The sequence below is a fragment of the Alligator mississippiensis genome, chromosome 3, assembly GCF_030867095.1.
Source record: "Alligator mississippiensis isolate rAllMis1 chromosome 3, rAllMis1, whole genome shotgun sequence".
Lineage (NCBI taxonomy): Eukaryota > Metazoa > Chordata > Crocodylia > Alligatoridae > Alligator > Alligator mississippiensis.
Window position 1 is genome coordinate 225,118,012 of NC_081826.1, and position 116,862 is coordinate 225,234,873.

The following is a 116,862-nucleotide window of genomic DNA, read 5'->3' on the forward strand; positions in this document are numbered from 1 at the left end:
GGACAACCTCTGTCCTTGGGCTCCACATAGTTCCCTCTCAAGGCTACATGGAAGGTAACCCAGATTAATCAGCATGTTGTTCACCACACTTTGAATTACAGCAGATGGATTCTTCATGTTGAAAGATGGCTTCAAGAACTGGAGCAAGGAGAGTGTCACTAAGCTGATTTGGTAGTGGTGCTCCCATGCTATAGTCTTTTTAACTCAGTCATGGACATACTGTTCACTGGACAAATTGGCCTCACCCTTTGCTGCCCTCTGCTCCCTCTTTGGCATGCTGAACTTGGACTTCTCCAAGACTGTATACATTTTCTCTATCCCATACTGAAAGCCGAGGACAGTGTGATCTGCCTGGCCAATTTCCTGCAGGAAAAAGCCACAGACTTTAAAAAGCCACAGAAACTGGCCCACAACGGCTGGCTGAAACCGTGGCCTGCAGCATTTCCATTTCTTGGTCCAGGTATGAGTCAAAGTTTGTGTCATACTGAGGGGCACTCTGCAAAGTGAAAGATGGACAGCTAATCCTTAATGAAGCTAATGAAGCTAATGACAGCTAATCCTCCATGAAGGGTATTATTGCAGGGAAGGGGGATTCAGTCTCTTGTGACATGTTTTTGTTGCTGACAAGTGTTTCATGCTCAGCTTCTGGAAGGACTACACATTTTTGCATTTTTACCTTTTTGTTTTTAATCTTTTTATAATAATAATAAAAAAAATCAGAAGTCATCGGTCTCTGGCTGTATTTGGGCACTACCATAAAACAACTTTAGTATGCCTACAAACCGGAGACCACTTTGTTTTCATAATTAAGACTGGCGAAGTCTATGGTCTTTCTTGCAACCGGTCACAAGCTGGCAGAGGGTAGATTTAGACTAGATATCAGGAGGCGTTACTTCACAGTCAGGGCGGCTAAGATCTGGAACCAACTTCCAAGAGACGTGGTGCTGGCTCCTGCCCTGGGGATCTTTAAGAGGAGGCTGGATGAACACCTTGGTGGGTTTGTTTGACCCCAGTACTCTTTCCTGCCATGGCAGGGGGTCAGACTTGATGATCTCTCAAGGTCCCTTCTGACCCTACTGTCAGGACCCAGGGCAGCCGGCCAGCAGCTCTCCCTGACTCCCACCCGGGCAGATAAGGGTCCGGGGCCTTAGAAGGCCGTCAGGCGGGTACTTGTGATGCTTGGAGTGGAATTAATTAGGTGGACGCTTATCGGTTGTAAAGCAAGATTATTTATTCACGCCATCAAGGTGGTGAATAGTGGAGGTCAGAGATATTTGGTTAGTTACAGCTTAAGGTTTATAGGTCGTATGTCGGTTTGTATAAGAGTTTGTTGATCGGGCAGATAAACGGAGAAAAAATCGGGCCAGCAGGCCGTTGATTTACGTCTGATAAGGTCGAGACGGGGGAGACTGACAAGCGATCAATTTGTCAGTTATTCTCACGCATACGTTCAGAGGTTTTTTAGGTGTGTGTGCGGAGGTCTCCCGTTCTTCACGGAAATGAAGACGGGTTTTATTTGTGTAATAGCCAATTGTTTTTTGCCACGTTATAAATTTAATTAGAATCGCCAATTATCTAGCGGTTTTTGCTAGGGTGTTATCATAGGGTTACTCCCTGTTTTTTCTGACCAGTTATAATGATTTAGGTACAGCACAGAAGGCTAAGGTTATCTCTGTTAGTGGCGCAGCAATAAATTTCTTTTTGACATGCGCAGCAAAAAAGCGGTTATTATCATTATTGTTAACCCTTAGTTAACCTAGTGCAGAAAAAAACTGTTTTGAATGGTTTTATTTGTTTGTGACATAGGCACTATTTAATTTGGTTGTGACATGCACCCTTGCCCATGGTACAGCAAGTCACATCATGTTTACAAATAGACCATTTTGTTTATCATTGTTAGTGTTTGGTAAGCAGGTATATATATAAAAGCAAAAAGCGTGGTTAACTTCGTTTTGAGATACTGTAAAATCCAACAACTAAAACACACAAATATAACAATGGCTATTATGATCCATGGTAAACACAAGATAATCAAAGACGCCGACACTTGAATTAACTTAAACGCAGTAAACTGTAACCCTTGATTTTATATAATCTTTTTTAATTCGATTTTTTAAGGTAACTGAGAGTGTGGTATCAGATTAATGCCCCCTATATGGAGGGTTTTTTAAATTGTGGCTTATTATACTTGAGTTAAATCGTAGCTCTGAAAACACTAATTTTTCGTGTCATCATTAGCGGCCTTTTTTATTTATTTTTTATTGTCACCTCTCTTTTTAAACCATTCCTTTTTCTCTTTTTTGAATGTATAGGTTCCTTTAGAACCTTGACTATTTGCCCCTTCCATCATCATCTCTCTCATCTCTTTTTTATATCCCCTCAATTAATGTTTCTGTCCACACCCGACCTTTCTGTGACATCCCCCAAACCTTCAGACTATTAATGCTGTTTTTTTTTAATAATTTAGAGCTTTTCACTCAAAACATTATGACTTGGCTTCACTGCGTAAAGTCTCAAACAGGCTTTAAACAAAACAAAACAAGTATGTATAAGTTCATTAATAGGAAAAAAGAAAAACCATAAAATGAGTTGTTAGTTATGTCTTTGGCCTAAAATGACGATCGAGTTTACGATCGAGTTGGAGGTTTCGAAGTCAGCTCCGTTCGCCGAGGAACCTGTTGGTAACAGCAGGAATAGAGCAACGACCCTGCTTGCGACATATGAGCAGGCGGTCATTGTGTCGTCGACTCAGGTGTGCTGCAGGTTGGTGTTCAGTGATTCTTGTGATCGGGCAGTCACAGATTGCTTCTTTGTTACCGCTGGGCCTGTAAGGGGACAAAACAAACAAACTGACAAACAAACAAAGAAAAGGGTGGCCATACTCGGTGAACAGCATGGCGGCGAGTTAGCCAGTTGTGATGAGCTATGATGAGCGACCAGGTTTGATCGCCTTCTAGGAGCACAGAGTAGGAGCCAGGATACTGCTCGGGTTCGCAAATGACTTTCTTGTGCACTCGTGGATGTGGTTGACGATGGTGTGGTGTCTATGGGTGAGCTTCAGCTTTTATGGTTGGGGCTTTTGAAGCGCTAGTTTATAGATGCCCCCTTCAAGTAGTTGTTTGTTGGGGCAGGCTGCGGTATTATCCGGAGTGCACTGTTAGGCGTGGGTGCCTCCGGGGCCCGGACCAGTTGGCGGGATCAGTCGAGATTGGTAGTCTAGTATATGTGCCAGTTGTCGTTGTTCCGCATCTCCTAGGACGTGTAGCCATTGTTTGGTAAGCGTGAAGTAGTTTAGGAGGAACCCAAACATGGCTCTTTCCTCCGGTGTCCTCTGGGGTGGCAGTCTTGATTCCTTTCGTGAGTTGAATTGGGAATGTCTTGGCCCTTGGTATTCGACTGGATATGCAGTAAGGTAGCTTGATATGTCGGCTGGGTTTGCAGCTACTGACTTCACAAGGGCTTGCAGTCGTGGAAGTTGACTTAAAAGATTTTCTGCTGGCTGAGTAACGAGCAGGTTGAGGAGAAGGCGAAGGTTGATGGTATCCTCTTTTCCATAAATCTTTATGCATGCTTCGATGACATCAAGGGTGGTGGTGGTGGTTGCACCCTCTGGGTTGGTTATTTGCTTGGTTATTGTTATAGGATGAGCGGCAGCTGTAGTTGTTATTGTGTCTGGTGGGAGGATCGGATTCTCGCTCGTTGCCCCCTCCCTGTGGTACGGAGGTGGGGCCGTTGGGAGCGACGTTATCTCAGGGGGTGGGCTTGCTGGGTGGAGTTCCACCTGTTCTTCTGTGGCTCTGCCCTTCTTTTTCAGGTCCTCCGGGCAGCTCATATTTTTCTCGGTGCCATTTTTTGGTGGCAACAGAGGATTTTGGCACGCTGCCATCTCCGCAGCAGCTTTGCTGACTGTAGCTAGCTGGGTTTTTAAGTTTGCATTTTCACGCAGTAAGAGTGACACTGCGCAGATCGGCACGTTAATTATCTTTTCTTTGTCCCACTCGGAGCCTCCCCACTCCTTTCCAACTCCCTCCTCTCCTCTCAGTGAGAAGTAGCCGCTGACACACCCTGTCTCCGCTCCGCTCGCTTGGTGATAAGCGATGTGGGTCCATAATTTATCTGCATTATCTACGTGGCACCCCCCACTACACCAGGAGCAGTTCTTAATTAATTCCCACTCCATCACATTTCCTCTTAATCCTGTTCGTGACGCCATGTCAGGACCCAGGGCAGCCGGCCAGCAGCTCTCCCTGACTCCCACCCAGGCAGATAAGGGTCTGGGGCCTTAGAAGGCCGTCAGGCAGGTACTTGTGATGCTTGGAGTGGAATTAATTAGGCGGACGCTTATCGGTTGTAAAGCGAGATTATTTACTCACGCCGTCAAGGTGGTGAATAGCGGAGGTCAGAGATATTTGGTTAGTTACAGCTTAAGGTTCATAGGTCGTATGTCGGTCTGCATAAGAGTTTGTTGATCGGGCAGATAAACGGAGAAAAAATCGGGCCGGCAGGCCATTGATTTACGTCTGATAAGGTCGAGACGGGGGAGACTGACAAGCGATCAATTTGTCAGTTATTCTCAAGCATACGTTCAGAGGTTTTTTAGGTGTGTGTGCGGAGGTCTCCCATTCTTCACAGAAGTGAAGATGGGTTTTATTTGTGTAATAGCCAATTGTTTTTCGCCACGTCATAAATTTAATTAGAATCGCCAATTATCTAGCGGTTTTCGCTAGGGTGTTATCATAGGGTTACTCCCTGTTTTTTCTGACCAGTTATAATGATTTATGTACAGCACAGAAGGCTAAGTTTTATCTCTGTTAGTGGCGCAGCAATAAATTTCTTTTTGACATGCGCAGCAAAAAAGCGGTTATTATCATTACTGTTAACCCTTAGTTAACCTAGTGCAGAAAAAAACTGTTTTGAATGGTTTTGTTTGTGACATGGGCACTACTTAATTTGGTTGTGACACCTACAAACTATGAAACTATGAAACCTTAAAATGCTTAGCTACTTAAAATCAGCTGTTTTACTGCTGGTCACTGCCATGTTCAAAAGGCATTATGGTGCCCTTTTATAAATGAAAGATTAAATCAAGCTAGTATAGTTTCCTGAGGAAGAACCATGAAGACATGTATTACAGGAAGAGCAGAAAAGCTTGTCTAAATCAGGGGTGCTCAACCTCCAGTCCCCAAGCCAAATCGGCCTCCAGAGCCTGTGGGGCTCTCCATGAAGCAGGAAATTTGCCAGCAGGGGAGTGGTGACCATTTAAAATGGTCACCCTTCCCCCACCAAATTCCCAAACCCCAAACCTCACACTGCCATTCGCAGCTGGCCATACCCCCTTCCCTACATCTGGACTGGGACTGGGCCATGACCCTGCCAGGCTGGCTTGGGTTGGGGTCAGATCATGCCCCCTTCCCTCTCCCGTGGGGCTGATTTGGGGGTGGACCATGCCCCCTTCCCCACCTGTGGGGCCAAATCACACTCCCTTTCCCTGCCGAGTCAGGGCCAGAGACCACGTTCCCTTCCCTCCGCCTTCCCTAGGCCAAGCCATGTCCTCTTTTCTCCATGAGGCCAAGCCACAGCCCCTTTCCCCACCAAGGCTGAGTGCAGCTGGGCTGTCTTTCCCCTCCTGCCCACCTCCATGTGGCTGGATGGTGCTAGCCCTGGTGTCGGATTGGGACCACCTCAGGATCTGGCCAGAGGAACAAAGAGGGCATTTCCCATCAGGCCCACTGCAGAACAAGGTTGAGCACCACTGGTCTAAGAGAAAGCTGGACTCCGAATCTAGGACTGCGTGCTTGATTGGGAGCACTCTATGGAGGAACATCTTTGTTATATATTTGATATTCATTAACTATTCTGAGTGAGAAACAAAATTCTCTCTGAAGGAAAAAATGACTGACTGAGCCCCCTCCCTCCCTCTATTTAGGGGGATTTCTTGTGTCACTTTACTACAGTCACCTGTTGGATATCCTTAGCTATTCTAATTCATTTGTTTTTAGAATAGGACTTACATTTCTGTTTTTAACATGTCCATTAGAGTATACTGGGACCTGGCTATGAACACAGCGATTATTGGTTGTAATGTCATGTTTTGCACCTGTTGTTTCTATAGTTCTGTCCAAGTGGTAGTATCTCACAGCTGTATCATTCAAATAAAGTGACTCCTGAAGGCACAGGTACAAGGCCGCTTTTGTCTCCATGCCTGACATGCCTGAGAAAACTTTACCAGTGAGACAGATCATTGAAAAGGACTGGCACTTAAAAAAACCTGCATTTTGTTACTTTTAACTTCAGAAGTCCAGGCAGTGACATGGGTGATTTGCAATGCCAGGTGTAAGGCTTCTACACTGCAACCTGTGAACTAGGTCAGCAGCACTCAACTCACTAAGCCCGGCCAGCGGAGCCCTAGCCCCTTCCCCCAATTGATTCTGAGGCCTGTAGGACCCGGGCCCTGCTATGCAGTGTACTGTGACTTCTCTGGTTTCTGCCCTGGTACCCCTGACTGTGTTCCCAGCCCTTTGGACTTTGGTTTGCCCTTGGCTGACTTCCTGATCTCAGATTCTGGTAAGCCCTCTGGCTTGTGTTTGAATTCCGGTTTGAGCTTTGCTTGCTCCTTGACCACTGACTTCAGTAAGCCCCCTGGCTCTGTGTTTGAACTCTGGCTTGACCTTGGTTTGCTTCCTGAACCCTGATCCTGCTCAGTCCCTTGGCTTGGTGCTCGGATTCTGACTTCTAGCTTCTGACCCCCTGGCTTGTAACTCAGAGCTGCCTTCTGTTGCCCCAAACCACAGCTTACCTCTGCAACCCCTGGGCCATACCTGGCTATACCCACTAGGTATGATGCCCCTGTAGGACCATGACACAGGTGGAATTAACTTCTTCTAATCCTTCCATTTGTTCACCTTCGTGATATCCATTTTCAGCAAAGCCATTGTTTCACCTGGGTACTCATGCTGCATCAGATCTTCACTACCTGTCTACTAACTAGGGTACTCCCTGAGATGCTAATGAAAGACTGATCTAGAACCTTCTTAAATGCTTCCTTTGACCTGATGATCACTGGTGCTCTTCCTCAATCTTTACATTTATCCCAGTCAGACTAAAAGCATTCTCCCTTGATTCACCTCTTTTAAAAAAATACTCTTTTCTGGACACATTGATAGATCCTGAAAATTCTTAAGACCACAAATTTAACTATTTGCTTTGGTCCTAGATGTCCTAGATGCTTTGGTCCTATAATCAAGACAATCTGTCTATTATTTTATTTAATAGTTTTATTGTCCAAAGGCTCCAGACAGGGTCAGGTCCTCATTTTGCTATATGCTTTGTAAATACATATCAAGCCATACCCTCCCCCAAAAACTGCAATCTAAGAGCTCCTATACACATGCAGGGAGCCTGCTCCAGTGTTGCTAGTCTCACAGTGTCAAAAATCATGAGACATATTCTTAAAAATCAAGAGATTTGGAATGTAAATTATGAGATGCTATTTTAGAAGTGTGGGTGTGGGAGAGTAGTTATTTGTTAAGGTGTGAGGAGCTATGGGTATGTGTGCTGGGTTTGGAGCCTGGGGATGGAGGGGGTCCCTGCACACCCTGGCAGGAATAGGGGTACTGTGGGTCAGGAGTGAGGGGCAGAAACAGGGCTGCCGGGGGGGGGGGGGAGGCTGTGGCTTTGGAGTGAGGGACACCCCCCTCCTTCTGTTGTATGACTTGCCGTGGCCCCGGGGCCCCATTCACCCCAGCCCCTGCCCCACTCCTTCGCTCACCATGGGAGCCTCAATCCACCCCCCTTTCCCCCTACCCCTTCCCCTCCACAGACTTCCAAGCTTGGTGCTCTCTACACATGCCAAAAGAAAAAATCCTGAGATTTGATCTCTTTATCAGGAGACCATGAGTCAGAGTTAATTTGACATGGAAATCAGGAGTCTCATGATTTTTTTCATGAGAGCTGGCATCACTGCTGCTCCAATGTGCTGGAAATTCAGTGCGTTGGAGCAGACTCAAATTGAGTCTGCTCAAGCACAGACGTGATCTGGCAGCCTCGCAAATCACGTGCATTAGTGTCACTGCGCATTTCCATGCTGACAAAATGGTGACAGGGCTCTTTGAAATAAAACATGTCTGAGCTTTAGTTCAATGTGGCTCACCACCATTTTTTCACCACAGGGATGTGTGGTGATGCTGGGCACTTTTAATTAGCGCGGCTTGCTAACTGAAGTGCCCAGCAGCACATGTAAAAATGCCCTAAGAATATATCCCTTTCTAGTTTTTCTTGTCCATGTTTCTAGCTCAGCAATACTTACTTGGGACTTTTGCAAGCTCTGGAATTTTTGTTAATCCCTTAATTGTTTGGCCTGAATGCAGTTACTGTATACCTGTGTCCAGCATTCCTGTGTAACACCCGTATATCAGAGCATGTTTGTCTACTTCTGCTGGACCATAAGTAGACACTTAAAGAATTTAAAATTCCTTGGCTAAGGACATATTCCCTTAGCTCAAATATTACTTCTCCTTGACTCTCCCTGTAGACTAGCTATTATGAAGGGCCAGAGGGACCGACTGTGTTAGCTGTTGAATTTGTACATGCCGCAAAATTGGCCTTTAAAGCGGCTTAATGCCCTTTTGTGCTGCTTTAATGGTGCAGCTGTTTCCACGTGTTGGTGGCATAATGCACATTAAATGACTTTGGAACGCAACAAAATAAAACATCTCTAAGGTGGTTTAATTTGCCATGGGGGGAACCACCGGGCCTTGTGCATCTCAGGGGATGTGCAGGCAGCCCATGCAGGCAGGCTCCACTGAAGGAAAAAAACCAAAAGCGGCAAGCCTGATGCTTTTGGGGGGTTTTTTCTTCCTGCAGCCTGCCTGCCTGAGCTGCGCGGGGGCCCAGTGCTTCCCTCCACAGCTGTGGTGCCCTCTGGGACTGCTCAGGCCGGGTATTTGCAGGTGGGTGCCACCGGGGGGGCACCGCCACTGCCATGAAGGGAAGCACCCCTCCCCACACACAGCTCAGGGACCACTCGGCCTGCTGGCATCCCCTCTCCACAGCCGGAGAGGCAGGTAAGGGTTGGGCCCAACCCTTGTGTACACACCATGGGGGTTTACTTTGCCCTAAACTGAAGTGGTGTTTTTAAAGACTCACTGCTTCAATTTAGGGAGAATTAAACCGAAGTAAACCCTCGTGGCACGTACAAATGCCCCTAGTTTCCACTGATAGTGGGAGTGGCTTAAAAGGTTTCTTGTGGGTGATCTCCATTTACCCATGTTCCCGTTTCATACTTCGCTTGTTCCTTTGCTTTCTGAAGGGGGAAAGTAAACGATCACATGAGCCTTCTTTTGATATAGCCATAATTCTTTATAATCTCTTTTGCTATTTTGTGTGAAGCCTGAAATTTATTTGGTTTGTAACCTCACTGGCATGTTGCTTATTTATTGCAGGCCTAAATCTGCCTTTGTGATTCTGTGGTGTTCTCAAATCCCCTCCTCTCAAGCACCAAAAGCTTATGCCCAGGTGTGAGATTGATAGTGCAGGTACTTCTCAGGGCTAGGGGTTTCAAGCAGCTAACACTAACCAACTGAAAGCCTTTATGACCTGCTTTTTGTCACTTTTTGGAAGTGGCATTCATCTTTCAGTGACACTGTTTATTACAATTAGTCGCTATCTGTAGCCAACTACAGAGTGATTTTTATCAGGCCTTTCTTTAACCTGCCTGGACTGTTTGTTGTAGGATTGAGTGATTGGTTTAATTCTTTTTAAAAGATTGTCTTTCATTTCAGCATGTAGTTTCAAGGTTTGGGGAAGAAACATACTTCTAGCACTCTTAGAAGAATGGACAGCGTTTCTTCTTTTAATTTGCTGCTTTATTATTTACTAATGCACATCAGTGTCCCTATGTCACACTTTCTAGAGTGGTGGGATAACGTCGCCTGTTTACAATCTCTGGCTTAGCCCCGTTGGTCTCAACTTCAGTGTCTCCCAAGTTCTACCTTTCCTGTTCTGCTAATTTTCTCCACTTAAAACCACACAGTTCCCTTGTTTCATTCACCGCTCCATACATTTCTTTTCCAGTGCCATTCAATGGCTCCAATATCTACCAATCTACTTAATCTATTATACTTCAACACTCTCAAAGGTCTTAAAAGTAGGGCTCTAAATAGCAACTTCAGCAACCCAACCCGCCACCTGCAGGAGACCAGCAGCAGCATCTGTGAAGGGAGCAGACATATATACTTCTAGCACGCAGGCAGGCAGGCTTTATATGTATATAAAGGTTCTCATTCTTTGCTTTCTGAACTTATTACATATATAACTCAAAGTATTCTAAGTCCTTTTCTTGCATATAAGAACACCAGATCCCTTCACCAAAAAAAATGAAAATTAGGTAAATAACACAAATGAACTATTTGGGGATCTCCAACAAAAAATTACCTTTTTTTTTTTTTTTTTTTAATTCCATCACGTGGTGTAACAGGATCTTATGAGACTTGGACCCCATCCTGAAAGAAGTAGCAGGGCATTTTACAACTAGGATCAGGGAAATCTTGTACTGACTTGAATCATGTATGAACTCCATGAATGAACTCCTGGCTATATTACAACTCTGTTTACCTTATTACTCACATTTACTTCAGTGTAACCAGGATTTCATCCCATATCTTTTTCCAAGTTTGTTCAGGCCTTGTCAGCTCTTTCTAAGCACCTTCTCTTGCACCCAGCAAGCTAGAGCACCATTTCTCAGTCTCAGTGGATGCAACTGCACAGCTTAATGTCCAACTCTAAACTTTATATATACCTGCCTGTTTGAGGCCTGTGGCTCAACTGAATGCCTGAATGGGCTTGTTTACCTTAGAGAAGAGATAAATAAGAGAGCATATGATAAGGGTATTAAACAATGATGAGTAGGATACAGAAAGTAAATTGGGAAATTCCTGTTGCTCTTTTCATTGTCCACAAACAAGAGAGAATTCAATGAAAATGAAAAGGTAGCAAATTCAATTGATTAAAAACAAATATTGTTTCCAAGTGCACAATTAACAGACAGAACTCATTGCCATGGACTGTCACTGAGATTAAGAGCTATGTGGAGTTCAAAAGGTTAAACATCATATATGGATAGCAAGAATGTTCAGCATAATTTTAATGAATAGAGGAAAAATAGCAAGAGCTCCCGGATTAGGAAATGGCAGTTTATAACAACCTGAGACAGAGTTTCTTCCACAACTTCTAGAAACAGCTAGTATGGGCCACTGTAAGTGGACTGGAGGGACAACTAATCTGATCCAATATGGCATTTTCTATGAGCCAATTACATGGAAAAGAAAAGGATACTGAACTCCTACTTGCTTCCTTTGAGGTGTTTCCTTTTAAGGTTGTATAGCACCCATGTGGACCTCTTCTACGTCATGGAACAGCTACTTCTGTATCAACTCATAGTTCCTTGGAAGCCTGCAAGCTCAGGCCCCACTGGGAACTTTAGGAAGTTCATACTAGATACACAAAAGGACCTAGATGGATAAATCCTTGCTCAAAGCATTGGTCATTTCAATGCCTTAATTCAAAACCTAAATCCTCAGAACCTTAGCTGCTGCCTAAATTTTGTAGGAATATACATTTTACTTAAGTGTTTTGTGCAGGCTCTCAGAAGAAGCAGACTTTCATATACTTATGGTACGTTACCTAATCAGAGGAAGAGAGAACACCCGTTTATTTAATAGCTCAGTAGTTAGAGCACTCATCTAGGCTCACCTGTGAGATCAAGTTCATTTTCATCTTCTGTCTCAGGGAACAGGACCTGCAGTCTCAAACTTTTAGGTGAATGCTTTAACAGGCTATTGAGTATTCTGGGGTGGGAGGCAGGTGTCTCAATTCCTCCTGTTCGGTTGTGTCTACACATGCTGATTTAAGGTGCTTTCGCCTGATTTAAGGTGCGTTAAGGTCATGCGTCTACACATGCATGCCCTTAATGTGCCTTAAAATGGAAATTTTAGGCTGCTTGCACCTTAATTTAATATCTGCAAAAACAGGTATCAAATTTAGGCACAAATAGCTAAAGTCTCTTAATGCATGTGTAGACACACTAAGGTGCACTAACACTGTGTGTGTCGAATGACTTGGGACTAACTTTAGTCCCAAATTGGTCTGCACACCATGTTAATCTGGTAGCTCCTATCTTGATAGGGTGACTCTTGTAGATCCCATTTTTAGACACATAACTCTTTCCAAGAGCCTAAGTTGGCATCTGGATTCCAATAAGTAGATAAGCCTAAAGGTTTGGCATTATATGAGTGGAAACAGATGTCATCTGACAACTCAGCTGTAATGCTGTGTGTGGACCAGCTTGGGAGTAAAGTTAATCCCAAGTGAGTCCACATACACAGTGCTACTGTGCAGTAATGGGTCTACACGTGCGTTACTGCTCAGTAACTACTCAGGCATAAATTTGCTACCTGCATCATGCAGATAACAAACTTATGCCTAAATCAATTTAAGTTGCCACAGATATTGCATGTAGATGAATGGCTGTACTGCACAGTAATTTTTGGTTACTGCGCAGTAACCTAAATGACTGTGCAGTAAGTGTTCACATGTAGACATGCCCAGCCAGATCCATGCCGTACCATCAAGGGCTGGACAAATGTTAATGTGTATGGTCCAGTGAAGCACACATAGCAGCACAGCTCATCCACATCATTCAGCAACGTCTATTCTTAGCCTAACATCCCATCCCTTTTATGAAGCCTGTGCTTGTATATATTATCTAAGACTGGGACTGGGAGTGTTCTCGGTATCATTTTTCATATTGTAATGTTCAGCTAGAATTCAACTGAAAGGGTAACTAAAAACAGTTTGAGTAATTTGAATAAAGATAGTAAAAGGACCTTGGAAAACTTTTCTGATTAAATAGCTCCCTCTAGTGTGTTAAAGGAGTTTTAGTAGGTAGCCAAAAAATAAAAACCAAAACAAAACACAATGGTTTCTGACTGGGTATAATAAACATGTGTACAGTTGGAGCTGTGTAAGCTGAGAGATCTATAGAGTTAGCTGTGTTGTGTGAATCTGTCAGGGCTTGCAAAGCCCTTAGTACACTGAACCCTGCAACTCAGTTTGGGGTGGACTGGGAAAAAAACAAATCCTGCAGGTTCAAGTATCAAGTTTACAACATTGCTTTGTGCTACTATGTAGGTATTGGGTCCTCCCCTTCTCACATTAAATGTTGTCAGGCTGAGGAAAAGCCTGGCTTTTGTAGAGGCAGGGTGGGTATAAGAGTTGGATTACATTTTTCAACTAATTTTTTTTTTCAGCAGAAAAAAATGGATGTTTAACAACTACAAAATGTTTTTTCTGCATTCATTATGACTGAATCAAGTTGTAAAATAAAATATTTTCCCTTTTTAACATGTTTAAACAAAGTTTCTTTTTTAACTGAAATTACTTGTAATTTACAACTAGGCTTTAATTTCATTGTAAAACATTTTACAGTGTTAAAGCATGCTTAAAATTGAAATGGATTGTTTCATTTTGGGATAAAATAGATGTTTTGTTTGATCAAAAAACCTGGGTTTGATCTAGGTGTTTTTGAAATTGCCAGTAAATGGAAAATGGTGTTATCCACCCCATTCTCCTGTTAATGGACAGGGTAGTGTCATGAGTTCCTAGACACCTGAATAAGGTCATTCCATTTTCTATAAACCTTTGAAGTCAGCAGAGCTGAGTTTACTAAAGGCACAGGACCTTAATGGTCAGTTCAGCTGCTTTTAAGATCTGGTGATCTTTCCCTTACAGCAGAGGTGAGCAATTATTTCGGCTGGAGGGGCACTTAATGAATTTTCGTGAGCTATCAAGGGTAGCCCCACCCCATGACAGGTGCTGGCAGGTAAAAGGGGGATGTTTGTGGCTGCTTATGGCCTCTTCTTGAGGAGCATAGGGCCCTCCCCCAGGGCACTGAAGTTTGTGTGTGGGGTTTTTTTTAGGGTTGTCGTGGCAGTATGCATATATATGTATGTGTGTGTGTTGCTGGTCTGCGCCCTAACGATGATAGGGGACAGGTCCTGGTCTTTTTGTGTGGTTCAGGCATTTGCATGCCAAGCTACAAGTGGGAAGGCTGTGAAATCAAGGCTCAGACCCAGAGACTCAGCCAGGAAGTGTGGGCATGAGAAAATTTGTCACCCCGCCACACGACAAACTGTAATGGGCTCCAGAACCCATTGGACTAGTGCCATGACTCTAGGGCTGAAAGCTGCAGGTCTCGGCATGGCATGCCAAAACCATTTGGGTTTTGGCATGCCATGCCGAGGCCCAGATATTAGGCCTGTGCTTCAATTGGAGTGTCTTTGAGGAAGGGAAACTCTGTGAGGCCAAAATGTTTATTTATTTTTTTCTTTTTCAATTTGAGGGCAGCCCAGACAACTGATGCCTAAGCAGTGAGGAAGCCCACAGCCCTGGAGGCTTGCATTGTATCTCTGGGGCTGAGCATCATGCTGGCAGGGAAAAGGGGGATGTTTGTGCCTGCCCGTGGCCTCTTCTTGCAGGGCACAGGGTCCTCCCACAGGGCACTTAATTTTTTTTTTCTTTTCCAATTTGGGGGCAGCCAAGACCATTGAGGCCTGAGCAATGAGGAAGCCAGCAGCCCTTGAGGTTTGTGTTGTATCTGTGGGGCTGAGAATCATGCTGGCATGGAAAAGGGGAATGCTTGTGGCTGCCTGTGGCTCTGATTTTATTTTTTAATTTTTATTTAAGGCTAGGGACAGAAGTGACATGTAAATGGGTTGAAGTGATCAGAAACTGGTTTAAACCTGTAACAGAACAGAAGTTCAATGCACATTAAACCAGTTTCAAAATGGCCAAAACTTGTTTAAGATAAACCTGGTTGAATGTAGTATTAGATTTAACTGATTTGGGTCAAACTGTTTTATGCTACTTCTGTCCCAGACCCCTTCCTGGTTTAAGTTAAATCAGAGCCCACCAGCATCCCAGCTTGCTTTGCAGCTCTGGGTGGGGCTGTGCTGTCTGCTCCAGAGCGCTGGGCTGGCCCTGCCCCTCTGCTCCCTAGCCTGAGCAGGGGCATGGCTAGAGACATGACCCCCTAAAGCAAAGGGAGCAGGGAGTGGGGGTTTATTTCCCTGCCCCTCCCCAGGGATTGTGGCCCCTGTCCCCCACTTTCCCCACTCCCCAATCCAAAGGCAGGGGAGGGAGCATGACCAGAGCCAGCTGGCATGCAGCTCGGGCTGCAGGGCTGAGCCCAGCCGACCTACTAGTGCTGCTGAGGGTGGAGGCAAGGGAGTCAGCACCAGGCTGGGCCACTGGATCTGGGTCCTTCCCAGTGGGCTGCAGCTGGAGCTGGGGCTATGGGGGCTGTGTGGCTCCCTGTGCCCAAGCTAGGTGGGGCTGTCATGGAGCCCCAGCTGGCTGGGTAGGGCCCCACAGGGTGGCCCATAGGGGCAGAGGCCTTCCCAGCTTGCTGCGGCTGTGTGACAGCCTGGCCTGGCAGCACAGGCAGAGGCTGGCTGGAGAGCAGGCTTTCCGGGCCAGCTCAGAAGTACCAGCAGGCCATGAGCCTGGCAACTGCCACCACCATGCCCCCTGCCCTTTGCAGCCCCTGAGCTGGGCTGAAGCAGCCAGGCTGAAGAAAGCTCCCCCAGCCCCAAGCAGTGCTGCATGGTGCAGCAGGAACCACTGCTGGAGGTAAGGGGAAAAAAAGCAGCCCTGCCAGGCCAAGCCAGCTTCCCCTTGCCTCCAGTGGCTGCTCCTCTTCCCATTCCTGCCGCTGCTATACCGCTCCAGGAGGTGGCAGGGGCAGGGGATGGCTTCAGCCCAGGGACTTCTGCTCCCCACATGGAACTCCAGCTGCAGCCCCTGGATGCCTTCCACCCAGACACCTTCCAAGCTGAAGCTCCACGCATGGGGCAGAAGCCATGGGGCTGAAAATTTCTGGCCTCCCACCCAAAGTGGTGTAGCTTGCCCATGGCAGCAGCAGCTGGAGGCAAGGACAGCAGAATAGCCCCCAGCTCTGGCCAGCCTATTGTTGCTTGTGAGGCTACACAGGGCAAGGGGTGTGGCAGTAGTGGCTGCCAGGCTTGGGGCCCACCAACACCTCTGAACTGGCCTAGGAAGCCTGCTCCGCAGCCAGCCCCCACCTGTGTTTCTGGGCCGGGCTATCTTGCAGCCACAGCAGACTAGGAAGGGCCCTGCCCCTGTGGACTGCCCTGTGGGACCCTACCCAGCTGACTGGGGCTCCATGACAGCCCCACCCAGTTTGGGCACAGGGAGCCGGGAACACCTGGCCACGCAGCCCCTGTGGCCCCAGAATGGGCTTCCTCAATGCTTCTGCCCTCGGCAACACCCAGAGGCTGGCTGTGCTCAGCTCCACAGCCCCAGCTGCAGCTGCAGCCTCAGCTCTCGGCAGGGTCATGTTGGCCAGTTCTAGCCAGGCCCTCCACCGCCTGAGCAAGAGCATGAGGGAAAGCCTGGCAAGGGCTGCTTTCCCCCTACCCCTCCAGGCACAGTCTGGCTTGGGTTCCTACAGGTCAGGGTGGGGGTTTAAACCCATGAATGATGGGTGCCCTCAGGGGCTGGTGGGGGCATGGTGACCGCTCATAGGCGGTGGCGGCAGTGGCAGTGGTGTGGTGGCAGCAAGCAGGGAGCTCCCGCAGGCAGCCACGGTGATGTCAGCATGTGGGGGGGGAGGAGGGTGTGCAGGGTGTGATGAGCATCAACCAGCTGCAGGTGCCACCGGGAGCGTCAGCAGTGCTTTTCTCAGGGGGTGCACCGCCAATCTCAGGGGGTGCATGTGCATGCCCCCCAAGTCAGCTTCCCTCCAGCCTTGCAGCTGCTGCAAACAAAAGGCAGGACTTCTCTAGCATCCCCTGGCTTCTAGCTTAAGCCACTGCAAGCATGCATCTGCATTTCCAAAATGAAACATGAAGCTCTGTGCACTTGTAAATCAGTTCAATCTTTGCAGGTTAGACTTTGCTGAGGAACTCCCTTCTCATCAGCACAGAGGCAGAAAGGGATCTTGGAATCATTATGGATTCCAAGATGAACATGGGCTGCCAATGTGAGGACACGGTCAGTAAGGCTAACTGCACCTTGCCACGCATCCACAGATGCATCACAAGCAGGTCCAAGGAGGTGATCTTCCCCCTCTATGTGACACTGGTCAGGCCGCAGTTGGAGTACTGTATCCAGTTCTGGGCGCTGCGCTTCAGGAGGGATGTGGACAGCATTGAGAGGGTCCAGAGGAGGGCCACTTGCATGGTCATGGGGCAGCAGGGCAGGCTCTGTGAGGAGAGGCTATGGGACCTGAACCTGTTCAGCCTCCACAAGAGAAGGCTGAGAGAGGATGTGCTGGCCATCTATAAAATTACTGGGGGGGGGGGACCAGTGGGGAATGGGAGAGGCCCTGTTCCCCTGAGCACTACCTGAAATAACTAGGAATAATGGCTACAAGTTGATCAAGAGTAATGTAACCCGGGCAGTACTCCAAAAAGGTACCCCCTCTCCAACTGAAGGGATCAAAGCAGGTACACAAGTGCTGTGGGAGGTGTAGGGACTCTCCTCCCCCTATAGAGCAGAGCCAAACCACCACTGGGGACTTAACCCTATACTTTTTAATGAGGGAACAATACTGGGAACATAACAGGCATAATCAGGGGGTACAGTGGACACCACAATGCCCCAAGGGGGCAGGATTCAACAAAGGTTAGACACTTACAATCATTGGCAAAAGACAGGGTTAACAAAATATAAAACACAAACAGCAGAATACTGGTTGGGGAAATATAAAAAAAGGCACAAAATACAAAATGTCAAAGGACAAAGAAATATAGGGCCTGGGTACCTGGAGGGGGAGAAAGGTGGAAAACACAATGGCTCCTTTCTACTGCAAGATGAATTTCTCCTTATTAGCTCACTCACCCCAAATCACCAAAGCTGGGACCTGAACTCAGATCTCCCACATGGTAGGCAGAACACTGCCACACAGCCACCAGTGCTGGTACTGCTCCAAGCTGCTAGGGGTCTTGACCTTCCTGGAGCCCCCGCCTCACATGGAGCTGCCTGGTCTCCTATTGGAGGAGCTGGAAGCTGAGCTGGGAACCCCTCAAGTCACTGCTCAGATCCTCCTGCTGGCCACAGACTCTCCTAGGGGATCCTAGAGCCCAGTAGGAAGCCTCCCCTGCTGGCCACACACCATGCTGCTGAGGGTCTAACTACTGCCTGCAGATCCTGCTCCTTCAGGCTCTTCTGGAGCAACTGCTTCTACCTGCTGGCTCAACTCTTTGAAGCTCCTTCCTCATAGTCCCTCACTAGTCTCTCCCCTGAGTCAGCTGTGCTGCCCCTTTTATCCCCCTCCAGGTGACCCCAGGGGCCAATCGGGGGACATGAGGGGTGAATCTCTGGGGCCTGATTGGTGAGGAAAGGGAATTCCAAGTCCTCCAATCATCTTTTACCCCTTCAAAACCCCTGGGCCAAATCATTACCAGATTGGTGAGGAAAGGGAATCCCAAGTCCTCCAATCATCTTTTGCCCTTTCAAAATCCCTGGGCTAGGTCACTGCCCGCTAGCCCGGCACAGTAGGTTCAGGCTAGACATCAGGAGGCACTACTTCACAGTCAGGGCGGCTAGGATCTGGAACCAACTTCCAAGTGAAGTGGTGCTTGTTCCTACCTTGGGGGTCTTCAGAAAGAGGCCAGACAGTCACCTTGCCAGGGTCATTTGATCCTAGCATTCTTTCCTGCCCGTGGCAGGGGGTTGGACTTGATGTTCTGTTCAGGTCCCTTCTGACCTTATCAACTATGAAACTGTGAAAGATTGAATCAATTTGGGCCCTGGCTTTTTGAAAGTCTGTCCCTAGCCTAAGGATGGTACTGGTAGTGTGTCTATATATATGTTTGTCCGGTGCTCATCTGGGTACTGAGAGTGGGAAGAAACAGTTACTGGTCTTCTTGTTTGGCTCAGGGGTGGGCATGCTGAGCAATTGGTGGGGAAGTTGTGAATTCAAGGCTGGGTGGGTGCTGTGTATGAAAACTGTGAAAGCTTGAGCAATGTCTCTAGCACAAAAATGCAAGACAATGGCTGGGGTAAGACTGGGTTGTGGTAACAAGACTTCCACAAGAAAATCAAACTCTGCTAATAGCTTGCAACCCATTAGGCATCGAGACAGTGGAGCCTGAGGTACCCAATACCAGACCCATGCCATAAAATAAAAGTGGTCATGTCTCATTTTTATCTCACTGATTCTTGTACAAACTGTGAGTAACTTTATGAACGTCAAAAAAAATTGTACTGTTGTAAATCTGAATTTGTAGTGAGATCCAGGTCCACAGACTCCAAGTAAGAGTAACAGGTTGTTTCTGCTAACTCTTGGAGGAACAGATTTGAAACTTGAGTCAAGTAGTCTAACACATTCTAAGAGCAGAAGAAAAAGGATGTTGCTTCTGCTTTCTAGCTTTCCACTCCCTTGTCTCTCCAGTTTCATAAAATTAAGTAAACAAATAGAGGCTCATCTATTTTAGACCTCTACGTGTTGTTTTGGCGCTCTGGTTAATACTGAGGAGTCAGTTAGCCAACAACATATACTGCCTTAGGTAGACTGTGGCAAACACATTCTGAGTGAACAGAAGAGAAGGTGTGCTGCAATATGGCAGCACAAAAGATGTGCAATACAAAAAAAAATCTTGGATAACCATTTCTGTGAAGAGCCATAGTTGATAAGCTTGGAAGCCATGGTCGGAATGCAGTAAATTCCAGCTGTCTGCACACAAGGTTCTTTGGGTAAATCTGATATCTGTTATTAAACCAAGTAAAGCTTTTATCCAACAAAATTATGTAAATCAGCAGACTATGCTAATAACCAGAATGGGACAAAAAACCCCAACAACAACTCGCCAAGAGCACAGGAACAGGTACTATGATTATGACAAACATCCCAGGTGTAACAATGCAATTTTTAAAAGCTTTATTTGAAACAATGCAAATATAGTAAATGCAGCAATAAAACTAAAGAAACAGCATAGCAGGTGAGATAAGCCGTCACGTGGAAAGAAATGCTAATTTTGGGTTATCTTCTTTTGTCTGAGGACAAACTAGCTTTTTCCTCTACAAAATCTATTTTTGCTGACTCCTCCTTCCCAGCTCTGCCTCGTCCAGCGCAGAGGCTGCCTGTGCCACACATCCTGCAGGGTGGCAGTGTTGCCAGGTCTTAAATATGAAATGATCATATTGGAAACTCAATGTTTTCATATTTGCTGAAAAACTAGTGTACACTAAAAAATTATACAAACGAGTATGCTAATATGCCTGCAAATAAGTCTTCTTTATTGTATATTGCTCACTGAAATTTGCCATTGAGAGCGAGAACTGGGTCAAAGTTAAAGCATTTCTTGTTTTTTGAAGCAGCCTGACACCAAACCCAGACGTCAGTTAAGCCTGTCTAAGAGTGACTCAATGAAATGCCTCAAAAATGATTGGCAGACAAGGTTCCTTGGGTGATTTTGGTATCTTTTATTAGACCATCCCAAATACTTGGAGAATAGTTATTAAGCAGGCTTGTAGGTTCAAAAACCCTTTGTCAGGCTAAGGAAGTTTCAGCAGTTGGTGTGTGCTCTTCCTGGATGGAATGAAAATGATTGTACATTTTGAACTATTCATTACATCTAGTGTGTGTGTGTGCATCGATGTATCTATAAAGATCGAGATATACAAAAATGTACTCGTACACACACACACACACATACATATCTGTGTGTGTATTAGTACAGTTTTGTACTACTATTGATCGTATATCGCACAGGGGTTGAAATTACCCTACGACGCCAATCATGACGATGCACCTGGCAGCAGCCGGGGGTGAATGGCTGCGCGTGGGTCACGTGGGGGCGGGGGCAGACGCGGGGGGGGGTGCAGCCAACCCATGGCCGTTAAACGGCTCAGCGACCCCGCCTTGCTCCCACTCGCGCCCACTCACGTGACAGACATCACATCAAAGCGAGGCTCTCCGCAGCATTAGCTGAACCCTGTGCGGGAAGTGATGTGTTGAAGCCGGGCGAAGAGGCGCAGCGCGGCCAAACTGGCACAAAGACCCCGCCCTCCCTTCCGCCTTCCTGCGCCTGAGCCGCTCCAGCCCCGATAAAGGGGAGGGCGCGTCCTGCCCCGAGACAAACAGGGTCGAGAACTGCAGCGAGGCTGACGTCACGGGCCCTGTGACGGGTTACACGCGCGCGCGCGCGCGCGACCCCCGCCCCCTCTCACTGCGGCGCGCGCAGCTCCTTCTCGTTCCGTCCTTTTCGCCGAGGACCACGTAGGCAAAGCCGCTGGGGTTCACCCGGAAGCACTTCTGCGGCCTAGCCAGGCACTTCCGGGCTCCCGGCAGGCTTCCCCCCTCTGTCCCCCTTGCTCCGCCACGCCGCACCGACCGGCCGTCGCTGCTGCCGACACCCCGCGGCCTCCCGCCGGGCTTCGCTCCCCACGCACCCGCCCCGGCCCCTTGCGGACATGCCGCTGAGGGGCTCGCCCGGCGCCGCGGACTGGGGGCGGCGGCTGGCGGCGCATCTGCTGCTGCTGCTGCCGCTGTTGAGCTGCGCGGTCCGGGCCTCCGAGATCACGTTCGAGCTGCCGGATAACGCGAAGCAGTGCTTCTACGAGGAGATCGCGCAGGGCACCAAGTGCACCCTCGAGTTCCAGGTATCGCGCGGGCCTCCCCCCACGTGTCCGGGCCAGGGCCGGCAAGCTAGGCACATACCGAGGGCCCTAAGTGAAGAAGGGGCCCAGTTGTGCTTATTTTACACATTACAATTACAGTGCAGAGTGGAAACGAAGGAATATAAACATTTTCTTTTCAGTCGGGGGGGGGTCCCCGAGTTTGTTTGCCATGGGCCAACTAAAGGGTTGTTAATCCAGCCCCGGCTCTGGGTATGCTTGCAGGCCACACCCTGTCTGCATCAGTCAGCGGCTGAGCCAAGCCTTAAATATAAAATAATCACATTGTTCGCTCAGAGTTCTCGTATTTGCTGAAAAACCATCTACGCTGAAACAGTACGCAAATAAGCCTCCTTTACTGTGTGTTGTTCACTGTAAGTCGCCAGGGAGTAAGAACTGGGTCATCAAAGTTGAAACATTTCCTTATTTTGTGGCAAGCGGTTGTAAGGAAGTGCTGAGGGGAAACTCAAAAGTCGGTTAAGACTTTGAGAATGGTTTAGGGATTGCATAGGTTGCATCACTTAGCTGCCTCAAAAATGATACGGATCGTATATTGTACAAGGGTTGAAACGATAGTAGGAATACAATAATTATCATGCACCTGGCAACGCTGCACAGCACCCCCTGCTGTGCTGGATGTAGGCCCCCCCATGAGTCAAATGGGGCAGGCTGGTGCAGGGGGTGTCTGACTTGGCAACTGCGCTGGATCTGGCCCCTGGAGCTGTGCCCTCCCTCCTCCAACTGTGCTGGGAAAATTGGGTACCAATAGTGAAGCCTAGTCCGGAGGCAAAAAGCCAGTGCTGTCTGAAGAGAGTAGGCCCTCTACATCCAAGGGGTGTCCCTTTCCTGCTGTAGCAGACTACACATGCAGGTGGCCAGTTTGTTCTGCTGTTCGGTGTTACCTGCTTTGCTGCAGGAGGATGCAAAGCCTGTTTCCTTGTCTTCGTGTGCTCTGGTGGAGAAAGTGCATTAAGGTAAATGCCATAAGCACTCACAAGTTGGGTAATAGGAGAATAAAGGCTACCAAACTCCCTTGAATTTACTCCTCTTTGTATGTGGATGTTATGCTGCAGTCTTTAATTACCTCATGCATACTGTATTTCCACCGGGCCTCTGCCTCGCTTCAGTGCACAGGATGTATGGTGCTTACTGAATGAGCACGTGCCTTAGTGACCAGCTAGTCCATGCTTTGTTTTTTTCATTGCTGGGTGACATATAGCCACATGCCAAATACAATGTCTGTAATTCAAATCCTGCCCTGATGTCACAGTTACTGACTGCTATATAGGCTTTTCTGGGGCTCCTCATTATCACTGTTGAATTAAATGTTTTGTAAACATTAAATTACTTTCTCAACAGTGTTCTTGTTACCCCTATTTCACAGGCAGAGGTCCATTAGGAAAACTAGTGGGATCCAGTGGATTGATTGTGTCCTAGTGGATGCATACTTGGGTAGAGGCTGAACAGGAAAAACCTAATTCTCTTATCTAGTAACCCTTCAGTACTTGATTTTGAAACCTGAATGATCTTCTAATGTCATTTGTATCTACTTTTCTGTGTTTCTGTAAACAACAGGAAAAATATTTTTATCATCTGTTGTCATATGGGTACTTGCTTGGTTCATCTCCAGGCTTGAAACCTCTTCCAGATTCGGGGGGGGATCTGGTTTTCCAACGGGGGGAAAAAAGTCATTTTGTCCCTCTATTGTTTAAATCATTTTTGTCATTCAGGTTGCCAAAAAACAGCTCCTATTAACTTGATACTTAAGGGAATAGCTCTGCAAGCTAAAGTTTTATCTTGGAAATCTAATGTAAAATTTCTGAGGGTACTTGCATCTTAAGAAACAGTCGTTTGAAACATTGTGTCACCATAGGTTTCAGCTGATGTTATCAGTTCAGGGAAGTGACACCACCATACCTTTTATGCAACATAACTGGTGTTGCAGTTGTGTTTAAGAGGTGAACATGTAGTTGTCCACAGTATTTGCTGAAATATTAAATTGTCAAACATAACAGAAGTTCTAAAAACTAGGTTTCCCTTGAGGACTTATGTACAAAGCCTTTTTTTAGAGGTCTACAGTGCATTCATTACCTGTACACCATGATGCTTCAGGTTTTTTTTAAAAGAACAACAATAAGCTGTTTTACTTGTATTTCCTTTTGTTTTCTTTTTTGTGTGAAAATGAGACTTCTCAGTCCCAGTTTTTACCTGTTTTACACCACTCCTGAGTACAAATCAGACAAAACCTGATGTAACAGGTTGGGTGTGTGCCATACCCTTCCAGTCATGCAGAAAGGTGGTGTGACTAACACTACTACCTGCTAGTAATCCTGACCTGCTAGAAGAGCCACAGTCCTGTTCCAAAATCATTTGGGTTGTGCCTGAGGATTGGGCAAAGGAACAATGAAGAATTCACTACATCTAACGTTCTGTTGTCTTAACTTTATTTGTGGCCTGAATTCAGTTTCTTGTGCCATGTCTATTGTGGTCTTGTGAATGGCAAAAGTAAATTTAAACTTTCTAAAGTATATAAATAAACTGCTTGAAACTTACAACTATTACAATATTTTTGTTCTGAGGTTTTCTTCTCTTGGTGTGAGACACAAATATATAAAACTGCTCATTTCCATAGACCAATATATAAATCAGTTGATCATCTCTCATTCTACAGGTGATCACTGGAGGTCATTATGATGTTGACTGTCGGTTGGAAGATCCTGACGGCATTGTGTTATACAAAGAGATGAAGAAACAATATGATAGCTTTACCTTTACTGCATCCAGGAATGGAACCTATAAATTCTGCTTCAGCAATGAATTTTCTACTTTCACACACAAAACTGTGTACTTTGACTTCCAAGTTGGAGAAGATCCACCTCTGTTTCCTAGTGAGAACAGAGTCACTGCCCTTACTCAGGTAAACTGCTGATTTAGTTATGACAGCCAAAGGGCAGATAGCAAAACTCCTCATCCGTATTTGCTCTAGCTTGCCTGAGAGTTAAGTATCCGTATCCTTTGAAAGTTGGTGGGACTAGGTAGTTAACCTAACCATGTGGTTTTTGGATGGGTTTTTTTGGTTTGCTTTTTTCTTTTTAAAGAAGCCCGAGAACTCGACAGTTTTTTTTTTTTTTTTTTTTATGTTAAACTTGGGATTTATAATTGACCTTGCAGAAAACTGAGTGGCAATAATTAATCATCTGAAGAAAATATAATATCTAGGAACTTAAACTCCTAGTTAGCAATAGGAAAATAATTATCAATACATTATTTAATAAAGTTAAGGTAAGTTTTATGGTGGAAAAGCACTACTTCGTAGGACACCAATGTTTAACAGCACATGTACCAATCAGTTCCTAGATGCTGTTCTGGAAGGAGGTGGCAGATAAATGTGGGATTGCTGGGAAACAGTTTCCTCTATTAAGGGGCTCTTGTGGTCTAGCTGGGTGTTAGTTTAACTGGACTCTAATCACATTTTGTATGCTTATTCATTTTGCAGCAAAGTATAACAGATGTGTACATCTGCTGACAGCCATGTGAGCTCCCGTTCCAGAATGGCAGGTGGTGAATGGGTCAGCTGAAAAAAGCATAGTGCAGATGAATGAAATGTACTTAAGGCTTACAGACTAATATCTCTATGCCCCATATTTTTACTAATGGAGTTCATCCTTAGAGTAAAATATTTGTTCTTTTTAATCTAATACTAAATGTTTAACTATAAATAGCTACATTGAGGAAGATGCTAATCCTCTGAATTATTCAGATCACAGGCTGGCATCTTTTTCCTCAGAGAGCTGCATTTCAGCACCTTGACTCTATATGTGTGTGAAAGGAGATCTGTTGCAGTTTCATTTTTTCAAACTAGACTTCTTAAGTTGCCCTTTTGCAGGAATATTCGATACAAATTAAATTGAAAATATAATGCATTTCACCACTGTAGGATTTCTTGAGGGAAATTTAAATATTCAGGTTAACAATCTGTCTTATTTTGACTTGGACACTTAAAGAAAAGACTAGTAGTAGAGCTCAACTGGACTGGAACCAAACTTGTTTTGTATCTAATTTGCTTATATTATAAACAGCGATAAAATTCACTCCAAAATAGCCATTTAAAAAGTATGAGCATGCTCCCCCAAATATCCTCAATGTCCTCTTTCCATTGGATTGAGAAGATCCAATATTCTCTCACAAATAGGTTTTACTACAATGATACAAAGAACACCTGGCTTCAATTCCAGTTTTTTGTAGTGAAGTGTATGGTATAGTAATTAAAGGACCTTCTGCAATGCGTGTGCCCTATGTCTTCTTTTTTCCTGATCTGCTTCTGTCTGCTTCACCTCCATTCAGTTACTGTCATCTACACTTGCATGCCCTCTGGATCCTGTACATCTCATCCACCCTATATTTCATTTCTCCTCCTTTTCGCATCTTCATTCCAGTGTGACTACTTTCAGCTTCTCCTCCTCACTGATGGGACACCCCCCAAGCGGGAGCATCGAGAACACAGGAGAGGCACAATCTTTTTGTGCTCTGTTCCTGTGTTAGACACCTTGGTAGCTCCTGGTTTGTGGAAGGAATCTTTCTCATTTCTGGGTTGAAGCATGCTTAGTTCAGCCAGAATCTTCAGGGATTTATGATGATATATCATTTTATATTGTATTAATATATAATTATACAGCTAGTTATGTGGCTGTTATAACTGAGTAAAATAAGAAAATATGATGTCTGTACTTTTTTTCTGAGGTTTTATAGATTGGTCTAACTTGAGAATTTTCTGTAGGATGACCCCATGACGGACTTTTAAGTCCTTGTTCCAAGGCTCTAGAGTTTCTCAACAAATCTGCTTTTGGAATTTAATGTGAGCAAAGCAGTATTATCTCCAGAGCATGTTCTCTGGATATCTGAAACAATTTACTGGCTGGGCAGTTAGTTTAAAAAAAATCAGTTTGGACAGTTAGTTTGACAGCAATATGAGCAATTAGAATGTGATCTCATGGGAACTGTCAGGCAGCCTTGATTCCAGGTGACTTTTTTTTTTTTCCACCTTTTCCTAACATTTGCACCGTTCATCCTTTAACAATGTACAAGATTACTGTATTTTATCTGAGTGAAGTTCAGAGAGCTTTAAATACGTGGCTACAGTAATTTCTGAATAGAGATAAATATGGCCAAGATGACACATCTTTTGCAGAGTCACATTTCAAGCTCTCTCATTTCTGTAGTAAGCGACAAATGATTGGAAATAGTGTTGCATCCAAAAAGTTTGTGGGGGGAGGCAGATTAGGACTCCCTAGAGAGGGGTTGCAATAGTTTATAAGCAATGGTACAGAGGACCAGTTGTGCATCCCTGTATTTTGTCCTTTTCAGAATATAGAACAGATGCATCCAATGATACTGAAGAGCAACAAATAAAAATTCCCTTTTTTCATTTTTAAATCTTGTGTGATCTGGAGAATGCTCTGCCCAAGATCGTACTAATTGAGATGTTTTCAGGATTTTAAAATATTACATACATGGCTTAGAACAACCACAATTTTTAAAATATTAGTGTATATAGCTGTTAATAGTTGACTTTTTTTTTCTTTATTAGTGCTATGATGCATTAACTTCCTGGAATTGAATCGGGGTATCTTGCATCTCTGCTGCTACTAGATGCACAGAGGAGATGGTAATACTGGACTAAACCAAACAGTGGTGTTCTTCAGTATGACATTCTTATATTCTCTTATGAATTGAGAATCATGTGGTGTTTGAGTCTTGTTTTGTGACTACTTAAGATCAATATCTTTTGTATTAAACCTGAATGTTTGGAGAAAGGTGTAAAGTGTGTCCAGTTTGACAGTTTAAAAACAAATAGATTGAAACACTAAGTCATAAAATTATGGTAAGGGCAACTGTATACACTCAAATAAACCATCTTCTTTTTTTTCTTTTTTCTCTTTTACTATAAAAAATTTTTTTTTCTTCCTTTTTTGGTCTAGATGGAGTCTGCTTGTGTTTCAATTCATGAAGCTTTGAAGTCTGTCATCGATTATCAGACTCACTTCCGCTTGAGAGAAGCACAAGGCCGCAGCAGGGCAGAAGACCTGAACACGAGAGTGGCATATTGGTCAATAGGGGAAGCAATCATTCTTCTTGTAGTTAGTGTTGGGCAGGTGTTTCTTCTCAAAAGCTTCTTTTCAGATAAAAGAACCACCACAACCCGTGTTGGATCATAACTACTAGTGAGATGATGTCTCTGATCCAATGCACACTTCATTTGTAAAATTGCTGTTCTCCAATTAATTGTAGGTACAAAAGAACAAAATATGAGCAACATCTTAAATATTTTTGCCCATCCCTGTTCAGTAAAAATTACAAAAAATGCCCAGAAATTGTGGAAGGGATGCCTTATTTGAAATATTTGGAAGACTTTGGAATGTACTATTTTTGGATGTTTTGTATTAAACATCCAGCAGTGACCTGTGGGATTTTTTTTCATTTGTTCTGTTTCTACTGATTAATCTAATTTGTTTGATATTACCAATAAGATTACCCATGTGCGGTATAATGCTTTAAAAAAATGTTGAAAAGTGTACATGTGAAAAATTGATGGCATTTTAGTATTTTAGGCTGAAAGTGTTGGATTAGAAACGAAAGCAAACGTGAGGAGCTGTAGTCACAAAACATTGTACTACATTGTTTTGATTTGCTGTGAAAATCCAGTTATCTTTCTTTGCTTACTTGTAAAGTGTTACAAGCTAACACTACATTGTGGGACAGATTCTCCAGTTGCCTGATACCTTTCCATCTTTGACACTTTCTGAGTTTTATACTTGGAAATATTTATGGGAAAAATTGCATTATATGCTAAAATGTAATGGAATTTCTGTTTTACTGAAGAAAATGTAGACTGAGACTACTCAGGAAACAAACTTTCAATGCTCTGTTGATTTCCAAGGTTTTTATTTTTAAAAAAAATGCAATAAAATAGGGAGAATCTTGTAATTTTGTCACTGAAATTGTACAGTCTTTGTATGCTGCTGGTGGTTTCCAGAATATGACACCAGAGGTAAACTGTCTCCTTAAGCAACACAGCACCAACACTGGATGAGGTTGTATGACATCTCTGCAAGGCACATATAAAGCTTTTATTATCCTAGTGAGAGTCCAATTAGATAATTGCATCACACAGGTTCTGAAAATTTTATCTCCGTGGGCATGGTGCACTTATACATAATGGCCTTGGGCATCTAACTACCACCTCTTTGCTAATGGTCATGTGATATTTTAAATGTTTCAAGGTGTCTTTTTGGTAGGTTTGTAGACTAAATTGTTTCCATTCCTCATGTCTTGAATAGTTGTGGTAGAGTTCATACTCTGCAAAATCTTGCTTTATTTGGACATGGGAGATAGCAAATATCTGTACATAAATTTCTTAAATTGAGCTATTCGGAGTAAGGTTTAACAGCTCCAGATTATTCTGGAAGGAAAAAGGGACTCTTGCCAATTCTCAAGTGTACAGGAGAAATTACAACTAAAGACATGAAAATGCAGGGCTTTCATATATTTCAATTCACAATTTTACTAAAACTGGTACTGCATACTTAATCCTAGGTTAAAAAGGATAGAGATTGATTTACTGCTGGTGTTGACCATTTATTGCCCACTCTGGAAAAAATGTAAAAAGTATATATACACATTGCACTTGGACATGCAGTGTAAACTATGCCCATTTGAAATTAAAATGCTCAGACTAAGAAAAGGATGAACTAGATTTATCCTTGTGAATTGACCAGTTATTGTACTCTGAAATATTAAAGAAAAACTAAAGTTAACTTGATACTGTTGAAAAGTCGCAGGGGTTGGTAAGTGAAAAACATCTCTCTTAGTTTCAGAAATCCATTTGATGTCCTCATAAATGGGGCAGGAGTCTTTTTGTTCAAGTACAGCAATTCTGTTTTCTTGGTGGTGGGGGAGGGGGAACAATGGCAACACTGACTACGAAGTTGCAAAAAATACTGATGTGCAGACTTTTGTCACAAACACCATAGGCTTGCGCCTGCATGTGATGCTCTTTCCTGATTGTGCCTGTCTGCTTTACTCTTGTGTGTTGTGGCAAACCAGTCTCACGCAGGATTCATTTAGGCTTCGTTACACACACTAATGAGACAAACAGCACAGTTAGTGCAAGTGTTGCATGTTTGCTATGGAAAATGAAAATACCCAGTTTTGACAGTGTCCCATTGTAATCTTCTGAAGCTTGAACTATCACTTGTTAAGTAGCCGATCAGTTAATGAGTAGCTTAATTGCAATGGAAACCATTTGTTTTAAAGAAGTGAAATCAGTTGCTTTGTGTTGCTGTCAAAATGGGTAAATAATGGTGTAGGCCAAATATTGGCTTATCTTCACATATAATACACTTAGTCTGTCTTTCCTGTCTCTTTCTTATTTCTTAATGTTTGAATGTGTGAAATGGGACTGTTTGGTTCAATATGCCTCCCACCGCAAGAGGTTTAGCGGAATTCACTTTCAAGTTGAAGTTGGGTATTCAAACCCATCCTCTGGTATATTGCTGAGTAATATGCAGCGTTAGTTTAAAAATGCCTTTATTTTTATGTTCTAAAAACATGGCACAAATACACGTTTAAACATAGTTGTATATATTTTTTAGAGTAAGTGGTTGAATAAATAGGGCATAACAGATGTGTTTAATATTTCAACAGTGGGTGAAGAAACTTTCTAAGATGTTGGCTGAAGCTGCATCTTCCTTTTATATTAAGAAAATGGTTCAAGTATGAGGTGTGGTATACAAATCACCCCAAATTGATTAAATAATAAAACTCTCTGAACTGCAAAAGACACCAGGCTTTTGAGTATTCCTTGGATGTTTTATGTTTACGGAATCTTTTGTCCTGAAATGTCACTTCCTGTTTTAGTTTGAAAACCTTTGTTAGTTTGAATAAAACAAAAAACGGACCCTGTGAATACTGTATGGGAAAATAAAAATTAATATATGAACGTAGTCTTACTGGATTTTTATTTGGTGTGGGTGGGGGAAGCAACATTCTGGGAAGAATTGTTCTGAAGTGTAAACTTGAACCAGTTAACTTTTATTTTAAGATAAGTATCTTTAACTATTTTATAAACCCAAGCAATCAAGTTGCATCTGATAAATTATTTTCCCTTCCATATGAACTTGAAATTGCAACAATCACTGTACTCCATATTGGGCTACAGTCTAAATGACTATAGCATGCTATCAGTTATGCTACAGAGCCATTAAACAAATGGAATCCTGTATGGCTGATTTATTGTTACTTAGGCTTTCATACTGAATGTCTTGCACTAATATTTGGTACTCTGAACTATTAATTTGAGTGGAGTTTAAGGTGTCTTGGCCTTTGAAATTGCAAGCAACTTGGGATCTCTCTTCTGTGATGGGACCACAGGTATGAGGCATAGCTAACAATTTATATGATATATTACATTAGTATAAAATAATAATGTCAGTATATGGCTAATATAATTGAGTAAAATATTATTTTTTTACAATCTATTGGTTCACCCATTTATGGCCTTTAACAGACACTTTTTCTCTTCGTAAGAGCTGCCTTGTCTCCCCCAAAATTCCCAACAGGTGGTACAAGTTAACCTGAATCAGACTGACTCTACCCTGCTCCCAAAGTGACTTAAATAGGAAAAGTGAATTGCAAAGCATGAAGGTCCTTTTTGCATAAAATACCCTCTAACTAGAATTCAGACTCAAAACATGACAAACCCATGCTTTTCCTCTACAGTAGGATAGTAGAGTGGGCACATTCTAATAAGATGTACTGGATAAACTTGTTTACTAATAACTTTTTTAATAGTTATTAAAATAACTTTTTAAAATAGTTGATGAACATATAAGTCCTTTGGCTTTCAATAAAGGTACTTTTATTTTTTTTTCTGGATCTTTATGGCCCTTTGTTTTGCTCACACGTGAGTACATTCTGCTAGCTGTCTTGGTATTATGCATAGCGTGACCTTATGTTTCTATGGTGCAGTTAACTCCTAAAAAGCACTTCTACAAGAATCTGTTTTCTCTTTTCACCTGCTACATATACTCTGACTTGGATTTTTACCAGGAGAATGTGGTACAAAATCTTGATGGCAGTGAACATACGAATTGCCATTCCAAGCTGGGGCAGAATTTTTCCACTGTTCTTTCTCTGCCAGTGCCTGACAACAGATGCTTCAGAGGTGGATGCAAAAACCTGTCAAGTGAGACATAAGTAATACCACACCATAAAAAAGCTGCAAAGTGCCTCTAGAGGTGGCTTTCTGAATTTAGCTGTGCATGTTTATGTCTTTCCAGATATTTACACTTAACAGTAGCTGTTGTCATTTGTCTTTCAGTTTGGTTGAGCTTGCCCTCAGTAACACTGGTAAGGATGAGCTCCACAGACTAATGGTGCTATGTATTTTACCAATTGTTAATAGAGTAGCATCTTGCAGTGAGAGAGAGAAGAGTAAAAATCTTCTTTCTACCTTCCTTTATGCTTCTTTTATCCTATACCCCCTTCCTGGTTTTCTCTTCAGTTATCACTGGATGATTTCTACTACAGCTCATTGATGGGTCTTGGGATGACTTAAAAGTCCAATCCCTAAGCCACAAACCCATCTGAACAAGTTGCAGGTCTTCCTGTAGCAGAGAGTAGGCTGTGGGCTAGAATCTCTCTCCTTTTCTTTCCTCCGTTCTCTCTGCTCTGACGGCAAGACACTTGACCCTGGAATGGGCTGCTGTTTGGTTGAGGCTGCAGCACCACCAGAGTCAGTGGGCAGCCAGCTCTTCAGTCCCTCCCTGGGCTAGCAGCTCCCACCTCTCCCTCAGTACCTTAAATGTGATTCATACAAGTTTCCCTTGCTTTATGCGGGTTCTGTATGTGCGAATTTGCTGTTATGCGATGACCCTTTTTATACCAAAAATTAATTATCTGCGAGGTAAATTCACTCTTATGCGATTGGTGTGGTAGAAGCCGTCAGCTGCTTTGTGCGGTGCGTTGTGGGAGTGATGTGCACCAAAATATAGTCTGTGTGGATCTGTGCTCCTTGCTCATCTGCGACGTGTTTCTGTAGTTGCCATCCCCATGCTGGCTTCTAAGCATCCTGCTAGCTTATCTCCTACCCTGCTCCATCAATGAAGTGCAAGAGAACTTCACTAACACTGGAGACCCTTCACCACCCTCTCTTCATGCCAACTAAACATTCATCCCCACCATCAGGTGCTGCTGTTTGTAAGTACTAAAATTGTCTTGCAAAAGTGATAGAAATAGGTCTGGGGGTCAGTACAGTTGAGGTCTTGGATCGTATCCCTATTTGTTACATTGTCAAGTGGGTTCCCCGGATACGAATTTGAGTCATGCGCCGTTTTCCAGGAACACATGTACAGCAGGGGTTCCCAACCTTTTTATGCTGCAGACCAGCAAACTGTGGACCAGCAGTGAATAGCATACTGTGGGCAGGTAGCCAACCCTTTTTTATACTTAGTAAAAAAAAAAGGTTGGCTCCAGTCTGCAGTATGCTGGTTGCTTCCAGTCCGCAGTTTGCTGGTCCACGGTCACTTCCAGTCGGGCACTCAACCCTTCACAGCTGGGCACCAGGCCGCAACCTGGGAGTCGGGAACCCCTGATGTACAGCATAAAGTGAGGGAAACCTGTAGTGATGCTATAGCTGGAATGGTCCAGAATTTTTTTTAAATATAATTTGTATCTGAGGCCAAATTAGCCTAAACTAATTCCAAATCCAAGAGTTCAGAACCATAAGTGGCCCTACTACCGGCAAACATCCTCCACCTGCACCTGGGGCTTCAAATCTTTCCAAAACCTTTGGCAGGCATCCTACTTGCAGGCCCAAGCCTGGAGGCTTGGGGTTTGGATGCCCCTGCATTTTGCTTGCCTAAGCCATAAGGACCTCGGAGCAAGCAAGGCAGGAGACTCCCATTTCCATAAACTGGGCTTAAAGCTACTGCACCTTGGTGGGTACTGAACCATGCCAGAAGAGCAGTTCTCCTGTGCAGCAGTTCAGGAAAACTGCCTTCTTGGGAGATAACCTGCCAGGTTAAGAAGCCACGACGCTTGATCTGAGAAATGACACGAGGGGCAAGGATTTCTTGAGGCTATACCATTTGTGGGACCAAGTGCATAACTGGAGCCCAGTCAGACAAGCTTCTAAAGGCAAGACAGTCTTCCTCATGTATGTGAGCACAGTGCTTTGAGTCTGGACAGGGTGGGAGGCTGGCTAAGACAGCTTATGCCTCTCTGGGCTAGTTGGTCCTTAAGGTGCAGCTTTGACCTGCTTGATGCCTGACTTCAGGCTGCCCTCCTCTCTTCCTCCTGGCTGCAATCTTACAGGAGCAGAAATCACCCCCTGTGGCTCTCCAGTGTCAGGCACATGCGAGCCAGGGTCAGGAATTAATTGTGCTACAAGTATTCTTTTCCAGAGTAAAACAATGCAAGGCTTCCTCCAACATCTCTGTCCCCCACCACTCAGTGTAATCGCTGTATTCCCATGGTTTTCCTGTCAGATCGGAAGAGCCTGCGTATGTCAGCAGCCCTGTTCAAATGGTGCAGAGTCGCGTCTGGAGTTTAAGTTATGCTGAGTTTTAGGGGGTTTTTTTTTAATCATTTAAGAAGTTTTGAGTTGTCTATAGGCACCCCTGGGCACAGAACGGGGCTCTAGGCTTCACCCACTGCCTCCCGCTTAGAGCTGGTCGCAGCCCGCAGCAGCGCCGCGCAGCCGGGACCCTGCCCCAGGGGTGGCAGCAGCCTCCCCGCGCTGCCCCCCAGCCTCAGGCCCAGCCCCGCAGGCACTTCCGCTTCCGCCTGCTGCCGCGGGGCTGGGATCTGCCTCCGTGTGCGCCTGCGCCGCCGGGGCGCCTGCAGCCGCTGTCCCCGGTCTGGTACGGATCTGGTGGGGGGATTTGCCTCCTGCCTGGCACAAGGCAGCTCAGAGGCACGGGCGAGCTGCTCTGCGAGGGGTGCTGGCAGGCATGGCCAGCAAGGCGGAGAGTCCACAGGGGCATCTGGGGTGCTGGAGCCCTCGGGGGTGGGGCCGCCTTGGCAGCTCTCAGCACGAGGGAGAAATCTCCGTGCCCCGCTCTGCGCAGGCCCTGCGCCGGGTGCCAGCGCTTGTTGTTGGGATGCCACAGGGTGCTACGCCCCTTTGGACCTGCCACCGCCTTGGGAGCTCTTGCCAGGGGGGCAAAACCCACCGTGGAGTTTTTGCAAAATGCAAGTGAAAGCGAAGAGCCGGCCTCTTCCTCGGGGCGTCTTGGGTCCAGGGAAATGGGGAGCCGCTGCCTGGCCAGGGCAGCGCCTGCCAATTCTGAGCCTGTTAGTCTCTAAGGCCTCTAGAGGGTGCATGTTCCCTCCGCTATGCAGGTCTGGGTGAGTGGTGTGATCAATTTAGGCCAGCTGCATTCCCAGGCCATAAAAATGCCTGTCCAGCATAAAGAACCAACCAGCTGTAAAGTTAGCGTTTGAAAGGTCTTAGTAGCTGGTTTCTGGCTGGCTTTCATTTGAATGTGTAGCAGGGCCTGAAGCTGCTTCCAGAGCCAGTCTAGGGGGGTGCGGGGCCTAGAGCAAATCAGCCTGCATGGGGCTTCCTTAAGAATGTGTGGGGCCGTGTTACCCCCATAAGGTGGGGTGTCTCCGTGCTTCCTCCATGGCGCAGGGCTGAGCCATCAGGTCCTGACGGGCCCTGCAGGAGGGGCCACGGCTGCTCTGCCTGGCTCCGCGGGACTCCACCAAAGCACGGGGCCCAGGGCGGTCGCCCTGATTTGCCGTACCCTTTGGGATGGCTCTGGGTGTGCTGCCCTGCCCTGTCTTTTGCCTGAGACTAACAGGCCTATTTGTTACTGCTTTCCTGAGACTAATGGGCTACCCTCCTCTCTTCCTATTCACTGAAATTTTATAGGAGCAGATTTATACTGGGGTCTCCAAAAGCTTCTGTCTCCCTTGTCCCTGCCTTGGTGGACCCCCAGGAGTAGCCTTTCCCTTCCACTGTGGGTGCCAGGAGCATGTCAAAGACCAGAAGTGTGCAATAGGTAGACCAGCCAAGGACTGCGCTGACAATGCTCCAAACCCCTCTAGAGCAGCATTTCTCAACCCATGAGTCTCGAGCCAAAAGTGGGTTGCAAGAATATATTAAAGGGTCATGAACAAACTTTAAAATTGGATCAGCAAAATTTAAAAATGGACTCTCCTTTAAAGGAGAGAAACATGGGAAACCATGGCTTTTGCCGTGCAGGCTGGCAGAGTTCCATACTGTGGGGCCGGGGGCAGTGGATCAGGAGTGAAGGGCACTGGGTCGGGACTGGTCATCAATATTTAGAAATGGGTCTTGGTACCAAAGTGGTTGAGAACCTCTGCTCTAGGGTACTGCAAGGTGACACTGTTTCCCCTACCTCAGCCCTGGCACAGGGCAGGAGGTAACAGTACTGCCCTACCCTTCTTCTGTGAAATTCACCCCCCACCCCCAGGGTGAGGGGAGGTGTTACACACACCTCCCTGTAGCAGCTTGCATAAATCTCGGACAGGGAGTTTAACCTAAAATGGCTTAAACAATCAGCCCCATCTTGCTGGAGTCAGTCTAACTGCCTGGGGTCAAAGCTGAGGAAGACATTTGCTTTTTGTCAGTGGGAGCCTGCAATGTGGCTGTCTACTTATGCTGTGGGAATGAGGCTTAGAAACTGAATATTAAAACATTATTTATGATCAAATATTCTGAAATAATTGATTAAAAACATGTTTGAGTCTTTCCAGCTCCATAGTCTGTCGTGAACTTTTGAATAAATAGGGACATGTTGCCATACTTTTAAAATGAAATGCAGATTTCAAATCTTGAAGGGACGTTATTGACTTGAAATCCCAAAGATTCTAATGTCAAAAGTCCATAAAAGTAATTTCATGCAGGACCCCTGCCATTGAATCCTGTCTCAATTTAGGTGCCTTCTTATAACATATTTTTGTCAGTGCCTCTTCTTTTTTTATCACTATGTGAGAAATCCAAGGAACAAAACAGGGAAATTGATTGTCTACAGTGAAAACAGTGGGCCATGCTGTTTACTTGGTATATTTCACTGTGTTTTGTCCCTAAGCTATTTTTTCCTCTCAAATTATTGCCATTTTAGATGGTACTCAAATTAATAGTAGTTAAAAGTTTTCATATGGAAATGCAGTTGAGTTGACCATAAGAGATGTCTTGACTTTAGAGATTTTAATGTGATACTGCAGCTGTTGCACTGCTGAATTGGGCACAAAAACTTTATAGGGCTTTATAAATTCCCTGCAGTTTAGATTATAGAATATTCAGGACTACATCCTCAGTGGGAGATGAAACAATATGCCAGTCAGTAGCCCAATAGATTTTAAACTAACTTTAATTCAGAGGGCCAGATGCAACTAGGGATGAGTTGGACATTCCTGTTTAATGACTTTCAGTTTCAGCTGATGCAAATATTGTCCATCCCTTTGACACATAAAAATGTATTGAATAAATTAGTAGTTGAGAGACAGTTATGGTGAATACTGAGGCCCAGCGCCATTGCTCCCCTGAGTGTCTACTTTAGTATGACAATATGAAAGAGGAAGATTAACTGAGCTGTGGCTATCTGAGAACTCACAGTGCAACTATATAAATTGCTTTTTTTCTCTTCCCTTTTTCCCTCTTATGTAGACAATAGCAGGGAGGGCATAATAACATACATTTTATAACTTAGTAAATAAAATGTACTCTCTCTGCTTGAACTATTTTTGTCTCATTTTAGCTGTTTTTATTTCATACCTGATGATGGTGAAAGGCAAGTCTGTTATTTATTACAAGAATGCACTCCAAATGCCAGACACAAGAGTCTTTGGCAGCTGTTATTTCATCTTTGGTTGTCTTGTGACTTCCTGCCAAATGCTAATAATAATTAGCTAAAATGGGAAGAAGTAAAATTTGTAGTTCTGAAATTACGGAAGTTGGGTTTTGTGATTTCTCTTTTACTCTTAATTTTTAACTCTTAACCAGTTTATATAAAGAAATCATTATCACAAGAGCATATTCTGTATTAATATGATAGTACTATTTTATCAAGTAACATCAAAAGCAAACTTGGGATACAAAAAATGCTTTTTTGTAAAGATGACGTGGAGAACTTTTCTTAAAAAATTATTTTCTTCCAAAACTGAAGGGCACAGGTTTCGATAAAATCACAACTGTAATAAAGTTAACATAATATCATATAGTTTTAGCAGTGTTAAGACTTGCATTGGGCTGAAGCAACTGCTGCATAGTTGGGTTTGATATCAGAAGAGAAAAGAGGAGACTACTGTGGGAGTAATACATTGATAAATATTGCAAAGCCAGATTTTAAAATCGAGGCAAGTGATTAATGATAAACAGAGAGACAAAGTTTTGTTTGTTTGTTTTTTAAATGGAGCAGAATCAGCCTTGAGGCTATTGAGAGACATCTTATTAAGGAGACAGATGGCTTGCAGATCTTTTAAGTAGAAAAAATGTGGGCAAAAGAGAAGAATGACCTTGCATATAGAATCTGCAAAGTCAATGCTTTCTAAAAAAAACCCCCAGCATAACTTAAAATACAGAAATGGTACCTGCACAACATAAACAGCAAGATAATACCGCATACACATGACTCTTCAGATCTAACAGTAAATCCATGGGAACACTGAGGGGTGAGGATAGATTAAAATGAATGGGAAGTAGCAGAGATGCTAGAGCAGGGGTGTCCAACCTTTTTGAATGTGGGGCCGGATCACGAACTTTTTATCAACCAGTGGGCCAGCGAGCCATATTCAAAGACATCGCAGGAAGTGGTATCATATCAGGAAGTGATGTCACGTGACCTTTGACACTAATGAAGTTGCAGGGGTTGACATGGTGCTGGTTGATATGGCATGCATGCCTGGGTTGACATGGTGCTGTAGGAGCCACTTGGCTACAACCAGGTTGACCTGGTGCTGGAGAAGCCGCGGGGCCAGGTCAGGGTTAACCTGGGGCCCGGCCAGCCTGCCGGTGCCATGCCCAGGTTGACATGGTGCTGCAGGACCCGCCTGGGCAGAACCGGGTCGGCACCGGCCAGGAAAAGCAGCATGCAGCTGCACCGGCCAGCAGAAGTGGCGGCAGAGCCATGTGCCGCTCGGGACTGACCGGTGCAGGCTCATCCCATCCCGAGTGGTACATGGCTCCTCCACCGCTTCTGCTGGCTGGTGCAGACCAGGCTGGGCTCTTCCTGTTCCCAGCAGCACATGAGAAGCAGCCCGCTTGGGGCCTCAGGCTTGGGCAGCCGGGCCCAGAGAGCCGCAGTGCCCGGGGGGAGACTGGCTAGTGGAGCAGGCGCCGCCTTGCTGTGGGGCAGGGCAGTGGGGCTGGCTTGAAGCGGGAAGGGGGTGAGGAGGCAGGCGCGGTCCGGCACTGCCAGTGGCTGCTGCTTGGCCTCCATCGCTGCCAGCTGGGGCCCGCGGGCTGGCCCTGCTTGCCTCGCTACGGCCCTGCGCTCCACAGCGCTCTCTGCCCGCCTCGCCGTGTATCCTTCACGCTCTGCCCGCCTCACCTCCGCACTCCGCAGCGCTCCCTGCCCGCCTCGCTGCGCTCCCTCCATGCTCTCTGCCTGCCTCGCCGCTGTGGCTCCGTGCTGCCTTCACTCTGCAGTGCTCCCTGCCCGCCTCGCCGCGGCTCTGTGCCACCGCCAGCTTCGCACTCCAGGCCACGGCGCCGCCAGCTCCGCACCACTGCCGCCAGCTCTACACTCCGTGGCGGTGCCACCACTGCAGGCCGGATAAAATGGCTTGGTGGGCCACATGGCAGCCTGCGGGCTGTATGTTGGACAAGCCTGTGCTAGAGAAAACCTTGCATTGTTTTACTCTTTAAAATGATTGTGGCGCTCTAATCCCAAGGAAACATTCCTTGTAAACCTAATGCGACCGTACATCTTTTAAAAAAAGAATGATTCTAGCACAATAATTCCTAGGCAGAGATGCTGAGTACGTGGGGGCCTGAGGGCCCTGTCCCCCCTCAAGAAGAGGGCTATCACCTGAAATGCATAACATTTTCTGCATGTCCATCTTCTTAGGCCCCCTCTCCCTGGCAAAAATTAAAGTCGGCACCTATGATCCTGGGTAGTATATGTTTGCATGTTCTGAAGCATATGGCTTAAGGCTCCTAGAGGGGCCAGGAATTCAGGTGTGGGGTGGTTGGGAACATGGCTCATCAGTGAAATTCTTGGTATAGAGCTCTGTCAGGACTATGTGTTGGTGGCCGGGGTGCAAGTGATAGTTTCATTAACCCCTGCAGCTGCTACAGCTCACCAGGTTCAGATCTAGATCCAGCCTGTGAAGAGCTTGATGGTCCAGGGTGAGTTTGACATCTCTGATACAGATCAGAAAAACTTGAAAAACTGAAGAGGATCTGTGAAAAAGTAAAGAGATTCTGAACATGAAATGCTTTGGTAGGTTGGCAACCTAGTCTACCCAAGCTGCTGTTTGGAAGTGAAGTCAAGTATTTCTTAGTGTGAAGCAGTGGTTTACGACCTTTTTAGGCCACGGACCAGCAAACCGCAGACCGGAAGTGACCGTGGACTGGGAGTGACCACAGACCAGCAAACCGCTGACTGGCAAACTGCAGACCAGCATACTGCTGGTCCACAGTAAGCCAGTCACTTCCAGACTTTCGGATTGGCAGCCAACCCTCTTGAGGACTGGCAGCCAATCCTTTGTGGTCTGGTACCGGCCCGTGACCCAAGGGTTGGGAACCTCTGGTGTAGAGTGTACTTTATTGTGGATAGGGCCCCATTGAATTTGGATAGTACTGGCATCTTTGGGGACCAGTCCATTTCCAGGTGACACATACCGTGCTTTGGTTGGGCTTCAAATGTGAGCTAGATCTTTGTGTTTCTTGAACTTCAAAGCAGGAGGAATTGCTTGGCAGTGCCTTACAGCTATGAACATCTATGCAATGAATGGGAGTTATGCCTGACCTCAACACGTTAGCAATTAATTCTGATGAGCTCACCATAGTATTGTCTTAAAAAACTTACCCCAAAATGAAGGATTAAGTCATGGTGGAGTAACTACGGCATTATATGAATTCTTCAAATATCTTTTGTCCTTACTGGTATGGATTTTACTTGGATATGGCTTGGCGGCTGCAAGAATTTTGTTGGGTGGTGATCATTCATTCATATTTAGCAGCCTCCAAGTCTTACCAGATATATCTCCCTTTCTGAATTACCCAACAGAGCTGCTTGAAACTTGGAATTTCATTTTTTTAGGCAATTTTAGCACATTAAAATTTATTTTTTTTCTAATTTGAAATTATTTTTAGAATTTCCCGTTTAACAATGTCTGAAAATCTTGTTTTCAGAAACATTTTGTGCATTAGAATTTTTTTTTAATGTTTTCTGGATTTTTATCTTCATAAAGAAGTAATTTTTAATAGAAATGCAGCGACATGTCAGTAGCAATGCAATATATTGTATTTACCCAAATCCAAGATGACTTTGAATTTAAGATTCCAATAATTAGATTATATACATGGGAAATAATACATTTGTTATAATTTTCCACGTGCAGAATCTAATTATTGGAGGATCATCTTAAATGTATTCCTCACTGCTGCTGTGGCAGGGAAAGCAGGGCCAGGGAGCGAGTGGCTGTGCCCCTGCCTCTTGCCCCCCTATGCCTGTTCCTGTCTCCCCATTGCCACTTGCCCCCCATTCCCTTGCCTCCTCACTGCATGCCCCCTCTGCTGCCTTCCCCCACCCTTTGCCCTGTGGCCTCCTACAATGTGGTCCCCTTTTACCTACCATCATGCCTATGCCAGCTCCCTTGCTGCTTGCTCTCCCCACTGTTTACCTTCTGGATGGCTTTGGCTCAGCTCCAGTACTAGGGCAGTCAGCAGCAGTGGTCCTAGCCCAGCCTGGCCAGGCAGAAGCAGTAGCACTGAACCAAGCTGGATCTGAGCTAGAAGGGCCGAAGCAGGAGCTTGAGTCAAAGGTGACGGGTGGGAGTGGGTAGAGGGAACAGCAGGTGACAAGGGGGTGGGCTGCACAGTCTCCTATGTGCTCCCCACAAAGTTCACACCATTGGCCTCCCCTGTGCACCTCCTTTCTTCCACAGCATTATCTCCCCTCTTCCACAGCATTATCTCCCCTCTGCATCCCCAACCGCCACTGTGTAGTTTCCCCTGCGCTCCCCACACCATGAACCCTCTCCACCATTTCATGAGCCACCCTGGCCCAGGGCAGGTCTGGATTCAGCCTGCCCTGAGGATACTGGAATCTAAGACAAAACTTCCCCCCCACACATGGATTAGGGAAAAACCATCATCTTGGATTTGAGTAAATCCAGTAATTCGTATTTCTGTTGATATTTTAAAATACACACTAGCTGAAAAAGAAATCTATTGCATTTTATTTTAAATATCATTAAAGGTAGCCTACTCCTCACCATTGAAATAGTTTATTTTCAGCATCTCTTTTGTGTAGTAACAAAAAGTTGTTTTAAACAGTTTCAGTACAGCACAAGCAAGGGAAAGCTTGACACATGAATCAAAGAGTCTTTTCTTGTGTTTCATGGAACAGTTTGACATTTTAACACAGCTCTTTAACTCATCTCTTTTCCCCTCTTATAATTAATCTAGAAAAGAAATGTTTCAGTCAGTACTAAAAGGCAATCACTCTTTATGGTTTTAAAAATAGAAAGAATAGAAAATGTCAACTAACCTACTCATGTAGGTTAGTAGTAATGTTTCATTGGTCCTGGAACCACTACCAAAGCCTCATGAGCATTAGGAAGGAGGTGCTAGTGTTAAATGTGCAACTCTATGTAGGAGGAAAATGGGAAGGGAATGGCTCTATAGCTAAGGGGCAACCCTTGCTGAAATGGAAACAGATTTACTTACAGCTTGATGGAGTCAAAGTTACAGTCTTGTTCATCCTGATACAGTGAGCCCAAAGCATGACTACTACACCCATTACATGGTTATTGTGCATAAAGAATACACATAATATAGAAACGGAGAAAAGGAAATTCAAAATAAAATTTAATTTTCCAAAATGCAGCATTCTGAAACAAATTCACTTCAAAATATTTTCTTCATGGAAAATTTTGTCTAAATTGACACTTTTTAAAAAGAACATTTCAGTTTCAAATAAAATAGCATTTTTTTGTAACAGCAATATCACCAAGTAACAGCTCAAGATCAGAGATGCAGCACTTGGTGCTTGTTAATGGAAGGTGTAATTTAATGTAGTGAGTACTACATTCTTAATTACAGTAGTCCTAAGTACAATTCATGGAGTTAAAACTAGTGTCTCTCTTTTGTTTACCTCATTTCCTAAGAAATATTTAAGGCAGTTAACACAATTTGCAAAGTAGTAGAAAGCACACACATCCATAATAAAAAAAATATTTTTTTCTCTGCCAGTGGTATTAGACAGAAGAGCATATTTTCATTAATTGGATTTTATGTATTTACCTGTAAGGGCAGGAATTGTGGGGAAAAGTTTATCAAATAAGTGTGCCTTACACTGTCATCTGAATGCCATCAAGGTTTGGGTTCCAGTGTTTCAAGAAAGGTTTCTTCCTTCTCTTACATTCTTATCCTTGTCCCCCAAAACCCAATTGAACAAAATCATACCATAACAAGAAAAAAACCTTGATCAAGAATATGAACTCCAGAAAGACATGTCAATGTCTTGTAAACCTTCTCATATTGCTTCCCCTTTCTGTACTTAACACAGTTAAATGCAATGTTGGGAAATACTGCATATGGGAAAGGACAGCCAAACTGGCATTGTGGGAAACTGAGGCAGGCATGTTTTGTAAAGAAATATTACAGTTTTCCACATTCTTTACAGGTTCTCATAGCAGATGGTCAGCTCCACTTCTTCATACTGCTATTGTCAAGCCTTGTGAAGCACTGACCCCAGCCAGAATTCCAGTAGAGGATCTTCCCAGAGTTCGCAGGGACAGAGGAAAAACATCCTCTGTTGTTCATAACCACATCAGTCAAGAGGTCAGCATCAATCCTTGGAGTCAGTGGAATTACTTAAGTGTAAAATCAAAGTAAATGATAACAGTATGACGCACTCTGTGTCCTAGGAACAGGATCTACTGATTTCACTCCCCTCTATTCATGGAAGCAGAATGGATCATCTTGGCCATGAATTAATTCTGTAAGGCATTTAAAAATATTATTATATTATAAATGGGATGTTGTATAAAATGTGTGTCAGAAGGTGGTGCTGTTCCATCAAAAATCAAAACTGTCTAGAGCTGCCGAAAAAGAGAAACGAGTATTATTACTTACTCAGGGATGAATGTTTCACCCAGCACTGAACTACAGTAACAAGGCCATGTGTGTGCTGTGGAAATCAGACCCAAAACAAGGAAACCAAAGCTAGCTTTACATTACTAGGGTATATTAATCAACGGAGAATAATTAAAAGATATGGATATATTCTATGTCAATTTATAAATATTATTTTTCATTAATATTACTGTGAAGCCACTGGAGCTATTCACTGTAGTAAGTGTTTACAGGAATGGAGCCATAATTATATTACTTGGTCAGGTGTTCCATTTCACAATATTACTTTCCAGAAGCAAACCTACCAGATGGTAATGTCTAATCTTTGGAATATGAGAAAATGTTCTCTGATGTTATTACCCTATGATGCCTTTCTAAATAAGAATTTCTGTGTACGAAAATAAACAAACAGGGAACCATTCATAAAAGTAGGCTCACAAAACATTAACACTACCACCCATAAACTAGCAGTCTGTATTGGATTAATCTGATTAAAGTCCTAGAAAAGGCAGTTTAAGCAGTTGGACAATCATCTACATATACATATAAATTTATACGATGGAAGAATTTAGCAACTGGCATACTCTTTAATTGTTATTCCCTTATGAATAGTAATTGCCTAAAAGAAGAAGCAAGTGTATGGTTTATGGCAGTGATGTAATTACAGGCAGCTGAATTTTTGTTATGTGATGATAAAGCAGATGAAAGCATTAGTGGGAATGTACTGCTATTGTGGGTCAGCATTTTTAATGGGAAATAAATATGGAGGTGTTGTGCTGAAACAGAAATTCAGCAGCATTCTCTTTAGAATAACTACATGGGAAAATTCCCCTTAAAAGAAAAGAGTACTTTTCATACACTAAAAGCCCACTGTCGGTCCTCCAGTGTTGTTATGCCCAGGCTCTATCAGATCACTCTCTTGTTAGCAGGGCAACATGATGTACAAGTGTCAGTATGTTACCATATTTATTCAAATATAAGATAAGGGTTTTTCCCCCAATCAAAGCTCCTCATCTTATATTTACATACAAGGAAATCTCATTAAATATATTATCTATCTTTAAACTGCTGCCAAAAGCAGCTAGTGCTCAGTAATGGAAACCAACTATGAAGGTGATTAAATACAGCCAACACTAAGCATAACTGTATAACACATGGCCCACATTGGGAAATCAAGTTGATGGGAACCTTTTTTGGTATGTGGCCCTTGGACAAAAAAAACAGGTGGGTGTTCCCTTTGTAGGAGCTAGGCACCAAGTCTGGAGGTCCTGCAGTACCAGGCTGGTACTGGGAGGGCCAGCCCTGACACCCTCTCCTTTGTGCCAAAAAGCTTGATTTTAGTCAAAAGGCTGAGATGCTGATGGGAGCCTACCACAAGGATAGATTAGTAGAGCCTATCCGAGTAAGATATATGGTAGGGCCTGTTGCACTCGGTCACCCTTAGTGCTGACTCTTTTTTAAAGTCATGGTGACCCACTACATTGAATACATTTCAACTTCCTCTTCACTCCAACAGTTGAACTGTGCCTTTTTTTCCTATTTCCAATGATTCCTATTTCTTCACCAGCCTTAAATGTTTGGCAAACATCATCAAACAGGGCCCCAGACAGTTCACTCAGAATCCACCGGTGCCCTCCCCCCTCTCAACCTGTTGCAAATTATTAGTGTGGCCCTGCCTCCCATGAAGTAGAGGTGGACCAGGTTGCTATGCATCTCATCTGCATATACATTTTTGAAGCATTCCAGTACTAAATGACAAGAACCCCCAGTTCTAGTCATGAGTGCAGAGGGGGCAGAGGGCAAGGGGGGCACCTGACCCACCCTGAGATCTATTTTTTCCTGCTGTAGCAGTGGTAGAGGGGGACACAGTCAAGGAAACCTCCGATAATTTGATTACATACCAGGGAAATATAACAAATTTATACATTTTGCATATATAGAATCTAATTATTGGGGGTGGGCATTTTATATTCAGGGTCATCTTTTATTTGAGTAACTATTGTAATAGGGCTGCTTGAGCAGAGTGCCCAGTAACTGTTCCCTTTTTTACGTTCTAAATGAATAATTAGTCCCTTCTGTAATACCTAACTAAAACAGTTATGGATATTGTGATGCAATTTATCATTTACTCACTTGGTCTGATTATTATCATCATCATCATTAGATTATAAAATTATGATCAGTTTGCCTTTGCTTTCATTATGTCATTTCAAGTAAGTTCTAGATGGGACAGATTTTTAAAATTAAATAGTAAATATTATCTCTGCTGGATTGATCTCAAAGAATTTGTCATCATTGTTAGCAATAATCTTTCAATACAAGGATGACAGCCTTTCGGTAAATAGGAAAGTCACTGGGGACTCCACAGATGACTGAGGAGGTTGATTTAAGATCCATACGTTCGACTGTAGATGTGGCAAATAGTTTCAGGAAGAACAGCCTACAGTAGTGGAAGAACAGATTTGGAATTACTTAGAAAAGCTAGCTGCTTTCAAGTCAGCAGGGCCAGATGGGATACACCACAGTGTACTGAAGGAATTGGCTGAGGTAATTTCAGACCAATTGGCTATCCTATTTCAGAAGTTGTGAAGGTCAGAGGAGGCCCTGGATGATTGGAGAAGGGCAAATATATTGTTAATCTTTAAGGAAGGATAGGAGGAGGATACAAGGAATTACAGATCTGATCTTGATACTTGGAAAGATCATGAAGCAGATGCTCAAGGAGTCTTACATTGAAGCTCCTATTGGAAAACAAGGAGATCAGAAAGAGGCACCATAGATTCTCCAAGAACCAACTCCCCATGTCTGACCAACTTGATATAAGGTCATAAGCCCTGTGGATGATTCTGTACCTTGACTTTACCAATGCTTTCAACACCATCTCCCACAACAAACTAAGAAAATGCAGACTACGTGAAAGTACTGTAAGGTGGATACACAGCAGGTTGGATCATCATACTCAATCCATGCCTTAGTGTTTAGTTGGGAGGAAGTATCAAGTGATATTTCCCAGAGGTCTGTCCTGGGTCCTGTATTGTATAACTATAGCAGGGCACCTTCTCCAGAGGTGGCTATAAGCCCCTGGAAACCAAAACAATTCTTTTTCTACCCTGCTCACTCTCTGGGGACAGTCATCCCTTCATTGTCCTGCCATGCCTTGGTGTATTTTATAGTTATAAAAGGGAGTCTGCCCCAGGGCTTTCCAGACATGATTTCCTGCTAATGACTACCAGGTGTTTGTGGTCCTTGCCTTAAGGGCTAATTTCATGGCTCCATTCATCCCTACACCATGCCCCATGCCTCTCAGGTGGCATCCTTCTCTGATCTTCTTTCTTTACACTCTCTTTGCCCCTTCTCTGGGCCCTCAGAACCCTTGGTCTCATGTTTGTCCACTTTTTAGGTCTTTGGACCCTTTGATACCATTCTGCTTTTCTCTAGGTTCTTTGCCCCTCGACCCTGTATGCCCTCTTGGGCTACAAGTCACCGATTCTGCCTCATGCCCCCTTTGGGCTACAAGTCTCTGGCCTCCCATGCTCACACGACCCTTTGGCTGGGACCTGCTCTTTGGCCCTTGGATCCTCTGACCCCACTCCCACTTCCTTTCTGGACTCTGGGCTCATGGGTCCTTCGATCCCTTTCTTTCTCTCTGCATGCCCTTGGATCCTCTGATCCAAGCCCTGGGCTTGTAGATCCTCTGGGCCCCTTCTCTCTCTCTAGGACCTTGGATCTTCTGAGCCCACTCTCAGTCCCTTTCTAGACTCTGGACTTGTGCAGCCTCTGATCCTTTTCTTACTCTGTGAATCTCCAATTGCTTTTCTGTCAGGGTGTGCTCCTTTAGCATTTCCCCTTCCACTGGGTAACTCACAAGGCAGCGGGAACTGGGGTTTTTAGACACCCCATACTCATCTTTCCCTGGGGTTTGTCACCAGTGGCACTTTACAGGGACTGCCCCACCAAAAGCAGCCCTACCACTGTGACCCTGAACCCCAGTAGGGTGCAATTTTCTGTTTTGCCCAGGACCATCTCCTCGGTTATCTGCCCTGGGTATCCTTGCCCCTCTTGGGTTACGGATGCTTTGACCTTTCTCTCCCACTGATGTCACACCTCCCTTCTGGGCTCCCAAGCCCACTGGTCTCATTCTTAGCCTCTGATCTCTTTAGGCTCACACTCTACCCTCCGGGCTATGGGCTTCCTGCCCCCGCCCTCTCCCCACTGGGCTACAAGCCTCCAGACCCCCTGGCCCAGCTCTCACACACTCCTCTAGGACTAGCATGTTCAGCTACAGCCCCTCCTGGCCCCACCTCTGGCCAGTTGAGACCTTGGGCTGCCCTGGCCTGACTTGCCCCCCTTGGGGTCTATCTCCAGCGGTCGTCCTTCCTGGCGGTGAAGCCCTCTCTGGGTCCGGTCTTAAACCCATAGTCACTTGCCTGCATACACAACTCTGTCTCCACCCAGCTACTACTCCCCTGTTCCCTAGGCTGGTAGGGTTGCTAACCCCAGCATTTCAAGAGCTCAGCTGCTGCCTGGAGCTCCTGCCTTTGTTACTCAAGGCCAGACTGCCAGAGGCTGAACTCTCCACACTGGCAGTCAAGAGCTGGAGCCATCTTGCTGAGGAGATGTTCCCTCCACAACCTCCCTGGCCTACTGCTGGCTCAACTCAGGGGCCTGGGCTTATACCCTGTTTAAGGCCAGCCCCTTCCCTGGTCATGGGGCCCCGATTGCCTCCTGCCCCACCTGGAGCCTGCCTCAGCTACAGCCTGTCTGCCCAATGATGTTCCCTCTCAGCAGCCTCCAAAAACTTGAGTCTTGGTCCAATCAGGTCTGGGCTTATCTCCTAGCTAAGCCCACCTTTTTGTAGTCTCTAAAATCCTATTGCCTGCTCCTGTGCAGGGGCTGGGCTTATCACCCCAGGTAAGCCCAGCCCTTTCCCTGTCAAGTGGGGCCCTCTTTAGCACCCCCCACCACTTGCAGGCTGCTGGTCCCCTTAAAACACACTGCCACAATAACATCATTCACGATGTGGACAATGGGATTGAATGCATGCTTAGCAAATTTGCGGACAACACCAAGCTGGGTAGAGTTGCAGATAATTGAGGGTAGGGCTAGGATCAAGAATGACTTGGATAAACTAGATAAATGGTCCACAGTCAATCAGATGAAATTCAACAAGCACAAGTGCAAAGTCCTGCACTTAGGACAGAATAATTGTATTTACAAATACAGACTAGGACATGGTTAGCAGACCCCACTTGTCTCTGTCCCTAGGCTGATATACTGCTACAAAGGACTTGGGGTTACAGAGAGTCATAAGATCTCTTGCAAGTTAAGGGAACTGATTCTATTCTGTTTGGAACTGGTAAACTGGAGTACAGCAATTTTGCTCCATTCAGTTGTGGGCCCCTTCAGGAAAGATGTGAACAGATTGGAAAGAGTTCAGCAGAGAATGACAGAAATGATTAGAGGCCTGGGAAGCATGCCTTTTGAGGAAAGACTGAAAAAACTAAGGTTATTTAGGTTGAAGAAAAAGAAGACTGAGGGGGATTTGCTAATAGTCTTCAAATATCTAAAGGGCAATTATAAAGAGGATGGATATACATTTTTCTCTGTAGGGGACAGGACTGGGGACCTCTAACTGCAGCAAAGGAAGTTTAATTTAGAGATTAGGAGGAACTTTCCAGTTTGAGGATGGTCAAGTAGTGGAATAGACTACCTAGGACGCATCTACACAAGATGTTTACTGCGCAGTAGACTAATTAGCTGTGCTGTAATCGGCTCGGTGTCTACACATGCACCCTTATTTAGACTACAGTAAACTAATTTACTCCACAGCAGGGTAGTACTTGCATTTGCAGTACAAGGATATTACGTGTATTTACAAGCACTATGCTGCTGCAGAATAAAACACTTCACAGCAATACATTTGTAGACGCTAGAGGGGCTGCCTGAGGCAAGGATGCTTCAGTGCCGGGGCTGCATGCCAGCTAGCCCTGCATGCCGGCTAGCCCCAGCCAGCCCCTCTACAGCACATTGAACCAGGGGGAGCATCCCAAGGTTGGCAGGCTGATGCCTGGGGTCCCCTGCCAGGCAGGGCTGCTCTGCCCTGGCTCAATGTGCTGCAATCCTGGGGACACATACAGATGCACACCTGGGAGAAATAAGCTCTAGGGCAAGCTATTAATTGCTGCACATTAATAGGCACATGTAGATGCCCCACCCTAGATGTGGAATCTCCATCCTTGGAAATTTTCAGTAGAAGATTAGACAGCCACTTGACTGGGATGGTTTAGTCAGGGCTGATCCTGCCTTGAGCAGAGGGCTGAACTAGATGGCCTTATGAGGTCCCTTCCAGCTCTTACTACAGCCTTCCAGATTAGAATCTTTACATTGACTTCAGTAGAAATGGAATTGGACCTCAAATATGTATTTATGTTACAGAGGTCCAAAAAATCAGAACTCTGAAATATTGTTTGGAATTCATTAAATCTGGGAGGTCATCAAGTGGCTCTCTAATTAGTCCTTGTGTATAAGTTATGCATTTTCCTGCAGCATTTTGTGCACGCATGTCTCACTTTGGGGAAAGCTTCCTATGTAATGTAGGTATTTTATATAGTATGTTAGACCTAGGCTCTGATTTTTCTCTGATACAATCAGAAAGAGGTCAGCAAATTAGAATATGAGGTACTTGCATACAGGATATTTTAAGTGTAATTTTGCCAGAGGGCCTTAAAATTGTTATTTACTGGTATCTTACATGGTGGCTGAGTCTTTAGCTTAGAATTGCTTGTTTTCTTGCCTGCCGTGGTAGTCCACACGTAATTTAATGCCCACTATTGCTGCAAGGTCCTTTTCAGCATTTCTGCTTTTCTTTCATTAGGATGAATTATAGCCTGCCTTAGTTAGACAAGCAGTTCACATTATTACAGGATTGTGACAAGTATCTTTCTGGTACTTATTTCCCCTATACAAGTATAGGTTGTTATAAAGATTCAACAGCTTTTCCATTTTTTTATTTTTAGAATGGGAAGAATAGATGCCAGTCATATGAATGCACCCTCTTCGGACATTTCCATTTATCATAATGGGCAGCACTAACTCCAGACAAAATCCTCCACCCCCATCAAATAACACCTGTGAGGGTAACAATGTGGATACATGTCAGAGAGACTTGAAACAAAACTATGAATTGTATGACCTGTCTGTTGAAATAGAAGAGCCCTCCACAACTGCTTCAGAAATCCCCAACAGTGATGAAGATCCTGAGGATGTTTTTTACAAGTTTGTGATTCTGCATGCTGAGAATGATATAGATGAAGCCATCCGAGTCCAGCACCTGCTACAAAATAAATTTTGTGTTAAACCTGGAATAATCTTTGCAGAAATGCCTTGTGGGAGACATGTCTTAGAAAACTTAAATGATGCTGTGAATGGGTCAGCATGGACTATTATATTGTTGACAGAAAACTTCCTAAGTGAGGCTTGGGTTGAGTTTCAGTCTTATACTTCCCTGATCAATGCTCTTAACAAACAGCATAAATACAACTCTGTCATACCAGTAAGGCCACTGAATAATCCACTTCCAAGGGAGAAGACTCCTTTGGTCCTGCAGACCATTAATGCACTGGAAGAAGACAGTCCTGGCTTTGCTAAACAAGTAGAGAAACTTTTCCAGGAGTCTAAATATAGACAACAGCAAGCAATATGGAAGACAGAAAAAATGAAAGAGAGGAACTAGCTGTTGTTATGGTAGAAGACACATGCAAAGACAGATACTTAGACAATCATTGTGGAACAGAAGGAATAGAATTTACTTTTATTCTTATCAGATGAGAGAAACTTTTTTTTTTTTTTTTTTATACACACACATATTAGCCTACATGAGACAGGCCACTTTCCTGTCCTGACGTACTACTTCTCCCTACCCCTGTCTATTTTGTCTTTATACTGTAAGGTCTGCCTCCCTTTAAGACTGTACAGTTCCTCGCACATTGCAGTTACTACTGGAAGCAGTATAGTACTAACGGCTGCCACTGACAGCCAAGAGAAATAGTACAGGATCACATCCCATAAAGAGGCTTCTACTGTAACTGACCCAGAAATATACATAAATTAGCTGTACTAGCCACTATGATGGAACCAGAGAGCTACATTCTGCATTCTACAAAATATATGCTGCCAAGTTAAAAAATGGACATCTCAAAGTGTGCAGACATTCAGTGTTTATCATATTTGCAGTTGTTAAATAGCAGTTATTTTTAGGTGCCTTTAGAACTCATGTTAAAATGGATGTAAAATTTAATATAACCATTTTTTTAAATTACTCTGGAAGGGTTTTTTTGGTTTCTAAAGAAAATGCAGAAAACTGGCAAACTGGTACATAAAGAACTTGACTGATGACTACCTAACAAGCGTGTGTGCCTGGGAGTTATGGTGGTACAGATTTAAAAAAATTAGACTTTTTTGTTTGTCATAGGCTCATAGTCTGTATTGACTCTTGTCCTACTTTTGTATTAAGCACATTCCAGTGCTAGTATAATGTGCTGTACAACAAAGTATTCAGAAACTCAGATGACTAGTGTGTAATTAAAGCTAGAAACTGAAATGTTGCCGGGGTGGGGTGTTAAAGTAGTATTCTGTATGGAAACAAGTCTGGCAAAGACCCCACTATTACACTACTGTGGCCTGTCCTGTTTACTTGCATTTGCATCCTAAGGGCTTGTGTTCAACCTATTGTTCTATATCCCACTCTCAGTGAGTGAAGGTAAAGCAGTTAAAAGAATTATGGCTCTACTGCTAAGCAATACAGAAGCACAAGTTGAATATGTGGGATTATGTTTAAAGTTGACTACATATTCCTGATCCACGAGAGCTGAGGAGTTGTTGCCATGACTATTGCAATTGTGCAGGAGAATCTATTTTGCTTGCATGGATCTTAAAACACTCGGTAACCATCATCTGTGCCTTTTCTTCTTTCCACAGGTCCTGAATGTCATGTTGTAATACTGCCTGTCTTGTTTTAAAAGAGGTGATGGTATGATCTGTACTAGCAGGAATGAAAGAAGGGCAAAAGAGGAGGAAAAAATCTCAGGAACTTTTAGAATAAGATTGGTGTGTATAAAAAGCCGTCTTCTTCCCTACAACAAACAATGCTCAAAATCTATGTTTAGAGATAAGCTGGTACAGATTGAAACATAGAGAACAAATGCAATGATAATATTTAAAACAGCTGACATTAACATTTGAAAAATCAATTCTGGATATGCCTGTGTAAGAGTGGAAGGATGATCTTGTGGTTAAAGAATGGGACTGAGAGTCAATTCCTGGCTCTGCCATATCTGCCTGTATGACCTTGGTCATAGGAGCAGATTTTAAAAGGTATCTAAGCACCTAAAAGAGTGCTCAGTGAAATTTTCAAAAGCACCTAAGTACCAAACTCCCATTGAAATAAATAGTAGGTTTGGAGTGTTGTTGCAGTCATGATGGTCCATTGAAATGCATGCAGTTTCCCCATTAGACACCTATCTCCATGTTCAGGCACTTAGATACCTTTAAAAATCTGTTTGTTGGCTCCTGTGACTCAGGTTTTCATCTCTTAGGTAGGAATAGTACTTCCTACTTCAGAGGCTTTGTAATGCTATGTGCACTAGTATGCATAAAGTTCTTCTCTGATGGATGATACACAAAGGGAATTTGGCACTCAAGTATTTAGTGTGTATAATTATATATTTTAACTGTCTCTTGCATAGATTCCAACTGATAGATTTTAATTTTCCTATGCAGTGCCTGTAAATACTGACATCATAATACTAAAACTCTAATTATCACAAACAGGCTATGGCTTGTGTATTCCTTTCCTATAAGAATGTGCAGCACAAAAGTGGGCACATGTACTAAATACCCATCAATCAAACTGACAAATGATAAGATATGAATTCCACTGTCCTACCTTTGGCCATGTTTTTCAGTCATACTAGGGGCTAAGTAAATATGTGAACTTTCATCGTTCCTTGAAAACCAACATGCTCTTGCTGTGAGACCAGTTGGGGAATCATACTCTAGGGGGTCCTCTAAGGGTATGTTGTCAGCAGTTGTCAACACCAGGAAATAAATGAATGGAATGTATTAAAAATAAGTGTAAAGAGCTCTGTACAAATAGTACTACAAAGAAACAGCTTCACTTTGCTTTATTTCAAGTGTCAGAAGAGTTTCTGAAAACTACCCTAGGTGGAGTGTATTTTAGTAATCCCATTTGTGAAGTGCTGAGTAGATGATCACATTCTACAGAAATGGGAACACTAACCTAGATAAGAGAGAAATGTATTAGAGAGATAAGTACAGCAAGTCCTGCATGTAAGTTGTGACCCCTTAGTCAAATTTAGATTAAAAAGGCATTTATGGACTGCACTGCCACTTAAGAAGGCAAGAGATACAGAATATATTCTGGTTACAGCCCTTGTTGACAAACAGTAGGCTCAGTCACTCAATAGGGAGGGTAACTGAAATGAAAATGAAATCAGCTCCTTTAACAACAGCCACTACTACAAGAAGAAACTGGGTCGGCCTGTCCCAGATGTCCTAGTAGGTGACACAGAGGGGTGGAGAGGAGAGTCGGGCAGGGAGGAATGATGTCTTTTGTCTCCTTATAAACAAAGATGTTATTGTGAGTTCTCTCTCTCTCTATGTTCCTTCAGCCATCTGAGCCAACATGTTGGGCAATCTGATTCTGGCTCATTGACTTTTCTGGGGATGAGTGCTGATTCTTATTCCCTTTGCTCAAGAGCAGCATTCTTGTTCTCAGTAGCACCTGGGCTATGTATCACCAAAACACATTAGGGTTGCTCATATCATAAGACAGTGGTCAACTTGGCCTCTGAAATTAGCTACCCGACATGCCCCTACTCCCAATTCCAGAATGGAGAGACATCAAGTAATAGGAGGCAGATTAATAGAAAAAAGTACCACAGATCCATGAGCAAGCTGGGCACACAGATGGTTAAAAAAAATGTGAGAACACAACACTGTAACACCCCGGGGGTGGGGCAGGGTGGAGGGAGAATGACACAAGAACTAATTGCTAGCAATTCTTATTCTTTGCTACAAATTTGTGCAACTAGTAAATATGACAACTTGGGAGGGCCTGACTAGTGTAAATTACTTAGCACTTGTGCTTTTGCAAACATCCAATGACAAGCTGCAGCTGCAGGTGACTAAAATATAAAGACACTTCTAGCAATCTGAAGCCAAGGACTGAAATACTATCACAATGTTCTTAGTCACTTACTAGTTCTAGAAATGGCAGCGTGTGCAGTGTTGCAGTCCAGACTGTTGCCTAGCAGTTGTATTCTGTTTTGTTTGATCACTCTTCTATTCCTTCTCAGTGATGCTTCTGCTAAATGAAACATTTTTGTGATTCCTTTTTTCTCCTCCACTGATTCTTATTTCAGAAAAACTAATAACTTTGCATAGGTGGTAGCCTTCAATTACACTGAACCTATTAATGTATTTAAAGTTCTTTGTTAGTTTACTGTATTCCCTGACTCATCGGCTATGTAGTGAGTCTCTGCTGTGAAACTAATTCAGGGGTCTGTACCAGTGCCTGCCGTGTTAAATATGTCTATTCACAAGTATCACGACTACCCTGGTAGATTCTATTGTAGGTGAAATGTCTGTTCTATATTTAGAAAGCAGGAGGTGTTATGTGTAGTTCTTTACCCACTAGGAAAGTCTTACATTGTACTTGATTTAATGCTTAGAGCTTTGTTTATCCAAATCCTCACTATGGGGTAAATTCCTTCCTGGCAAGCAAGGAGGGAAAAAGGTGTAGGTGGATTTTGCATCCTCGGTAAGGAGTAGGAGGCTGATAGAATCTGTGCAAGACTGTTCATACAGCTACACTTCTGACATGCACCAGGGATCATGCACTGGCCAGCGGGAGAGTCTTTGGTAGCAAAAGTACCTAGCTAGGATGCAAACAAAGCAGATGATCAGTCAAACAAGTGGTCTTTATTCAGAGAAGTTGCAATACAAATCTAACATGCCATTTTCAGTAGACTACCAAGACCACTCCTGTCTTGCTAGAGCAGAAGACCCCTTGTCCCTAATGTGACCAGCTTTGTGGAATATCACCATGTACTGGCTGCTACTAAAAAGGCAGGATTTAGGCCTTTAGGACTTATACTTTCCATCTGATATAGTTGGAAGGGGAGAGCATATCAAACAACTTAGGATTTAGCTGTTTTAAAATATATCTATTAAATAAAATAAAAATATTTATTTCTGTAGGCTACTGATGTAAAACTGCTTAGATGAATCAGAGAAGTTTCACGAATGGCAAACACTGTCTTGAGACCAATTTTATTTTAGTAACCTAGGATGGGAAGGATCAACCTGTATGGTCAAGTCTAATTTGCTGCTATCACAAGTAACTATGTAATAGATGTTAAAACCAGAAGGGTCCACAGGAATATCCACTCGGATACTCTCTGCACTCCGAAAGCTAAGCAGTTGTTCCTCTCCTTAGGGCAAGGAGGTTTTTAGTACAAAAACCCCTATAGGCCTTAAAAATTAGTAAGTTACAGGAAGAAAGGAGAGGCAAGAGGTACTGCCCCTGCCTTCAGCCACCACAATAGCAGTTTTTAAATTAATTTTAAGAATTGTGTGAAAGGGGGCTACCTCAGGGCAAAGTCTCAAGTCAGCCCACCCACCTGTCCAAGCAGGGCAGTCCACCCAGTCTCACCTGTCACTACTTGCTGTTTCTTAAATTGGTGTAAAATGCAGGAGACTGCCCATTTTAATGCCCCAATGCCTGGGGGTGCTATACATGGCTCTGTACCATCCCTACACTATGTCCCATACCTGGCAGATGGCACCCCAGCTTCAGGGCAGGCCAAACTTGGTCCACTGTTGGACTTCTCACACACTGCCCCCTCCAGGGCCACATTCATACTGTCCCTCTCTCACTGGGGCCTCTTTCACTCTGCCCTCTCAGGGGGCCTCTTGTACGCTGCCCCTCACTGGGCCACTTACAACCTGCCCTGCTCCCTCGAGCAACCCCCTTGGGCCATCAGGTTTAACTACTATCGTGTTGGCACTGCACACGCAGCCCTTCAGATTGCTCATGCTCTCTTACTCTACATGGCATTAGCCTCGTGCCTAACGCTGGGTGGATTCTGCCCCTAGCCCCTCACCAGGCAACTTTCCACAATCACATGCTCATGGGGGCTGACCCATGTGCTGCCCTTCAAGCCATCCTTCAGCCCTACTCAACACACCCCCTGGTGCAGCTCTTCAAACTGACCTTCAGTCCTACTCTACATCTTGCTTACACACAGTCCTTCAGGTTATAACAACGCCCCCTAATCTGTGCAGGCCCACAATACATTATTGCCCCTGCTCTTAGGCCACTCTCCTGCTCTCTCTCTGGGCTATGCTACTGCCCCCTCCCTGGGGCCTCCAGAGTCTTACCCTGTGTAGGGCTCAGATGTCTGAAGACGTGTCTGGCCCTGTGCCTGTCTCTAAGTCTGGGACCACCGGGATGTGGGGCTAGAGTTTTATGGCACCCCTCCCTGCCTTTCACTGAGGAGGCAACTGGCCTGGCATTTCTGGGGAGCTCCCCTGCCACGGGTAGCCCCACCAAGCCATCCTTCCCCGGCAGGATGCGGTTTTCAGTCATACCCAAGACCAGGAGCCTCCTGCCATCCCTATAGCTCCTGCCCTTACCTCCAAGGATGTTCCAATCAGCAGCTCAGCCAGGTGTTGCTCCTTTGGTTGTCAGCGGCAGATTGCTACCTCAGACCTGAGAGCCTAGATCTAAAATGGCTGCCTCATCAGGGCCGGTCTGCACCTGTCAGCTGCCTGCTCCCAGCCTTAAAGGGGCAGGCACCTGAAAGTGCCCTGCCACAAATTGCTTTTGCAATATTTTTTTTGTTGCATTGAAACTGTAAGATCTGTGACTGGACTATACTATGGTTGAGATGTTCTTAGCAATGTGGGGTACTGTTTCCCAAAATGTGGGACTGTAGTAGTTGAGAGACCACAGAAAATGAACAAATTAAGGCATGGTTAGGATTGTTGGGAGAGTAAAGGGAAGGAATTTGTTTTGTGATCCTGTGTAGTTCTCTGCTTTCATCAAATGATGATCCAAAGGAGTTGGGTACATCTACCATGTATTATAATGATATATGTGTATCTAAATCCTTTAAGTTGCTTTGAAAATTTCAACCTTTGTCAACATAACCTTCAGCATCTTGAATAACTAGCATTCTGTGGAAGAGAAAACACTGCCATTTGAATACAGAACATCAGGATAGCAAGAAGAAATGTAGATTAATTAGATAATTTCAATGCTTTAGTGTTCCCCTGTGAGGATACCAATATACCTGCCTTATTTGTACCTTTTACAGAAATAACCATCTCATATGGAGCAGCATCTGTTCCTATGATATAGCTGAACAATCCAACGGTAAGTAGTACAAGCCTTTTGCTACTAAAACAGTATGCATTTTTAGGAAGTTAATTTTACTAATCTATAAAAATCAGTAGTGTGAACAACTGGAACATTAAACATACTGACTATAGTTTTCCCCCTATCCTCCCCCTTAAATTCATAGTATATCAGCATGGATATATGAATCATAAATTAAAATGTTACATCTTTCAAGATGGATGATTTGAGATGTTTATTTCCTCATTGGGAGATTAATGAGGATTCATAGACACTGGATTATTTTCCCTAGTCTGTTTGTTTATAGGATGCATATAGTTTCTCTCATTTTGAGAGTGTGTAAAATGTAAAAGGAACGGCAAAACTCATAATTCATAGGACATCAGAAAGCAGCTATATTCAAACCTTCAGCTGGTCCATAGCTTCTTTTATAAACCGGCCAGATCCAGAATCTAACAAAGTTGATATGAATTTTTTTCTTTTATGACTTAAATTCTCCAAGAGGCTATTCTTAGGCAGAGGGAAAAATAAAGGAGTCACTAAAATGTCCATTTTCCATGCTATATGCCAATCTGTCTAGGGGTTGTTCATTTATACAAAAGATAATCAGATTAAAAATTCTTTACTGACATAAGATGAAGTGCTTCCAAGTAATAAAATAAGCAGAAACTTCTGGTTTATAGAAAACAAACCATCTTCCAGAACAGGACTTCACAGTGTATTTGGGGTTCTAGGGCTGGATTCTCTGACCTACTAAGAGTCTAAGATTGTTTGAAAATGCTGGAAATAGCCAGAGGAGCATGTTCCTTGGATACAGGAAGTCTTAGCTGGTATAAAGTTGAGAGGGCAGCATTGCTGCCTTCTGTGTTAGCCATGCCTCTCTATGTAAGTAGAAGGAATCAAAGTGTCAAAGGCATTCTGGAAGCCAGGAATGTGTGTGTCAGGAAGAAGAGGCTTGTATAGCTACACCTGACTTGTTTGCTGATTTGAGGTTCCTGTCAATAATGCAAATTAAAGTTGTCCCTTTGCATTTTTGGCTTGTACTGAGAGCCTGTGACTCTTGAGTCAGAGACCTGCAATCAGCACAGATAGGAGTTATCAGGTAAGTTATGCTAATAAGTTTTAAGGCAATGCTCTGGAGAAAAAGTAGACATAGCTATGCTGGCAGAAGGCAGGTTCTGCTGGCAGTGCTTCTTCCATTTAGGGGACATAGTGTAGCTGGTGGCAGAAAACCTCTTTCTTCCTTTCGAGCTGTACCTACACCAGGACACCCAACTACAACACCATTACTACCAAAGTACACACACAGTTAAATTCAGGTAGTGACACAAAATCTGTAGTCTGCAACTTACCTGTAAGTTGTTAGAGGGTAGCATGTTAAATAGTGTGGCATGAGTCTAAGTTATCTGGAAGCGGGCCTGACTTTTACTCACTGGGAACAAAGAACATTGCTTCTCTATGGCTAGACCCCACAAAGGGATTTGAACACCAAATAGATCCTTAAATACTTAATTCTAGAATATCGATCTTTAGAACCACCTTTCAGCTTTTGTCTAACCTCAGTGGCACCAGAATTCCCTTGGTGCTGAAGTTCCAACTGATAGTTCCCTAGATACCTACATTTTGGCCACTGAATGTACATACAACACTTATGTGTTGATGGAAATTGAGCAGCTCAGCAACTATGCCTCAGCAGGATTTTAAGTGTTGGGCATTCTTAAAGCACACCTATCAGACTGGGTTTCAAGCTGGCTATAATGAACAGGATGCCACGAGTCCAGCTGGTATCCTCAGGTGTGCTCTAACTGGTGCCTGTACACATGAGGGTCTCTGGAGCAGACTTGACTGGGGTGTTCTAATTAGAACGCTCCAGCAGCCTTGCCGTCACATGTATTCAGCGTCCCCATGTTTCAAAATGACAGTGGGGGCGCTTTAACTGAAGCTCGTAAAATGAGCTATAGTTAAGCACCCCTGCCGCCATTTTGAAGTGCAGGATGCTGATATACATGAGGTGTTGTAGGCATTTTAATTAGAGCAGCTCCTGAGAGCCGCTCTTAATTAAAATACCCCCCTGCCCCCCATCCTGGAGCATGTGTATAGAATGCCTGCCCACCAGGTTGGGCCCTGCAGGCAAGACAGGCAGGCAGTGGAACAGCACAACACACATTTATTCTTAGGCACCAAAATCTTCCAATGATTTGAACAAGAAACCCGAGGGCTTAAATCAGACATGTGGCACAGGACCTAGAAAACAGGAGCCACAAATCTGATCCCAGGTCTTCTTTGTGCTCTACTGCATGTTTTGAGCTCAGGCTGGCAACAAATAGGACCGAAGAAAGGCCAGCAGTGAAGAATGGATATTAAAACACTTTCTTTGTCTCTCTACTGTCAGGATTTCTCTCTGAGTTTCCCAGATGACACTTGAAGACCTCTCCCATTGATCTATGAGCTTTGCAACCTTTGTTGCTATGGCTCCTTTACATTGGTACCATTGCTCCTAGATAGAAAAATACACAACTCTGAAACCTTTTTGTTAGAATTAAGGTCGCAAAGACAGGACTTGCTTCTAGCTGCTAATGCACATGAAAAGAAGCTTAAAATCATTAAATACTTTCCAAGTAACGTGTTTTCTTTTCCTGTTGTGCATTGCTTTGTTGCTACGGGGATGATATGTAGTCACACCTCAGAGAGAGATTCTGCAACTGCAAACAGAACAGGAAGTAACCACAAGGCAAGCCACCCCTTTAGATAGAGTACACATTAGGAAACCCTCAGGTACCTCCTGGTTTGGAGAATGAATAAAAGTGTGAGATTAACAGTCACTCATAGTGGGTGACAGTAATGTGGATGGTCTTTTCTCATGCTGTTCTTGTGCCATGCCAACAGCTTGGGAAAGAAAACTAAAAACTGGAGGTCATATCTTGAAGGGGATAATGGTTATGCCTGTTTTTAGAAGGACTTGAGATACAGTGAGTTAATACACTAGCCTTATCTCAGAAGAGCAGGTTTAAGTCTAGCTTGTGTTCAGAAATATGGCTTTGGTGGACCCATTCTATACCCAAATGGGTTCAGAGTGCAATAACTGCAATGCAATTTGGCATGATTACCTGATCAGAATTACAAGGCCACATATAGTGAATCTGGTACAATCTCAAACGAGTAGCACGGAGTCACATGACCAGAATATGCAGGTCAGAATTTAGCAGCATTGTCACAAATATACCTACTGCCCCATACATCTTCACTTTCATGACTATTCCATTTCTAAAAATATTTAAAGAATTAAAGGTGTATGGGCACCCAAGTACTGGAGGAAACTATGCACTGGAGAAAAGGACAGCAGCAGGGTCTATGGGAGAGTATGCTGCAGTCAACATTTTATTTAATTTTTTTAAAGCCAGCACTCAGGATTTTCAAGTATTTCTCTAAATTGTCAGGATAAATCCATCATTTCATTAACAATTTGCCACAAGATAGAGTCTTGCTTAAACAAAAACAATTTTGTCCTTACAATGTCTTTATAATCTACTGATAAATCTTGCAAACAATACTGGGAGTATTACTTACCAGCATTAATTTTCCCTTGGAGTTCAGTTTGCCTACTCGCAATATTAAGGCTTACTGCCCCAATCCTCCAATGAACTTCATGCCAGTACAGAGATTTACCCAAAAAGAGCTCACTGCTGGCTCAGGACCTCTGAATTGTGGGAAGCAGGTGAAGGCGGCCTTACATTTTCTGCTGGTAATTCTGTGGGAATACTTTAGAAGTCAGAGAGAAAAGTCCTATTGAAATTACTTATCTATCTTCCTGTCAGCAGACAAGTGCTCCCTACAGTATATCTTTTATATATTATATGATTTGTCCAATCTGGTTTTAAATATTAAATTACTCTAGCAATGGGCTTCTACAATCTCTGAGTGATTATTTCAAGCTAATAGAACCTCTTCATCAGGAAATTATTCTTGATATCAAGCATATATTTTCCTTTGTCCCATTTCTTCCCATTACCTTTAGTTAAAAATCTTGAACAATGTTAAGTCCTTGCCCCAGTTTACCCAACCTATGCATATCTACCTTTTACTCTTTCCTCAGAAATGAATACAACTTTCCCCTTAATAGTTTTAATTGCTTGTCTCTGATATCCTGCCAATTTCTTTCATCTTTTTGATACCGAGATTCCAGAAGTGTGATCAGTAGTCTGTGCACAGTCCCATCAGTGCTGTATACAAAGGGACTACAAAGCAGTGTGGTGGTCTGTGATGTATTGTTTCTACATATGCAACCCAAAATTGCTTTGGCTGCTTCTTCCTCGCCCGCCCCCCACTATATTGAATTGCAAATTTATATCCAAAGTACTGCCCTTATCTCCATAAGTCTTTTTTGGTATCATTTCTATATTAGATCTCCCTGCTATCTGTAGCTTACATTTGGTTGGTATTTGACCTGCCCCTATCCCCACAGTCAAATATTGCCTTATATCTTTGTCTGCCCTAATTTTACTACTTTTTAATACAAATAAATATTAATCAGCAATGATCTCTATATGTAAATGCATCCATTAGGCAAATATAAATATTTATATTTCTAGACTCTAAAGCATCTAAAATATGTTAGAAAGGTACATATCATCCCTATTTTGTAAAGGGTGTGGGGGGATGGGAACTGAGGCATAGAAAGGTGACCTAGGTTTCTTGAGAGATGCAGGGCACCTCTATCTTTCATTAATACCTTCTAGAAACAGGTCAAACAGGACAAATATAAAAGTGTTGGGTGACTAAAAATCTGTTAAATATGAATGTAAGAAATAAAATGTAGAGCTAGAGATTCTAAGGTGTTTACTTAATATTTATTATTTTTCAGGCATCTTAGAGATATATAGAATGTGTTAACTGAGCAGTAGTCTCAATAGCCAAGGTGCCATGATAGTGCTTATTTGAGGGTTCACATTTTGTAGGTTTTGAATAGATACTGAAGCAAAAACTTAACTAGACTTCACAAACTAATATTCTGTTGAATACTTTGTATGTTTATTTGCAGAAGTTATATCAATTAAAAAAAAACAACTGAAATATAAAGTGAAAAGTAACCAAAATATTTCTTTAAAAAATGAGAACAAAGGGAAATTAATAGGTCACTGTGGTGGAACACAGGGACATAGGAATAGGCATAACAACTTATAACAGACCAGTTCCTGTCTGTATCCTGTTTCTAACCACAGCCCTTAAATTGGGCTCACTCCACAAAGAGACTTTGCCACATTTAGTTGCGACTGAGATCCTCAGATTTCCTTTTAAAGTCCCTCAGTCCCAGGAAGGTACATTATGCACCTACACTTCTGCCAGTGGACAAGTACACAGCTACCCAAGGCTGACCCTGACAGATATGCAAGTTCAGCCCCAACTCACTAAGCTGGAACTGGGTTCTCAAACTGAGCAGTTCCCACAATCTCACCTGTGGGACTGGATCTAGTAGGTGTTTCCTAACATGCCTCACCTGTACAAAAAACAACCAGAAGGAAGGGGTTCCAGTGTCCTCCCTTAATACCCGGTAGGCAGGCCACTCATCTATGTGGGAGATCCAGGTTTTAATATGTCCTTTGTGGTCTTGTTTAGACTATGTGCATCTCTTATGGTTGTGAGTTCCTCAAGTTTATAATGGGTTGTGCAACAAGCATTTCCTCTTATCAGTTAGAATTGGTCACCTTCCAATTTCATGGGATGTGCCCTTGTTTGTATTGTTGACTTTTTTAGACTAAGTAGTTAGTCAGCGTTTTGGGCCTTGCTGGTTTGTTTCCTTTGGCGGAAGGAGGAATCAGTGAGACAACTTCTCTGTTTTAATCTCATTTGTTTGTTTTTTTAAGTACAAAAAAGTCTTATTTCCTGAAGCATGGTAAAAAGAAACAATAGCTGACAACTTCTCTGTTCAGAAATCCAAGTCAATTTTCTCAGAAAGTGTTCTGCCCAGAAGCAGCTTGATTTCTTGGCTTCTTCCCCAAGCCACAGACCCTTGTTTTTACACCTGTCAGCTGGCTTTTCCCTTACTTTCTGCTTCCTTTTCTATGCTAATCTATTAAGAAAAAGGAATGTCACTTTGCCTTCTATACACCATTAATCTCCATATATCCCTGTAATGTGTCCTCTCTGGTTCATCCCCTTTTTAAACTACTACGCTAGTCCTTACAGTCTCTCTCTTCATATGGTGTCCTTCCCATGCCTCTGTGTTCATTTCCTGCCTCTGAACCTGTTCTGTTTTTGATATATCTTTTTTTCTTGAGACAGGGTGGCCAGAACTGAAGCACAGTAATCTAGAGAGGACGGTGTACTGATAATTTATATAAAGACATTATGCTTCCTTGGTATAATTGTCTCCCTCTTTCTCTGTATAACCTAACATGTGTGTTAGCTTTTTTTCGCCCTTTACTGCTGCTGCATACTGCTGAGTAGAGATTTTTGTTGCTGAAAGTTGCTGAATGTCCAAATGCCATCAGCAGAGAGGTAGTTAGCCTGGTTTAGGGGCAGAGGGGAGGGTGAACTGGCATCCCACTTTGATTCGTGCTCCACCCAAAGTTTAACACCAACTGCCTGGAAGTGGCAGCAGCATTTCTAGTCCAGCAGTGCTGAGGGCATTGCATGACCTGCAGGAATCTACCTGTTCCCTTCTAAAATCTTCATTCCACAGGCCTTAACCATTCTCTCTTCCTTTTAATGGTCTGAATGTTACCCCCATCTCAAGCTAGCCTTTGTTTTGCCATGCTGCTGCCTGCTCCTGGAGCTCCTACGTCACAGCCCCGTGGATCACTTTTCACTCCTGCCAGCGAGGTTCTGCTTGGTTTGGCTTCTACCTTACACTGAATGAGGCTGCTCCAGCCTCTGGTCTATTAGTTTATTCTGAATGGGAGAGAAATGGGGAGGGAGGGGATGTTATGTGTGATGATGCGGCTCATCATCTACCCCCATCTTTCCAGCACCCTTGATTGGCCCAGGAGCGTGCTGGCATGAAGGAGGGGCAGAAGACCGCAGGGTGCACCTCCTGGCCCTGCTTAGCTGGACAGCTGCAGAGCACCAGCTTTGGGGACCTGGAGTTCATCTGCCAGGTGCTGCCACAGGGTGGTCCCTAAACAGGCAGGTGGGATAAGGGTGGAGACCCCACAGGCACAAAGACCCTCATGAAGCTCCTGCTGGGTGCAAGTCAGCATTGCCAGGTCTTAAATGCCAGGTCCTTTCCTGCCTAAGAGCAGGGGGGCTGGACCTGACAGTCTCGTGAGGTCCCGTCTAGCCCCTAACTTCTATGAAGCTATATGAAATGATCTTATTGGAAGCTCAAAATGATCCCATTTGCGGAAAAACTATTGTATGTTGAAAAAAAAATCTGCAAATAAGTGCAAAAAGTCTTCTTGTTTACTGTATATTGCTCACTGGAACCCGGCAGTGAGTGAGAACTGGGTCATCCCAGTTGAAGCATTTCTTTATTGTGAAGCAGGCAGTCCTCAGAAAGAGCTGACAGCAAGCCCAAAAGTCAGTTAAGCCCTTCTGAGAGTGACTTGAGTTTTGTATTTGCAGCATCAATTACCTACCTCCAAAATTATCCTAGATTTCGAACCCTTGCACTATGATGGGCTGCACGAGTCTAGTACAAATATGATCATTACCATGCACCTGGCGACACCGGTTCCAGCCTCCCCCCCAGCTTGCTCCAGTACGACACCGACCAGCGGCTCACCCACGAGGCACCTCCCCCCGTAGTACGCGGACTCCCCCGCGCGCCCGCACTAGGAGGAAGGCGCCTGCTCCGCGCGCACTCAGCCTAGCTTGAGCCTCCTTCCCCACTCTGCGCCATGCTAGTGGCTGGCGCGGCGGCAGGCCTCTCCCTATGGGCGGGGCGGCCGCGTCAGCACTTTCGGCTGTGCCGGGGCCAGGCTCCTGACAGGCGAGGCGGGTAGGCTAGAACGCCGGGAGGGGAGGGGAGGGGTGGGGGGAGGACGGGCAGCTGGTCTGACGGACGGAACCTTTCCTGCGGCCGGGGAGTGGGGGGGCGGACGGAACCTTCCTTGTCCCCGGGGAAGGGGGGCAGCGACACGTTGTAGAGCCCCCCTTGGCCGCTCCCCCCAGTGGGCTCGCCCGCGGGACCCGATCCGGCGCCATTTCGGGGGCTGGATGCGCGGGCGCCGCGGCCCCTCCCCCCCCCGCCGGGGGTCCTGGCGCGGCTGAGGGAGGGCGGCGGCGGGCGGGCGCCATGGACCTGCGGACGGCCGTGTTCAACGCGGCGCGGGACGGTAAGCTGCGGCTGCTGGCCAAACTGCTGTCGGGCCGGGCGCCGGGCGAGGTGGTGGCGCTGGTGGGCGAGAAGACGGGCGGCGCGACGCCGCTGCTGATGGCGGCGCGCTACGGGCACCTGGACACGGTGGAGTACCTGCTGGACCACTGCGCCGCCGCCATAGAGGTGGGCGGCTCAGTCAGCTTCGATGGGGAGACCATCGAGGGCGCGCCGCCACTGTGGGCCGCCTCGGCCGCTGGCCACCTGCGCGTCGTGCGCTGCCTGCTGGAGCGCGGCGCCTCGGTCAACAACACCACGCTCACCAACTCCACGCCACTGCGCGCCGCCTGCTTTGACGGCCACCTTGACATCGTCAAGTACCTGGTGGAGCACCAGGCCGACCTGGAGGTGTCCAACCGCCACGGCCACACCTGCCTCATGATCTCCTGCTATAAGGGCCACAAGGAGATCGCCCAGTACCTGCTAGAAAAGGGCGCCGACGTCAACCGCAAGAGCGTCAAAGGTGAGGGCGGGGGGCTAGGCAGGTGTCAAGTGGGGGGGGGGTCACCTAGTACAGGAGCAGGGCTGCAAGGGGCCTTGGGGGAGCATCTGGTTGGACCCTGCAGATGTAGAGCTGGAAGATCCTCTAGTCCAACCAGGGAGCAGGGATCCTGCAGGCTGAGGGCTGGAAGGGGCCTCAGGGATCCTCTATGACTGAGGATCCTCAGACAGGGTTGGAAGGGACCTCAGGGACTGCCTAGTCCCACCCAGGATTAAGTATTGTGCAGACACAGGGCTAGAAGGGGACCTCAGGGATTGTCTAGTCCAACGGGGGACTGAGGATCCTGCAGACATAGGACTAGAAGGGACCTTGGGGACAGTCTAGTCCCACCCAGAATCAAACCTTTGGCCTTGGGATTATTAACACCAAGATGTAACCAGCTGAGCTCAGAAGGGACCTCCAGAGGTCACCTAGGTCTAGGCCAACCCCCTGCTCAAAGCAGGACCAGCCCCAGCTAGATCATCCCTGGCAAGGCTTGGTTGAGAGGCTTAAAAATCTCCAAGGATGGAGAGTCCGCCACCTCTAGGTAACCTGTTTCAGTGCTTCACCACCCTCCTAATTAGAGAGTTTTTTCTAATATCCAGCCTAACTCTTCCTTACCGCAACTTGAGCCAGTTGCTCCTTGTTCTGTCACCTGTCACTGCTGACAGCAGTGGAGCTCCATCCTCTTCTTAACCACCCTTCAGGCAGTTGAAGGCTGCTGTTAAATCCCCCCTCTGGCTTTTCTTCTCCAGTGAGTCTCAACCAGGGGTGCCGTGGGCACGCCAGACAAGCCCCCAGGCTCCACATCAGATCCCAGCATGTTTAGAGAAGCGCTTCGCCCTGCACTAGGAGAGTGGAAATGACAGAGAGATGTAGTCAAGCGGAAACAGTGCTGGCACTTCTCGAGGGGGCATCATAGTCTCAAAAAGGTTGAGAACTGCTTTCTTCAAAACTAGGTGGTTTTAGGGGTGTTTGGGCGGGGCTGGGGAAGGTGGTATTTGGGCAGACATTTAGGTACCTGGAAGCTGTAAAACCCTAACAAGTTGTGAATGAAATGCTAACTTCAGTTTCATGCTGGACTTGGGCCATTCCTGTGATGGAGCCATGGGAATATTTATGGACTATCAGATAGCCTTCCTGGAAGGGGAGAAGGACAGACAGTCCACAAATCGTCATACTACTGAAGTTAGTGTTTTGTTTATAATTTGTCTGGTGTTTGCAACTTGCAGGTATCCAACTGTTGGACAACCTTTTTTGGGTGTGGGGGGGAAGGCTAGCGAGGGAGGCAGATAGACCACAAGTAGTCATCTGACTCCACCATGTAAATGTTAAAAGTCCAGCCAGAAACTGAAGTTAGTGTTTTGTTTATAATGTTAGGTGTTTATAATGCCCAAGTACACAACTGTTGGACACCCTGTTTTTTTGCGGGGGGGGGGAATGGGGGGAGGAGAGTTTTGAGCGTTCACAAATATTTGTCTGGCTCCATCATGTCAATTTTCAAAGTCCAGCAAGAACCTGAAGTTGGTGTTTTGTTTATAACTTGTTAGGTATGTACAACTTCCAGGTACCCAGCTATCGGGTAACCTTTTTGAGGTGCAGTTGAGAGGGAGAGCGGATAGTCCACAAATATTCATTTGGTTCTGTCATGTAAATGTTGAAAGTCCAGCAAGAAATTGAAGTTAGCACTTTGTTTTATAATTTGTTAGGTGTTTATAACTTTCAGGCATCTGACTATTGGGGAACCCTTTTTTTGCAGGGAGGGAAGATAGTTCACAAGTAATTGTCTGGTTCAGTCATGTAAACATTCAAAGTCCAGCAAGAAACTGAAGTTAGTGTTTTGTTTATAACTTCATAGGTTTGTACTTCTAGGTATCTGACTATCAGGTAACTTTTGGAGGGGGGATGGGGGGTGGAAGGGCAGATAGTCTGCAAATATTCACCTGACTTTATAAGGTAAATGTTCAAAGTCCAGCAAGAAACTGAAGTTAGCATTTTGCTTGTAACTTCATGTATTTTTCACTTGCTCTTCCAGTCATTTGTTAATTGCTAATGCTAGTTACCTCATTTCATTTTAAATTGGCGAATTTTAACTTGTGAAACCCAGTTCTTGAAAAAACTGGCTACGTAAATGTTTGCTCTGAACTAAAATGTGCACGGTTAGAAGACGAATAGATTTTGGCAGGGAGAGCATGTTCTTGAGTGGACCATGTAAGTTTTTCAAATATACAAGAATTTAAATGTGTGTGTGAAATTTGGGATGTTTCCAAGACCATTTGTTATATGCATGTCATGCAGTGATCAAAATGAATTAATTTTGCACCATTATGACTGGAGTAAGGAAATATTCTAATTGGTTAAGGAGGAAGCTTTCTGTATTTTTGTCATCCCTCATTCTTGAATCCTTTGGACTGAGGCTTTTTTTGGCTGTGGCAAGGGAGAAATGTACATTAGGGTAAAGAGGAGCTCTCATGTGACCATGATCACGACAAAAAGGGTTTCTGTGGTGTACTGATCACAACAGATGTCTCTTTGCTTCTGGTTTACAATGATCCTGGCACTATTGTTCAAGCTGAAGACTTCTGTCCTTTTTGTTATGATTGTAATTGCATGGGCTTCTTGTCCTAACCGTGGGCAATTTTCTGCTTTTTTAAATGCATCACAATCCTACATGGTGATGGAGCTTTGTCCTGAAAGGTATATTGGCTACATAACAGGCTACTAGTGACTTCTATTTTTTTTAATCCTTGATCGTTGGCCTGTATTTTATCACTTTATTTTTGGTAGGTTGAGGTAGGGAGGGATTTGCTCTTTAAACTAGTGACTACATTAGGCATAGCACTTCTTACTCTTGGTTCTGGCTAATTATATTTTAACAGCATTCCAAATCTGAATTATAATTTGACAGTTGGCCCCTTTCTATTGTTTGTGGTCTTTGTAAGTAGCCCAAATGTAGAATTTGGGATTTACACTTCAGAAAAAAGCTGTACACTTTAAATTGCAAGTTAGTGAATGAAATGCAGAATACTCTGGGGAATAATATACAGCTAAAATTTAATTAATAGTAGAAATATGAATTGCACAATTTGTAGAATGGAATCACTCTAGTTTCTCCTTTTAAGAAAAAGATAACTTTCAAGGAATGAAGTCACTCATGAATCCCCCACCCTGGAAAAGTTTGAGGGTAAGCATCACATTTATAGACTTGGCTCTTTCAATATACGTTTTACGTTCATACTAGTAGTCCGAGAAATTATTCTTTTAAATATATGAATGCTTCATATAGTTTAAATGACTGTATGATGGAGTTCTACCTATAAGAATTTTCTTTCTGGTCTCATGTTTTCTTTTCAATATCTGCATGATTCAAAATGTAATCACTTGAATTGGAGACCTTGCAGCATAGGCAATCTATCTCTGTTTCGTGAACAAACTAAGAGTCTGGCTGGATATGATTTTTAGTCCAATAAAAGTCACTTTTTAAGAATTTGTATATGTAATTGGTCTGTCTTTTTTGCTTTTTGGAAATAGACTATTCCAGCTTACATCAGGTGGACATCCTTTCCTCATTAGGAGTAGGAAGCTGCCTGACTTTTGAAGATACTGTTGGGATGGAGGGCTTGACGAGGAATAGGAGGGCAGCATGATTTTTGTCAGTTGTGGGTGACAGCTGTGAGCCAGACTGAGAGCATCAGAGAATCGCAGTAGCCTGGAAGTTTGTAGGAAGGTCCACAGTTAATTTTAGCCTTTGGGAATTGGCCTCCTGATCTTCGATCTATAAGAGGCATCACTAACCTTACTGTTCTGCCAAATGACTTTTTCCACTTGAATTTGAAAGGAAATAGAATTTACTCTTGCCTTTGTATGGTATCATCTTTCTTGGAGGAAGGACTCGAATCTTGCCAAACATGTCTTCAGTTTCCACTCCCCTTAGCTGTATGCTAAAGGGTCCCTAGGGTTCCAGGTAAGTACTAATTAAGTACCTGGAGTGTGGGTTTTCCTATTATCCTGATAGTCCTATTATTCTGACATTAGGTTGTGCTGGATTGTGTTCTTTCTTCTTAGACTGTCTTATAACTGCTGTTGTTTTTCTATTCTTTATATATTCAAAACCATGAAAGTAAATAACAAAGCTCTGTATACATAATAAATATTAGCTCTTAATGAACTGGGATACTTCTAGAAAGATGCTGCTAAGGCATCTGATCCAGGCATTAGGTCTGTGCAAAACTTCAGGAGCTGATTCAATGCAGAGGAGATTTAGCCCGATTCAGGGACCAAATCTCTGAATCTGAATTAAATTGGGAGACCAGTTACAAGCTCCGAATCGATTTGGAAAAGATTCGGCCAATTCGGAGATTCGGCCATAGACTAAACAGGCAGCTGACAAGTCTGTTGGGGCTGGGGGAGGGGGGAGGGAAGGAGAGTGGAGGAGGGAGGGGCTGGGGCTGGGACAAGCTGCCCAGCCAGGGTGGGGGGCGCGTTACTGGGGGTGGGGGGCGCGGGATGCATGTGTGGTAGCACTGGGAGCAGGGGTTCGGCCCTGCTGTCACTTGCCCAGTCAGTGTGGTGGGAGGGGTAGGATGCAGGCATGGCTCGCTTTGGGCGGAAGGGGGCAAGTAGCAGCAGGACATAGCCCCCACTCCCAGTGCTGCCGTGGAAGGCAGAGCCCCTGCTCCCAGTGCTGATGCAGGTGTGGCAGTGCTGGGAACGGGGGCTATGCCCTGCTGCCACCCAGAGCAAATCACACCTGCATTGCACCCCCACGCACTGACTGGGTAAGCAGCAGCAGGGCATAGCCCCTGTGGCTCCCCCCCAACAGGGCAGAGGCAAACACAACTAAAGGAGCCATAGGAGAAGTCTCCATGGCTGCTCTGCCTGGCCCCATCCCCCACCCGGCCCCAGCCTAGTCCTGGCACTTAAAAAAAAAAAAAAAAAAGCCCCGTACTCACCAGCTGCAGGAGCAGCAATTGGGGCCTTTGGCCACTCATAGTAGAGTCCCCCTCCACACACTGTCTGGGAGCTGGGGTAGCTCCATGCATCAGCCAGAGCCTGGCAGCGCTCAGCCCCAGCGGCCCTAGCTCCCAGACAGCTCACAGCATCCTGCCGAGCCATGCTGCACCCATGCCATGGGGTAGCTGTCAGGGGGGTGCCAGGTAGGGGGTGTGATCCCTGCTGCCCCTCGCTGCCCCGTGTTGTGCAGGGGGCCTCTGCCATGAGCGCCCAGAGGCCCCAATAGCTGCTTCTGCAGCTGGTGAGTACGGAGCTTTTTTCAAGTGCCTGGACTAGGCTGGAGCCAGGCACGGTATGGGGCCAGGCAGGGCAGCCATGGGGGCTTCTCCCATGGCTCTCTCCACCCAGGAAGAAGCAGGCATAGCTGGAGGAGCCACGGCAGAACCTGCAGCTGCCCAGCTGTGCCTGCCTCTCCCCAGCTGACCCGAATTGGCACGGAATCTTCCAAAGCAGATTTGGCTGAATTGAGTCAGGACAGTGATCCGAATCTCTGAATTGAATTGCTATCCTCCGAATCAGCCAAATCCGAATCTAGTACTTCCCTATTTGCACAGGCCTACCAGACATCATTCATGAAACTAGGTAGGAGTGGACAATAAAGCTTCAAACAAAACTTTCAGGGGGGAGGAGTAGGCATCTGAGATCCAGGGTAGGTGAGTTTTTAGAAGTCCAGAAAACAGGATGCTGCTTTTTGCAATAGAATTGGATGAAGCAGATAAAACAGGGATTTGAACGATGTGTTCCTACTTTTTGTAATGTTTACGGTGTCCACATAAACTGCAGTTGGTAATTAAGATAGGCATAAGGATTTCAGCAGGGTTGGGGCAAGGTAACGACAAATTCTAGGAACGTCTCGCAGGTGGTGATGGTAGGGAGATATAGAATATATTTGTACTGCCCCAGTACATCAGGCAGAGCCATACTGGAACACACTGTCCATCACACATGGACTGCCTCCTCAGAAATAGATAGCTGCCTTAGTGCAGTACTGAGTGGCTAAATTTGTAGATGTGCACAGGTAGTACTGCATTAAGGAGGTGACTATATTTATGTTTGGGGAAATAGTGGGCACAGTCTTCTCAGCTTGGTGTGGTACCTGGCATAAACATGCCCTTACATACTGACAGTTGAAAAAATAAAAACAAATTGGGGAGGATGGCCTGGAACTCTAAATTTTAGAGGCCAATATTTTGCAGGTATATAGCCAAAAAAGTTTGAAACCCACCACTCTAAATTGAATAATCGCTCTGTTTAAATTTCCGCAGACTTCTATATAGTATAGAGGCAAGAGATCAAAAGGTCACAAAGGAATTTGGAAATGTTTAAGTAATTATTAAAATGTCTTTTTTGTGCCATATGAAAAATGTAGGTGAAGAAAAAATGGCTAGTTGGAGATGCAAAATGTGCTTGTCCACTCAAAATTGTGAATGGGAAGAGGAAATCCTTCCATTTCTTTTGAATTGGAATTTTAGTTTAAAAAAAACAACAAAAATAAAACTAAACAAAGCAGCCTGGTCTTTTTTATCTTGCAGACTGTTCTAGTGTAGTTAGCCCTGGTTTCAGTAAGTACAGATTGAAAGTAACAAGATTTTGGTCAGTTTCACTGATGCAGCTAAAGACTCAGCCTAGATCATCTTGAGTCCTGAATCCTAGGTAGTCCTGACATCAAGAATCTTGTCTTTCTCTTTGGTTCTTGAGCAAGATATGTGAAGGAGGAGGAGCAGCAGGCACTGGCATTTTGTGTGTGGGAGAGGGCCCTACATTCAAATTCTAAGCAAGGGACACTTCTCAGGTATCCTAGATTTTTTGGGAAATAGTCTGTATTTTGGCTAAATTCAATGGCCTGTTTTACTACCTTACCTGCAGGATATGGTAAGCCTTCAGGATGCTTCCTTTTCAGAATCTGGAATACCTCCCTGAATTCTTGAGCCCAACATTTTACTGCTGAATAACTGTTACTGTGACTACATGTAACCTTCTGGTGACTGGTCAACAGGAAAGGAGAGTTTGCTTGAGACTATACTCCTTCACTAGAAAGATGATCTGAAAACTAAACCTTTGCTCAGCAAAATCCAAGGAAAAACAGCCTGTCCTTTTCTCAGCAGTTGATAATGAGGGATATTCTTTGTCTCCCGTGCATTATTCCAGAACCTTACTGAGGGCTTCCCTTTCTTTAAGTCTTCTCCCCTTTACTCTTTGACTGGATGTATATCAAGAAAATGTTTTAATACAGGGTAATTGGTTTGCCAGCAAATCAGATTTACAGGAAAGCAAAATTTTGCAAGAACTAAATACTGCTTTGGCTCTGCTTTCTTACTGATCTTATCCACAAGTTGTTGTTATGCAAGAAAATACAGTATCTTTTGTATTCCTGCCCCTTCACCTCAAAAACAGATGGGGCAATTTTTGGGTGCACATTATATGCAAGGAAAAGGGCTCTCCATGGGCCCAGAAATTTGTTGGGGGTAGTGGGGAGCAGTGGCAGCAATAATTGCTGCTGGCTCTGGAGCCAAGTGCCAGTTTGGTCCCAGAGCACTGAGTCCAGGACTGCTCAGAATTGACATGTGGCTCCAGAGCCAGCATGTGGGAATGCACCTGCTCCATAGCCCTGGCATGGTGGTGTGCTGGATTGGGCCCTGCCATGTGGCCCCCAGAACCAGAAACTCTAGACCTCGGGTACTTGCCTGTACTCTCAAGTAACATCTTTTTTCCCCTTCTTCCTTTTTGGGGTCTTCCAAAAAGAGGATGTGTATGATTATTCAAGGATGTGTTGCATGCCAGAAAATACAGCAATACTTCAACTCTCTAGAGGAGGGTGTCAGACAGGTTCTATCTGCTAGTTCTGGCTCATGGAGCCTCTCTAGTGGCCCCTGGGCTACTGGTGGGCCACTGGAAGTTAGAGGGCATGGCCTGCTTGGCATGGCTGTCACCAGTGAGCTTGGTTCACTTCCACCATTCTTAGATTTTCCTCCCTTACCCCACTTGGACCTGCTACTGCTGAACTCCTTGTTTCTGCCACAGCTTTCATGCCCCAGGTTGGATCCAGCCTGCAAGAGCACTGCAGTATAGATCTAGCCCAGGGGCGGGCAATTATTTTGGGCAGAGGGCTGTTTGCCCAGTTGTGGCAAGCTGTCGAGGGCTGCATGGGTAGCCCTGCCCCTTGACAGGTGCCCCGCCCCCTGGTCACCATCTTGGGACCAGTGTCTCAAGCCACTACCGGTGGGGCCCAGAGCGGGGCACAGGCTCGTGGGGATCTGTGGAGCTGGGCTGCACCAGCAGGGAGAAGGGGAGGATCTGGCTTAGCTCCATAGTGCCCCTGCCGGCCGGAACCCTGTACTCCTGCCGCCCTGCTCTGGGCCCTGCTGGTGCTGGCCCTGGGACACTGGTGTGGGCCCCGTGCACCTGCTTACTCCCAGTGCCCCCCAGCCCCATAGTACAGGTGGGGGGCAGCGTGCAGACCTGACCCCTTGCTCCCCGGCAGCGAACAAGCTGGTGCTAAGAAGCATGGGGGCAAAGCAGCCCCGCCCTGCCCTGTGGTCAGTGCTTCCTGTTGCAGCCACTCGCAGCCCACACAGGGCTGTCCTGAGCAGGCACAGGCAGCCCCACACAGGCTGTGAGCAGCTGCAGTGTGGGGCACCGGCCACAGGGCGGGGGAGGAGCCGCTTTTCCCCACACTCAGCATCAGCTTGTAACCCACCCCTGCTGCCAGCTTGGGCCCCGACGGGCGAGCCCAGAGCCAGTGTGGGGCCCAGGCTGGCAGCAGAGACAGGTTACAAGCTGGTGCTGAGCATAGGGAAAAGCGGCCCCTTGCCCGCTCTGTGGCCGGCACCCTGCGCTGCAGCCGCTCACAGCCCATGTGGAGCTGCTTGTGCCTGCTCAGGACAGCCCCATGTGGGCTGCAAGCGGCTGCAGCAGGGAGCGGTTGCGTCAGGGAGCACGGGCCACAGGGCAGGGGAGGGGCTGCTTTTCCTTGGGCTCAGCTTTTCCCTGGGTTCCTCCCTTGCCCGGGGTCCTCCCCTGCTGTTCCCCTTACCTGAGTTTCTGGCGTCAGTGCAGCCACATGATACAGTCCAGAAGCCCCTACTGGGGCTTCTGGCTGGGGAGGTGAGGTTGGATGGGCCCTGCTGTTCTGGGAGCCCGCTGGACTTCCCCTGTGTTCTCCTGCCCCTGGTTTCTGTCATTTTTTTACAGGAACCAAAGACCAATAAATGTATTAATTTTCTAAATTTTTTAGGGCCCTGCGGTCCGGATAAAATGGCCTTGCAGGCTGGATCTTGCCCACCCCTGATCTAGCCTGTGGCCCCAGCTGAGTTTGACACCCCTGCCTTACATAAACATAGGAAACACCAGACTTGTTCAGTCTGGGTCTGTGCATTTGTGTGCAATCTTCAGTCTCTTAAGTAGGAAGATTAGTTAGATATTAATTCTGTAATTCAGATGGAGACTGAAATATATGTAGTGTTCTTAGACCAGGAGGGGTAACCAGGGCACCCATCTGTGTATCTGTACCTGATAGCCTTAGAAATTAGGGGGTGAAATAGAATCACTCAAGTTCATGCACAGTTGATGTGAAGTTTGTTGTATACGTTCTTATATTTAAACCAATTAACCTTCCCTAACAAGGAGCTATAAGAAGTCTGACGGGCTTCATGCTTCTGGATTTTTCTATCTGTTTACTTGGCAAGTGCTTCATTTTGAAAAAAAAGACTCCCTGTGAATGAAGACCTTGCTCTAAATGTATTTTGAATCTCTATTAATGATGGCATAACAGTACATTGTGTACATATTTTGGGCAACAAGGCTATGTGAAACTGAACTTTAGTTGGAATACATGTTCCAACTAAATGAAATTGTAAAAGCAGATACAGTTCAAAGAAAGAAAATACTTGAGTTGGAAAAAAAAGAATACTTCATATTGAAACTAAATGACTCGGATAACCTTGTACTTCACTGATGTCTTAACATTATTCATAATCATGAGAACACAGTTAAAAAGAACTACATCTGGGAACAAGAATAGCGCTCTCTTCTTTTTCTTAGTATGGGGAAGTAGATTTTTGATAATGATTCTTTTTGTAGATATTTTTAGCCAAAGTTTCTTCAATTTACCCATGAGGGCCCAACTTTAGTCTGTCTTCCTGCATAACCATATTATGAAAACTAGGGGTGCACCAATAAAGATTTTCTTGGCCGATACTGATAGTCGATTTACTAATTAACTATATCAGTCAATGTCAATCAAGTAACCAATATTTAGTAATAATGCAACGCATTTTAAACTACAGATGTATAAACCTTTTCTTGTTTGTTTGTTTTACATTTATAACACACATACGAATGCACTTTAGCTTAAGCGCCCCCACCACCATTTCTAAGCAGGTGGACACTGATACAGGAGATGGGCAGCACTTTAATTAGAGTGGCTCGAGAAGCTGCTTTAATTAAAGTGCCGTCCCCTTCCTCCCTACCCCGCTCCACTCCCAGAGCACATGTAAAAGTGCCCATGCTAGTAGCAGCAGGCAGGGCTAGCCTAGCAGTGCCCGTGACTGGCTGCATAGAGCCATTCAGCCCCTGCTCTTCTGTGTGATGCCCTTGAACCCCAGCCTGGGGGCAGCTGCCTAAGCCTGCCCAGCAGGGCTGAGGGGGAAGGTGTGAGTTTTCTTGGTTGCCCAGGGCTGAGGGTCTCTTGGCTAGGCTCCCTGCTTTCCTCCCTCTGCCCAGGGCAGGACCACAGGACCGTTCCAGGCCTGGAGAAACCGGGTCAGTCCTTTCCCCTGCAGCTGGGCCCCAGGTCCCCAGAGCTGCACTCCAGTGAGGGAAGAGCCCCTTCCCTTTCTGGTGCTGCTGCAGACAGGGGCAGGGCAAGCCAAGCCCCCTTGCCTTGCCGGGGGGGGGGGGGTGGCTGGCTGAATGGACCCGGCTGGGCTGAGGGGCTGGGGGAAGGACCCTGCTGTACACAGTGTTGGGGAGCAGCTGCCCTGACCCCTGAGGCGTGGCCACCCGGGTACTGCAGGTTGAGTCACGCTGGGCCAGGCCAGGCAGCTTCACTGAGGCTGGCCTCCCTGCCCCAGTTATATCTTTATGGCATTCAGTACCTTTTACAGCACTTGCCCCAACCCCAGCCTGCAGTCTGTGCCACACCAGTGCCTGGGACACTGCGGCAGCTGCTCTGCTCCAGCCCAGCCCAGCCTGGCCTGCCAGTGAGTGGATGAGGGTGTATCCAGCGTCACCCTGGCTTGCAGGAGGAAACCCAGGCATCTGGGAGCCCCAGCCCCATGAGCGAGAGGGAATCCAGGTGTCCAGGGCCCTGGCTAGAAGGTATAATTTTTGCAAAACATTATTGGTTACAACAGTAAAAAAAAGCCAATAGCTGATAATTTCATTTCCCTTTTATTGGTGCTGATGCGATAGGCAACTGATATATTGGTGGGCCTCTAATGAAATAATGAAAACTTTTAACTGATCTGCTATAAGTTAAAATTGGATTTTTTTTCCTGATAAAGCCAGATGCAAAATGAATGGGGCTTCCATTTACTTAAAGTAATATAGAAAATTATAATTATGTGCAGTAGGCAAACGGGTATTGATACATAAACTCATAGCTTTCTTGCTGTGTTCTAGTTCATTTGTGTAACAGTCTTTAATAAGTAAGTATGTTTACTGACAGATTTATTTATAACTTACAAGCAGAACCTTCAAGCAACTTCTTTAGAAATAAGCTTTTAAATTTAAATTTCTCTTAAATTAAGTGGGTCTGAATCTGTAAAAACATACGCATACACTTTATACACATCAGTAGTTCTACTAAATTCATGGTACTCTGCGCGTGTATAAAGTTAAGTATATGGACAACTACTTGCTTGAGTGGATGTTAAATATTGAGCGCAACCTTTACATTTAGCATGTGATCAAGCTTCATAAAATTTACAAGGAGCAACTCTAGTACAAATCCAACTAAATCACTATCCATGTCACTACTTTTCTTTCTGATGTCACAAGCCCATAATCTGTTTTGGGAATAATTTCCTTCTGGGAGTGCAGAGAAAAGGCTCATTATAAATTTGAATCCGCAGACATGAGTTTGTACCATCAGACAGTGTTATAAATACTGATACACTGCATTTGTGTAATATTTTCTCCTTTTATCTATTTTTAAAGAGGGGCTATTATGTGAGAATAAAACATAAAGATGCAGTATAAACTTTTTGATAACATTTTAATTTAAAATGATTTCATAGCAATTCAGAGGACAAGGTAAAAGAAAACTACAGAAGTCTTATTTTTTTTAATAAAGGAAATTAGTTGGCTGGTGGGCATGTAGGATGAAAGTGCTGTGTGAATTAGGTATAAACTAAAAGCAGAAAATAAGTTCTAAAAATATGAATAACAAAGGTACTTGCATTTACTTGTCTACCTGATTTTTAATATTTATTACATTTTGTTATTTTGCAGTAGTTTGAGAGTGGTATATATGCCTTTCAGAAAGGTTAACGCTTCCAGTATTTGTCATCCTGATGCACAGAAATATCTAATCTAGATGCGCAGTTAAATTCCTTTGGGCTCCTCAGGAGTTACAAATGGATTAAGAAAACAAAACACACTGATCTGAAAACATTTAAATTGTGAGGCTTTTAAAATGTTATTAATATAACTTAAAAAAAAGAAAAGAAAAAGCAATTAAAATGTTTGACCACACTTTTTAAATGCATGTTTCCTTTAGAAAAATGCTGCATGGAAACTACTGTTTAGAGATAAGTTTTCAAAAGGCCTTTGTTTCTTACTGACCTGTCTCCTCTTTGATCCAACAGCAGAGGTATAATGCTGAATTTGTTACAAAATGTTCTAGTGGAATCAAATTAATGGTATAAACACAGGATTATGTCTTTATTGCAGAGTAGTGTTGAAAGTGTTTATTTAAATGTATGCCTAGGATAACCAGGACTGCAATATAACTTGTCTCTTATGTTTTGGTAGTGTTGAAGTGATGTTGTTGTCATGATGGTCCAGGAAATATGTGAGGGGCAAGAATCCTTGTGGGTGATATCTTTTATTGGACCAGCTGCACGATTGGGATAGCTATAGACAAGCTTTTGGGTATCATAGTACCTTTCCTCAGATCTCAAGTGAGTTGAAGGGGTACTGTGATACCTGAAAACTAGAGGTGCAGTGATACATCAGTTCAATATTGGATTGGCACTGATATAAAGAAAATTGACTATATCAGAAATTGGCCTGAAGTGGCCGATAATTTGGCTGATAAATACCTGTTTGTGCATGCAGCCACAGCGTACTGCATGGGCAGCAAGGAGCACAGCCCAGCAGCATGGAATGCTATGTGCAGCTGATAAGTTTGTGGTGGAAGAGGAGTGGGGGGGGAAGGGGAGGGGTGTGTGTGTGGTGGGGGGGTGGGGGGACATGTAGATCAAGGCCCCTCTGGACAAGCAGCGGTAGCAGTAGCGAGAGCTGCACCCTCCCCCACTTCCCACGCCCCGCAGACAAGCTGTGGCTTTGTCCTGCACCTGCCCCATTCTGGCTGGGCAGCATCTACCCCAGCCCCACTCCCTCCCTCACTGCAGCCTTGATCTACCCTCCCTCCTCCCCTTTCACCACAACAGACTTATCAGCTGCATGCAGCTGTATTGAAAATCGGATTGGTATCGGCTGATATGCCTCCTTAAAAATTGGCTATTGGTATCAGCCCCCAAAATCTCTGTTGGTGCACCCCTTCTGAAAACTTGTTTGTGTGTGTCCCAACCATGCATTTGCGTCCAATAAAAGATCACCCACAAGTATTCTTGCCTCTTGTAGAAATATTTTTCTGAGCAAGTTACCTTCTCCTTGTACCCCACACAAGAAAATACTTCTTTATGGGTTACTGGAATAATCTCCTGCTTGTCAGATGATGTGCACAGCCTGATATTCTGAGTTAATATTTAATACTTTTTATTAATAGGTATCTTACTGTAAAACTTGTGGATAATACATATATTAGGGTAGTGCAAAGCAGGCTGTATTTGATTTAGATTCAGATTTGGCCAGATTCGGGGCACAGTGATTCAATTCATTGATTCGGATCACTGTCCTGATTTGATTTGGCCCAATCCAAATCTGAAGATTCGATGCTGATTTGGAAAAGCAGTGATTCAGCCCTAGACACAGCTTTAAAAGTTTTTTCTACATACCTCGAGGTACCAGGCACAGCTCGTGAATGCTGAGATGGTGGTGCAGATGGAGCATCCCACAGGAGCGTGGGGGTGCCCCCCCACATGCTTGGCGGTGGACTGGAAGTACTTCCACTCCACTTCTAGGTCTGCCGCTGAGCATGCGGGGGACCCCCTCCATACTGCCCTGGCTTGGCAATCGGCCTCAGGGGGGCCCCAAGTGCCCCCCTAGACCCAGGAGGCACCAGTCGTGGCAGGGGGGGGTCCCGTGCACTCCACAGACAACCCAGAAGTGGACTGTAAGTGCTTCTGGTCCACTTTGGGTCTGCCGCCAAGTGCGCTGGGGACTCCTGTGGGATGCTCCATCCACCCCACCATCTCAGCGTTCATGAGCTGCCTGGTACCTTGAGGTATGTAGAAAAAACATTAAAAGTTGTGTCTATGTCTGAATCATTGAACCTCTCCTAATTGATTCGGAGGGTTTCGATTAGATTTGGAGAGATTAGAGGATCTCCTGATTCGATTCTGATTCGGAGATTTGGCCGCCTAATTGGGTTGAATCTCTGCCAAATCGAATCGGTGACTGAAGCTTCGCACAACCCTAATATATATATGTACTTTAGTCTTTGAATTAAGTGTTAAGGCTACTATATTGTCCTTCCATTTCTTTCTCAAATTGACACTTGAGAACTGCTAGGTATATAGCCAGTTGACTGGCTATGTAGAAGGTAGGTGACTTGCAGCCATTCACGTGTGCTCTCATCAGGCCTGTGTAGATTTGTACTGTTAGAACCATTCTCTTAATTTCCTTCTGTGTTTCTTCAGCTTGTCAGTTAATTGCTTTAAAATCAGAAGGCAAAACTGAATGGCAGCTGGAGCCTTTGGGAGTTCTTATAATACAAATAATTAACAAGAAGCTTATTTCTGATTAAAGTAGAACTGTTGTTAATCTCAACAGAGGTAAAAAGGAAAGATCTGTTTGTGGAAAGAAGTCTAATTGGAGAGATTCTCTGGAATATTCTAGGTTTTCTCTGTATGCTTGTTACAGTAAATTCATGAGTTTGCAAAAATATCTGTCTTGGCAGCTGGCCAAATTGATTCAACTCTAACCTCAGTTTTTGTGTATTTTTTCTCTGATGTTGATGAGTTATAATGATGTATCTACCACTGAAAAGAAGTTGATGGCATTCAGTAGGCAATTTTCTCTAAAGACTGATTTGTATCGTGTAGTATGGGCAGCTGTCTTGGATCCTAGTTTATGTCAAAATTTGCTATCTTTAGGTAGGTATGTGGGGCCAGATGTACAGGGAAAAAATGACCTCCTAGCTTTCAAGTTTCTATGAAGTCATTGTTACAAGCCTTTTGGTGTTGGTAATGCACCTTCCCTTCTAGAAAATAGAACTGCCACCTTGAATTTAATTGTGATTTTAAAACTGAACCTTGTGTAGTCCTAGTCCTGGCTATTTTGTTTTACACATCTCTTTGCTTACAAACATTATCTTCTCGAGCAAGGGTGTCAGACTAACCTCCTTCCCTGGCCTGGATCTAGACCTTGGGGCTCCTTGGCCAGATTCAACCCAGGGGTGACTCCATTAGTGGTGGTGGCAGCTTCAGGTCCTGCCCAGTGCGTTTGGTGGTGGTGCAGCAACAAGCTACCACAGCATTCCACATGCTTGAGCTGGAACTTCTGCCACTGACATGTTTCATGCTAGGGCAGTAGCTCTGGGTCCAGCATGGGCCACGCAGCGGCAACAGCTCTGGCTTTGGGTCCAGCACGGGGAGCACAGTGGTAATAGCACTGATTCTGGTCAAGCACAGGGCACACAGTGGTAGTGGGGCTGGTATTCAGGAAGATGGGGCCACAGCAGCAGCAGTGGGTGAAGCATCAGGAGGGAGTACCAGTGTCAGCCTTCATTTGTCCTCCTACCCCTGATTAGCACATCCACCAGGGTTAAAAGGCTCTGGATTTTGTGGTAGGCCACTCTCCACACAACTTCCAGTTGTCTGGTGGTAGCCGGAAGAGACGGTCTCGTTCAAGAGATACTGACTAAAAGTTTAGAAATGCAGTTGCATATGTTAACTTTCTGGAGGTATAAAAATAGTTTTAGTCACACATATTTTAAAAGTATTGTTATGCCTTTCCCTGCAGAGTATATGATTAGTTTTAAAACCCAGATGTAGATTGTCTGAATTCTTTTTTAATATTTTATCTGTCTTTATATTTCATCTTTGACTATAAGCTGCTGTTTGCCTTCTCTGGGGAGAGCAGCCTATAAATCTAATAAATAAAATATAAACACAACTTTCCTTAGCAACCTCAGAATATTAAAATGCATCAGTTAAAATATTTGCGAATATGCTTCGTGGGGGTTGGGAAGGCACCCTTTAATCCAGGCTTTGTTTTCACCCAGATTTAAAGGTATGTTGGAGCGTGGCAATGCACTACTTAGCTCATTACAAAACTTTAGTGTAGAGAAGGCACTACATGCTTTAACTGCATGTTAGATATGTTGTGCTAAAGCAGTCTGACCTGTGGATTCTTAATGTGCCTCTAAAGATAAAGGCAGAATTGGAACTTCTGGTCAACTGCACTGAAACAATTGCTTGATTTTTAGTTCTGTTTCTATAACTACAATAAACCTTTAACCTGAATTCCACCTGCAGTACAGAAGTCTTATCTAGAAAAGAAATTTGTCCAGAAACATGTTGTTTCTTTATATTCAGTTGTACTTCTGGCACCCTCCCCACACCAGGGATTTAAAGAGCTCATTCATTTCTAGTTCTTGAATATGAGTTTTTCTTCCTGCTGCTCTCACATGGCTATCCACATCATTCAACTTTTGTTGTGGTTGCATGTGGGGAATCTCTGCCTTTTGGATGGTCATGAGTCTTGCATGTTTCAGGAGAGTTGACACAAGCAGGGGAACCTTTCTTGTGAATAAATAGCACACAGAGACCAAGATGAAGTCAAGGATGAGGAGTGTAGGCAGTCAGTATTATTCCTCATGATAACATTTTTGACTTTTCAGTTTGTTTTAACTTCTGGTTTTGTTTATTTTTTTTAAACGTAATAACATTAAGTTTGTGAAATCAAGCACTCTGGAGTTAGGAAGTGTCAAACTTAAAAATAACTTGGGCCCTTTTGACAATAATGGATTGATAACACATAAGAACCGAGTCTAAGATGCATTAGGTAACGGTGTACTACAGTGTTGAAAATATGTCTTGCTGTAACAGTTCTGTCTGTTACTGCTAGAGATGCATAGATTAGAAGTCCATGTTTCCAAAACGTTCAGTGCCATGACAAGACCTTCTGATGCCTTACCTACCTCCTTATTTTTACAATGTCTAACACATTTCTAAGTGCACAAGTATTTGAGAGTATGTCAAATAGCCTTAATTCCAATGATCTCTCTCTCCAGTGAGATGTACCTTCACAACAAATACTTACCTGCATAAGACTAAGTAGCTGGAGACAATGTATTTATTCTCAGGGACAGTTGATATCCTTGTCCTCCATCAGACCGCTTGGGACAAAAGTAATTCAAGCAGCAAGTAGATTTAGCACAAGCAGTTTTGTTTCTCCTGTGAAATAAAACATGAAAATCAGAATATGTGTAAAGCAATTTTTTTTTTAAATTTATATATATGAGAGGTGTGTTTGTGGGTGTGTATCTACCCTAATATAACCTGCATGATTGTTCTTTTGTTTGGTCTCTGTATCTGTATAATAATCTGCACAGAAAGTAGGAGTTCCTAGAAAGCTAATACGTCAACCCTATTTTTAGTTTTACTCTCCATGTGTTGTTCAAGTGTCTGGATAGCTGTCTGGCACATCTTGAGGTTTGACTTGAGTTGTAGTAGATGTTCTGTAATACAGAGAATCTACCATGCGTTCTAGAACGCTAAACCAGGGAGAAATTCTTGGAAAAAAAAATCTAAGCAGTTATACAAGTAGGTAATACAGTTACAGGAAATACTCTTATTCAAAAAAAGTAATTTATAGATTATCATATATACTTGATTCTCAGTTTTATTTGATGTTCTTGGAATATTAAAACTGTTCCTAGCAGATGGGCATTTTGATGGTATAACTGAGAACAGTCCAGAAAAAGGGGAAATGTGGAGGTTTTAGAGGGCATTCTATTGTGAGCTGTAAAAGTTATATATAGTATGAAAATTAATAGATGGAGAAATGGGGGGGGGGGGGGAGGAGAGCCCCATTATGAAGATGTGGAAATTGGCTGACAGCAGAATCAAAGCCAGTACCAAAATTAATGTTCATAACCAAAATAATAGTGTTCATTAATAATAACAGTTTTTTTTTTATTTCATTAGTCAAAGGCATGGACTAAGCATAGCACTGAGCATTCTTCTGTTGGAAACCAAGTATCACTTTTTGTAGCCACTATTGCACTTGTAATAAGTGCTGACAGAATTGGGCCCTCGCATGTGAAAACAATATTTTGGTACCCTTTTAGTTGTTGTTAGAGCAGTTGTTTTTGAGCATGAGTCATCTCAATCTTCATGTGTTGAATAACTTACAAAATTAATGGTAACTATTTTGGTAAAAAATATTACCCTTCAGCCTTTAGTGGAAGCACCTAGTATTGCTTTAAGAAGTTTTGTCACCAGAAAATATTTTTGTGTTGGTCAGGCTTGCTCTCTGCACAATAGAATCCAAATGGCTTGCAAAATTATGTTCTACACTCTCGTGCAAAGATGGGGATTTGAGAATTTTCTGTGAATAAACAGAGCTGCAGCTGTGTAGGACTAGAGGTTTTCCAGCTGTTTGCTGCAGCTTTTGTTCCAAAAGGTACTGCTTTGCCAGTCAGCTGGGCTAGACCACTGATGAGTTCCAGCTGATTGGAGTAGTGATGGCCTTTGCAGTTAAAGCTGTAGCGGCAGCTGGAACATTTCTGTGGTTCTATGCTGCAAAAAGGTGAGTTGTCGGCTATCTTTAATTTGTCAACTTGCTTCAAACTAAGTGGGTTTTGAACTACCCTGATATGAATTATTCAAATTTTGTGGTAACAATGTACTTCCTCCCCAGAAAGAGAGTTGGAAGGAGATCTTAAGTCTTATTTGGTTGAAAAGGAAAAATAGATATTGCATTGTTTTAAGTGGTTGACTATTTTTCACAGGAGAGACTGTTTGTTTTTATGAATTGTATCCTTTCCTAACACTAATTCCTCCCCCTCTCCATTGTTTGGTTTTCAAAATATTTTATTTTGTGGACCAGCAGGAAGGGCTCTGAAGATTGCTGCTGGTCCACAGAAGGTAGAGAATTGCAGTCTTTTTGTAAACTGACAAATTATATTAAGCTATGGGTAATACTGTACTGTTTTTTTCTTGCAGTGTTGCTAGGGTAACCACGGTTAATTCCCGTTGTAGTCTTAGGACGGTAATTTTCAGTGAGAGTGGTGCAGCACTCTGGGATGCTTTGAGATCCTTTCAAGGGTGTCTCAGGGTTCCAAACAGTGTTAGCCCTGTGAGGTGAGCAAACATGAATCGCAGTACTGTTAAAAACATTCTGACCTGTCGTGGTCTTTCTAAGTTCTTTGCAACAGAAAAATTGTTCTGTTTTTCTGTAGTCAAAAAAGCAAATGAAAACAAAGAGCTTGCATTTTTGGAGGGGTTCCCCAAGTCTATCCAAGGTCTCAAGTCTATCCTTGAGTCTAAAAAGGTCGAGAACCATTGTCCTAAGATATCTCTTATGCGGGAATCTGCTGGACCTGTGGGTCACTGCAATAAAGTAGTAGTGACCTTTATAATAAAAGCTGTATTAACCCCCTCTTCTTTTCAGATGTATTGCTGAAGTCTGAAAATCCCTGGCATGTTGGGTAGGCCTTGGAGCAAGGGTGGGCAATTATTTGGGCCTGAGGGCTACTTTGGGAGTTTTAGTGAGCTGCCATAGGCCGGGCCAGCACCCCGCCCCCAACAGCTCACCAAAACTCCATACATGGCTCTGCTCTGTGCTTGTCTGGGTGGCTGGGATGGGATGGAATGGAATTATAGGTAGGCAGGGAGTGGCATCCAGCAGCAGAGCAGGGCTGGGTCCAGGTCTGGGGCTGAGATCGGGATTGTAAGGCAATGACAGTGTGGGGCTGGCCCCGTGGCAGAGCTGCAGTCGGCTCCATGCAGACACCTGCCTGTAGAACTGGCACCTATGCTGGGGTTGTAGCATACACTGTTGAGTTTGTGTGCTTCTAGATGAGCAGGAAGGTCCATGTCTTGGAAATGGACAGAAACTAGCATTATATTTTCATGTCTTATTGGAAGTAAATAGTTATTTAATAATCAAGCTTTTATGTGGTGAATCAAATTGTGGATATATACATTTTAAATGCTTTAAAAATGGTCACACTGCAAGGTCATAGATGACTTCTAGGAAATGCAGGGATTATGCTGTAGTATTTCTTGGGTTTTCAAGTCTTATGTACTTTGATATGCTCATGGAACAATTTATATTTCTTAGTGTCATGAAAAATAATAGGATGGAACCTTAATGTATCCTTCTATATAATATAATTTTTCTCCAACATACACTGGACTTTTAATGAGGTACACAGTTCTACCTCCTATCTTTACCAGTATAAAGGTCAAGTTCACTTTGGCCTGAATGCATACTGGTTAATCCAGACCAAAATTTGACTGATATTTCTAAGTTAGGAACAAGCCATAAACCAGGCAACCCAAATTTTCTCTTGTTCTGAGCAATAAGAACTGTCACAGACACTAGTCATAGCCATCTCATTTTTTCAAGTGGATTTGGTTTTCTACCTGAGCTCTGTTGCAATCTGGGTGGCTATGAAAAATAAAATTCCTGTGGTTAAAAAAAATATAAACAAAAAATTGTACATCAGCTAAGCATAGCTGGAAAGGGCAGGGTAGATTTGCAACTTATAGACTGACCAAAGTGTATGCATGTGTCATGAAAGCTTGTGCTAGCACACCCAGCTTGAAGCTGTTCTCATCGATGTTGTCTTTGTGAAAGGATGTGCAGAAGGCAGAGTATGAGGCAGGGATCGGCAACATTTTTGGCCGGAGTGCCAGAATCATCCCAACCTCCATTTATGTCTCGACTTGGTGTGCCAGAGATGGGGAAGCCACAAGGGCCCGATCCTCACTGTTGGCAGTGTCTGCACATGTCTCCAGGGGAGTGGCCGGGTTGAGCTGTTCCTGCCCCCTCTCTGCTATGTGCTGCGAACTATGTGTGCGCCCATCACCACCATGCAGCCGGTGCCAGGGCTCTGGAGCCCAGAGCAGCTGTTTGCAGCCTCCTGGCTATTTTCCTCAGCCGGCTCAGGCTCTGGGCAGTTGTGGCAAGTGGCTAGAAGGCTGCAAACAGCTGTGCCAAGTTCTGCAGCCCTGGCAATGGTTCTGTGGTGGCGGCAGCTGCACACATGCCTCTGGGTGGACAGTGGGGGAGGAGCCAGGGTTGTGCTGCCCAGGCCCCTTCCTAGCCATGTGCCCAGAGGTGTGTTCACAGCTGCTGCTGCCACAGAACTAGTGGTGGGACTGCAGAGCCTCATGTAGCTGTTTGCAGCCTCCTGACTGCAGCTGGCCCAGGCTCTGGGCAGCTGCTGGCAGAAGCTGCCTAGAGTCTGGGTTGACTGTGGCGTGCTGAGGAAAATGGCTTTGCATGCCATGCTCTGGCGCACAGGCTGGGGGTTGCCAATCCCTAGTATTAGAGGAGAAAAATTAGAACACAAAAGACAGTGGAAGGGGAGAGAGACATTCAGTGGCTGACCATATCCCTTTCATTTTGATATACCTCCTACGCAGGAAGCAAGCATGTTGGCTTTTCCACACCAAAATATTTTCGAGTTGGCCAGGTACAACCTTCCCATTTTCTCAGGTGGTACGAAGGCCCTGTAATGCAACTGAATATCTGGTTTGGCGAGTGCATTAATTACACAGAGCGAAAAGACCGTGACATGGGTGGTTGGAGTAATAGCAAATGAAGTAGCAGCAGCAGCTGTAATAAGTTCTGCTGCAGGAACAGGTCTTCTGCTGCAAAAAATGACTAACAGGAAGATATCTGGTTTGTTCGGCTTTTTTTCCTTTCATTAGTCAATGGATATAGTTCTAATTACTTGTGGAATGATGGCCTCCCACCAGGGATATTGACTATTTAGATAATAATATTAGTTCTCATAGGTTATATGATTCTCCATCAAATGATTTGCACTTGCAAGTTTACTGGTATAAGAAATATAAATATTTGCTAAAGTTTTTCACAGATTTTTCTAGGTTTTGCATATGAAACATCAAATAATTATTTTTCTGATAATGTAGTAGGCTACATAAAGTTTAGTTTATTGTAAGCTGCCTTTTAGATAGGGTGGGATATAAATCTAATAAATGAATGAGTGCATCTGGCATATGCAGATGTAAACAACAACCAAATTGTTTATTTCTGAGATAAATCAATAGTATAAGGGACATACTAAATCATATTTTCCACTTCATGAAATGAACTTCTTTAAAACTTTCATCTACGCTACTTCTTGAGTAGATATGGATTTTAGTCAACCCGCAATGTTTTGTGTTATTTACTGGCTTTTTTCTACGTGCTATGTTGACATGGCATGTAGAATTTGTAGCATTATACTAAAGGGAAATATTTGTAGCATTATAAAAAGAATTTGTAGCATTATACTAAAGGGAAATATTTTGTAGTTATGAAATATTTCAGGCTTTTTTAAATTTACATTTTATCTTAGGTAACAGTACAGTGTTGTATTTTGGAGAAATAAGTGTTTTTCTTCTTTATCCGTTTTGTTTTTTTTTTTAACTTTGCTTGGGGAATCCTAACCAGAAGAACAAAGGGATCATAAATTCCATAATTTAGGATAAACACTGGGAGCCCTGTGTCAGTAGATCATTTAATCCAAATACAAGTAAAAAGGCAAGGAATTATAGATATGTATGTAGGTAGATAAATTAATAACACAGAAGAAACACTCCCTGTCTTGACTATGGCCCGTGGGCTAGATTTGGCCTGCTAACTGATTGTATCTGGCCTGCAGGTAGATGGCCACAAACTCATGGGATCTGGTCTGTGGGAAGCTGGTGGCTCTGGCTCCAGCTACTGCATGGTGCTGGGCAGGTGGGGCTGTTTTCGCCCAGCACTGATGTGGTGGCATCCGCTGTGGACCTGGGCAGATGCCCTGATCCCCACCTGGAGCCTACCTGCAGTGTCTACAGCTGATGCCGGCCTGCCCAGGGCTGCTTCCTGAGCACCAGATAGGTGCTGGTGTAAGCTGCAGACGTGGCTGGCATGTTCTGGGGCAGGGTGGGGATTAGGGCTTGCTGCAGCTATGGGGGGAGGAGAGAGAGAGAAGTTTGGCCCTTGACTCAGGGACTTCTGGTGAGCTGTTAGGGGGCAGGTGGGGGGAAGTGCTGACCCAGTCTGCAATAGTTCACCAAAACTCCCTTCGTGGCCCTTGGGCCGAAATAATTACCCACCCCTGGTCTAGAGGCAGTATACATGTTTTATCCAGTATCTGTTTTATCCTTGAACAGAAAATATAAAATTAGTCAACAGGTAGTGGAGGATTCTGTTTTAAATTTGAAGTAATGAGACAAAAGGGTACCTGGAACATCTTGAATTTTATCAAGTAACCCTTCCCTTCCATATGTGGTTAATAGCCTTGGTGTTTTAATCAGTCTATTGTATTCTAGATGTAGCTCTCAACTCTCTTGTTTTCTGTGTACTAAGTATTTTCCCTTCTTTAGCTATGTGGTTGCCCTCTAATTTTGCTATGATTTGTGTAATTATGATTTTTTTTTTCTTGCCAGGAAACACTGCATTACATGATTGTGCGGAATCTGGAAGCTTAGAGATCATGAAGATGCTTCTTAAATACTGTGCAAAAATGGAAAAAGATGGATATGGTATGACTCCTCTCTTGTCAGCCAGTGTTACAGGTCACACAAATATTGTGGACTTTCTGACCCAGCATGTACAGACCAGCAAGGCTGAACGCATCAATGCTTTGGAACTTCTAGGAGCAACCTTTGTGGACAAAAAGAGAGATCTGCTTGGTGCCCTGAAATACTGGAAAAGAGCTATGGAGATGAGATACAGTGACAGGACTAACATCCTCAGCAAACCTGTGCCACAAACGCTGATAATGGCTTACGATTATGCCAAGGAAGTGAACAGCTCAGAGGAGCTAGAAAATCTTATTGCAGACCCTGATGAGATGAGAATGCAAGCGCTGTTAATTAGAGAACGTATTCTTGGTCCTTCTCACCCAGATACATCTTACTACATTAGGTACCGGGGTGCTGTCTACGCAGACTCTGGTAACTTTAAACGATGCATCAACCTATGGAAGTATGCTTTGGACATGCAGCAGAGCAATTTAGACCCACTGAGCCCTATGACTGCCAGCAGTCTGTTATCCTTTGCTGAACTCTTCTCCTTCATGTTGCAAGACAGAGCAAAAGGTCTGCTGGGCACCACTGTGACATTCGACGATCTTATGGGTATACTGTGTAAAAGTGTCCTCGAAATTGAGCGGGCCATGAAACAAACTCAGAGTCCACCTGACCCCATACAATTGAACAAAGCCCTTTCCATCATCCTGCATTTAATTTGCTTGCTGGAAAAAGTTCCTTGCAGTTCAGAACAGGAGCATTTTAAAAAGCAGACTATTTATAAGTTCCTTAAGCTGCAGCCTAGAGGAAAGAATAACTTCAGCCCACTTCATCTTGCCGTTGACAAGAATACTACATGTGTAGGTCGCTACCCAGTTTGTAAGTTCCCCTCTCTGCAAGTTACTGCTATTCTGGTGGAATGTGGTGCTGATGTAAATGTCAGAGACTCTGATAACAACAGCCCCCTGCACGTTGCTGCATTGAACAACCATCCAGATATTATGAATCTTCTTATCAAGTCAGGTTCACACTTTGATGCCACAAACTTGCATAAACAGACCGCTAGCGATTTGCTGGATGAGAAGGAAATGGCAAAAAATTTGATCCAGCCTATAAATCATACTACATTACAGTGTCTTTCTGCTCGTGTCATCGTAAATCATAACATATGCTATAAAGGGCACATCCCCGAGAAACTAGAAAACTTTGTTTTGCTCCATAGATGATAATGTGACAGTTCCACGGTACTGTTGTTGAAGCACGAGTTGGTGACATTTAATTGTTGCTTTCTCAAGCACTGTTGTGATACACCAGCGTTAATTTAGCTTGACCCATCATGCTGTCATTGGCTAAAGCATTGTTAGCATCAGATCTGCAGAATTGGTTACCCAGTATTTAATATGAATATGCCATATAATATATTTTGTGGATTATTTAGAAATGTAATGCCATATTTAGACTCTTTAAATTGTCTGCCAAAGGCTTGTCTACTCTGGTTTTATTTGCCTGTTGGGTGTTTGGGACTGAGTTAATAATTTTCACTGGTGTCTTTTTACTATTACTGGTATGTGGATTTTATACAGTTGGAAGGTCATCTTTTTTTGTTTTTGCTTGAGCATTTCTGCTCTAATTCTGTTCTTTTTTTTTTATGGACTCATTGCTAAATTGTACAAGTTGTATGGACTTGTTAACATTTGCAATTACCATAAGTGCTTTATCTTCTCTATGCACTGGCTTAAACATGACTGTTGTGTGTTAGCATATTTCTATGCAGCAGTTGGCCAACTTCAACTCAAACTCCATTTTTTGCAGTTTGTTGGAGCTCTTTTTTGAGAATACTGCCTTCACAGCATGACAACTTTTGGAGCTACGTGTCAGCTCTCCAAGCTGTTTTTGGTTTGACTTTTTTACTCTAGCTGTATCTGAGATTTGCTTTCTCTTAATCCTCTGGAAATGCGTGCTAAATTTGGGAGAAAAATCTCTTTGTTCTCTTGGTAATCCACTTGAAATTTAAGTCTAAAAGTCATTCTAATGCATCATGCAGTAAGGGGAAGAGTCTTCATCATGTACAACTGACACCTTTCCCTTGCACTAATGTCTTGCTTGTGCTGATTGTGTGACTAGATGTGAAGAGTTTGCTCAAATTTTAACCTCAAATGTAATACACTTTAAAGAGAAATAGATCAAATGTATGCTGTAGTCTGAAATTACAAATCAGCTTCTTTAGCTACAAAGAAACTAAAGCATGTCAGTGGTATGAAGCTTGTCAATCCAGATCTAGACATCATTTAGTATAATTATATTATAGTAAGTGGCTCTCTGCCAAGGTATCAAAAGTTACATAGCAGTGTCCCTTTCTCTTCATTTTAAATACACCTTTATAGATAATTTGCATGCATCTTACATCTCTAGTATTGGTCAGCAGTAATAAAGGAAACACCAGAAGTTGTGTTGTGTACATAGCTCCTAATGAAAGTTACCTATTTTTATAATATTTGCACAACAGCTTAGCTATTGCAGCAGAAAGGGCTCTTTTGACTTGTTAAGACATCCATAAGTGAAGATTTTAAGTGAGAATGAGATTCAGGTAGTCAATAAAATACAGCACTTTACTGTTGATTCAGAGTAAAATTTATTGTGGCATATAAGCCCTGAAAATGTCTTTAAAATAAAATTATTCTCACAGAAAACAATCTTTGATTGAATAGAATGCAGTTTACCTGCCAGTTCAGTGGTCTTGCATTGTGGGTGGTTTCATTTTGTTTCAGTGATGGGCAGTAAACAGAGTGTACCCAATGGGTTTTTTCTATCTCCAAAAAAATCAGTGGGTTGATCTGGACCCTTTTTGGATTAGGGACCCGCATCAGATGATGGAGCCATTTTAAAAGCCAAATTAATGAGACTTGGGTGATTTAATCGTTTTAGTCTTTTAATTTGATTTTAGAATACTTTGTCCTTGATATTTGTGATTTGATTTGGTGATGAGCACATCCCTGACAGAGTATAAAAATAGTGCTTGCTGCCTGGCTGTTTCAATGTCTCCTTTCCCTTAGCGCATGACATCAAGTGAAGCCAAGTGGTTGGATGGCCTTGACGCATGTGTTGGGATACTTCTTTACAGCCAGCAGACATGTTGAAAGCAATATTGTTTGAGAACTGCATTTTATATAAAACTTTGTACTTGCAAAGTATATTGAAACAGCTTTCCACTCTTTGTCCCTTGATGCACATATGTTGTTTGTGTGAAAAACCAAATTATGAGGAATTCCTGTTCAGAATTTCTCTTGCAAAGTTATTAGTAAATTTGCACTAGTGAATTTTTATACAATTGGCTGAAATTCTTTGACTTGTAATGATTAAAATACATGCCACCCCAGTTGTTGATTGCAAGAACAAGTAATTTGATTTCAGTTCTTTATTTTTAATATTCTTTGTTTTTCCTTACTATTCCTCAAGTCAATTTCATTAAGAATCCACAGCGCGCTGTAGGAATGAACAGTGATTATATTTGAAGCTCCAACGTGGGTCATGGAAAAAGGGTTCTAGAGCATGCCTTGGACTCCAGAATCTGTGCTGCTCTTTAGAGTGAGGAGTTGACATTTCTTACTTGAATAGAACAATAGATGGTTAAAGCTGGACATTTTTCTCCAAGAGGTTTCTGTTTGAGACTTCAGAAATATGATGTAAAAATAACATTTACGGGAATACTTTGCTGGTGCTATCAAATTTTTTTTAATTGGAAAACATCCCAAGGAGTTTTCTAGTTAACCAGAAAGAGCACATGGCTTTCTTTGCTTATAGAGCCAATGAAGATAGTGAAGTCTTTCGTATACATTTTTTTTATTCTGTTGTCTACTAAATCTACTTAAAATATTTTTTTTTAAAGAAATGTACCTCCCATGGGATAACTTACCTATTCTGCATGGGTCTCCTATATATCTATGACAACACCTCCATCCTAAAACATACTGTTCCAGATTTTGAATTTGTAATGGCATGAGGCTGCCCATTGAACTCTTACTTGTGATCTCATCAACTATTCAGACCTAGGACTTCATAGGGGAAAGACTGGTACATTTAACCCCATTTTACATTTGGTCTTTTACCATCACATTATAATTCCTAATTTTTGTTTCATTGTTAAACTACAGCAGTCTAGACTCCATGGTAGTTATTATATGAGTGATCCCACAGATACGAGTTAGTGGGCTGGTAAATGTAGCTTTGAATATTCACCTCCTGGACTCTTGTTTTTGGTCTTGTTACTCCTTCAGTGTTGGGAAGTGTTGGTACAAATTTAACACTATGGTAACTGTGGCAGCTTTGTTAGCTGGAACTTGAATTCTGTGAAAAAGTAATTCAAGAACATGGACTATTAGGATGGTTTCTTTTCTATTTTTTCCCCATAACTGGTAATTTTCCATTTTCTTATTTTCTATTATATGTTTCTCTGATGGAAAGAGAAACCATTTTACTCTTGTTGCTGGAGGTCTCAGTCAAATGCCATAGAGTATCAAGAACAATACACATTTTGAGTTTCATTATATTTTGAAATGGCTGAAAATTTTCCAGCATATTCCTATGAGGATAAGGACACAGATACCCCATAGAGGCATACTTGTGGAGAAATATGAGGTAGATTTTTTTTTTTTGAGGCATACTCAAAGATTTTCTGTTGTTCAGCTCTCTTGGAGCTTTCACCAGAGTACTTTCATCCAGGAAAGTGAAAAATAAACAGTGGTAGAAAATGAAACTCTTTTCTCTTCCACCAAATTCTAAAGTTAAGCTAGTATTTTCCTGTCAATGTTATTACCATCCTTATAGCAAGTATTTCATATGTATATGCGTCTATGGCCATTCTGACTGCTACACTGCACGAAGTAAAGACCATGTAATTATTAAGCATCAATTGGTTATTTTCTCTCTAATAGAAGGATGGATTTTTACATTCACAAACACTTTATTAATTTTAAAAATATAATTTGGAAGGTGCAAAATTGAGTCATCTGTTTCTGCAGAACGAGTATAGATGTTGTAATGCAAGTTTTCCACTACCCAGTCATGCATCATTCGTGAACTGGATGACCAGAATTTTTGAAGGGGTGGGTAACTCATCTCTAGTCCATGCTTAGTATTTCAAATGGATCTGTTTTGATGAGGATGTCCAATTCTAGTCTCTCAAATGAGACTGTAAACAAATGTAGGGTGGTAACTGGCTGACAGATGCTCAGCTTCACCTTTAGCTGCAGATACCACGGTTCTCCCAATCTCTCCAGCAATCCTAATAGGAAATATGCTTAAATATTTCCTAACTTCCAAACAATCTTTTTTTGAGAATTTGTTTTTAAAAATGTTGGACTTTCAAATAGGTACCCTTTAAAAAGGAAAGGGGTTTTCTGACATTTAATACAGAAGAATAAAGCCCTTTATAAGAAAAATGTCACTTTAAGTTTCATTTTGGTTGTAAGATAATAGTGGCTGTATGTAGTCTTCGGCTGTGGATGTAGTCTATTTTCCACTACAGACTTAATTGAATATTTCACAAGTTACACGTGGAATGCTGACTGGTTTCTTCAATACTAAAAGTATGACTACGAAGACATAACACTAAGTTCCATCTTTTGTCTGTACCATAAAGTCAAATTACAGTATGTGGTAATTGGTATTGGAAAATAATTTTGCAGGGAAGAGGAAATTGATGGAAGTATACTATAAATGAAGGAAGGGGATAAATGAATGTAGTTTGAAGCACACTGTTTTGTACTGTGCTAATCCTTTGGGTTCTGTGAGTGTGAGTAACTGTTGGGTAGGTTTGGATCCTTCACTGGGGACAGAGTGGGGAGTGATTGTTCACTTTGGTTTTTAACTTGTTTTGTATACATGTTCCATCCTATCACACAGACTTCCTATGCAGGGCTAGTTCGGTGTATTGAAATACTGTGGTTTCTTTTTTACGTGAAGTAATTAAGCTTTAATGGGAATGTAAAAAAGGAATAACAAGCATTTCTCTGCTCTTACTCTATAGGCTCCAAATGCAAACTACATTAAACTTACATTTTGGAGAGTATCTGTCTGAGTCTCTCTCTCTCTCTCTCTCTCTCTCCTCTCTCTCTCTCTCTTTTTTTTTCCCTCCCTTTAAGGCTACTTGTAGCATCACTTTTTAACTACATCTCCATGGAAATTTTGCTTTTAAACCCTGATACTATAGCTGTACCATTCTCCTGCTGCAGTCATTAATGACAACATCAGGAAAGGAAATGAAATATAACAGTTCTGTATCCAGTGCAACTACAGCCCAGATGTCTGAAGTCTGAATATGGACACAGGAAAAAAATAATGTCAAAAGTCCAAAAGTGATTCTAAATTATAGAGAGAAGCTATGTGAGATTAATATAGTTGCTAGTACCCTTATAAATATTATTCACTTCCTTATCTGTACAGCCTATGCCAGGGGTGAGCAAAATGCGGCCCGCGAGCCGTATGCGGTCTGCCAGGCCATTCTATCCAGCCCCCCGGGGCCTCCCCAAAATTTAGAAAATTAATATTTATCTGCCCCTGGCTGCCTGTCATGCGGCCCTCCGCCCAAAATAATTGCCTGACCCTGGCCTATGCGAACATAATTAACAAACAAGTAGAAGAAACTTGAGCAAAACTCATGATTTTTCACCAAAAAGTTATCATGACTTACAGGTTCTCAAAATACAAGATTTGTAACTTGGTCCATGTTGGGATTTTTGTAGGTTGGGTTGGTTGTTTTTTTTTTTTGATGGAGGGTGGTAATTAAATTTCCATATTCCAAGCCAAATTTGACAAATCAAATTCCAAGTCAGTCCAGAACCATAAGTGGCCCTACTACCGGCAAACATCCTCCACCCCAATCTGGGGCTTCAGATGTTTCCAAATCCTTTGACAGGCACCTTACTTGCAGGTCCAAGCCTGAAGGCTTGGGGTTTGGATGCCCCTGAGTTTTGCTTGCCCTCAGCCGTATGGCCCCAGGAGCAAGCTAGAGTTGAGTCTCCCCTTTCCATAAAGTGGACATAAAGCTAAGATCTTCCTACTCCAGCAGCTAAGTGGGAGGTTTACTACGTTATCCCCTGTGCCGGGAGAGCAGTCTTCCCCGGGTACAACTAGGAAGACTACCTCAGTAGTCACTGTCTCCATTGCCAGGTAAGCATAGGGCTATGCTTGATCTGAGCCCACAAGAGGCCGAGAAGCAACTTGGTCTATGTAGTTTGCAGAACTGAGCAGGAGAAACCCTTTGAAAATGTCGCTTATCTGGAATCTGCATAGTCATTTCTGTTGCGCTACAAAGGGTAGTATGCACCTCGCTCCTGGGAACAAACTTAGATTTAGGAGTGGTGTCGCACATTCAACTTAACACTTACTAAGTACTGTTGACATGCAAGCAGATGAATATTCAAGTAATTTAGCACATGCCTCTTGGCATTGCAATGACATTGTCTTTTTGGCAAGGGTTATCTCCTAATACATACTAACTTTACTAGGCTACTACATTCTAGTAATTTGTAAGTGCTGCAACTGAACAAGTGACACCACCCAAATATGTGCAAACTTTAATATATCACAGCATTCCAATGATGTGCACCTGTTGCAAGTAAATGTGTGACAAAGCCCTTGGACATGGCACAAGGAGTCAATGACCAGCCATGGAAAAAGGATGAGGTACCTGGATGAAGATGACCAGGTTTTCACAATAAAATGAAATGGTTAAACAGCCTAATGGCTCAAATAAATATTTCTCAATTATTTTTACTCAATTTTGGGAGTATTGTTGAAGAAATAAATTTTGCCTCATGCAGAGTGAGTGGTCAGTCAAGGAAGGGTGTGGCTTACATAGAGGGTGATCAGTTGGAGGAGAATGTGGCTTATCTCCCCTTGTATCACTCTGATTTGGGAGGAAGTTGAGATGAGAAGATGATACCCACAACCTTGTTTCTGTCTGACCTATAGTAAACGCAAGCTGGTACAAAAACAGTTTTGTTTCTTTTTGCTTATCAGTGGGTGCTGTTTCCTGGCAGTAGCACAACCCAGTCTTTGTTATGCTTGCAGCTAGATATGTTCAGTGTAGACTTTATCTTGGGTGCAACCCTTTTTGACACTTTTCCAGCATCATCTTAAAAAAATAAGGCTGGTTTTAACCACCAAATATACAACTTTTTTTTTAACTTGTCCAGAATTGTATTATTCTTGGTTGCTTGATATCTTGTCTGTCACAGTCTTGGATAGTGAAGGGAAAATGTTTATTGACCAAACTTGGGAAGCCACCTGGAGGAGAGAGTTTGTAAGCAACTCATGACTCCTAGATAATAGCAGGATGCATGGTACAAATTGGAGTTGGGGAATGAGAATTAGATGGTCTGGATGATTCCTACTGCCAATGCACCGCCTAGTTACCGAGAATGCATCAAGTATTCAGGCAGCATACACTACCTTCCTCCTGATGATCTTAAAACTTAGTTTATAAAAACAACCAAATATAGCTTGCATCTTAGCAGCATTTTGAGCTAATGCTATCTCCATTTTGCAGATGCAGAAGCAGTTGCACAGAAAAATGCACTGCCCGTGACAAATTCTTAGAGGAAGCCTGTGTTGAAGCAAAGAACAGAATTCCTAATTCCTGATTCCTAATCTTATGATTTAGCTATAATACCAGGTTTCTTTAGTGTATAACTTTAATTTCATTTGCACAGAGAGTCTTTTTGTTCCTCTTTTTCCATGTTCTGTTTAGTTCTTGTACTGTGCCCATCAGCAGGGTGTGGCATTAAGGGATTTTGCTATAAATCCAGAGGGAAAAGGTCTGGATTCTTGTCAACCCGAGCGTAAGTGGATACTTGGTCAGTCATGCTGGAAGGTCAAAGGTGACTAGATGTGATTTTAGCCACCTTACCTCCTTTACGTGCTACTGACTATGACCTACCTTAACCCTGCTAGCCCAGTGGGCCACTTGGTGCTGGAAGCCACTTGAGTTTTCATTGACTATCCCGCACTGAGGTGTTGTCTGAGCATCAAATTTTTCTTGTCCCAATATTCTCATCTTGCTTGTGCTGTTTTCTTAAATTGCATGTTTCAGTTATGTACTATTTGTGCTACTGACCCTAAAATGAGAACTTAGTAAAATCCACAAAAATAAACCTTTCCTCGAATTATACATTAGTCTTTACCTCCTTTTTTTTCCTGAATAAGACCAAACTAAAATAAATGCCAAGTTTATTAATGTTTATTTTATTTTATTCCCACTCTTTTCTTTCCACAGCTGCCTGCTCTGGCCAACACTGAAATGAGAATTGTAGGAGCTTGTATGGTGTAGGAGTGGGGTATTGTTAAATTGCTGCTCCATTACTTAAGAGTGTACCTCTTATTCAAAATAAGCCTGTGATTGAAAATAGGTGTGCCATAAGAGCATCAGCTTATCTTCGACACATTAAGGAAACAGCTATACTATTTCCCTCCTAAGCCTTTTTTCCTTCTAGGAGGCAGGGACTTGGCAGCTACTCAGCATCACTCATTAATGTAGGATTGGGTTCTCTGACTTGCTGTCCTGTTTATCACTGTTTATCTTGTGCAAGACGCTGGGTGGGTGCTATGCAAAGTCATGCTGTTAGCAAGATGGAAATCTAATTGCACTCTGGGTGCTTTGTTTATAGTTATCCTAGATATCTATTCTTGAGGAAAGTATTTAAAAGCTCTGCTTCTTATTTAAATGCCTATGTCTGCATTTTGTTTCCTTGGAACACCCTGATTGTACAGCACAATTTGGGTTTTAGAAAATAGGCATCAATTTTCCACGCATTTTACACGTCTCATGAGTTTTAATCTTCCATCAGGTTTTGGTTTTGTGATTTTGTTATCCTTCCGTATTGGAGTAGCATGTGCTAATATTAGAAATGTACTATTTCATGTGCTGCTTAAGGTGGGAACCACATTAAGACTAACACTTGCTGTGCACTCTGCTTGACTTTACCCTGATGGCAAGAAGGCAAGTGTCATTTGGTTCCTAAGAGGTCCAAGAATAAATTGGAAAAAAAAAAGATGTCTGAAATTAATAGGAAAAATCTCTAGCACAATCTGTCTGAAGATCATAAGCTAGTTTCATAGCCTGACCTAATTGAAGTACTTCCTTTAGCAAGAAAGGAGGGAGGCCCTAACTTGAAAGTTTCTTGTTAATTGAACACCAGTCTAGACATCTGAGCCCTAAAATACTTGCTTTTTCTCATTACTTCACCAAGGAGTCCTGCTGCTTTAGACTCCATTCATACCTGAACAGTAGATGGATTTTCCAGAGAAAATCTATGTAGCTGTATCTGACAAGGGAAGAGTAGAGCAAGGATGATTTATTCAATAATAGGCTCATTCGGTATGTGGGGGAAGAAGGGGGATGGAGGCTCTACAATAGAAAAAATCGCTAATATAGCAGCAAGGAATAGTGCAAAGCAGCTAGTGTAGACGGAGCTTTCCTGCCTTAATTGACATCATGAAAACTCAGGTTTGAAAAGAAACATGAAATACTGGATTCCTAATATTTCTGTCTACACCAAAATAATGGGGAAGATGAAACCATAACCTTCCTGTATTCAATGGCTCCTTAGCTACTGACGCTCAGTTACTGAAGTTTTTTATGACAAAGTGCTATACAGTTTTGACACCCTCTATGCTCTAAGTTGTGGCACTGCTGATGGCTACTGGAATACTGGCATTAGGTATTTTTATGTAGACTACTATAGCCACGGCTTTGAGGTACATATTTGCCACCTCCACCAACAATTTGTGTGCACAACATGGATGCAAGAATAATGCTGTAGAAGGTGGGTAGGATTTCAGCAAGGGCTAGGGTGATACATGTCTTTGGTTTTCCTGTTTTCTGTCAGCCTATGAAGTGTAATCTAAATGCATTCACTCAATATTGAATGAATATGGGTTTTTTGGGGGTGGGGTGGGGTTGTTTTTTAAAACAGCTTTCTTAGGAACTCAGGAGTCTCTAAAGGCCAGGGACTCAAGGTTTTCTTGACAACTGGAACCATCCATTTACTCTATTTTGTGAAAAACCTAGTCCTTTAGAAATAAATATTTTAAATAAAGGTACTGTTGCGAAACCAGTGCCATTATTCACCCCTTCTATTGAAAACCACACGAATGTGGCAGGAACAAATGACGGTTGTCCAGACAACATTCATTCTAGCATTTCCTAACTTTTGATTAATTAACTACTTCTATGTTTCTTGTAACTGAGTTATTGTGTGCAATAGATGGGGTGCCATTGTTCAATAGATGGGGTGGAGCAAGGATATATTTCTTCAAAAAGACCCCGTTATCTACTGTTGGTGGCTCAGTGTGATGGTGGGGTTTTTTCCCCTGTTTCATCCAAGGTGGAGGAGCTCCCTGATTCCAAAAGGAGAAAAGCAGAAGAGGTTTATTTTTTATTCATGAGTATCATATCCCAGTCCTGGGATCTCCAGTCTAAATGTTCCCTGCCTGGGTGGTCATGTAAGTGGAGACTGCTGAAGCTGACTCAAAATCTAGTTGGTGAAGTTGGCTTCTAACTTTACTAGTCAGTGTAAAAAAATCTTCAGTACTATTAGGAGTGTACTTGGTAGCCGTGTTGTTCGGAGACGAGAAGACATACAGAAAACTAGAACTCTTGGTTCCAAAATTATACCTTTTATTAGACTAACTGGGAAATCGTAGGAAAATTGCCCTTTTCTGCAAGCTTTCGGGATCAAAGTCCCTTCATCAGGCTCTTGCACCATCTATACTTTTCCCAGAGCCTGATAAAAAGGGACTTTGATCCTGAAAGCTTGCAGAAAAGGACAATTTTCCTGTGATTTCCCAGTTGGTTCCAAAATGATACCTTTTATTAAACTAAGAGTTTTAGTTTCTTGTATGTCTTCAGTACTATTAGAAATTGTTTCTCAAAAAGAGGCATAAGATGCTTCATTTTCGTTTCCTACAAGGGAGGGATCAGCAAATGTCTGTGGAGCTGTATAAATCAATAGGTAAAATGTCATTTTAAAACCTCTGCAGTATCTACTGGTACCATTAATGTAGCTGTTCACTTTTTATATACCTTTAATATAATGCTAGCTTGAGGGAAAGTCACGAAGAATTAATTTCCAAAAAAACCAAAAATGCAGTAGAAGGATTGAAGGTGAGAAGTGACAACAGCCAAAGTCAGAGATCTGTTTCCTTGTCTGTCTGCCAGCAATTGACTGTATAGGAAGCTGAAATATTTGGACAGGTATACCCTTTATAAAGAAGGCTAAAATGTCCTTTTATGTTCAGTAACATGATGCTCAGCCACATACCTGGATAATGTAAATATTCTTGTCTAGTGCTACTGGTTATGTCACTTAGATGTATGAAGAAAGCTGGTTAGGCCTGCAGATTACATGACAACTTCAATATACATGCTGCTAATTCAGCCCTTTGTAGGTAGTGTTAGTGACCTTATACCCAGGAGGATTTTGAACTGTTTTAACAAACTGATTTGCAAACAACTGTGTGTACTTTGACCCATAGTGTATGTATAGGTATTTCTGGGGTGAAATGCAGCAGCTACAGACAGAACATAGCTACACCATCCACTATGTTTAATACATGCAGACAAAGAATATTATGCTTTAATATGCAGCTCACTAAAGGGGAAGACGCACTCTAACCTGATAACCTCAATTCTGCTATCTTTTCAGTGCTTTTAGTTCCTCAGACTGAGTAACTGTACATTAAGAGGAACTGCTTCTAGGTGGCCTCATCTTTTACGTCATAATGGTCAGGTTTGCTTGGAAGTGGAAGCGTGGCTTGCTTTGTTAACTGGGTCATTTGCAAAATAATGCAACCAGTTAGGCATTTGCTTCATTTTTTTTGTGGGAACTAAAGTCAGTAGTTTTTTTTCTTTTATCTTTGGTGTCTGAGTAAGTTAAAAATGTCAGAAATCACTATAACATAAAGTGTGAAGTGTAGGTAGAGTAACTGGTCAAGTGGTGGGCACTCAGCATTTGGCACTGTAGGTTGGAGATGAGACTGAGAAACTGTTCATACATGAAAAGGGAATTTACCAGTGAAAAACCCAAAAGCCAGGAAGAGGCAGAAGTTGCAAAGTCTGTACTTTTACTCCCATGCCTGCAACTCATGGTTCCTAATTTTAAACTTTTATTTAACATTAAATTAGCACTCTACCCTTTATGGTTGTAAAGATAACTTTCAAAAGTGAACAGATGGTAAATCAATGCCATGAGGTCTACAGGCAAACTTGAAGCATGGCTCTGTGAGGTGTGTTGTTGTCAGTGAGACGATAGCAGTGAGATGCGTTAACAGTATTGACTATTTTACTAGTGCTCATCAGAGAAAAGATCATGTTGGTAGATGACATGTATGAACCACTGAAGCCTTTCTTTTTGGAATCCCGAGTGAGCGTAGCATGGGAGAGTTATCATCGGTCTTTTTTCCTCTCTGACCTTGAACACTAGCTCATGCAGAACATGACTGCTTTCATTCTGTTGTGGAATTCTGAATTCCCAAGAATGTAGAGATAATGTTCAGCTTATACGTATTTATTCTGCCATGGTCCTTTGGGCCCTCTTGTAGAAACTTTTTATTATTAAAGATGAACTAAGAGGGAAGCCTTTTCTCTTAGTCCCTGGACTCCTTTCTTCTTCACCATCACAGATATCCTTGCTTCTCTTGTAGTATTTCAGTCTTGCCTTCTACTAAAGTACAGGCATTGGACTGTCCTTCACGGCAGTGACCTTTCTCTGGGCAGGAGCTCTGTTGGGTAAGCATTAAGGGCTTGTCTACAACAGAGAACTAGAATATTAAAATGTATATGGCCTGGTTATTCTCTTCTGTCCTTTGTGTCTTCTATAATCATTTTTCTCTGTCCAAGGTCAGTGATGCCATAAATGATGCCAGGTCAACAGTACTGTTTCATATTCACTTTGCACTGGTACAAATGAGTACAAAAGCAGGCTTGCTAGTTAGTCCCAGTTGTTCAGAACTTATGGGATTGGTTTTACGCTTATGAGCTTTTTAAAATTTGAGAAATGTTGAATTAATTTAATTTCTTTTCAGATTTCTCAGCTTTGAGCCTACCTGGATCAGTTTTTCAAGCTTTCCTCCATAACCACAGAGATAAAAACCTTGTCTTTTCTAAATAAGTAAACTGAGAGATTCATGCCTAAACATGAGACTCCAGGAGCTGGAGGGTTTAAGCAAAGTATTGAATATAGAAGGTCATGCCATAGAAGAAACTGACCTTTTAAACGTGACCAGGACTTAGACCAACTGAGCTCCATTGAACTTACCAGAGGATGTTTCCTGACAACTTGCCTTCTAGCTAAAGTAGAATGAATCCTTGTCTAAGTAATATTTTTTTTGGATGAAAGTCCTATTCGTATATCAAAGAGAACAAAGAACTGTCTTTGTAATGTTTAAACAGTGAAAATCCTCCTAGTTACTGAAAAGGACAAATGCATCCTGCTGCATATGTAGTACTATATATCAGGCTATAAGGGAAGAGCAGAGATACTCTCAGTACTTTTCCTGTAACCTTGAAGTATGCTTTTTTTCCATCCTCTTGAGAATCATAAAAATCATAGAGAAGTAGTGCTGGCAGGGACCTCAAGAGGTGATCTACTTATCTCTCTTAGAAAGCATTAAGGCATTAAGTACACCCAGAGTGTCCTATAATTGCCAGATGTTTGTCTGACTTTTTTTTATGAAACCTTTCATGGTGTGTGATTCTGCAGCCTCCCTTAGCACCGCTCCAGTGCTTGCTTAATCTGCGTCTGGAGACGTCTTCCTGCTATCTAAGGTATAGAGCCCTTGCTGCAAATTAATCTGATGACTGTTGTTTCAGGTTTTGTGGACACAGAGAATGACTAATTACTGACCTCTTTGTAATGACCTTTTACATGATGCATGGCTGTTATCATGCCCCCTCCCAGTCTTTTCTTTTCTAGACTAAAACAATCCTAATTCTTGTTGACCTTTCCTCATAGGTGACATTTTTTCTCAACTTTTTCTCAGTCTGATTGCTCCCCTCTGAACTCTTTCCAGTTTGTCTAAATTATTATGCACGGTGCCCCAACCCAATAGAAACCTCACCAGTACTGAAGAAAGCTGAAGAATAACTCCATCTGTTACATATGAGACTCCCACTAATACCTCCAAAATGATGTTTGCTTTTTTGCAACAGCATTGCATGGTTGACTCCTCAGTTTGTCACCCATCAAACCCCTAGATTCTTTTTTCAGCAGTACTGCTGTCTAGGTGGTCCTGATTTTTTTTTACTTGTGCCTCTGACAGATCTTTATTGAAGTTCATCCCACTGAATTCATCCCTTTAATTAATCAAGACTATGTTCAATTCTAGTATTTGTCTTCCCCAAGTATTTTTAAGTCCTCCTGGCTCCATGTCACTTATAAATATTACTATATTCTCTGTCCTACCATCCAAGTCATTAATGAAAATATTGTTTACTACTGATCCCAGCTTCCTTTTGGATATATTTACTAGTTGGACAACAAATTAGTGATAACTACTCTTTGAGTTTGGTTTTTCAATCAGTTATGCACCCACATTATAGTAACTTCATCTAGACCTTATTTCCTCAAGTTTACTTATGAAAAGATCATGTGGGACTGTGTCAATGCTGCATTATACATAGCATTTCTGCTTTACTGTATCCGCAAGGCTATAGCTATCCTGTTAGTGTTGCACACAGGAAGGAATTAATCAATGGCCAATTGAGTAATTGAGCCCCATCTGTTGAATGCACCCTAGTGCCATCTAATTACGTGTGACAAATGAGACTTTTTGCACGCCTCAACTAGAAAAGAACTTATTACTAATTAAAAGAAACATAACAGCCCTATTCAGAAAGAAAAAAGCACCTAAAAAACAACTTACCAAGTTCTTTTCCCTTTACCTTTTCTCTGAAGTTACAGCTGTAGGTCACAATCCTGCCTATTTTATGAGTCTGTTCCCTATGTGTTAAGGACTTAAATCATATAGACCAGGAAAAAAAGGTGGAATATCCTAGAGACCTCTTTTTTTTTTTTTTTAGGCTTGGAGCCCAGAGAATCAGACCAAATGAGTACTTTGGTGATCTAGGCAGACATTGGTTAAGCAAGCTTTAATAGTCTTGGAAAGATCTAGCTTCTAGGATTGTTCTTGCGGCACCCGGACCATTAATTGGTACTGCCCAATGCATTATTACTTTCCCTTATTTATACACTTGCTTGTTTTACACTATGGCAAAAACTCATTAGTACTTTTTCTTTGTATTAATCGCAGGGAATTCTGGGGAAAATAGGCCCAACCATAAGCAGAATATCAAGTTACACAATTGGCTCAGTAGAATCAATACAGTTATCTAACCTAGGGCAGGCAGTGTATATACAAAATCTTGGTCCCTGTAATGTATATAAATAATTTGTGCCTCAACTAAAGAAGGAAATTAGATTGGTTAAGCATGGCTTGTTCTTCACAAATCCATAATACCTTCTTAATAGAGATATTGTATTGTTCTCCATATTATATTCTTCTTACCTAGGTTAGGGGTTGGCAATGTTTTTGGATAGAGTGCTGCCAAAAGCAGGCACGACTTTGATTTGTAAGATGTTGATGTGCCAGGGGCAGATGGCGGGGGAGTCATGAGGGCCCTGACCCTTATTGGGACAACACAGCCCCAGGCCCGGCTTCTTCCCTGTCATCCACCCTGAGGCTCACATGCCAAACAAAATGCCTTTGTGTGCTACACTCTGGCACCTATGCTGGGGTTGCATACCCCTGCTGTAGATCAGGGGATGGCAACAATACAGCCTGTGGCCTGGATCTGGCCCACGGAGCCAGAAGGCTTTGCTTCTGCCTGCATTTGTGCCAGGGCAGGGCAGCAAGGAGCTGCATGGGCTGGGAAGCTGAAAGCTGCACCTGCATTGCCACAGTTTTTCTTCTCCCACTCTGCTCCCAAAGCCACCTGGCCTGTGCCAGACTGCAGCCAGGTTGTTCTGGCTCGCAGCTTGAAAAGGTTGCTGGCCCCTGTTCTAGGTGCTTACAAATGGATTGTTCAATAATTTGTTCCAATGTCTTTACGGGGGTCAAAGTTAGGCTGGACTAATGCTCAGGTCTTCTTTTTCCCCATTTTAAAGATGGGGAGCATGTCTACACGTGCTATTAATACATTAAAAAAGGAGCAGTAAATTGCACCCAGGGAAAAGGTCTACCCATGCACCAGCTTGGGAGCAAATTTGCTCCCAACTGGAGCTGGTGAGACCAGGGATGTTCCTGCCCTCCTGCCCTGCTCGGCTCCGTTGCAGCAGCCAGGGGGAGGTGCCAGCAGGGGGTTGATGGACTGCTGTGTCCCAGTCACGTGGGGATTGGACCTAATCCCCACATGGCTGGGAGAGGCATTCCCATGGGGTCGCTGCCTGGTTGCTACATGGGGACTAGCGGGTTGAGATCCCCACATGGCCAGGAGAAGTGTCCCCACCTAAAAACTGGGGATGCTTCTCCCAGCCCTGTGGGGTTTGGAGCCTTCCTGATCCTCATGTGGCTGTCCCTGCCGGGTAGGGACGCTTCTCCCAGCCACATGGGAATTGTGTCCCAACTCCTTCCCCACCTGGCTCGGATGCAGCAGTCCTGGCTGCCAGGACCACTCTCCTGGCCATGTGGGGATCAGGTTGTTCCCGATCCCTATGTGGGAGGGAGACAGCTGCCCCTGCTTCCAGCACAACTCGTTCCACATGAGGCTTAGCCAGGCAGCAGTGGGCCCTCTGCTGACTGGGAGCAAATTGCTCCTGGCCAGTATCTACACATGTGTTACTGCACAGTAGCTAATGTGCAGTTAATCTACCTTTATTTTCAGATAGTAGATAACTGTGCATTAGCCTCTTTTACTGCTCAGTAGCCTAGCACATGGTTAAATAGTGACACTTTATTATGCAGTAGAGTAGTCTACTGCACAGTAAAACATCTCATGTACACATCCAGGGAATATCTTATCTGGTCTGTTGGGACTTCCCCTGTCATCCTTGAATTCCTGGAGCAAATAAGAGTTCAGTGATTTCTTTGGCTTGTTTGTTAAATGCTCTAGAGCAGGGGCGGCCAACCTGTTGCACGCATGTTACAAGTAATTTAGGCAGCCTCTATGTGGGGCCTGTGGCAGATTGGGAAGGGGCTGGGCAGCACAGTGGCAGATAGGGCAGGGGCCAGAAAGCTGTGCAGCAGATTGGAAGGGAGCACAGGACAGGGAGCAGAAAGCAAAAAAACAGATCAGGAAGGAGAAGGAAAAGGGAAAGGGGATGGGAGTGGCATTCATGGAGAATTTAGAACTAATTTGTGGCATGCCTGCCAAAATGGTACTCCTACTCTAAGGTAAAGTTCATCTGGCTCTGCTGACTTGAATAAATCACAGTATCTCGGTATAAGAACTTGGTAGAAGATAACAATTGGTGAAGGGGAAGAGAAGAGAGGAGAAGATATTGCTTTGCTCTCTGCTTCCCCTCCCTCCTAAACCTGCTGAACAAAAACACAGACCTTTGCATCAAATCAGTGGGATTAAGACTTTGGGTTGGGGGAGGGGAGTTGTACCAGCAAACTGGCTGAAGTCTAGCACATGCTACCTTTCTGAGTTGAAAATAGTCAAAGGAAGGTAAGGTGGCAGCATTGCCTTTGTCTGTTGAAGCATGTACACTTGCAACTCATCTTGCAGGAGAGGGTGCACACAGGTGAGATGTGCAGAGCTAATAATACAGCTGCCCTGGGCAGGACAAGGGACAGTTTCTGTGGAGAGGAGTGTATTTTCCTTTTCCTGTAGATCCCTCAGGTCGGCCAAGATTGATAGTCAGTTAAATGTTCCCCAACTCCAATCACCTTCACTGGTAGGAAGCATCCAAGAAATTGGGTGGTGAGTCTGTGGTCCCTTGTTCATTTCTGGGAGTTTAGCTGCGGGAAGGTAGGAAAATTTCTCATGTGCTTTGTGTCAAATGGAAATGTGTTAAAAATCAGCTTTGATCAATCTCCTGGAGATAGGAATTGAGTGAACTGTGTGAAGTGAAGTCTTGCCTGTCCATGGCATGTAAAGTGTTTTAACAGTATAAAACCAGTGTCCATAGCAGATTACAAGATGCTGAATCAAAATTCCTCAGTAGGTGTGCACTTATACATGAATATTTTTTTGTAGTGTACTTGCTGTCCTGGTATTTTAAAGAAAACTTGTTGATGTCTCTTTTTGCTGGTCTGAATTTTCTGTTATGCCTAGGGGATTTAGCACAGTGTGGCCTGCGGAAAACCTGACTCATTACCTTATACTTTCCACTCTTCTAGTAACTTAGAATCTCTTCCTGATCATCTTCCTCAAGAAAATACTTTGGTCTATCAAGGAGAATAGGAATGCTTGCATGAGTTAGGGCTGCAGAATATGGCCCTTAGTTAATTGTGGGTGTGCATGATACAGGGCATGCTTTCTAGCTGCAGATCCCATGAGTCAGACTTTATGCTGAATGTTTCTCATGGAAACTTCCAGCTCTGGTCCTGGCTTTCTTTCACTGGGGTTTCCTTTCCTGTTTTATACTCTTGGCTACAGACTTGTGCACATTATAAGGACAGGATAGGCATTGTAGCACTTCTGCTTTTGTTGTGGCCTACATGGAACTTATTATGACATTGTCTGGAGAGTAAATTATGAAGACATATTATTCATAAGTTGTGTACATTATCTAAGCTGCTGCTTGGCTGCTTACACAGTTAAATAAAATTGAATGTTTGAGTCAGACTGTAGGTTTCCTCATCCTGGCATTTCCAAATTAATCTGATCATCTGCTTTTCTTCTTCTCAAAAGCTTCCCATACTCTTTATTCTTTCCTAAGCAGCCCCTCACATCTCAGATACGTCTCAGAAGTTGTTTTCCCTTCACCTTAATTTCCTTCCCCACCACCCCCATTTCTCTGACCTATCCTTTGCTTATTTGCTTTACTCCAAGCATTGCAGTCTGTGGCTTTCGGTATTTATATAATTACACACGAGAACTCAGTTACAAGAAATGTAAAAGTAGTTAATTAATCAAAAGTTAGGAAATGCTAGAATGATTGTTGTCTGGACAACCGTCATTTGTTCCTGCCACGTTCATATGGATTATGATGTTGCTTGATACCGCATGCTTTGTCCATCCAGTCTTTGCCTCCTTTAACTCAGTGCTGGTGCTCTGGGAATTAATCAGGCCTTAGATTGAAAGAAGCTGTTGTCTATAGCAGTATTTCTCAACCCATGGGTCGTCATGACCCAAACGTGGGTCACAAGGATATATGAAAGGGTTGCGAACAAACTGTAAAAATGAATTCTCCATTAAAGGAGAACAACATGGGAAACCGTGGCTTTTTCCTTGCGGGCTTGCAGAGTTCCAGCCTGCGGGGGGCTGCTTGGGACCCCCCCATGCCCCACACAAACCCCCGTTGCCCCACACACTGGAGGGCTGGGGACAGCAGGTCAGAAGTGAGGTGCACTGGGTCAGGGCTGGTCATTGATGTTTACAAATGGGTCCTGGTACAAAAAAGGTTGAGAACCTCTGGTCCTGTAGACCAGTATGGCCTTCTCAATATGGTTGGGCTGTTGGGTTAAAGATCTGCTAACCTTTCATTTTCCTTGCTCTCGAACTGATCCACATCCATCTCTCTTCCCTGACAACCCCCTCCATCAATTTTCAGTTCAGTGGCTGAACCAAAACCATGATTTCATTTTGTAGAGCCCAGCTCTTGTGGCAGAAATAATATGGGACCCTGTGTTTAAAGACTATCATAGCACATTGACATAAGGGAATTGAACTGAGGTTAGACAGATATTCTTAACTTCCAAGTCCTTGTCAGGACTCCTGAATTCTTTTAATGTAGTTTCTGGACAGATGAGTGTCTGCATGTTACTGAATCTGATCAAGTCTCTGCTTTTGGTTTATCCACAGTTCTGTTTATTTTTTTATTTTTGTTTGTTATAATGAGTCTTTATTAAATACTTTTTTGTTACTTGATGATTAAAAGACTTAGAAGTGAGTCTAAGAATATTTATGTTGACATAATACTTTTTTCTAACAGGGATACCTTTATGTCCACTTACAGTTACATAGCTTGAATTTCCCTGTACATCTGCTTTGAATTTGACACTTAATCTTCGCTCTTGAAATATTAGGTGTAACCTTTCTAGATTGACCTCCTTCCAGAAGCTGAGGTGAGCCTTGGAGTTGATCACTGTCATTTAGTATTTGGAATAATCTGAGCTTCCAAGCTTGGTTCTGTGTATTGTTTGAATAGCTTCCTATCTTTAGCTGCTTTATTAGTAATATATATTGCTGTTTCACTGAATAGTATGCGTCAGTATGAAGGAGACCTAGAGTTTCATTTCTACTCCTGTCAAAGAGAAGAGAGTGTATCAAAATAAACTAGACAGACAAGGTTCTTTGGGTAAATCCAATATCTTTTATTAGACCAACTAAAATAGCTGGAAAAATTCTTATTTTATTACTTTTTTTATTAGTCTATTTTAGTTGTTCTAATAAAAGATATCGGATTTACCCAAAGAACCTTGTCTGCCTATGCCCTTAGACCAACACAGCTAGAACCCATACCCCTCAAAATAAAGTAAGCATTGAAAAAAAAATAGCAGAGTTTTGCTAAGAACTGAAGAAAAGATGCCATTTCATTAATTGTTATATCTGCAATCCATATCTGAACACTGTACTTGGAACAAACGGTCCATCTGGCAGTGCATGTGTTGAAATGTGACTTAAGTAACTATAATGTACTATGAGTCAGAAATGAGTGTATACATGTTGCATGTCTTCCATATAAATGTTAAGTACTAACTAGATTATGATACTGAGCCTATCATCTGCAGACAAAAATGTTGAACATTCAAGTGACAGGTGTTAGAAAAATCTTTTGGACCCGTTGGGGAGTGACTAACCTTTAAATAATCAAGTGACCACATTTGTTTTGATTACTTGTTGCCTAGCAACCTACATGGTGACTGCTATGAGACTATACAGCCACAGCAATACTTTTAGGTGTAGTCAAAAATATTTTGTATCAAATCGCATTTCATATAGTAAATTAACCCTGTTGTCAGTTCAACAATGTCATCTACATAAAGATGCTGTGACAGACCATGACATTTTAGCCTTACAATTGAGTTGCATGTTTTTATTGTTGGCTGAAATGGCAGTCAAGCGATTTTTAACCAGGTGTTAAGATGGTATCTATTTTACAAGTGGGGTATAAACTGACTAAATGGTTACATAAGACTCTACATTCAGAGGTGTTTTATTGGATGCAAAAATGATTCTGAGCTGGAAAACTGGAAATTAAATGAACTTGGCTGAAGTTACAAGTTTGCTGCAAAAGTGTATTAGTTTCCACAGGGTTTTGTGAGTGAGAGAGATTTGTGAACATTTCTATAATTAATGGATTGCCTGTGAAAGGTTAAGTATAACTCAGTTTGATTTTTTTTGTAGGGGGGGAGGAAGGGAAGAGAGAGGGGCTGTCAGGTGATTTTGTTTGTCCAGCTAATCACGTGGGGTTTGGTTTGAGAAAACAAGCAGCTGCGCAATTCATCACTAACAATATTTTTTCACTACCTTTTTCTTATAGAATTTTTTGGGAGCCTCTCTAGTTTTCTGAGAAGGATTTCAGAGTAGCAACCAAAGGTACTGACAGAATGTGTTCCAGGTTTTAGTAAGCTCAGTACATACACAACAGAAGGACATTGTGACTAAAGACAGAAGTTACACACAAACCGGTTTAAGTGATCAGAAACTGGTTTACATCTGTAACAAAATAGAAGTTCAGTGCACATAAACCAGTTTCAAAGTGGCTGAAACTGGTTTAAGATAAACCTGGTTGAATGTAGTATCAGACTTAACTGATTTGGGTCAAACTGGTTTATGAAACTTCTGTCCCATCCTTCCTATCCCCTGCGTACAGATCTGCCCTGCCCTGCTAAACTTACTGGTGGCTGCAACTGTGGACTACAAATCCCAGTACAGTAAAAGTTGTGTTATCTGGCACTTTACCAACTGGAAAGCTCCACTAACTGGCATCTGTCAATACAAATCTTCCTTCCAAGGGACTTGGCAAAACCAAACCTGGAAATCCCTCTTCCAGTTTCTCCAGCACGAGCCGAGTTCTTCTTCTTCGCTTCTTCCTTGTAGACCACGGCCCGGGGCAAAGCAGCCTGTGTGGGGCCCCCTCCCTGTCCTCTGGCACAGTGATGCCAGGGAGTGTACCAGACGGTGCATATTTGATTAACCGGCATACCCCATTCCCAGGGGATGCCAAATAACAGAGCTTTTACTGTAGTACCTGGAAGCAGGAAGAAGAAGTGATGAGCATCTCTGCAGAGTCCTGCTGCTATAATTCTGGACTGCAAATCCTACAGACGTCAAGGGCAGCAGAAAGAGGAAGTGAGCATACAGCCTATGCTAGCTATGTGCCAGAGAGCTGTGCTCTAGCACCCCCTGGCATTTGGCTTGAACCACTGCAGGCAAGTGGCTGCATTTTCTGAATTAAAAGTGAATGTCTTTTCATTTGCTTATTGGTTCAATCTTTGCAGCTTAAACTAACCTACAAAGACTGAATTAATTCAAGTTCAGGCTTTTTGACTGTAAGTTTAGTCAGTGGTTTGGATACTTGTAGATTACAGACATGATCAATATAGTCAGTGGTTGGTAAGCTGCACTTGTATCTTGGTGCCATGATAACCTGAGATACAAAAATTCTCTCTTGCCCACCATTCCTGGGCTGGTTAGATAATCTGCTCCTGATATCTCATATGATCCTGGAGATGTGTTTTAGCAGATCGTAAGTCAGACCCCTGAGCTTCCCCCTTCCGTTAATATAATTTTATAATGACTTTCAGTAGGCAAATGAACTGAGGAAATCTGAGCCTTGCATACATATTTTTGAGACTGTCAAGCACACATAGTCCTTGTGCAGACATACAGAAAGGTGGATAGGATGGTGGTATCACTGATGCATAGGAGCTGAGTATTATGGAGTATCACAAACACTGCATGAGACAGTCTGGGCAATACTAATGCTGTGAAACAAGCTCATGTAAGTGCTAGAATTGAGTGTTTGTGTTGACGCAGTTTCTAGTCATGGTACAACTCATTGTTTTTTCCCTTTAACTAGCAGGGTGAACTGGTTGTCTGTAATCCTTCACAAATCATTTTCTGGTTCGGTTGGTTTGAGTCACAACCTTTATGTTGTCAAAGCATATTTTGTTTGTGTGTCCATGTGATTAAAATGTGAGCTGTTTGAATACAAATAAGTCTTTTAAATGGGGGCGGGAAGTAAAAAAAAAAATAAATTAAAAAGCCCTATGAGATGGAGCCCACCTTCCTCTGTGATGACAGGACATGGTCCTCAGTTAAAGGATGCGTCTGATATAGAAGAGATGTGGAGTCAGATCTTAGCCAAAAGGCAAAGGAGGGACACCAGCCCTTTCATTTCCAAGGGAAACAAAAATTAAAAATAAGGCCTGGAAGTACTAATTGGAACTGACACGATGAACTCTTGCTGTACAAGCTGAATTATGTTCGGGGGGTGATCCATCTTCTCACATAAATGCTCCTAGAACTTTGTCATAGTACCATAGAGCCCACTTCTTACAATACCTACCACCTTGTGGCTGCACTCCCTTCCCACCATGCATAAAATGTACTGCTTGGTGATGAGACATAATGGTGGCAGGGCAGCAGAAAGGAGACAAGGTTAATTTAAACTCTGTTTTAGCGTGATGGATGCAGCTGCTTGGTTATGTTGTCTGCCCCCCTGCTGTGGTGCCTCTGTCCTTTCTCTGGTTTATGGGGCTATACGTTTATTACTACCTAATCTCATATTGTCAACAGCCCTTTCTGCTCTAGCTGCACCAGCTCATTTTACAGTTAGCAGCTCATGTGACGCTGGTGTCTGCAGTTTTTATCATGGTTAGATTTGGATTAACAAGCCTCCTTTCCATAGAGAAGCTAGGCATTGAGTGTGCAGGGGTGCTTGATTTCTCTCTCCTCCACCATCAAATTTAGCTGACTCAGCAACCTTCTAGAAGCCATCAAAGTGTCCGAGATAGGGCTACAACTACAAGGATCATTACAGCCCGAAGACTAATGGATACCTCTTTACTGAGGCAGCTCAGTGGACAGCTTGAATATATTCTCCAGATAACCAGCAGGTATCAGACAACACAGTTAGAGAATTATCTTACCATGCTATTTTTCCCCATACAGAAATGTGCAGTAAGATAGTTAAAAATATATAATATACAAAAAAATATTTTGTAAGAGCAACCTGGCCATCTGTGTTTGTTACTGTTAAGGGTTTGAGGTCAGTTTTTGGCCTGAGGTCAGGTGTCTTACTTAGGCTATACCTGAGGGATTTAATATCACATATCCTCAAGCAAATTTGTGATGTAAATTAGGAGAGGGACTATATTGGCTGAGTGAGAAAATCATTGAGAAAGTGCTAGCTGTAGAGG

At 43.5% G+C, this 116,862-nt stretch overlaps 3 protein-coding genes and 1 long non-coding RNA gene across 5 annotated transcripts; 3 read left to right on the forward strand and 1 right to left on the reverse strand.

The window, feature by feature from the left end:
- Positions 1-21,104: 21,104 nt before the first annotated feature.
- On the forward strand, positions 21,105-30,694 carry TMED7 (transmembrane p24 trafficking protein 7). Its single transcript, XM_019484559.2, has 3 exons — positions 21,105-21,681; positions 24,368-24,613; positions 27,675-30,694. Exons 1-3 carry the CDS (start codon positions 21,493-21,495, stop codon positions 27,909-27,911), a joined length of 672 nt encoding a protein of 223 aa, XP_019340104.1. The 5' UTR covers positions 21,105-21,492; the 3' UTR covers positions 27,912-30,694.
- Positions 30,695-43,651: 12,957 nt separating this feature from the next.
- On the forward strand, positions 43,652-53,857 carry TICAM2 (TIR domain containing adaptor molecule 2). 2 transcript variants are annotated; one of them, XM_019484555.2, is made up of 2 exons: positions 43,652-43,738; positions 51,049-53,857. In XM_019484555.2, exon 2 carries the CDS (start codon positions 51,078-51,080, stop codon positions 51,762-51,764), a length of 687 nt encoding a protein of 228 aa, XP_019340100.1. In that variant the 5' UTR covers positions 43,652-43,738; positions 51,049-51,077; the 3' UTR covers positions 51,765-53,857. The 2 variants fall into 2 exon arrangements, with proteins under 2 accessions (XP_019340100.1, XP_019340091.1); XM_019484546.2 differs by lacking the exon at positions 43,652-43,738 and adding an exon at positions 43,827-43,898.
- Positions 51,297-58,410, reverse strand: LOC132249559 (uncharacterized). Its single transcript, XR_009461054.1, has 3 exons — positions 57,749-58,410; positions 55,311-55,418; positions 51,297-51,365 (listed from the first exon to the last, which is right to left on the reverse strand). It is a non-coding gene; the product is annotated as an uncharacterized LOC132249559 (long non-coding RNA).
- Positions 58,411-66,442: 8,032 nt separating this feature from the next.
- Positions 66,443-100,501, forward strand: FEM1C (fem-1 homolog C). Its single transcript, XM_006278136.4, has 2 exons — positions 66,443-67,249; positions 91,249-100,501. The coding sequence occupies exons 1-2, from the start codon at positions 66,706-66,708 to the stop codon at positions 92,556-92,558; spliced, it is 1,854 nt and encodes a 617-aa protein (XP_006278198.2). The 5' UTR covers positions 66,443-66,705; the 3' UTR covers positions 92,559-100,501.
- The last annotated feature ends 16,361 nt before the right edge of the window (positions 100,502-116,862 follow it).

Coding starts and splice junctions, on each gene's coding strand:
- TMED7 (XM_019484559.2), top strand. CDS start 21,493: ATGCCGCTGAGGGGCTCGCCCGGCGCCGCGGACTGGGGGCGGCGGCTG. Junction 21,682..24,367: donor AGTGCACCCTCGAGTTCCAG/GTATCGCGCGGG, acceptor CTCATTCTACAG/GTGATCACTGGAGGTCATTA. Junction 24,614..27,674: donor GAGTCACTGCCCTTACTCAG/GTAAACTGCTGA, acceptor TTTTTGGTCTAG/ATGGAGTCTGCTTGTGTTTC.
- TICAM2 (XM_019484555.2), top strand. CDS start 51,078: ATGCACCCTCTTCGGACATTTCCATTTATCATAATGGGCAGCACTAAC.
- FEM1C (XM_006278136.4), top strand. CDS start 66,706: ATGGACCTGCGGACGGCCGTGTTCAACGCGGCGCGGGACGGTAAGCTG. Junction 67,250..91,248: donor CAACCGCAAGAGCGTCAAAG/GTGAGGGCGGGG, acceptor TTTTCTTGCCAG/GAAACACTGCATTACATGAT.